This window comes from Talpa occidentalis, unplaced genomic scaffold, assembly GCF_014898055.3.
Source record: "Talpa occidentalis isolate TD23 unplaced genomic scaffold, MPIMG_talOcc4v2.1 talOcc4.2, whole genome shotgun sequence".
Taxonomy (NCBI): Eukaryota; Metazoa; Chordata; class Mammalia; order Eulipotyphla; family Talpidae; genus Talpa; species Talpa occidentalis.
The window spans coordinates 56,485,533-56,626,143 of record NW_023602073.1 but is presented as its reverse complement, the minus strand read 5'-3'; the positions used below and the strand labels follow the sequence as shown (position 1 = coordinate 56,626,143).

At 54.4% G+C, this 140,611-nt stretch overlaps 1 protein-coding gene across 1 annotated transcript; it reads left to right on the top strand.

The window, feature by feature from the left end:
- The first annotated feature begins 34,534 nt into the window (after window positions 1–34,534).
- Window positions 34,535–135,131, top strand: GRM4 (glutamate metabotropic receptor 4). The gene is made up of 10 exons (XM_037520867.2): window positions 34,535–35,212; window positions 73,430–73,646; window positions 99,019–99,154; window positions 101,890–102,044; window positions 104,139–104,279; window positions 117,393–117,593; window positions 117,819–117,955; window positions 121,198–122,133; window positions 128,075–128,321; window positions 134,602–135,131. Exons 1-10 carry the CDS (start codon window positions 34,694–34,696, stop codon window positions 134,649–134,651), a joined length of 2,739 nt encoding a protein of 912 aa, XP_037376764.1. The 5' UTR covers window positions 34,535–34,693; the 3' UTR covers window positions 134,652–135,131.
- The last annotated feature ends 5,480 nt before the right edge of the window (window positions 135,132–140,611 follow it).

Here is a 140,611-nt window from a genome sequence, read left to right as displayed (position 1 = left end):
GAGCGGGGAACAGAACAGGCAGGCTGACGAAGTACACTGCTGAGGGGAGCAGCGGGTGGCAGGAGAGGTCTGCGTGCCATGTGGGACCCTCGCCGGCAGCTGGGGATCGAACTGGCGCTGCAGAGGCTGCGGGCAGCTTCGCAGCCCAGCGCTCAACCGCTGCGCCACTGGGGAGGCCCGGTAATCTGCTTTCTTTGTGGTTCTATGTTGGTCACCACTTCTGGAGATTTTGTCACTGTTCTCTCTTAAATATTTCATTTCCTCTTTTTTTTCCCTATCCCCTCTTTATGAGATTCTGTAGTTGTGTTTTTTTTTTTTTAAAGATTTATTTTATTTATTCATGCATACAAAAGCTGGGGTGTAAACACTAGAAGCTCGGTCACTTCTGTCACTGTTCCTCTTCTATCAGGCTTTGAGGTTAGTCATAGCCTTGTTTTTCTAATTAGTTTCACTTATATATACATCTGCTATAGTAAGATAGGTTTTGCCTATTTTGGAATTTTATATACTTATACAGGTGGAATTACACTACATGTATTCTTGTGTGTGTCTCTCTCCTGATGATGGGTGTGGATTGTTTCAGTGAGGCTTCACCAGCAAGGCTGTGGAGAGCACTTCCATCCCTTTTCTCTCCTGCCCTCCCCCGCTCACGCACCTACAATAACACCCAGTTTAAGTTCATTTATACTCACACTCTTTTGGTCTTATCAGATGTAAAAAAATTTATGTAAATGATTTTATTTCAGCCTGGTGTTTGAAGGGTGATTTTACTGGGCACATAATTATAACCTGACACTTATTTTCCCTTTGAGAACTAGTATTTTCAACATGCTAAATGATGTTTGAATATAGAAATAATATTTAAAGGGATTATTTTGCTGTCTCTGACATGTATTATAACTTCTGAGTCTAGGTGGATCTGTTCTCTTCCTCTGGTTGCATTTACGGTCTGTTTGTCTTTGGTGTTTTGTGGTTTCTAGGTGTGGCTTTCTCTTTATTTGATTTCTCAGAATATGTGCTTTCTTTGAGGTTCTGTGTTGGTCACCACTTCTGAAGATTTTGTCACCGTTATCTCTCTTTTTTTTAAAGATTTTTTTATTTATTCATGTATACAAGAACCGGGGTACAGGCAGATGTGTGGGAGGTTGAGAGATTCACCAGAGACAGAGCAAGGTACAGAACAGGCAGATTGACTGAAATACACTTGTGAGGGGGGCAGTGGGCGAGATAGAGGTCTGCTGCTCCATGTGGGTAGCTCGAGACAGAGTGGGGAGCAGAATAGGTAGATTGACTGAAATAGACTGCTGAGGGGAGCAGCAGGCAAGACAGGAGAGGTCTGCTGCGCCATGTGGGTCAGCTCACTCACCTGGAATTGAACTCACCTGGAATCAAACTTATGTTGCAGTTGCTGCTGATAGCTTCATAGTGCTGAGACTTAACCCCTTGCACCACCAGGGAGGCCTTATCAGAGTCTGTTCTTAATTCTATCCTCATTATCTGTCAAAAATCTCTTTCAAGCTTTTCATTTCCAGTTAACACCTTTGGCTATATCATCACCTCACTAATTCTCCCTTCAACTGTGTCTAAAATGCTTTCAATAGAAATTTAAATTTCAATCATTATATTTTCATTGCTTGTAGTTATGTTTAAAAACCCATCTGTTTATTCTTAATTGTCTTTTGTTGACTGGTTTGTGACTGCCTCCTTTATTTTTAAAGAGTATTTCATAAACATGTTCTATATTTGGCTTCTAAAAGTCCTCAAATCCTTAGGAATCTAAATTTTCAGTTCGTTGTTTGTGTTCACTTACAGACATTCATTGTCTGGTGGTCTTTGTGAGTTCATCATTGGTTTAAGTTGTTAGCTCTGTGGGACCCCACTGGGGGCTTGTAGGGTAAATGGTTTTTCAGACTTTTCTGCCCTCCGACCATTAGGATTGCCCAGCCTGATGGGGCACCTGTAGTTGTTACATTGTTGTAAGCTGACTTGTTTACTTCTGTGGGCCATAGGAGGAGTATTGAGAGATAGTCACTGACAGAAGCAGAAGCAGAAGCAGGAGAAGAGGCAGGAGAGAGAAGGGGAGAAAGAAGGCCAGAGAAGTCCAGAGTGAAGACTTGCCTGGGGCCCAGAAGGCCTCCTGGCCTCCTGGCCCCCAGGCACCCCTGCCTGCCGTGTACCTGGTTGGTGCTCTACATATAACAGCTCAATAAAAGCCTGAGAAAGCCACCGAGGGCTCCAAGACTATCCGTTACCCGTTCTGCTGGATCACAAAACCTGCACTGTGGCCTTCCTGCCCCTACAGGGTTGGAGTCCTGTAGGCAGCGTTTGTTTTTCTACTTTCCCTGGTACCAGGAGGGACCACTGATCTATGGTGACTTTACTCTCACCTTCAACGAGGGCATCCCAAACTCCTGATCTCTGTTCTGGGCTGGCTTAAGGTTCAGTTTCACGGTTAACGGAGGGAAATTTGTCTGGTTGCCTGCTGTTCCAGCTGTGGCCAGGCCCAGTCCTTATTCAGGAGGGCATATCCTTGAATATCCCCTGTATCTTCAGATCAGCTTCACAAAAAATACAAGTGCTTATCTGTTCTTCTTAATCATGATGCCACAATGCCAGCCGCAGAAGATCCTTGTAGCCTCTATTAATTTCCTTTGTACGAAAACCATCTTGCATGGGTTCAGTTGTTTGCACTGAAGACCAAATACTAAAGTTGATTTTCCCCGGTGGTATTAAATGGTTACTCTTTGTCTTCAGGAAGAGTGGCCCCTTCTTTTGGAAAACTATAATTACTTGTTTCTCCCCCAGCCAGTCACATGACTGGCGATTAAGGAACTCTGCCTCTCAGCTGTAGGAGCAGGTCACATGACCCAGGATGGCCAATCAGCGTCTTTCCCTGGGAATCTCTGAATTTGAATTGGAAAGAGGCACTTTTTGTACCTGGCTGCATCTTAGGGATGTGAGTTGAGTGAGGCTCAGTCATGCGTCCCACACAGGGGAAGAAAGTCTGCAGAGAATGCAGTGAACATGTGGGCAGATGAACCTCAGAGAGAGGCAGGGACTGTGTTCGAACCCTGCTGTCCGTGGTCTGCCCGTGTGAGCCAGCACTTCTTCCCCGCAGTTTAGCTTCTGTCTCCTGCACGCCTGGCTTTTCTATGGTGAGATGATGGATGGTTATCATCTTGTTTTCTGCCCTTTTATATTTATTTATTTTTTAAAGATTTATTGGGCCTCCCCAGTGGCGCAGCGGTTGAGCGCTGGGTTGCGAAGCTGCCCGCGGCCTCTGCGGCGCCGGTTCGATCCCCGGCTGCTCCCCGGCCACTGGAGGAGGGTCCCACATGGCGCACAGACCTCTCCTGCCGCCCGCTGCTCCCCTCAGCAGTGTACTTCGGTCCTTCTGCCTGCTCTGCTCCCCGCTCTGGCTCTGGTGAATTCTCACCCTCCCGCGCTTCTGACTGTACCCAGTGCATGTATAAATAAATCAATCAATCTTAAAAAATATATATATTTATTTACTTATGCACACAAGAACAGGGGCACATGCCAGAGGTGCGAGAGGATTCACCAGAGACAGAGCAGGGAACAGAACCGGCAGATTGACCGAAACACACTGCCAAGGGGAGCAGCGGGTGAAACAAGTGGGGTCTGCTGCACCATGTGGGTAGCTCCCTGGTCGGCCTGGGATCGAACCGCCACTACAGAGGCTGTGGATAGCTTCACAGCTCTGGGCTCAACCCCTTGTGCCACCAGGGAGGACTGCCCTTTTATATTTAAAAAATATTTTATCTCTCTACATTTTTAAATAAAAAAAGTATTATAGGTTTCCCCTGCTGTCTGAAACTAGAGTATTTCTATGAAAACTTTCTTAACTTAAAATGGCATGAAACAAAGTAGTTATTATTAATTTACATGGAAAGATTTTTGAGCATTCCCAGACTCTCAAAATAACCTACTAAACCATACCAAACAACAGATAAAACCTAAACTATCACTCATGTATAGTAAAAGCAGGAAAGACATACATACATAGCCTGTGTAAAGTTGTTCTTGACAGGAGCTTGGTGGGCCCACTTTTGCTGGTTGGGGTACACACTGCTTCTAGTACAGCTGCTGCAAAACCAATGCTGAACACTACTTTCATTTTTTTGTCTTTTATTGTAAAAAGCAAAAATCCTCTTTGGATTTCTTTAATTGGTGAAAACTGGTATTAATGAAGATCTTTCATGAAATCAAAGTGACTAATGTTAACTTTAGAGAAGCAGATGATGCCTGTATTTTTTTTTTTTAATAGAGGCATGTTTTATTTATTTATTTATTTGTTTGTTTGTTTGTTTATACAAGCACTGGGTACAGTCAGAAGCGCGGGAGGGTGAGAGAATTCACCAGAGCCAGAGCTGGGAGCAGAGCAGGCAGAAGGACTGAAGTACACTGCTGAGGGGAGCAGCGGGCGGCAGGAGAGGTCTGCGCGCCATGCGGGACCCTCCTCCGGTGGCTGGGGAGCAGCCTCCTCCGGTGGCCGGGGAGCAGCCGGGGATCGAACTGGCGCTGCAGAGGCCGCGGGCAGCTTCGCAACCCAGCGCTCAACTGCTGCGCCACCAGGGAGGCCCTTAAAAGTCTTGTATTTATTGCTTTGGTAAAGCAAATTATCTCAACCTAATTGGTTTTTGTAGAAGGAGATTTCCACATTTTGGATTTAGTTAAAGCAGACTGTGGAACTGGTGAAGAATCATGAGCCCATCCTGTTGATGGTGGGTGAGACACATGCCATCTGCCTTCGGTTGTGCTGTGTCTATGGTGACCCTGCTACTGGGGTGATGGTCTCAGGGTTCCCCACACCAGTGCCAATCCCTGCCACATGGGGCTATAATGTTTGAAGACAACTTGGTCAACTTGATGTCTTCAGTGCCCAGTATTGAACTGGTGAGAAATGTTTTGATCAAGTGACTTATGCCAGACCTCAAATTCAGAGGGTAACTATTATGTGCCCCAATTGTTACGCTCAGCATGAGGCTCTAAATGCGTGTGGGTGCAGGGAGCAGGGGAGTGGGGTGGGTGGCCTCTGGAATGAAGCTAAGCTTCTACTCTAGCTGGGTGTGGCATGATGACTGCTGATGTGGAAGATGTAGTTCTTCTGGGCCTGCTACCCCTCCCCGCCAGGGAGTCCTATCCCCTGGCTTAGAAGGGAGAGGCCTGTAGCCTGAACCATGGGACCACATGCTGACCCTCCTTCCTTGAAGCAAAGTCCCTATACATGGAGCAGAGGTGGGAGGCCCTACTAGTGCAGAGAGAACCCCCACTCCCTCCCCAGGTTCCACACCCAGCCGGGCTGAGGGCACCAGGTCAGCAGGCTGAGGAGCTGTTTTCCTTACCATTGTTTTTGCAAGGCCTTTAACTTAAGCCTTCAGTTTGCTGAGTGAACAATGGTGCAGCCATCAGGAGATGTGTGCATTGGTGGAAGATGTCTCCAAAGACAAACTTTCTGAGCCTGTTTTCTCACCTATAAATGGGAGAGATGATATTTACCTGAAAGGGTGTTGACGGGGAGGAAATAAACACTGCAAAAGATAGAGCACAGTACCTGGGACACAGTAGGTGCTCAATAAATGGTAGGCATTATTCTATCTTTTCTCTTCAGGCCCACCCTGGTTCCAAGCACCTTTAAAAACAAGGAATAAGTTGGAAGGAGAAATGAAGTAGAGATGACCAAAAGGGGTGTTGGAGTGCCCTCTGCTGGCCACTGGTGTCAGAGGCTGGGTTGGAAACTACTGGAAGCCTGAAAGAAGGGGCCACACTTACCTCTGGAGTAAGTGATCACAGTCTTCTCAGTCCTCCCAGCCCAGGTGAGGACAGATCTGCCCCTTCTATTGTCCTGAATCGCTCACAGGAAGCGGGAGTAGCTTCTGCTCCTGTATGGTGAGGCATCCCTCGCCGCCCCTGCTCATCTGTAATGGCAGGGACAGCCAGTCCCAATGCTGAGAGGGTGTCCTGCTGCCAAATGCTGGTGCTGGAAGTTAGGCTGGAGGAAGGGACGCAGGAGGGAAGAGGCCCCAAGACTAGCTCCCCCCTCACAGTCGACTTCAGCTTCCCCTTCTATCATCGGCTGCCAAGGACAGGGAGAGATTTTCACTGCCGTCTGACAGCTAGTCCCCAGAGGTAAGTGACAGACACCAAGACCAAGCTTTGTGGCTAAGTCTCAGACCCAGGGTCCTGCCTACCCTCCAAGTCTCATCTTCTTCACTTTGCCTCACCACGCACCCCAGACTTCCGGCCCTGCTGAGTTCTCCTCCCACTTGCTTGGTTTGGCCTTTGCTTTTTGCTTTGCAAACCTGAAGGCTTGGGCTGGAAGGAACAGAAGTCCCCTCTTCAGCTAGAAAAGGGGGACTGTGGTTAGGAATAGGGAGGGGCACGAATGGGTTTTCGGAAGGGAACTCATTTCTTCCTCCTTCCTTACTGGAGGCAGGTTTCTCTTCCTCCTCGGCCCGCGGGGCGGTAACATCCCAGGCCAGGAGCTACAGGTCTAGGCACAAGAGTCAAGTGCTTGGGAGAAAATGCCTGGGTGGGTATGAGCCAAGCTTCATGGGGTAAGGGGCAGGCAAGGGCACCCAAAAGGGCCCATCATAACAGGTTTCTCCCAGGTCTGGAAGCCCCCACTCTCCCTCTACCCCCAGCTTCCTTGTCTTCACTGGGGTCTGCCTGCGGCACCGCCTCTGGGTTCGCAGGGTCTCAGTGGCCTCGCCCCGTGCAGTGGACTATTCAGAATCCCTTTCTCTGAATTCCCTCCACAACATGTCTAGCGGCCACGTCGTACATGACCCCAGCCTCCTGGCCACGGGGAGGGGTCCGGAAGAGGTACCTGATGCCACCGCGCCAATCCTATTTTGGGGCCAAAGCTAATTGGACCCAGGAGAAGAGAATAAATCTCTTCCCTGTGGAGTTTTTGAAACTGGGGTGCACAGAGTGGTATCGATCCCATTTTCCTGTGGAAAATGGCAAGAATTCCAACTCAGGAGCCCTTTGAGGCCATGTAGCAGAAGATCCCTGCTTTCTCACCTTCAGATGAGATCCTCCAGGTTTTCTTTAGGGCAGTGCCCCTCCTCCCTGCCCCTCCTCCCTGGTAAGACTGACAGGCAGGGGGGTGGGCTCATCAACTAGATGGACCAATCAGAGATCAGCCACCCCCACCGCCGCGCGGAAAGGTGAGGATTCCTGAAACTGCTGCTTCCATCTCTGTCCTCCCTGACACCTGGCTAGCCTACTGTGGGGTCCCCCCCAATTCTGTAAGCCAGGAGCTTCCAACAAAGTCTCTATTCTCCCCATTCTCTAATGCACCATCCGGTCCCATGCATTTTTTTTTTTTTTTAGATTTTTATTTTTTATATTCCCCATACAATTTTATTTTTTTTATTTTTTTATTTTTTTATTTTTTTATTTTTTTTAAATAACAAATTTTATTTTTATATTCCCCCATACAATTGCAAACGCCCCATTCTGATCCCAATCCTTCCCCTCCCGCCCCCCACCCCCCATGCACTTTTGATTTTGAAAAATTTCAAAAGTTGCAAAGTTGAAAGAACACGGCAATGGGGCCTCCCCGGTGGCGCAGCGGTTGAGCGCTGGGTTGCGAAGCTGCCCGCAGCATCTGTAGCGGTTCGATCCCCGGCTGCTCCCCGGCCACCGGAGGAGGGTCCCACATGGCGCGCAGACCTCTCCTGCCGCCCGCTGCTCCCCTCAGCAGTGTCCTTCTGCCTGCTCTGTTCCCCGCTCTGGCTCTGGTGAATTCTCTCACCCTCCCGTGCTTCTGAGTGCACCCAGTGCTTGTATAAATAAAAAAATAAAATAAGTAAGTAAATAAATAAATAAACAAACATAAAAAAATCTTTAAAAAATAAAGTTACTATACTATAAATTTAATGTCATAAAATACTGTCTAAAACAGTTTATATTTAAATTTGTCCCAATGATGTTCTTAATCACTTTTTTTGCCCCCCCCACCACCATTAAAAAAAAAAATCCAGGCTTCAACCAAGATTATGTGCTGCATTTAGTTGAGTCTCTAATATCCTGGAACACTCCCTATCTTTTGTCTTCCTGACATTGCCATTTTTGAAGAGTTATCTTGTGGAATGTGCTAATCCACATTTCACGTGTAGCTTCCTCATGATGAGATAGCCCAGGGAGTACCATGCACTCCGTGTCCCTGGGGGGCACACACTGTCCCTTCAGTGGTGATGCTGAGCAGGATACCTGGTTAAGGTAGGGTCTACCAGATTGTCCTTGGTAAAGGTACCTTCCACCCCATTTTCTAGCTCTTACAAAGATTTGTCTCAGAGTTGACCATTCCACGTCAGCTTTTCAAAATACTTGATAAGGGGGCCTCCCTGGTGGTGCAGGGGGTTAAGCATCAGCACTGTGAAGCTATCCACAGCCACTGCAGCACGAGTTCTAACCCCCACCAGGGAGGTGACTCACATGGCGCAGCAGACCTCTCCTGTTTCGCCCACTGCTCCCCTCAGCAATGTGTTTCAGTAGATCTGCCTGTACTGCTCCCCACTCTGACTCTGGTAAATCCTCTCAACCCCTGCACCTCTGGCCTACACTCCAGTTCTTCTATACGTAAATAAATAAATCTTTAAAAAAACCAACAAAGGGCCTCCCTGGTGGTGCAAGGAGTTAAGCACTGCACTATGAAGCAATCCACAGCCTCTGCAGCAAAGTTCAATCCCTGGCCAGCCAGGGAGCAACCCACATGGCGAAGCAGACCTCTCCTGTCTCGCCCACTGCTCCCCTCAGCAGTGTACTTTGGTCAATCTACCTGTTCTGTACCCCACTCTGTCTCTGGTGAATCCTCTCACCCCCCCCCCGCATCTCTGGCCTGTACCCCAGCTCTTGTATGCATAAATAAATTCATCTTTAAAAAAATAGCAAAATACTTAATAAGTATGGTTCCCTCAAGCACCTTGCTATGTATTCCTCACTTCTGAAGTGATTTTGACTTTTTCTTCAATTTCCTTTTGAAAAAGATTTATTTTTATTTATTTATACATACAAGAGCTGGGGTGCAGGACAGAGGTTCTGGGGTGGTGGTGGAGAGGATTTACCAAAGACAGAGTGGGGAGCAGAATAGGTGGATCTATTGAAATACACTGCTGAGGGGAACACCAGGTGAGATAGGAGAGGTCTGCTGTGCCATGTGGGTTGCTCCCTGGCTGGCTGGGGATCAAACTTATGCTGCTGCAGTGGCTGCAGATAGCTTTACAGTGCTGAGACTTAAACCCTTAAACCACAGGGAAGCCCCTTTTTCTTCAATTTCTTTTCTGATTTTTGTTAGCTGTCATTTCCTGCTTCTTATGTTTGGTGCATTTCTATTTGATGTTTTAAATTTTCTGATTTAAATTATTTGCATATGTGGCATGTGTGTGTGCAATGCTTGTTTAGAATATTTAGTTCAGGTTGGAATATTGTGTTAGAGTTTTCATCTGCCTGGTGGTGTTTTTTTTTGTCTGGAGAAGAATTTTCATTAACTGAAATGTTTTGATTCTCATTTTCTTTTTTTTTCTTCTAAAAGATTTGTCTGAACATTGTCTTCTTTTTTCTGTATGCTTTGGAATATCTTCTATTTTCCTTGACCAGAAATAATAGGCATTTGCAGAGAGGACAAGAGGTTTGGGTGACTTACTAGGTTTCTTAGTTCAAGAATACCCTCTTCTATTGGAACAGGTGACATTTAAAAAAAAATGGATGACTTTTTTTGGGGGAGGAGGGATTGATGTAACTTTTAACTTGGTGATTCTTCTTGTTTCTCTAAGACCCTAAACTTTCATAGCTTACTCCCTTTTCTCCATTCACCAGTAAGTCTCCAACACCTTTACTGATTCCAACACCAACAAGGAACGCCTTTTCCTTTTAAGTCACCCCCTGTCACCCAGAAGCAGTGTTTTTTAAAAAAAATTTTTCTTAGATTCATGTTTATTTATTTATGCATAGGAGAACTGGGGTCTAGGTCAGAGGTGCGGGGGTGGGGGTGAGAGGATTTACCAGAGACAGAGTGGGGAACAGAATAGGCAGAGTGACTGAAATACACTGCTGAGGTGAGCAGCAGGCGAGTCAGGAGAGGTCTGCTGTGCCATGTGGGTAGCTCCCTGGCCGGCTGGGGGATTGAACTTGTGCTGCAGTGGTTGCGGACAGCTTCATAGGTTGCTTCTTAACCCACTTGCGCCACCAGGGAGGCCCCAGTTTTTTTTTTTTTAGATTTATTTATTTATGCATACAAGAGCTGGGGTACAGGCCATAGGCGTGGGAGTTGAGAGGATTCACCAGAGTCAGAGTGGGGAACAGAGCAGGCAGACTGACTGAAATACACTGCTGAAGGGAGCAGCTGGCGAGACAGGAGAGGTCTGCTGTGCCATGTGGGTATCTCCCTGGCCAGCCGGGGATCGATCTCATGCTGCAGAGAATGTGGATTGCTTCATAGTGCGTTCCTTAACCCCTTGCGCCACCAAGGAGGCCCAGGGAGGCCCCAGTTTTGCTATAATCTTAAGGAACCTGGAACTCAGTCTAGGTTGTCTTAGTGAGACAGCAGTGACCACCAGCCACTTACACAAGTGTTATCAAATCAGTTCCTGATATTTTTTATTTTTGCTTAACAAGTCATCCTATTGCTGGCAATCAAAAAAATCTTAGCGGTAACATGTTTCCTGCTACCTGGATGGAGCTGGGTCACAGGGGGACACAGGTTTGGGCTGAAGGAGCTTGGGAGCCCTTGCTTTAAGCCATCCTGAGGCCAGGGGACATTTCTGGGCAGCTTCAGAAATCTGTGTGTTCACTGAAACTTTTTTTTAAAGATTTATATTTATTTATTTATGCATACAAGAACTGTGGTGAAGGCCATATGTGCAGGATGGGGGATGAGAGGATTTACCAGAGACAGAGTGGGGAGCAGAACAGGCCGATTGAAATACCCTGCTGAAGGGAGCAGCGGGTGAGACAGGAGAGGTCTGCCATGCCACGTGGGTAGCTCCCTGGTGAGGGATTGAACTCATGCCGCAGTGGCTGGTGATAGCTTGATAAGACTACCTCTCTAGACTGCGCCACTAGGGAGGCCTTTTATTGAAACTTTTACTGAATGAATGTGCCCATGTCATTAGCATCCAGATTTAGGACAGAACATACAAGCCCCAGATGCTCCTCATGCCACTTTTGATCACTACCCACTTCAAGGGTAACCAGAATTTTGACCTCTCTCACTACAGGTTATTTATCTGTTGTTTTGTTTGTTTATTTGTTTGTTTTGCCCCTTAAGCTGGGTGGCTAGGGAGTTGGACCAGGAATTATATGGAGCTTGGGGATGCCAGCTGTCTTTGCTAAGGACATGGGTCACATACTTGCAGAGCATGACTATGTCAAGGATCGTTGTCGCAGAGAGGAGTCCCCAGATACATATGTTGGAAGAGAGAGATGACTCCTGACATTTACTTCCCCCTCCACCCACCCTTCTACCCATTTGATTCTTCCTCTTCCCCGCCCCCTGCCCCAATCTCAGATGCCTTGCTTCGTTTATTAGTTACTAGTAGTTTTTATACGTATTTTGCTTTGTGGAATCATCTGCTATGTAAATGTCCAGTATTTGTCATTCTGATTTGCTTTACAACACATCATTTCCTAATATTCCTTTCATTTTGCTGTAAATGGTAACATTTTATCTTTCCTTATAGCTGAATAATACTCCATTGTGTGGATATACATCTCAATCTATCCTCTATCAGCAGATCTTTAGATTGTTCCCTTGTCCTAGCTATTAGAAATAATGCTGCAATAAACATTGTGGAGCATATAATTTTTTGAGCTGATAGTTTCATGTTCTTCAGAGAGATGCCCATGAGTGGGATTGCTGGGTCATACAGTATTTCCATTTTTAGGTTTTTTTCAGCTAAGTCCAGATGGCTTTCCAAAATAGCTGCACCAGCTCACATTCCCACCAACAGTGTCATGGGTTTCCTCTTTCTCTGCATCCTCCCCAGGACTTGTTGTTGGGGGTCTTTTCAATATGTGTCATTCTCACGGGTGTGAGATGGCATCTTACTGTGGTTTTGACCTGCATTGCTCTTTTTTTTTTAAAATATTCATTTTATTTATTTATGCATACAAGAGCTGGGGTGCAGGCCAGATGTGCGGGGCATGGTGAGAGGATTCACCAGAGACAGAGTGGGGAGCAGAACAGCCGGACTGACTGAGATAAACTGCTGAGGGGGGCAATGAGCGAGACAGGAGAGGTCTGCTGCGCCATGTGGGTTAGCTCCTTGGCCGGGGGATCAACTCATGCTGCAGTGGATGGAACTCATGCTGCAGTGGCTGCGGAGAGCTTCTTAGTGCTGAGACTTAACCCCTTGCGCCCTTGCAATGTAGGGAGGCCCCTACATTGCTCTTCCTAAAAGCAATGGACCGCTTTTGTCTCCCGACCTTCTGCATATCCCTTTGATGAACTCTCTGCTCATTTATTAATTGGATTTTTAAAAATCGTTAAATTGAATAAATTTTTGTATATCTTGGATATTAATCTTTGTCAGTTATTTAGTGTATGAATATTTTCTCCCATCTGGTAGGATGTCTTTTTAATCTACGTATATTTCTCCCTCTGTGTAAAAGCTTTTTAATTTAAGGTAACTCCAATTGTTTATTTTTGCTGTTATTTCCTTTGTCATAGGGTGCTAGTGTTCAAAAACATCTATAGCATTGATGTCATGAAACATATGGCCCATGTTTCCTTCTATACATTCTCTTTTTGCAGGTTTTATATCTAAGTCTTTAATCCATTTAGAATTTCATTTGCGCATGGTGTTAGAGAGTGATCCAAGCTCACTTTTTAAATGTATCGCAGTCCAGATTCCTCATCCGTTAAAGAGACTCTCCTTTCACCATTGGCGACGGCTCCTTTATCATGAAGTATTTCTATAGATGTGGATCTATTTCTGGGCTTTTGATTTTGACATTGACCTGTTTTTATATTTTGTATGAATGGACTCACACAGCATGCATACTTGGATCAGGCTTTTTTGGCTCAATATTGTGTCTGTGAGTGTCATCCGTGTTGCATAGATTCAGGATGTATTTTGGAGCGGAACTGACAGGACTTGGAGATTCATTGAGTGCCCTTGGCCAAATCGCTTCACTCCTTTTTTTTTTTTTTTTTAAGATTTATTTATTTATGCATACAAGAACTGGGGTACAGGCCAGAGGTGTGTGGGGTGAGAGGATTCACCAGAGACAGGGTGGGGGAGCCTGAAATACACTGCCGAGGGGAGCAGCGGGCAAGGCAGGAGAGGTCTGCTGCACCATGTGGGTAGCTCCCTGGCCAGGGATTGAACTCGTGCTGCAGTGGCTGTAGATAGCTTCATAGGTTGTGTCTTAACCCCTTGTGCCACCAGGGAGGCCCCCGCTTCACTCCTTCGAATTCAATCCCTCCCTTCATCTGGAAAAAGGGACTGATGGTGACAGTATCCAGTTGTTAGTGCTGTAGTTGGAACACTGGCTTCCTTGGAAGGGCCTAGAATAGGCTGCCAGGGCCTCTACCCTGTCTACAAATTGCAGTTGTGATCATGAGTACTTCACTTTGGTCTGACCTACTGTGTGAAACACACACACAGCTCTTTTCACCCATGTACCCCTTGCCATTTGCACCTCCACATGTGGAAACAGCTTTATGCCTGAGATGCCCATCTGCCCAGGTCTCCATTCTATCTTTCAGAGCCCAGTCTTGGGGCCCCTGAGAAGACAAGGCTGTACTTTCAGTAAAAATATTACCTGAATAAGGATGCAGGTCTGTGATCACCTCTTTCATTTAGTTGCATGGTGCTTTGGTTTGTACAGGCATGCACAGGGGAGTCAGTCCCGGCTCTCCGAGCCTCTGTGAAGGCAGGGACCATCCCAGGTACCTCTCAGGGGATGGTGAGGAAGACAGGGGCTGCCCCACGACAGCCGCGGAGCCTGTGATGCCTGCACCATAATTGCACAAGTGGCTGCACTTTGCATCCTCACCAGGAGGAAGCCTGAAGCCTCCCAGGGGCTCTGATATAATTCATTTGGGGGAGTGCATGGACATCGGGACTTTTAAAAGCCTTCCAGGTGATTCTAGTATGTCAACCACGTTTCTGGCACAAAGTGGGAGCACAGTAAATGTTGACACTGGGAGCGAGAAGCCGGAGCAGGTTTGGGAGACTAGACCGTTCAACTTCCTGTGGCCAGCGCACCCCCCCACCCCCTTTCACATCTCTCAGGAAAACCGAAACCGCTGCTCCCCTCTCCCCACCAATAAAACAAAACCAAACCTCTTTACTCTGCCTTCGGGTCACGGAAGAATCCTGGCGTCCCTCACCTGCCATCTCCTGATCCAGGTGAGGCTCGGGCCCCTCTGGGTGTGGGAGGGCCTGTCGGGAGAATCCTCTCCCTCCCAGTCGTCAGCGCAGGTGAGCCCGCAGAGCACGAATCGGAGGGGGCGGTGGCCCAGCTGGGAAACAGCCCTGAAATAGACCCCCAGCCGCCCCCGCTGGCTCCTCCCAGAATCTGCTCAGGTGAAAAACAACCCTCTCAGTCGACTGTCTTTCTGGGCGTAGGAGGGAGGAGGCTCCTAGCGCTGCGGGCGGTGTAGACCGGGTATGGGTCCGGCTCAGATCAGCCCGGACCCACCCCACAGTGCCCCAGCGTGCAGTGAGGACGCTCGGCCACCGGGCGGCGCTGCTGGCCCGCGAAGGGGAGCCCTCGCCGTGGCTGGGGCTCCCGGCCGGGCTGGTGGGCAGGAGGTCCAGCGCGTGGCTCTCCTAAGAGAGGCTCCTCACGGACCTTCTCGGCCTGGGGCCCCCCAAGAGGTAGCCTCCTTGAATTTGGGACTGGGTGGAGTGGGGCCGAATGGGCCCTTCATCCTGAGGAGGCCAAGGCAGGGTGCCAGCACAGGCCAGAGCATAAACCCTTTTGCAGGAGCTGGCAGAGAGAAGTGGGGCCATCTTTTCTGCTTCTTTTTGTCCCACACTTCCTGAATTCTGAACTTTGGAGCTGGGGAAGGTGAGGACTATCTATCCATCTAACCATTCATCTGTGTGTCCATCACCCATCAGCGCACGGGAATTTGTTGCCCACCGACTATAAATTAGCCGGATGGAAGAAATTTGGGGGGGGGGGTTTGCTGGTGGGAGAGTATAAAAGATTCTCTCTCCCAATCTGGGGGAGGCAGATGAATGGAATGGATGCACTGGAGTTCTAGATCAGGGGTGGTGGGCCTTGACGGTCAGGGAGGGGATTTCTGGGTAAGAAGTCAAGGTGATTCAGCCATAGGTGAGAGGGAGAATGGCCCCCCAGGAACATATGGGGTCTTTCATGGTCCTGGCTTCTATTTTTGTGCCCCTGAGGATCCTCCTGGTCTAGGGGCTGGGTCTGCTCTCAGCCAGAACCTCTGCAGTGTGTGGGGAAAGCCTTTGCCTCCAGAGAAGGTGACTTGGGCTCTACCAGCAGGCAGGTGGCACTTAGTGGGTTAATCCAATGTCTGAGTCCCCACTATTCCTGAGACTCCTAGAGGGCTAGGACAAGACAAGCCATAAATTGAAGGGAAAGGAGTTCGGGCAGGGGCTGTGCAGAACTGGGGCCCTGGGCAGAGGTCAGACAGCTCTGCAGTGAAACCACTGTGCACTCCTGGGCTGGCGGCTCCCCCTTCCTGAGCCTCAGTTGCTCATCTGTACCCTGAAAGGTTGGTTCAGGAAGGGCTGAGGGAAGGCCCTGGTATGGGGATGGAGGGGTGGGGTTGGGTCTTGGGGTGGATGGGAAGCCCGGGGGATGGGTCCTCGGGTAGTAATATAGCTACCTATGATCACACCCAGAGCTGCTGAGCTCTACCTCCTCACCCCAGCCATTCCCCCACCTTTCTCTTTCCTGTCCCCCATGTCTTCACTCGTGGGGGCTTCCTACCCCACTCCAGCTGATGGAGTTCTATTAATATTTCAGTTTGATGAATTAAAGATTCTTTTCTACCCTCCTCCTTCTGATGTCCCAGGAGGGAATTAAAAGAGCATTCGATCCAATCAAACGCCATTAAAATGCAGCCCACGAGGGTAGAAGAGGGGCGGATGTGGGCTTTTCTTTTTCAGCTCTGCCTCATCCTCTTTGGGGGGTCCGGGTAATGTGTTGGTCTTTGTGGGGTGGGTACAGGAGGTAAGAGAAAGCTGAAGTGAAGGAGGAGAGTGAGAGGTGTTTGCACAATGCTGCTGCCTCGTTAGAGGGGAGTAGAGCCCCCTGCTAGTGGCTAGGTTTTCCAGCATAACTGGGATGTGGAGGCAGGGCAGCTGTGACCCCAGACCCCTGACTATGACAGCTCATCAGTTGTTTTCTGGGTCAGCTCAGCTTCGCAGGCTCTCCGTGGTGGGTGCTGCAGATACCTAAGCAGCCAAGGTGGAAAGCCTGTGAGACAGCATGAGCAGAATCGATGTTTCTTGAATCTTCACTCACAGGAGGTCCTGGGATCATGTCCAGCCTTCTGTCTGGTCAACTGTCTGAGACCCGTTAGAAGGGAGCAGCCACTGGGGATTCCTACCAGCCCTGTCCAGAAGGTTTCTAAGGAAGGTCAAGGGGTGTTGACAGAGGACCACCCTCCCCCCACCCACCTGGGATTCCCAGCTCAGCTGTCAATCAGCTAGCTGGGCTGTGGTCTTTTCCGTCCCCAAGTGTCTGGGTCCATTTGGAAGACTCTTGTCCCCAGACACAATCTAAGGCTGCCAACGCAGGGATGGATGCCTTACGCTTGAAAAGCATTTCTGCATCCCAGTCTCTCCTTTCATCCCGGAAACAGCCTGGAGCAAGCCAGGCAGCATCATGATCCACATTTGACAGCTGAGGACACTGAGGCTCAAACTAGGGGAGTGGCATGGGACGCATGCCTGTTAGAATAGTGGGTGCTGTGGACTGTGTCTGCCACCAGGGTGGTCCACGGAGTGTGAGATTGAGATCAGATGTGTGGAAAAGGACTGGGAGGAAGCGTGTGGAGCCACCCAGAGAAGGAGCTGCAGGTGAAGCAGAGGCATTCCCTGCCCGGGCTGGGCGCCCCTCCGCATGCTCTCCTTGGCCTCCTGCAGCCTCCTCCCAAAGCCTGCTGGATCCCAAAGCCTGCTGGATCCCAAAGCCTGCTGGATTGCGGCCCCTCCTGTGCCTCTCACCTGGCTGCCCCTCCTGGTGCCCAGAACCCTCCACTCAGCAGAAGGAGCAGGCTGGCCACAGGCACGGAGAGGCATTGGGGGCTTTTAAATGTTAATTGTATTTTGACATCCGGGCTTGTGACATCCATCCTAGTGACATCTGGCTCGAGGCTGACAGCCCCCGGACAAGTGGAGAGAGAGGGATGATAGATAGTTTTAAATTGTAGCGCGGCAAAGAGGCTGGAAAATCCTGAGTCTTGAAAAAAGAGAGAGAAGAGAGTGGAAGGAGTTGGAGCAAGTGGAAATCAAGGAGAAAGAGGAAGCATCCTTTAAGTGGGTCAATCATTCATTTGTTTAACCAGTGAACATTTATTGGGTACCTACTGAATACTTGCGGCCTGTGGAGAGCCATACGGCCAGCCTGACAGGGGTCTCACTCCCCTTCTGGCTCTCGGCTCTTGTAAATTCTGTTCTTCTGTAGGTCTGGGTGTTACCCCAGCAGCCCCTCCCTTCCCGCCCACCTTTGAACTTGAGATTGCATCACTGCCTCCTCTGCTTTTCCTTCCTCATATCCCCTTCCTCTTCAGCCCTATAGGTGGGGAAACTGAGGCTGAGGAAGGGACAGGAAAGAGGGAGCATCATCTTTCAGGCCAGGGAGCCCCAGAGTAGACCTTTAAAGAAGTTAAAGTTGACCTTGGGACACTTCTCTCTTTTCACTGGCCCCCCCCCAACAGTTATTCTCTGTCCACCCACTTGGTGACCATCCTTTCCTGATGCCTTACCTGCCCAGCAGGTAGGAAGAGGCAGAGACAGGGACCCCAGCCTAGCCTTGTGCCACCTGTCTTGCACCCTGAATCTTGTGGGATGCTTCCACAGCATGTGTTAAGACCCCTTCCATCCTAAATTCTTTAATACCTCATTAGGATTCTGCATCTGGTCCTGAGGACTGGGTTTAGCAGAGCTGGATTCAGAATTTCCTCTTTGTGGTCTGTCCGGTCTCTCTCCTCTTTCCATTTGTCAGGCAGGTAGGAGGACGTCCATCTGGATGTACGCTGGAAAGTCCTTGGTCTAAATGGGGTGGTTATAGGTGTAAAGACCTTTATTAGAGATTCCTGGGGCCAGATCTGTTTGGAATTTAGAAAGATAATATGGTGCAAATATTACATATTATACAATGCCCCCAAGAGGCCTGGGGCAGTATCCCTGAAACAATATGCTTACTTGTATACCTAAAGTGAGTCAGTATCTTCCTCCAAGGGAGCCAGAAAGTGACAGCGATTCGAATTCACATCAGGTTTTGCTGCCAGATGAGTTTGCCAAAACTTATGGGCAAACTTGTGGTTTTCAGGACAGTTTGGATTATAGAACTGTGGAAAGGTAATTGCTGCTTTAGGCAACCCATTACTCCAAGCCTAAGCCTTGAAAAAGTTTTGGAGGGTGTAGGATTCTTGGGGGTCAGATCCATATGGTATAAGAAAAGAGCAGATCCTGGGGGTCTCTCTTCTGCACACCCTCAGTGGTGTCAGAGCCCAGGATGGGGGAATGTCAGAGTACTATGCCCTTGAGACTTAATACCTCCATGGGGCCAAAGGAGAGGAGTCTTGGTGCCTGGTACCCAAGAGAGACAGAGGAGGACACTTCCCCCGGGCTTCTTCACCCAGGGCATCACCTCTGACCCCAGCCCAAGGACACCTTACCTCCTGCAGGCCTGCAGGGTGACTTATGAGTTTCTGGACAGCCTAGGGCCATTGCATTATTTTTGCAGTCAGCTCTTCATCCTGGAAATGTCCTGCCAGGGGACAGTTATTGTTTAAACAAACTCCCTCATCAGAGACATTTCCATCTAATGGCCTGGTTTAGGGGAAACTCAAATTGAAGCCTATCAGCCATGGAAGCTGAGTCAGAGGCTGGGTCAACTCGACATGAAGACATTTATCAAGTGTTCGAGGCCTGCCAGGCTCTCCCCTGGCCCTCGCACCTTCAAACTCACTTTGATAAATTTGAACAAATTCTAAACTTCAGGATTTTCAAAGACAATTGCCTCTCTATTAGGATTCTTTTGAAATGAAGAAGTCACAGAAGCAGCTTGGCAGGTGTGAATTGTCCATATGGGTGGGAAGGGGCAGGCAAGTGTTTTCCCTTACCAGGGAGGCCAAATAAGAGGAGGGAGGGATCTGCTGCAGCAGGAGGGAGCCAGGGCAGAACTCAGGAAGAACTTCCAGGTCACAGCGGCATGAAACACAGGCACAGGACTTTGTACTATGCTTTCTCTAGGGCCACCCGTCTCTTTCTCTCCTGTCCCCAAACCCTGTGCCTCAGTGCTGCACAGTGTCTCCTTTGCTTTGCGTTAGCCTGTGCGTGTAGCCACTGGTGGACTAGAGTGGCCGCCCTGTTTACCGCACCAGTATCAGTCAGGTCAGCCTCCATTAAAGGTTTCAGAATGAGATCCAACCCCAAATCCCAGCATCCTTAGTGAGGCCCTTGGCCTCACTAATGGGGAAACCAGTGAATGCTCAGAGATGCTGGTGACTCTCCCAGGTTGCACAGTCTTAGCACCTGGGACCTGGCCTCTGGCTCCCAGCCTGACCTCCAGTTGGAGCGAGACTGTGGGTATGGAAGGGCGGCTGAAGACAGCGCTTTGGGCTTCAGTCAAGGCCCTTCCCACGTGACTCCTCGAGGTCATTTTTCTCCAACAGTTAGCTCTGTAACACTCTTGTTGCCACATGATGCCCCAGATCCCCTACAACAGAGGACCCCAACTGAAGTTCCTGAAGGTATGTGAGAGTATCTCTGTGTGTGTGTGTGTAGGTCTATGTGTGTGTGTGTGTGTATCTGTGTGTCTGTCTCTGTAAATCAAGTCAGTCACAGGTCAGTAAGAGGGAGAAGAGGGCGCCCCAGCTGTTCGGAGCTGGGAGTCACAGGTGAGGACTGGATGGCTGAGAACAATGGGCTGGGAGGCTGGGAAGTCTGGACGGGCCCAGGGTGGCTGCCCAGAAGAGGTAGGCCTCAGGCTGGGAACCTTTAAACTGGACGAGTCCATGCATTCAGCCATCTGCCAGCTAACAGTGTTTCTTTTTTTAACCCCTGAAAAATATAGCCTGTCCAGCCTTCTGTGACACAGCTGCTGGGGGGCGGGATAATTATGGCCAGAGGGAAGGCAATGCTGAGGGGTGGGGGAGAGTGGTTGGGTGAGTTTTGGTTCTCAGTAAACCATAGTCTATGTAATTTTCAGTTTAATTCACCCATCCATTCATTCATTCAACAAAAGGATCTTGAGGGCTATATTTTGTATTAAAAAGTCGCAGTGGGTCCCACTTATGGGCACCTAGACACAGGACTGGTTGCTGAAATACAGCATCATTCCCTTCCCTTTCAGTGACTGCCTTGCCAGTAGGACCCCGGTGCCAGTCTGTAGTGTACCTTTACAGGAATCAGACAAAGACCCCCCCTCCTTGGGGCAGACACAGCCTCAGGATAGGAGGTGTCACTTCTCAAGCCCCAGGCAGGCTGAATTGGAGCCTCCTGGCACCACTTCAACTGAGTGGCTTCTGACAGCTTCCGGCAGTCCTACTCTGAGGTCCGGCTCATGGTTGCTCAGGTAGGAGTCGGAGGACCCTGAAGGAGGACCTAGGCACACACGGGTTAGGTTCCCAAGGACAGGCTGTTCCCAAGAACGTGGCTTCTCTGGGGGTAACGAGTTTCCCGCAAGCAGAGAGCAGTGCACACTTGGCTGGGCAGAGCCGCTGGACGGGAGTTTTCGTGGCTTTAGCTTACATCTCTATAAAATGCGTCATGCTGAGGTGCATGTGGCCACTCCTCAAGGGCAGGGTGGTGTTCAGTCATTTGTGTATTCCCCAGGCTGGGAATGGAGCAGGAGCTTTCATTGCATTAAAAAAAAAAAAAAAGGTATGAATGCTGCCCTTCCATCAGAGACCCCAGTCTGATTGGGTAAATGACACATGTTTGGGGCCAACCTTACAGAGTCCACATTTTGCCTCTATTTATTCTTTCACTAAACCATGAGCTCACACAATGGGTCAGGCACAGTGCCAGGCACTAGATGAACCACAGTGACGATGTTGTTCTGACCTGGCAGTCTGGAACTCTGCAGGAGTGGGACCCTGAGCTGTTCTTCAGGAAGGGGTGCAAGCAAGCACTGGAGAAAGAGCAATGAGGGAGAAAGGGCAGACCAACAGGGGGAGGGTCAGGTCCTGCTATCCCAGACAACCCCCTGACCTGTAAGGGTTTTTTTTTTTTTCTGTGGAAATTAGGGGTTGGGCTGTATGTGGGGGTTGGGGGATTGAGTCTCCCCCAGGCCAGGGAACAGTTGAGCCTAGAGTGGCACTTTGCAGGTAAGCCAGGAGAGCTGAGGTCCTGATGAGGAGGGCCTGGCCAGCGTCTGCAGGCCTTCTGCCAGCCACCCTGTCCCCCAGCTCCCTGGCCCTGTGCTGAGCACCCTCCCCGGGACAAGGACAGTCACACGTCACAGCTCTAATTGAAGTCTCTGCAGTCTGGGAGGAGATGCTCTTGCCATCCTAAGAGGGCTGCATGGTTCCCTCCCTCTCTTCCTTCTGCCTCCCGGACTGGCCCTCTCCTGGGATTTTTCACAGCGCCCCCTGGCCAGGAGGAGAACCGGGGCTCTCGCTGGTGAGGTAATTCTTCAGGGTTATTCTAGCCTGCCGGCCAGGCCACCTGTTACACTTTGCAAATCCCGCTGGAGAGAGCCCTGCGGGCTGTGGGCCAAGGGACGGCGATTCCCCGAGCCCGGAGGGGTTCTGGAGTGGCGTCGTCTCAGTGGAAAGGTGCCCCCCTACAGGCTGTGGCCAGTCTCCCCCACCCCTTCCCGCAAATGTGCTGGAACCAGGAGCAGCGAGGTGTGCGATGAATATGCCACAGGGGGGCACACGCCACGTGCGTGCGGTTGTGTGAGAAGCAGCCCCGAGAGCGGGGGTTCTCGTGACGCGCCGGGGTGGGGAGGAGCGCGAGCCGTTCGCATCGCTGCGCTCTGCTGTACTTCTCAGGGTGTGTGTCGGGAGGCTGTGTCCCCTGACTCTCCGCCTTCGGGGCCAGGCGGGGTCCCTGCCTCGTCCCCTGGATCAGGGAGAACCCCCTCCCGCGGGGGAAGGGGGAGCAAGGGGGCTTCCAGGAGAGGGCGCCGGCGGGGCGTGGTGGGAGGGGGAGCCGCCGCGGGGTGGGTGTGCAGGGGTAGCCGGGCTGTGCCAGCTCCAGGCTTCCGGCGGTGGAGGGACGGCCCCAACCTTCCGGCGGTGGCGATGCGGGGTCGGGGGTGGGCGCCCAGGTGCTCGCTCCTTAAAAGCCCGGCGGAAGCGCCGCGCGCCCGGCCGCCCTCGGAGCGCAAACTTCCCAGGCAGGGCTCGCGCCTTCCCCGGTGCGGCGGCGGCCGCGGGCGGCGGGGCTGAGCGGCGCGGTCCCCTCGCCCCCCGGCGCTCCCGGGCGCTCCCGCCCCCCCCGCGGCTCCCCTCTCCGCGTCCTCCTCGCGGCTCCGGCTCGCGCTCTCTGTCTCTCGCTCCCTCTCTCGCTCGCTCGCTCTCCCGCGCGCTCTCTCGCTCGCTCTCATTTTTTCCTGCTGCTGCTGCTGCTGCCGCTGCCGCGGCGCCGCCGGGCGCCCGCATCTCGGCCGGCTGCGCTCGCCGGTCGGCTCCGCTCCACTCCCCCCGCAGCCGCGCGCCCCCGGCGGGACCCCGTTCCCGGCGCCGCTGCTCCGGCTCCCGCGGGTCGGACGCCGGGCCCCGCGGCGCCCCGGGCAGGGCTTGCCGCCGCGCCCGTGCTCGCTCGCCGGGGCAGCCGCCGACCGCCGCGCGCTGGGCGGCCGCTCCGGCCGGGCGGCCGCCAGCTCCTCCCGCTGCGTCCCGGACTCCGGGCGGCCCCGCGCCGGGCTCGGTCCGCAGCGTCAGCGCCGCCCGCCGCGGCCCGGACTCTGGGCACCGCGAGAACCAAGCCTCCGGCCGCCGCCTCCCTGCGCCCCGGGGCAGGCGGGCGCGCAACGACCCCTCGCCGCGGCTCAGACCTCGCCGGCGCGCGGTGAGTTGTGGCCCGCGGGGACCCGGCAGAGGGGACTGTGCCCTCCGGCCTCTGGGGCGCGGGCTGCGGCGGGGACCCGGGGCTCCGGGAGGTGCCTCTGACTGGCTCCCGCGCTCGGGGCGGCCCGGAACGGTGCCCCCACGCCCGAGGGAGCGGGTCCGGGGCTGGAGGCTCGCCCCCCGGGGCCGGGGCGGCTCTGCGATTGCCCCCGGTGAGGGATGGGGCAGCGGCTTTTCTGCGGGCCGGGGGAAAGTGTCTGTGTGGGGGTTGTGTCAGCCTCCCCTGGATGGCGGGTCGTGCTAGCTCTCAGGTGGGGGCGGCGACATTAGAGCTCCCCCCCCCCGCCCAGCGGAGAGGCAGGGCCGGCGCGGGGAGCGGGGCATCCTTTGCACCCCTGCCTCATGACTCCAGGCGGGGGACAGCGCCAGCCTCGAGCGCCGCGGCTGCTTTCCCGGTACCGCGTCCCGCTCTGTGCCTGCCCCAGAGCCGCTTTGGCCAGCAGCTAGCGCCCGGCGCCCGCTGGCCGGTGGCGAAGGGGATCGGGACGGCGCCCGGGGCCGGGGGTCCACCCAAGACCCCAGGACTTCAGGGTGGGACGCCTCCGGACACTTGGGACTGACCCGCACCTCTACGCGTAGACCAGGCGGGCACACGGACTGTGTGTGTGTGTGTGTGTGTGCGCGTGTGCGCGCGAGCGCGCGTGCGTGTGCTGGGGGGGTCCCCTCCGGGGTCGGGCTTCCCCGACGCCTGAGAACGGCAGGCGCCCCCTCCCCGCGCGGGGGCGGGGCTGGAGGTGGAGGCGGGTGCTGCGAGGCGCCCCCGCACTGGGGTGGTCTGAGGCTGTTTGTGCTGAAATGGGGCAGCCTCGGCGGCGGCGGGGAGTCCCGAGGCTGGGACAAACGAGCGCCCCCTGCCCCTAGGCCACGAGTCACATCCCCGCCCTCGACACCCCGTCCTTTTTGGAGGAGGCTTCTTGCTTCTTTCCCTCCTCTCCTTACCACCCCTGCCCCCGGGTGGGAGGGAGCGGATTTTCCGCGGAACTGGGCTTGCCTACTGGGGTGCCCGAAGCCACGTGTCTGCTGGAGCTGTTGTTAGTCTGTCTGCTCCTCTGTCGGTTTGGCAGAAAACCCTGGTGTTGGGGGGGAGGGAGGTGTGTGTGTGTGTGTGTGTTTCCAGCACAGTCCCTCCCTTCCTCCATAGAGGGTGGCAGTGGGCCTCAGGACCGGCAGGATGGCCGGCCTGTAAGGGTTTCCAGGCTGGATGCCACAGCCCCACAGCCTGCTCCTCAGCTTCACATCCTGGGACCAGCTCATGGCAGAAGTGAAAAACGTTCTAATTCCCACTTTCGCTGGGGTGTGCCCCGGGCCTGCCCTACTTCTCTCCCTGAAGCCACCTGGGATTTGGTGCCTGGTATGCCTGCCTGGCACCTCAGAGGCCTCAGGGCCTAGTGGTGGGACAACTTCTGTGGAGAACCGAGAACCTGCAGCAGCCTTTCCTCAGGACCTTTCCTGAGGTGGCAGAGAGAATTCCCACAGAGAAGTCTGGAGGCTCCTGGGTGTGGTTACCTGTGGCCAGGGGGTTATTGCCTCTCCTGGGAAGGCCCTGGGGGTTCCTGGAGAAGGGGGGGGGGAAGGACCTGGCTATAGTGGAGAGCAGGAGTCAGATTCCTGTCCCTCCCCCTGACCCCCAAAGGACCACTTCCTGAAGGGCCTTTAACCCTTAGAGTTCTGTCCTTGGGGTGGGATTTGTGGGGCTTTGGGATGGTGCCCCTGAGCCCCTGCCTAGCACTGAGGTAGGAATGCCTACCCACTTACGAATTAGGTGAATTATGAATTAGGTTTCACCTCCCCTGCCCCCACTTTTGTCCTTTTAGCCATAAATTTGCCCCATCTGTTACTACCTTCATATCAGTGACAAAAATACCCCAAAAGTTATCCTCCCCCAGGCCTTAGTCACGTCATAGGCTATCCCTCCCAGGGACATTGGCACTTAAGAGAGGAAGATGGCAATAAGATGGCAATACTTAACCCAAAGGAATGCTCTACTTGTGGTGGCTTTTCAGGAGAGAGATGTGTGGTATTTGGGGGTGGGGTGGGGTGGCAAACACCTCTTGGTGTAAAACAGGTCCTGCAGAGATGGGAGGTAGGAGCATGTCAGGAGTTGAGCTGCTTTCTCGGCCTCAGTGGCCTAGTGTAGGCTGTTCAGCCCTTCCTCCCTCATCCCTCCTCCCCCAACCTGCCTCTGGGCAGCTTCATTCTTTTGGAGGCTTGACGTCTCCAGGAGGGAGCGCCTTGCACAGCAGCAGCAGGCTGCCCGAGGTAGGTGAGAGAGTGGCGAGTGAGTGAACAGGCAAGCTAGCCGATGAGTGAGCAGTATGCTAGCCAGAAGGGTCAGGCCAGAAGGGCTCTGCAGCCCCCACCCCCATCCTGAGGGATCCTCACTTCAGCCTCCAGAATGCTTGGCCACACCTGTACCTGTCCTGCTGGAGGGGGGACAACTGGCAGGAAAAGATGCAACTAGGACCCACGGTCTTCTGAGCTTTATAATTACAGCCAGTAGACGTATCCTCTCCCCTAGACAAGTGTGGAATCGCAACCCCTAATTACCACCCACCCCAAGACATGCCTGCCTACCCCTGCTGTCCTCTTCTCTGAGGCCTAGAGCTCAACTTCGCATTGGGCAGGTCCTGCTGGCAGCCTGGGCTGCTGGGCCTGCTGGCTCCTGGCTGGAAGGTTATCTCACTTCTGCAGAGGGCTCACAACCTTTGCTGCCCGGAGAAGTCATGGGGGAGCTGGCATCTGGGCTGCAGCCCTATTGCCAGGGCTCACAGAAGAGCTGCTGGCTGACCAGGGGGACCTGAGGGAGGAGGCCGAGGGGCTTTCCTGGGTGAGGGAGCAGAGGACACCAGTTTTCTGGTGGTTCCACCCAGGGGTTGGTTCCTGGAAGGAGCAGGGAAGACTTGTTTTGTTGTCTACCCTGCTCTATTTAGCTCTATTTAGCAGGGGACTATCAAAAATTCATTTCGAGATTTCATTGCCTTTGGCCCTGGCAGAGTGCAGGCTGCCTTTTCTCTAGCTCGGGGGAGCTCCCTTTCTCACCTCACAGCATTGTCTCTGGCCTCCCTCTGCCTCTCCACTGTCTCTCTGCTGCCTCCCACCCCAAGGCAAGGCCTGGAGCTCCGTGTCCCCAACAAGCCCCCTTCTCCTTCTAGTCCTGGAGGCAGGCTCTGGGGGCTTCTGCCTCAATTCCCCTCTGCTCCACCCTACCCGGGCCTGCTCTTGAAAAGGAGACATTTAAAAGTACTTGCTTAGGAAAGAGAAAGGCTGCCAGCATCCAGCCAGCCCACTCAGAGCCCTGCCTGCCTGCCGCCTAGCCCTCTGACCTGAGGGGGGCTCTTCCAGCCCATCTGTGTTTCTCTTGGCTCCTTGGAAAAATGAGCTCCGCAAGGATAGTAAAAATCACTCCTTAAATTAAAGCTGATGACTCCCGTCGAAATGTTTTATTATTAACCTCACCATTCAGCAATCTCGTGGCAGCAGTGAGGCATAAATATATGTGTATACACGTATATTAAATAAATTGGGGAACACAGTACATAATGACATTATCAGGACCCCATTCAATTAAGGTAGATATTATCTGCTATAATTGGGAAGTGCCAGCCTGTAATGACAGCCCGTGCCATCTTGGGGCCGAGGCACACTGACGAGCAGACACGCTGACGAGCAGGTTATGTGTCTAGTTCAGTCTCTGCTCTTTGGGAGCAAGCTCTGGTGGCCTTTGCTGTGATGTGCAGAGTCCCAGGACAGCGCAGCCAGCTGTTTGTCCCAGGCTGCACCATCTGCGTCAGGTCCAGGAGCCGGGGTCCTGCCTTCCTGGTCACCCCTTGGCCCCTCAGAGTGACAGAAACTCGCCCCTGGGCCTGTTTTCTGGTTGAGACCAGGGCTTCTAGTAAAAATACTGTTACGGCTACAGGGTTATTTTTAGATTTGAATATAGATGTACAGATTGGGCACTTGACCGGATTCTTTAGTTTCTGGCTGTATCTCAGATGTTACTGCCCTTCTCTGAGCCTGGTCTCAGTGGCCTAGGGATGGAAGTCTCACCCACAGTTGTGGCTCTGTCCATGGTAGTGCGAGGCAATAGAAGAACTTGAATGTTGACCCCCTAAGTGAGTGGGGCCTGGCCTTCCAGGGTAGTGCTGGGACTGGGCAGGCTCTGATTTAAGGCCTGCGGCAAAGCCCATAAAAGCAACAGCTGCAAACAAAGACACTGCCCACTTGGGTCTTGTGCCAGAAAACTGGGGGTGCTAATGGCATGGGGGGGTGGGAGTGAGAGACCCAGGGGTCTACATGAAAGTGGAGACCTGGAAGTGGAGATTAGAGGAGATCTGGGAAAGCATTACCTTGGTGGCTGGACCCCTGGCTCTGGGTGAGGGTCAGAGGTGGGTGTTTTCTGGGCTCAGCTGGTGGGACCAAGGGCCAATGAGATATGCTTGATTTGCCCTCCTTCTGAAGTGAACTGCTGTGGCCTTGGCAGGTGGCTGCCCTTGGAACTTCAGCTTTCTCTCATCATGAGTCCCTGCCTCTCTCTGTGCTCAAAGACCTCCCTTGGGCCCTGATTTCTCCGTGTACACCTTGGCCCCAGGGTTCTCCTTGCTCCTGTGCTCAGTACCATCTCTGACTTGTCTTGCCTCTCTCCCATCCCACTGCTCTCTGATCACACTGGCCTCCTTGCTGTTCCTTGCACATGGACAGCCAAGCACATGCCCAGGGCTTTTGCATGTTTTCTCTGTCTGAGATGCTTTTCTCCCAGATACCCAAGGTTCACACCTTTACTACTTTAAAGTTATGTTCAAATGCCACCTTCTCGGAGAAGCCTTCCCCAATTACTTTTTTCCAAAAAAAAAAAAAAAAAAAGCTCCCCTTTTCCTTAGCTGCCTTATCTTTCTTCATGGCTCCTTGATTTCCCCAAGTGTCTCGTATCTGTGTATGGATACATTATTTTCTCCTGTGCTTCCTCCACTGGGACAATGGCTCCCCTGGGCTGGTGTTTGTGTCTGTTATGCTCTGGTTTCTCCGATGTCCTGAGCAGAGCCTGGCATAGTAGGTGCTCAGCACGTATTTTTTTAAATATATTTTTGAAGATTTATTTATGCATACATGAACTGCGGTGTAAGCCAGAGGTGCAGGGGGGTGGTGAGAGGATTCACCAGAGACAGTGGGGAGCAGAACAGGCAGATCTACTGAAATACACGGCTGAGGGGAGCAGCGGGCAAGGCAGGAGAGGTCTGCTGTGTCATGTGGGTTGCTCCCTGGCAGAGGTGGGCATCGAACTTGTGCTGCAGTGGCTGGCGATAGCTTGATAGTGCTGTCTTTAACTCCTGCGCCACAGGGAAGCCCTCAGCACCTATTTGAATGACACATTGAATTACTGAATGGTGTAGCAGAAGGGTTTGGTTTCCATGCCTGACCACTCGAGAGGGCGGTAAAAATTCAGGGCAAAATCTGAATGCTACTCTGTGAAGCTGGAATGCTGGAGCATCCCCTGCCCTGGGCTCTGCTTCAGTTGGGGTGGCTACTGTGCTAGCTCTGGGACTCAACTTTGTCTGATCATTTACTGAGAATTTTCTGAGTTCTCAGCCTTGGGCTAGAAATGGGAGATATGCCCTAGAAAAGGGCTATGCCATTCATGCAAGCCCTTAATGTGCTCCCAGGCTCATCAGTGTAAATAACAACAACAACATACACACACGCACACTTATAGTGCTACTTGTGGAGGGTGGAGTTAATGCGACTGGAGCAATCAGGGCAGGCTTCCTGGAGGAAGAGGCTTTAGTTGCTACTTGAGGGCGAAATTCACAGGGAGGAGACTGGAGGGAATCATAGGGTGGGGGAAGCACCAGCAACTTATTTGACGTTCTTCCCTCCTGATTTCCATTGGAATTAAGCTTAGGAATTACTTCTTCCATCCCTCCCCATCACCCTGCCTTCTTCCCTTCCTAACATATTTCTCTAGTGCCCACCACATGCCCAGCACAGAACCAGTCACTTCAGAGTGAGGCTTTTGTTTTGGTGGAGTAGGGAGGGGACAGCTTTGGAAGGTCTGGGGTTTCCAAACTTGGGAGTATTCTTGATCAGACTGGCGAGTTTGAGCAGCTCAGAGGGCATGAAGGGAAGGGGGCATGGGGATCATACACCCACTGTGCCCTCCTTGCTCTTATCTGGAGTGGATGAGTATCTGGAAACAGGGATGTTCTTTCTATTAATGTGGCTGTAGATTATCCTGAGAGAAGGTTGGAAGAGCCCAGAATCATTCACTAATGTCACATCATTCATTCAAATATACAAACCCTGATGGGGGTGCCAGATGCCAGGCTATGCTGGGATGCAGAGACATGGAGACGAGTATGACATAATCTCCCACGGACTGAGCTGCTTCACGGTGGAGATCAAACTGTGGACTTTGTCACTGGTGCACTGAGGCTTCTTATGCCCGCTCCACTCCGTGGGTGGAGACTGTCCAGCATACCACACCTCTGCACTGTCAGTGTTGGGGGAGGGTCCCCAGAGGGATGAGAGGAAGGGAGCTACAGAGGTGGCGAGGTGGCCTGCAGCCGGGTGTCTCAGGCCCAGCTGGCTTGGCTTCTGTGGGGTGGGGGTGGTATAGGAAGGTGGGGTGGGGAGAGGTCTGGTGTTCTCCCTCATTTTCCCCTTTGGGGAGCAAAGCTGCCGGCTCCACCTTCTGGAGGCATGTGAGATGTGGGTGATGAGGCATCCAAACAGCTTGGGAGAGTCAAAACAGACTCCACTCATCCATTCACAATCCCTCGGCTTTTCTGAGCACCTGGGCTGGGCTGGGCTAGGCCTGGCAAAGGCAAAGGCCAAGGTGACTAGAGAGGAATAAATGTTGGCAGGAACTTGGGAAAGCTGGGGGGAAGGACCTCGAGGGGGCCGGGTGCCTGGTTCCAGGCAGTGGTGGGGGGCAGCAGTTGGGGTATCTCTGGGCATCCCTGGAGCCCTCGCTGGAGCCTGCATCCTCAGCTTTCAGCTGAGGGCTGAAAGCAGCAATGAGCGCTCTGGTTATGGCCCCCAGCACAGGGGACTAAGCACAGGGTCTCTACTGCCCCCCTCACTCCCCACTACCCCCTCCCCCGTTCCTGTCCCACTTTGTTTTGGTGTTGGGTTTCATTTTATTTCCTCAATTTTGAGAGAATAAAAAGAAAGTTCAGTAAAAAATTAATTTGGAGTTTAGTGAAATCAAGGTATCTTTCTCTGGATCTGTTGTTTTGTGGTTTGTGGTTCCCTTTGGCTCAGGCCCTGGTCACAAAAGGAAGGATTTAAGTTCAATGTGAGGAAGGCACAGAATTTGTGCTTGTTTGCATGTGGAAACAACTGAGGCTCTCGAGTTCCTCTCTGCAGATCCTTAGACATCAGAGGCCCTCAGGTGGGTGGAGGGCAGGGTAGACAGCAGTCATCACCCTGGCTCCCCTCCCCTCACATTGCTGTTCATTGCCGAGAATGTTCATTGCCGAGAAAACCCTGTTGGCCAGTGAGATTGCTGCATTCTCTTCCCTCTCTGCAGAGCTCCGTCCTCCCCAGGAGCCCGAGATCTAGCTGGGGCAGAGAGGAAGGACAACCCAGGGGCCTGGGAGAGAGGGGAGTGGCCGGAAGCAAGGGTATGGAGAAAAGACCTGGTGGGGGGGCAGAGTGACTTGGACCCACAGCCACCCTGGTGATTTTTTTTTTTTTTTTAAATAGAGGCATGTTTTATTTATTTATTTGTTTGTTTGTTTATACAAGCACTGGGTACAGTCAGAAGCGCGGGAGGGTGAGAGAATTCACCAGAGCCAGAGCTGGGAGCAGAGCAGGCAGAAGGACCGAAGTACACTGCTGAGGGGAGCAGCGGGCGGCAGGAGAGGTCTGCGCGCCATGTGGGACCCTCCTCCGGTGGCCGGGGAGCAGCCGGGGATTGAACCCGTGCTGCAGAGGCCGCGAGCAGCTTCGCAACCCAGCGCTCAACCGCGGGCAGCTTCGCAACCCAGCGCTCAACCGCTGCGCCACCGGGGAGGCCCCACCCTGGTGATTTTGCCCCAGGGAAGGGACCCCCAACTGCCCCAGGTTTGAGCTTGTCTGACTGTTTTGGAAAGGGGGGAAGTCTGAGGCCTCCAAGCCTCTTCCCCGACCCTGCTCCTCTCTCCCCTGCAAAGGGAGGCAGCCCCTTGGGGATCAGCCTTGACTCCTCCAGCTCCCCCTCCTCCCCATCCTCAGCCTCTGCTCTTGGTGGCTCCTTTCACTTACCAGGTATTTTTACTTTTCCCTTGTTCTTGTTACATGATCAAAGGAAGGAGGGAAGTCTAAAAGAGGCGGAGGTTTGCCCAGCTCTTTGGAGAAGCTCAGAAAAGGCAGGCCTGGAAGGACTGAGGGATGGAGTGGGATTTGCCATAGGTAGGGCTGGGGCCTGGTGGAGGAGGCCCTGTGGGCTGTCTGACCCGTTTGGGGCTGGCCTACTTCCTTGGGGGTCTTAATTCTAATCCTGGAAATATTTACCTTTCTCCTCTCTGAGGCTTCCTTCACGTGGCCTCTGTCCTTTCTGCGTGTGTGTGTGTGTGTGTGTGTGTGTGTGCGTGCGTGCGTGCACTGCTCAGTTAGGGGCACTTAGGCTTCCAGGAGAAGCCAGTGTTGAGCCCTCAGGAAAGATCTAGAAGCCTGAGCAGGAAAGAGCTGGAGCCCCACCGTCAGAAGCTGCCGCGCTTTGGTCTCCGGCCTGAGTCTGCCCTGCTGCAGCCTCGGCACATGGCCTGTCACCATGCCAAAAATTCCTCTATTTGAAATTCAGGAAAACCAAGCCTGAACCTCAGGATGTCAGAACTGGGTAGGGCCTGAGACAGCTTTCGGGCCAGTGTGTGGTGTGTTCGGGGCGCTGGCAGCCTGCAGGAGCTTAATGTCCCTGGTCTCCATGCCGCTGTATGAGGTTCAGAGCCTCAGCTTCCTCAGCTGTGAGACAGGGATGAAAAGACTGCCTCGGTCCTAGGGGTGAAGGCATCGCACTTGGGCCATGCTGGCATTATTGCAGTGAGCTGTCATTTGCTGTTATCTCTCCACAGGGTCATGTTGGCATTTGGCCAAGAGAGTGTTTCCTTGGGCGGGCTGTCCCCTCTGATAGCATCTCTGACCCTGTGTGGGTGCAGGCTAGTAGGTGACTCCCTCACATTGTGACAACTGAAAATGCCCCGCAGGCACAGACCATCCATTTTACAGATTTTGAAACTGAGGGGGCACGTTGCGCCTCCAGTAGGGTAGTAGCAGGATGGTGCAGTTTGTCTTTTCCAGTTTTTGTCTTCTGAGCTGCTGGTGCTGGCATCAGCCAGAGTAGCCCACACCCGCTCACACCCTGCAGCCGACTGGGAGGGAGCGCATCAGCTCCCTACGAGGGTGTGAGTGATGATGACAGTTCCTGCAGGTGTAGCCGCCCCCTCCCCTGGATTTGAACAGCTCCTCAACCTTCCCCAGAGCACTGATCCCAGTCCTAGGCCACCAGATCCTGGCCTCAGGAAGGAGAATGGCAGGAGGAGCTGCCTTCCTCAGGGCTCTCTGCTGTGACTGGTGCTGACTTTGAGCTCTGACCCATCCTGACTTACTGTGTGACTGTTGGTTCACCTGCAGAATGGGGTTAAAGAGAATGAATAGTGTGTTCTTAGCCTCTGAGGAACTAATGAAAGAGGGAGCATTTTGATGAGGGGATGAGATGTGAGGTGAGGCTCCAGAGGGCCCTTGACAGAGAAGCTGAGGACCCATGACCTGAGGCTGCACTCTGGGTGCTGCACCCTCTTCTCCCTGCCACTCTCCTCAAAACTGGAGCAGTAGGACCTCTGTGTGTGTGTGTGTGGGGGGGTGTGGGTAACAGGAGGGGTGCAGGTGGCTCTGAGACTACAGCTTGGCCTGGGTGGAGGGGCCATGTCTCCAGGGAAACCTCCCAATCTGAAAACAAAGCCCCTTTTCCAACTGTAGGGAAACTGAGGCACAAAATGGCCTTACTAGTCTTTTTTGGCAACCCCATTGAAAGGGGGGCCTCAAGGGCCCCCTCAGGTCAGCCCCCTAGTCAAACCCTAACCCAGCTTTCAGCCCTTCTTCCTGTGGCCTCCTAAGTTGAGGAGAGGGAGGTTGCTGGCTTTGAGCAGGGAGGCTGGGGTGAGGGAAGAAACCCCAGGGGAAATTAGCCCAAATTAGCAGTGAGAATGAGGAAGAGCTGGTGTTCTCTCCTCTAACCTTGCAGATAAATATTTAATCACAACAACAATAATAATGACGATGATCATAATAATGTGCAGTAGCTTAGGCTGTAACCTGAGCCCCACTCTCAGAGGGAGGAAGTGGGGGAGAGAGAAGGAGCAATCGAGAAATTGAGAGATTAAGACAGAAACAGGGAGGGGGAGAGAGGCCCAGCAGGCAAAGCGGAAGCTGACTCCTCATTCTGGAGCCCTGGGTTTGCCCTCTGCCAGGGTGGCGGGGTAGCTGGGATGGAAGGGTCCACCTCATACTTGCTGATTCAGGAAGAATGTCCTGAGCCCCCGGCAGCCGCAGCTTCTGCTTTGCCTTCAGAATGAGCAGTTCCTAGCTTGATGTCTTCTCCAGAGGGCCTTGTTCACATTCCGCACCTCTGAGTCCCCCAAAGCCGACGTGTTTCTGGACCAGAGCTGGGAGGCCAGGTTCTAGCTGGGGTTCTGCTGCACAATGTTCTCCTGCTTTGGCCTTATCTCTAACATGGGATTGGGCCTGGTGGGACTGGTTTTTTGCTACTCCTGTGAGCCAAGTGTTGAGGATGGTCCCTCAGGCTAGTGTGGGGCTGTGCCCTGGGGATCATGTTCTCTTGAGGCCCAGGGTTCTCATGGCAGTGGGCACATGCCTTCAGAAATCTTCAAACATGACCTAATTTCTGCCTTAAGCTCTCCCATTTGAACCAAAGTTGAGCAGCAGCTGGGAGGAAACCAAGTTTAGGAGGTTTGTGAGTCTGGCGATAACCTCCAGCATCTCTCAGGCACCTGATGAGAGATCAGAATAGCTAATGTCTTCTTTGGGCTTCTGTTTGATTCTCTCTCTCTCTCTTCTAAGGTTGGTAGGAGGAGAGCACTGAAACCGTTTTCTCCTTGATGCGAAGATATGCCAAGCTAAGAATACTCCCTTTTCACCATCCTCTCCCAAGAAGAGAACTGCAGGACGTGGGGACTGAGACCAGAGCTTTGTTTCACTCCAGCCACTGCTTGCTGTCTGTGGACATGGACTGTGCTGGCAACTGAGCACTGTCTGAGTGACGAAGCCCCCCAGCATGGTGCACCCTGTGGGCCACCTTCAGCTACCCTGCTGCTGAATCTGCCCTGGGAAGTCTTGTGTGGGCTGCTCTGCCCATGCCCGCCCAGGCTGTGGGGCCAGGGGCCTGCCAAGGCTAGGAGTAGGCCTGCCTTTCATGGGTCTCTAGGGATTTCCGAGATGCCTGGGAAGAGAGGCTGGGGCTGGTGGTGGGCCCGGCTGCCCCTTTGCCTACTCCTCAGCCTTTATGGCCCCTGGGTGCCTTCCTCCCTCGGGAAGCCCAAGGGTCACCCCCACATGAATTCCATCCGCATAGATGGAGACATTACATTGGGAGGCTTGTTCCCAGTGCACGGCCGGGGCTCAGAGGGCAAGGCCTGTGGAGAACTTAAGAAGGAAAAGGGCATCCACCGGCTGGAGGCCATGCTCTTTGCTCTGGATCGCATCAACAATGACCCGGACCTGCTGCCCAATATCACGCTGGGCGCCCGCATTCTGGACACCTGCTCCAGGGACACTCACGCTCTCGAGCAGTCACTGACCTTTGTGCAGGCGCTCATCGAAAAGGATGGCACGGAGGTCCGCTGTGGCAGCGGCGGCCCACCCATCATCACCAAGCCTGAGCGTGTGGTGGGTGTCATTGGTGCTTCGGGGAGCTCTGTCTCCATCATGGTGGCCAACATCCTTCGCCTCTTCAAGGTTAGTGCCTGGCTGGTTGGCCCCAGAGATGGTCTACCAATAGCCCTGGCCCTCCAGCTTCTCTCTCCACGCCTCTTCCTGACGCTGAGGGAGAGAGTTTTGTCCTGGGAGTAGTATCTGAAAATTGGGGGAGAACTGTGGTTGGAGCTTAGGCCCAGCAGAATGACAGGTCTGAGAAGGTCCAGCTTTGTGGTGCTGACCGTGGTGCTGAAACAGCACTTGCCTGGGAGCTTCTTGATCAACTGTTTCTTCCGTGAGGGAATTCTGAACCTAGAAGGGAAAGGAAGTGCCGGTGAATGACAGAAGGGGAGGAGAGAAGGTAGACAGACAGACAGATGTGTAAGAGGACAGACAGGTAGAAAGAAATATAGGTAGATAAAAAGGTGTATTAAAAGAGTATTTGGGATTGCAATTCCCAAGAAACATTTGTTTTTCTTCTGGGTAGTTAGAAAGCCCTGCATGGTCCTCCTGCTTCACCTCAAGATTATGGTGAGAAAAATATGTCCTGATTTTTTTGGATAAAGCACAGGGCTACTGAGGCCATGCAGATGAGGATGGAGGGGAAAAGGCCTGCAGGGAGCAGGCTGTCCAGGTTTCTGGTGCCCTCTGCCACGAAAAAGCTTCCCTCATTTCTTTCCTCTGCCCTTCCTCCTAGCACACCTTTCTCCTTTTCCTTCTGGAATCCCTCCCTGCCCCCCTCCCTGCTGCCTCCCATCCTCTCTTCCTGGGGCAAGAGCTGCTGATTTGCAATTCAATTGGAGCCAAGTGCTTCGCTAAGCTGCTAAAACAACTGAAAGCTACCGGGTAGAGAGAAAAACATTACAAGCATTTTACCAATAATTATGTGCCCGCTCCTCTCTCCTCTCTCGGAGCCTGCCTTGTTGCTCTGTATGTTTGTGTGTGTGTATGTGCATGCATGCATGTGGGATTTGTGTGTGTGTGTGTGTGTGTGTGTGTGTGTGTGTGTGAGAGAGAGAGAGAGAGAGAGAGAGAGAGAGAGAAAGAGAGAGAGGGAGAGAGAATAGGAGAGTAGGAGACTGTGGAAGCCACTGGTGTCACAGCTTGGCTTCTGGAGCTGGCTTCTGTCCTCAGTCTCCAGAGTTAGACCATGGACTGAGAAGGGCTGTTTGATTGAATGTCGGAGGCTGGAGCTCTCAGCAACCTTTTCAGGAACCCATTTTCCATCCCATGATGCACCAGTACTTGGGGCAGCAGGGGGCATGAATGTGTTGGGGATGGGCGAAAGAAAGGAGGCTGGAGTTGTCGAGACACAGTGTAGGGTGAGGTTGGCATTTTGCAACTTTGAGGGCCCATGTAGTCCAGTGTACCAGGTGGTCCTGGCTTCTGGGCCTTATTCCCCTAGTGTTGGTTTTACTAAGTGATGTGGATGAAAGCACTCTTTTAATGTTAAAACAAATGGATGTATTTTGAAGAATGCAAATTGAAGAGGAAACTGGAGACTTAAAGGGAGATGCCTTTGCAGTGGACACTCTTGGAACAGTCCTGGGGAGGGTTGCTGATGCTTGTCCTTGGTGGGGCTATATGCAAATGGACAACCAGGTCAGCCCCCTCACTCCCCAGTTTTGAAGGGAGGAGGGGAGCAGGTCTTGACTTTCTGACCAGGGCCTGGTGATGGCTTGGACCAGCAGAGTCATCATTTTACCTGTCTTAGATGACCTGGGCCATCATCCAGCAGAGGGGACAGGGGGCAACCTGGGTTCCTTGTTAGCCTGTCTGGGTGGGATAGAGGAAGACAGTAAAGCAGCATGATTGAGTACTTGGGGTTCCACATTGGTGAGGGTCCCTCCCCACCAGCAACCAGAGGCGAGACCATGCCTACTTTGAAGGGATGTGGGGAGGATCAAAGAAGCTGAGACCTGTCCCTTGACACATGGTAAAGGTTCCAAGAATGGTTGCTGCCAGCCTAGGCCTTAAATCAACAAGCAACTAGAAACCAGACACCCTGGGGGGGTGGGGAGGGATGGGGAGGCTAGGAGGGATTAGGGTCAAAATAAGGGGAGTGGGGATTGTATGGGGACTATAACCAAGATGAAAATGCACACATTGTGCAAAAATGAAAAATGATGTAAAAAAATATAAAATTAAAAAAAAAAAAACATGTTTTCAGAAACATGGATATTTTGGGATGAGCTACCCAGTGCCGCACCAGGGAGTGGGCTTTGGCATTTCTGCTAACCTCTCCTAGGACAGGAGAGATCTTGGGTGGGGTGAGAGGTCCTGGGGCCAGAGTGCTTCTCCAGCCTAGGGCCTCACAGGTGTTCCTTTTTGCTCTGCCCATCTGGTCGCACTTGGAGGTAGCCTTCATTTGTGTGTGCCTCCTCAGATTACAGAGATGAGTGGGTTGGGGCAGGGCATATGGAGCCCCCCCAGTTTGCACAGAGAACCAGCCAGGACTGGGAGGTAAAACCCTGGGGAGGAGAGAAAGAATGGGGGACACAGGGGGCAGGTTGGGAGAGGAAAGGAGGGGAATAAGGTAGGGGAGATGGGGAGAGAGCCAGAAGGAGACAGATGGCTATGGTCTGCATTCCCTGGGTTCCTTTTAACAGTGTTAATGTTCCAGGCTGGCGACAAGAGAACTCCTCAATAATTAAACTGATAGAAATGAGAAGCTGGGTGAGAAGCTTAAAAGCCATTTATTGAGGCAAGAAAGTTGAACTTTGGGGAGGGAGTTCAGGAGCAGGAGCCCCAGGCAGGAGAGGGTGAGGGAGGGGCACCTGGGGGGGCAGGAGCGCTGCCATGTCAGGTGAGTATTTCAAAGGGCACTACTGTGGGCCCAACTCCGCTCTGCTCCCCGCCAAGTCTATTAGCTGGGCCTGCTGGGAACTTACACCAGAGACTGTGATTATAGCTCTCTTCTCCAAAGGTGGATTTCCTGTGTACAGCCCAGAGAGCAACTCTGGGTTTGGGGGCAATAGGGGTGATTTCTTGCCTGGAGAATACTAATAGGGTATGGTTATCGCCAGGGTGTGAGCAAAACCCACAACTGTCAGAGCTGGCAGGGACCAACTCTCCATTCTACTGATTCAGTGATTGGCCAGGACCGGAAGTCAGGTCCTTAGCAACCAAACCTGCTCCTTTTAGATGGCCTGTCTAAATAAACTGGGTTGGAAGTGGGACTCCAGCCCAGGCTTCATTGGGGATCAGAAACCTTGACTTTGTGAAATCATGGGTCTTGCAGCTCATATTCCTTACTCTCCTATATGCACCCCCTTCCTGTATCTTCATTGGCTCTATACTCCTATGGTAGGGAATATTGATGCATGTAAAGAATACCTGTTGGGGCCTCCCTGGTGGCACAAGGGATTGAGTGCCACACTATGGGGCAATCTGCAGCCTCTGTGGCACGGGTTCGATCCCCGGCCGGCCAGGGAGCAGCCCACATGGCGAGGCAGACCTCTCCTGGCTCGCCCGCTGCTTCCCCTCAGCAGTGTGCTTCGGTTGGTCTGCCTGTTCTGTTCCCTGCTCTGTTTCTGGTGAATTCTCTCACCTCCCCCATCTCTGGCCTACACCCCAGTTCTTGTATGCATAGATAAATAAATCTTTTAAAAAAATAAAGAATACCTTTTGGAGGAGATCTAAAACCAGTGGATTTGGTCTATACAGTGCTGTGTTGCGGGGACAGCCCAGGTTCCGGGGCCAGTCAGATTGCATAGAGAACCTCAATCTACCTTATCAGTCATTTGCACTACAGTATGAATGAGCCAATGAGCTTTTTCCCTGAAAGCAGTTTTTATCCACTGTTGTGTGGAGAAAAAACATGCTAAGTGCCCTGAAGGAAGCAGTTTTCAAATACTATAAAAGCTCAGAGGGATCCAGAAATCACTTCATTGAGTCCCTTATTAACATTTTGTGTTGAAAAAAAAAAAAAACAAACCTAAGGCTCAAGGAAGAGGAGGCAGCACAGCGTGGTCATCAAGAATTTGGACATTGGAGCCAGATAGCCTTTGCCACCCTGGCAAATTGTTTAGTCTGTGCCTCATATTCCTTATTTATAAAATGTGGGTGTTCATGGTCTCATAGACCAGGAGTGGAAAGTAAGAATTAATGTCCAGAAAAGACCTAGCCTCAGGCTTGGCACATAGTCAGCCTACAGGAAATGTCACAGCACAGCTTGCACTGTAGCTGGACCTTAAGTCAGCATGAGAGACTCCGTCGATGCGGAAGAGGCTGGGGCGAGTGGGCAGTGACAGACGGTGACCTTTGAGGCTGATCCTGGAGAGGCCCACCATCTGCTGGGCCCCTTGTGTCTTCCCGCAGGGTGTGGAGACTGAGCAGCCAACTTAACTTTCGATAATGAGAGCTTTCTTGCTGTCACAACAGTGGGGCATGGGAAGAGGAATCGGGTGGAGTGGAGGGGGGCAGGAAGGACAGGTAGGAAAGATGATGGCTGGGAAACCAGCCAGCAGGGGACTGGACAGGTGCCCCAACTTATCCAAAGAGACTGGGCTGGAGAGGCTGGTGAGCCACATTAGCCCTCGGTGCACACTCCCAGTCTGGCCATGCTACATGATTGCTTCTAGAGAAAGCTGCTTGCCTGGTGCTTGGCTTGGCTACTCCTCAGCCCCTTGCCCAGGGGTCCTGGGGCAACTTTGTGGCTTAGCTAACATCAGGTGTTCTGTTTAGGATGTGGCTTTTGTGTCTTTAAGACATTTTCATTGTATTTCAGAGACAGTTCTCCCCTCCCACAGCCTGCCTGTCTCCCTGGAAGACAATTCAGCACCCAGACCAAAAAACTTGGTGGCATTTTCCGCCCTTCTCTCTCCACTGTCAGCAAACCCTGCAGGCTCCACTTTCATTGCGCGCCCTGGAAATGACTGTTCCAACTCACCTCCTCCCAACCCAGGGTCTCTCATCCAGGTCATTGCAGAAACCCTCTCTCTTTTCTCTGTGCTTTGAACAAACCTTTGCTCAGCGATCTTTCTATTCTTTCTTTTTTTTAAATTTTTTTAAAAGATTTATTTATTTTTATACAAGAACCGGGGTACAGGCCAGATGTGTGGGAGGGTGAGAGGATTCACCAGAGACGGAGCGGGGAACAGAACAGGCAGACTGACTGAAATACGCTGCTGAAGGGAGCAGCAGGCGAGACAGGAGAGGTCTGCTGCACCATGTGGGTTGCTCCCTGGCCGGGGATCGAATTCATGCCGCAGTGGCTGCTGATAGCTTGGTAGTGCTGAGACCTAACCCCTTGTGCTACCAGGGAGGCTCCTGCTCAGTGATTTTTCTAAAAACAAAATCTGTTACTCTGGGCCTCTCCTGGTGGCACAGCGGTTGAGTGCTGGGTTGCGAGGCTGCCTGCAGCCTCTGCAGCACCGGTTCGATCCCTGGCCACCAGCGAGGATCCCACAAAAAAAAAAAAAAAAATCTGTTACTCTTTCCCAGCCCCCCTTCCCTACCTCTCCATCTCTACACCTCACCTCCACTTAAACTTTTTCTTTTCTTTTTTTTTAAGATTTATTTTTAAAATTCTTTTCTCCCCCCCCCCTTTTTTTTAAAGATGTATTTATTTATTTATTTATACAAGCACTGGGTACAGTCAGAAGCACGGGAGGGTGAGAGGATTCACCAGAGCCAGAGCAGGGAACAGAACAGGCAGACTGACGAAATACACTGCTGAGGGGAGCAGAGGGCGCGGCAGGAGAGGTCTGCGTGCCATGTGGGACCCTCGCCAGCTGCCGGGGATCAAACCGGTGCTGCAGAGGCTGTGGGCAGCTTCGCAGCCCAGCGTTCAACCGCTGCGCCACTGGGGAGGCCCAGATATATTTATTTATGCATACACGAACTGGGGTGTAAGAGAAAGGATTCACCAGAGACAAGAGTGGGGAGCAGAACAGTCAGATCTACTGAAATACACTGCTGAGGGGAGCAGCTGTGAGACAGGAGAGGTCTGCTGCACCATGTGGGTTGCTCCCTGGCTCGCTGGGGATCGAACGTTCGCTGCAGAGGCTGTGGATAGCTTCAAAGTGCTGTGCTTAACTCCTTGCGCCACCAGGGAGGCCCTCACTCAAACTTTTTCTTGCCGTTGAGCTAAGATGCAGACTCCCAAACTCCTTGTATGTCTGAGAGGTCCAGTGCAACCTGGCGATCCTTCCCTCATTGCTGTGTCTCCTGGGTGTATTCTACTGGTTTTCTTTATCTTCCTGGAAGACATCATGCTATTTCCCACCACAGGCCTTTGTACCTGCTATGTCCTGTCTAGAATGTTCTTCTCCCCTTCTTTAAGGCTGGATTCTACTTTCCGCTTTCAACTTAAATGAACTGTCTTCCAAGAAGCTCCCTGTCAGGTTATCCTATCTTGTCACCCTATCTTTTCCTTCATGCCACTCATCACAAATTGCAATCATGTGCATATTTGCTTGTTTTCTTGTTTGCTCTTGGCTTCTTCCTCTAGACCAGCGGGTAGCAAGCTACAGCCACTAGACCAAATCTGGTCTGCTGCCTGTTTTCCTATGGCCCTTGAGCTAAGAATGGTCTTAGTGTTTTGAATGATTGAAAAAAAAAAATCAAAGGAATAATATGTCATGACAGGGAAATTAAATGGAATTCAAATTTCAACCTCCATAAAGTTTTATGAGGCTATAGCCACGCCCATTAGTTTACATATTATCTAGGACTGCCTCGGGCTATGACCTGGGAATTGAATGGGTGAGCCAGAACCCATCATCTGAGCCCTGTTGGAATCTAAGCTGTACCTTGGGGCCCCCAGCTGAGGCCAGACCCACAGTGAACCCTCAGGAAACTTAGCTCAAATGGCTTTGTGGAGGGAGAGGGGAATGGGAGTGGGCATCTGCAGCCCCACACCCCCAGACTGGCAGAAGCATGGTAGCTGTGGCCTGCGGGGGCCCTGCGTAAGGTCCTGGGTGTGGGTATTGCTGGGCCCACCTTATTTGGCCTCTGGATGTGTTTCTTCCCTCCACCACCTCTGGCGCCTCCCTGACTTAGGGAATCCTTTCACCTTTAGCCTTGTTCCCTGAAAAAAGGTATCCCTGTGTGCCACTGAGGATATTATTAGAGATTTGTCAGCTTAATAAATGTTGGGGGTGAATGAGGCCCAGCCCCCGAAGAGGTGACTGGGGAGGGAAAGTCACAGCATTCACAACTTATCCTCTGCCAGCTCAGCCTCTCTGGACCTCTTTTATCTCATCTGTAAAATGGGCAAAATCACATGTACCTTTTGGGGTGTGGATTTAGAATAATATAGTGGGGAGCTGGTGGTGTGGTGGGTACACAGTAGGGATCAGTCGTGTTAGTCCTCATTTCCTGCTGGCAGAGCACCCAAGGGGGCCCCCAGAAGAGGGGCGTGTATGGTCTGAGCAGTGCTTGGTGATGATGCAGAGGGGCATGTTGCTGGCTTTTGGCAGAGCCAGTCAGTGTACCTGAGTCCCCTTGCATGATGACCTAGGGTCGTTCTGACCCTCACACTGATTTATGGGAGCTGGGTGACCTCTGGCTCCCTCCTGCAGCTTGGGGACCTGCATCCTGGGCATGGTTCTGCAGCCCACTTGCTGTGTGACCTTGGTTGGGTCAGCTGCCCTCTCTGTGAAGTGGGGGTATTGAAGCTGCTGGGCTCTGACCCCTCGCCTCTAACTGGTCGCCTTTCCTGCAGGGGTGCTGCGCTGAGCTCACCAGTGGTCAGGCTGGCCACAACATTGCCTTGGCCCCCAGTGGCCCTTCTGGTCTTCTCTGCTGGTCGCACTCCAGCCTGCCTGGCCCTGCTTGTTCCCTGACCACATGCAGTGCTTTCCCAAACCTTCCCTCCAGCCCTTGCCGGGCCCTGCCCTCCTCCTGGAGTGCCCTTCTTGATGTCTGACGGGCACTCAGACTCCAAGTCCTGGCTCAAAACCCACCTTTTCTGACCCTCCAAGGGCTGACCTGATCCTGGGGCATGACGTCTCCCCGGTGACATTTGGGTCTCCCGAAGTCCACGGGCATGCAAAGGCAGGATTGGACAGGGCTGTTGTTGGTCACCCCCTTTACCCTCAGCACCTGACCCAGAGAGACAGACTGTGACAGACGGTCAGACAAGTCAGGAAGGCTGCCGGCCTGGGAACCAGGTGTGGAACCGAGTGAGGGTGCCTGTGGCAGGGGTGGGACCCACACGCTCAGACTGCTCAGCTCAGCCCTTTCCAGCCCTGAATGAGCTGTCTCCTTTTCACTTTCCTCCCAATTTATTAAACTAGCATTTTTATGACCCAGACATGTTGGAAATGAAAAGAAGGCAAATTCTGCTTTATATTCCAATTGACCTTTACGCCTGCCACTTGCTCCAGGGCCAGGGCCCGGGTGAGGAGATGAGATGCAGGCTCAGGCCTCTCTTCTGGGTTCTGGGGCCGCCATGGTTGCGCTTGGGTGGGGGAGGGGAGAGGACACCCTTAGTCTGACACTCTCTTTCCCCAGCTCCCTTCTCATCCCCTCGGACTGTGTGGCTTTCTCTGTATCTTGTGTTCCTGCCATTTCTTTTTTCTTCCTGGTCCCTTTCTGTCTCTACTTATTTATTTATTTATTTATTTATTTATTTATTTATTTATTTATTTATTTATTTATTCATACAAGCACTGGGTACAGTCAGAAGCGCGGGAGGGTGAGAGAACTCACCAGAGCCAGAGCAGGGAGCAGAACAGGCAGACTGATGAAGACCCTCGCCCCATCTTTATCTGGGCCTCAATCTAGGTAAAGTGGGTGGCCTCATCCCGGGGCCCCAGTTAAGGACAGGAGCTGGACAAGCCCACCTGATCCTGGCTGGACGTGCCCCAACCTCATGCCCACTCCGGCCACTCACCCACCTCACACCTTGATGATGGCCTTGGGCTGAGCACTTCCTGGTGGGTACCCAACCCACCCAGTCCTGCTCTCCCAAACCGCCCTCTCCCCTGACCCAAGGTACCCCCTGCAGAGCCCCAGAAACAATCCCTTGAAAGTGCAGCCTGGCTGTGGGCAAGTGTCGATGTAGCTGTGGGCAAGTGTAGATGCAGCTCTGGGCTCTGCTTTGCCAGCCCATAGATGGCGAGGGCTGATGGCACATTTCCCAGGGTGGGGGGGGGAGACCTGGCCACTCCCAGGGGTGTGAACTTGCTTCCCTGGTGGTGTAGGGGTTAAGTCTCAGTGCTATCATGCTATCACTAGCCAGGGCGCTGACCCATGTGGCACAGCAGACCTCTCCTGTCTCCCCCCCGCTGCTCCCCTCAGCAGTGTATTTTAGTCACTCTGCCTGTTCTGTTCCCCACTCTGTCTCTGGTGAATCCTCTCGCCCCCTGCACCCCTGGCCTTTACCCCAGTTCTTGTATGCATAAATAAATTAGTCTTTAAAGAAAAAAAGCATAAAATCCTGACTCGGCCACCTTACTGGCTCTGTGAACTTGGGCAGGTCATGTAACCTGTCTGAGCCCAGCTTCTAGATCTGTAAGGGTGGTTGTGCATATAAAGTAGGACAATGTAAAGTGACGAGTGCCAAGGACATGTAGGTACTCAAGAAACAGTAGCTCTGTGTGAGGAGAAGATTGATTCTTCCTGTCCCTCCTTCCAATCTCTCAATCTTGGACCTGAATCCTTTGGTCCCCTTTGCGTCTTCTTGGTGGTCTGCTGAGAGGGGCCCAAGGGGCCCAAGTTCTGCTCAGCCCTGGCCTGGCCCAGTGCAGGTGCTATGAGGGCAGAACCAGGCCTCCTGGGGGCCACTGTGCTGCCTGCTCCCCAGCTCTCCCCAAGGGCCGAGGGGCTACCCTGGAGGGAGGGAGCCCGATGATCATCACCCGCCCGGGCAGGGTCCTGCGGTGTCTCCTGTCATACTGTGAGCGGAGAGTCAGCTCTTACTTCATTCTCTCTCACTGGGCTGTGGTTTGGGGCAAGAGGATGGCAGCAGTAACCTTATCAGGTGGTGGGTGGGGGGAGAGGGTTGTGTTCAGTGTAGCTTCCCCTGCCCCCCACCAATGTTAAGTGCCACTTTCTTCCAAGCCTGGGTTCTGGAAGCTGTCAGGGAATCCAGTGTGGCCCAGAATAGTCCGACAAGGGCAACTCTAGGCATGAATTCTAGGCGGAACATCCCCAGGGGAGGTGTTTGAGGGTTAGGACTAGTGCAGGGTCACGAGGGGACTTCCAGAGTCAACTCTATTCTGAGGGGAGACTGCAGAGGAAAGTGGGGTGCAGTGGGAAGTGGGGTACACACAGTTTACACAGATGAGCCTTTTATTTCATTGAAAATGAATGGCATCTTGAACGCAGGAAGGAGTTCTCTTTCTCACACAGCGTCCTATTTACTTAGGAACTGTTTCAAACATATGGGAAATTATAGAGACGATACAGCCAATGCGCCCACCACCTGGCTTTGTCCAATATTGATATTTTGCCCTAATAGCATCAAAATTCATTTTCCTCTTAAGAAGAAAAGCATTGCAGATACAGCAGAGGCCCCAGTAGGTGCCTCCTTATCCAATTCTCATCGCTTCCTCCTCAGAGCAACCGCAGCCCTGTCCTGTGTAAGTTGTTTTTAATTCTATTTATTCCTATGCACTTAAAAATATACATCTCCATAAATAACACAGTTTTGTTTTGCGTGTTTTCAGCATGAGAAAGCAGGATCGTCTTGTGCGTCCTGTAGCTCGCTGCTCTTGCTGGGTGCCGCGGGCTGCACACCAAGCCGGGTCCTTTTCTTTGCTGTGTAGCTCTCCCCCGTGACAGCGCTGTGTTCTGAGTTCATCCTCTTGTGGTCATCCAGGCAAGTTCCTTGATGAGCTTCTGGCTTTACTGACGATGTTGCGTGACCACTCTTGCTAGGGCCTCCTTGTGCAGTTGGGAGGGCCTCACGGGTCACGTCCAGAGCAGAATTGCAGACACCTGGGAGAATAAGCCTCCTGAACTTCTCCCCCCTGTTCAGGGGCACTGGTTTCTAAGCCTGCTTCCTATATGGGACCCCCCACCCCTCACAACCCGCCCGACTGGTCAAAACAGGCCGCCCCCTGTCTGGGCCTAAGACAGCTGTGCTAGACAAGCCCCTCAGGGTGTGGAGTCCTGTTTCATCAGGCTCCCAGGGCCTTGTGGACCTGCATTTGAAGGTGCCTTTTGCAGCTTTGCCACTTCATTTGCTGAGTGACTGGGTGAGTTGCCGGACCTCTCTGAACCTGGGGGCACCATCTAGAAAATGGGAATGACAGTAATGGTGAGGGCTCAGTCAGGGCTGCCCTTGCCTCTGGGGGGTGCAGCACGGTGCTTTTGAGGCCTGGCATGTCCAGGTTCTGCTGCCTGGCTGGGCTCTGTCCTTATTTGGGGGAGGGGTTTGTGCCTCCCCTCCTCCTCCTGTGAAGTCGGACTAGGATTCGTTGTTCTACTCAGCCAACATTACAGGGCCCTGCTTGTGCAGACGCTGTGCCATGCTTTAGAGAGTGTGGGCCAAGGACCCACACCCTGGAGTGCACCAGGCCGTGATTTCATGACAGTGGGGTGCCCTGGGAGCACAGAGTAGGGCCCCTAGGCCAGCCTGGGGGTGTCAGGGAAAGCTTCTTGTTGGACAGAGCTTGGGCATTAGGGTCGGGACACAGTTAGGCTATGGGGTGCACTACCTGCAGGGGAAGTTTCCTGATGGAGTTAAAGGCCTGGTGGAGAGAATCCCCTGGTGTGCTGGGGCAGCTGTCCTGCCTCCGTCTCCAGGGCCACCTCCCTGATGTGGTGGCTTCTGACTGCGAGGCCTCGGGTCATAGCTAGAAGGGGGTTTATGGGAAGCCTGAAGTGTGAGGAAATGTTAAGTGCTTTATAAGTACTTTGATTATTTTAAATTGCTTAAGTGGTTTCCTAAGATGGTCCTAAGTATCCCGGTGACAGAGACACAAAATCAATTAGGAAAGTACAACAAACCCAACAAGGGGAAAGTGGCCCCCACCTGCCTTCCCTCCCCCATGCGGTGGCCTGGCTAGTCAGCTGGACGGGGCCCCCTTCCCCTCAGCTCTCAGCCCGGGTGGGCTCTCCTGGGCCCCGAGTCCTGACTTCTCTCTTAAGCATTTCAGGGGAAAAAAGGTGTGTGTGGGGAGATGCTGAGATGTTTCTCTCTCCAGAATGGCCTTTGTATCCAGTGGCCCTGGGGGTCCTGGGACTCCCCAGCATGACAGTCCTGTCCTCCTGTCTATGACAGTATCCTTGTTTGCGTGCATACGACATCCCCATGGATATTCACGGTACCAAGGACCTACTAGCCCCAGCCTCACCCTGGCGCAGCCACTGCTCCCAGGCCTTTCCAGGACTGGACAGGGCGCCGTGCTGCCCACTCTGTTCTCCTCACTCTTTTCACGTGACCGCAGCCCCTATCGGTGACCTCGCAGTGTTCTTGTGATCACTTTCCCGCAGAGCGCGAGGGCTTGTCCTTTGCGAGGCCACACCACTCTCCCTGCCGACGGTCTCTCGATGGACACTCCAGTGCTTTCTGGTCCTGTGCTTTTACAGAAAGAGCCGTGATGGATGCTCCGTGCACTGGCCGCTTCCCATGTCTCTGTAGGGAACAGTCCTGCTAACAGGGCAGTGAGTTTGTCATTTCCTGCTGGCAAGGGGTAAGGGCTGGGTTCTGGTGGTGCCCTGGGCTGGGCCCCCAGTTCTGCTGCCAGCTGGGTGGGTCCTGGAGGAGGTGCTGTGGCCGATGCTGACTTGTCCCCCGTGTAGCCTCATGTAGTAGAGTCTGGGGTGCAGGGTCCAGCTGGCCCCAGGACTCCATCCCTCAGCTTGGAAGCTGCCAACGAGGAGCTAGTGGGCCCCCCTGTTTCCTGGTGATTCTGTGGGGGACGGCTGGGGGCAGGAGCAGCCCCAGGGCTCTGGACAGGTCCACTGGAGCTGGAGAACTCCCTGCATCCAGGAGGCCTTGGGGAGCTGGGCCTCTAGGCCATCCATGCCCTGGAAGTTGCTGAGAGCTGACGGGGAGGGTAACCACTGTTGCTGGCCAGGCCCAGCTCCACCTGCCCTCCCCTGCCCCATCACTCTGGGGGCACCGATCCCAGCAGAACCACTTCCCCTCCATACTCTGCTGTCATGTGGATCCCATGGCACCTTGCATGTCCATTTTACTAATGAGGCTCTGTAGGTGGTAACTCTGGGTCCTGCATCAGCTTGGGGGTGGATATGGCCGGGCCTTTGCTTCCTTCTACTCCTCAAGGAGTACCTTGTTCCAGGTCTGCCTGTGCTGTCCTGAGTGTGCCCTCCCTTCTCTTTTCTAACCAGTCTAAGGGCCTTGGCAAATCATTCTGACTATCTGCCCTTCAGTTTTCTAACGGCAAAATGCATCTAGACCTAATTTTACTGGACACTTTTTAGGGTATTGAGAAAGGAGTTTTCCCACTTCTTCCTTGGAGGAGGTGTCAAAATTCTTGTTATTTTCCATGTTAACATGGTCTGAAGTATAAAGGACTCCACGGCCTCACTTCTGCTCCAAGGTGAGATGAGAGATAGAAAACCTTATCACCTGAGCACATTGTACATATTTGTTATATTAATTTTGCATAATTCATCAAACACCCTTTGAGAGAGACATGACTCCCCTCATTGAATCCTTCCTTACTCATTCTCTCCATCCTTCTTGGCCAGTTTCAAACCTCTTCCTCCCCTGCCCGTATCAGTGACCCTCCCTGCTTGTATCATTCCTCACCTGTCCCTGGGCTCCCTTAGTCAGTGCTGACCACTGGTTTTCACCTTGTCTGATCTCGCCATTGAGAGAGAGAGAGAGAGAGAGAGAGAGAGAGAGAGAGAGAGAGAAAGCATGAGCGAAGACTATTTCTTTTGTAGGTCCCCACAGGATCTAGAGAGATCAATCAAAAATTTTTAACAGAGGTGTCTATGTGGAAAAAAAAAAATCTCTGTTCCTACAAGTAATCAGGCACAGAGCCTACTGGAAATTAGGTGGCTGGCATCCGATTCAACAATGAACATTTCCCTATTTCATGAGAGGTCAAGTGAGTGGATTTTGTTCTAGCTTTGTACAGTTCTATTCATTTGGCAATGTTTATTGAGGATCTACTACAGGCTTCAAATTTTGTTATTGACAAGGAAGAGAGATTCTTTTTTAGCTTTTGTTTGGTTTCTAGTTCAATTGGAAAATCTCTATTTCATGTCCAGTCTGGGGTCCAACACTCGAGTGAGTGTGTGCACAGTTCTCAGGACCCAGGTACCTGCTGTCAGTGGCTTCTGAGCATTTCTTAGAATCAGTGATGGGGCCCTAGGGCCTGGTGGAGAACAGGAAAGGGGAACTTGGAATTAATCACAATGCTCACAAGTGGTCATCTTTCATAGTCACTTCTGGATCTTTCCATGTAACAATACTGCAAAGTGGGACCTCCCTGGTGGCATAGGGGTTAAAGACAGTGCTATCGGGCTGCCACCAGCCACTGCAGCACAAGTTCGATCCCTGGCTGGCCTGGGAGAAACCCACACATGGCACTGCAGGCCTCTCCTGTCTTGCCCGCTGCTCCCCTCAGCAGTGTATTTCAGTCAGTCCACCTGTTCTGCTCCCCACTCTGTCTCTGGTGAATCCTCTCACCCCCACCCTGCATCTCTGGCCTGTACCCCAGTTCAGAAATAAATAAATCTTTAAGAAAATACTGCAAAGTGGTCAGGACAGATACCCTCTTTTATAGATGAGGAAACTGGGTCCTGCATCAGCTTGGGGGTGGATATGGCCGGGCCTTTGCTTCCTTCTACTCCTCAAGGAGTACCTTGTTCCAGGTCGGCCTGTGCTGTCCTGAGTATGCCCTCCCTTCTCTTTTCTAACCAGTCTAAGGGCCTTGGCAAATCATTCTGACTATCTGCCCTTCAGTTTTCTAACGGCAAAATGCATCTAAAGGTGGGAGGCCACCGAGCTAGTTAGGTCAAAGCCGGGCTTAGAACCATGGTCCCAGACTCCCAACTCAGTGCTGAGTCCTCTGCACACACTTGGGTGTCATGGGCAGGTCCTTTTAGTCTAGTGACTCAGTGAAGGAGCCTGTGGGTGGTGTTGAAGGTGATTGGTATCCATGAGGCACAGGACAGTCGGCTTCAGCCCCTTTGTGTGAATGTGTGATGTCCTTGACTCTTTCCTTATGGTGCCATTATAAGGTCAACATGTTGACTGCAGATTTGGAAGAAAACAGAAGGGCATAAAGAAGCAAATGGAAAGTGCCTATTCATCCTCTATCTGGATTGAGGACCTTGATGCATTTGTGGATTTCCTTCTAGCCCTTCTCCTGTGTCATTTACGGACCATAACATCTATGTGGTTCTGTGGGCAGCTTTTGCCTGTCAGACTACAGTTGGAAGCTTTTTCCAATATCCTTAAATAGTCTTTGAAACATGGTGCTTAATGGCTATGTAATCATCCATCGGGGGGCCCTATCATCTTTTACGTGCCACGTCTCGCTGGTGGCTAGTGGGGTGTGAGGTTTCCGGGCTGCTTCCTCAGCTGTGTCGGTGCATTTCCAGAGGGCTCTGTCTCCAGGAGACATGACAGTGAAGCTCCAATGCTGGGTGTTGGGAAGCAAGAGGTGGGAGGGCCTTACCTAATTGGAGTGGTTATCCTGGGAGAGACAGGTGCTCAGGTGAGCTCCCCAAGAGTGGGGGTGGAAAGGTGGACATAGCAGGTGGAGTGTGGGAAGCAGAACCAGGTGTCCTTAGCAATGCTGTGGGCGTGGGATGGAGAGATGTGTTCAGCTGAACTGCAGGCATGGGGCTGGGGGTTGTGGTTTCACTTGATTTTTCTCAGTATGAGAGCCACCAAATCACCCAAACAAAGCTCAAGGACTTCAGCCCAGTATGACACCTGAGAGTGGGAGTGGGCAGTGGACCAAACGGGCAGGGAGGGGAGATGACCTCACCTATGCTATTTGTGTGGCAGGTGGGATGTGTGGCAGGAAGGGCCTGGGAGAAGGAGGTAGAAGCCCCTGGGGCTCCCCGAGTACCGTTGCCTTGGCAGCCATCCTGTCCACCTCATCACCAGCCCCCCTCTCTGGCCCTGCCACCCCTGCGCAGCTCCCCTGGCCACTCTTGAAACTCATCCATGTCCAGTGTTCTGGGCTCTACTCCTGTTGTGCCCCTAGCCTCTGACGAATACTCTATCCACTTTTTCTGTCCTCTATATTAAAAGAAAATTAAGTGTAACTTATGTAATATCCACAAATTTCATGTGCCTTGAATGTTCCCTTGAGCTCTTCTTAGTGTTCCCCTCTCCCCAAGACTAATCAGTAGCCTGGCTTCTAATAGCATTGATCAGTTTCATATAAACGGAATAACACAGTAAGTCTTTTGTATCTGGCTTTTTTTTTTTTTTGAAAGCTTTCTACAAACATGCAGCTTTCAGATGGGGGGGGGAGGTAGGTAGAGGTAAGGCAAGAGCACAATGGACTATGGAGAACTATGGATGTTTTGGTGGTGGGAATGCTATAGTGACTACATCTGAGGAGAGACATCCTATACTGTCAAAACACTGGCAAGGATGTAAAGCAATGTATCTGTCTTCTTTCACTCACTTTGGTGAGATTCTCCGTGCGCTTGAGTACATAGTCCCTCATCACTTAAGACCAGAATCCATTCTGAGAAATGCATCACTAGGGAATTTTGTCATCATGTAAACATCACATAGAGTGAATACACAAACTTAGATGGTACAGCCCACTATACGCCTAGGCTATATTTAGGGATCCAGAACATTATGCGGCATGTGACTGTACTGGTAATTTGCTCTTTTTCAATGCTCTATGCTATTCCATTGTGTGATTGCATCGTTCATCGTTGATTTACCCATTCTGCTGCTGCTAAACATTTGGGCTGAATCCAGTGTTTGGTTATATGAATAAGCGCCTCTGAATATTTGTGCACATGTCTTTTAGTGGACATAAGCACTCATTTCATGTATTTCCATGTAGATTGCCAGCTCACAGGCTGCATGAATGCTTAGCTGTAGGAGGCACTGCCAAACATCTCTCGAGGGGAATTATACCTTTTTTTCACCTTTCCCTTGGCTTTGCAAATTCCACCTGTGCTCTGAGGCCCATTTCCAGTGCTACCTCTCCCGTCATCCTGATGCATAACAACACTGGTCACTCGAGTGTTAGCTTTACAAGGCAGGTTGTATTTATCTTCTTCACTTCTTATCTCCAGGCCTGGAGCATAGTAGCTGCTTGATAAACAAGCGGTTGAATTTATGTGCCTGCACTGTGTCAGGAATTTCTCATAGGTTATCTAATATAAGTCATGATAGGAAGCCGGTACCACTGGCCCCATTCTACAGAAAACTGAGGCTTGTCCCGAAAGCAGCAGAGCCCTCAGCTCTGCCTGTTCCCGGAGCCTGTGCTCATTCCATAGTCCTAGGCGGCATGTGTTTGGAATTGCTTGCTCTTTTTCAGTTCGCCCACTTTGATTTCACTTGGCCTCCTATTCTAGTCCGGGGGTTGTTGAATTAAGTCTTATGGGTGACCTAGTTAGCTTGTGACCCAGTCAGCTCCTGAAGGAACTGTCATCTCTTTGTCCTGAGTCTGTGCTCCAGAATCAGGGATTTCCAACTTGGGGTAATGGTGGGAGGCCACAGAAACCCACCTGTACATAATTAAAGGCCTCTTCTGGCATGGCCAATATTCGTACTTCATTTTCACCTTTTCAAAGTTCCTTTCCATTGTGACAGTCCTGGGAGGTCACAGCCTGGCTCTTGTTCTTTGCATTTTCCGAGTGGACCAAATGGAGCCCAGGGAGGTGGTGTGATGTACTCAGAGTTCATCACAGACCCTGGAGAAGAGCTGGGGTGAGAACCTTGAACTTCTACTTACCAGTCACTTGCTGGAAAATGTTTTAGGGAGGGCTGGGAGCTGGCGGAGGGTTGGAGCCCGGTTCTAAACCCAGTAAGGCTTGTCCCAGGTCCCTTTGGGAAGCTGGAAAAGCTCTTTCAGGTCATCGATTTACTAAGTGGTCTTTTAGAGCCCTGAAAGTTTTGCTGGGTGTCTCAGGGGCAACATCTGGGTTGAAGTTCACCCAGACCCCTAGAGGAGCCCTGGCTGGGGGCCCACTGTCCATGGTTCTGAAAGAGGACTTTGCTGATGGAAGGCCAGGAGGGGCAGCAGCGTTGACCCTGGGGGCACTTACAGCTTCCCAGGAGGTGCTATCCTGCCAATTTTGGTGGGAGCTGGGCATGTGGTCGGGCAGACGGTGCGGGTGCCTTGATATTTTAATTGAAGCCTGGAGACATGGTTGCTCTCTCTGCTGCGCTAACAATGTACGGAATAAATAATTCAGTGGTGGCTGTGTTGTGCCTGCTGTCCTCACCCATGGGGGTGGCCACACATGTGCTCATACATGCAGACTGCCTGGTGGGCCAGGAGCTGCTATTATGGGCTAGTGCTGTTATGGCAGCACGTAGCCATTTTAACAGGACCATGGTCACCTCTCAACCTGGTGAATTGGTTTCCTTTCAGACAACCACCGAGGTGAGGTTAGAGGAATGTGGGGCCAGCTGCTCCTGTGTGCTGCAATTAAGTGGCACTTAAAGGTCCGTTTGTCCTCGGACCAGCCTGAAATGCCAGCAACCTGGAGGAAAGGCCCCTCTTAATGGGCACTCTCCCTGGGTTGTGTTTGAACTGGTTCCATTTGATTCAGCAAATATTTATGGAGCTCTAAGTTAGTGCAAGATAGCCGAGCAGGTGGTGGGGATGGGAGAGATTGCCAGAGTGAATAAATCTGGGTCCTTCCTGGATGGGGAGTGTGACACGCTTGTGATTTGTCACAGCTCAAGTTGGGGTGTGGGAGGACTGTGGGGAGGTGCAGGTGAGTGTCCGTGGGGGCTCAGAGGAGGGAGAGATCAGTTCTCACAGGGAATGCATGGGTGGCTGCCTGGAGGAGGTGGTCAGTGCCCTTCAGTGTTCTAAGTAGAAGGGGCAGGGGAGGCTGAAACTTCAGTTATGTCTAGTATGGATCAATAGGGCGTGTGTGTACCATGGTGGAGGGGCATGTGGTAGATAAGTGGAAAGGGGCCGGGGTTAAATTGGAGGGCCGAGGCCAAGAGTGTGGACTTGTTCCTGCAGGAAAGTGCCGCGGTTGGATTTGGGGGTTAGAAATCCTCCTTTGTGTATGGGTGGAGGACTGGTTGTTGGCAGAGGCCTGAGACTGGCAGAGTGATTAGGAGACTGATGGAACCGTTCAGATTAGAGTTGGTGGTCTTAAGAAATGTGTCATTCATTCAGTCATTCACCTCAAGTAGTTAGTGATTCAGGTGTTGGTCTGGGGTAGGAATACAGAGACACATACAATACTTGCCCACATGGAGCTGACTTCTAGAAGAGAAGAAATACAGTAAACAACGTTAGCAATCATTCAAGGGGCAGCCGGTGCTGTGAGGAGAATTGCCCGGGCCAGGGGTTTGAGAGTGGTGGGGGAGGGGAAGGGCTCTTTCAACAAGGTGGTCAGGGAGGGGGCCTTTGAGTACAGACCCATGCAAGTCAGGAAGGGAGCCCGGTGACCAGGCCTCCTGGTGCCATGGGCAGCCTTTGCACGGTTTTCAGCCAAGAGCTCAGGGATCAGATTTACAGTGTTGACGGTGCTCCCTGGCAGGACCAGGTAGACGGAATTTGAAGCTCAGTCAGAGGCTCCAATGGACAGGGGTTATTTGTGCTCCCTCCTCTGTGGTCTCTGTGGTCCTTCCTCCCTCCCTTTCCTCCCTTCCCTTCTTCACCTCTCTCCCCTCCCCTCTCCTCCCCCTTCTCCTCCCCTTTTCCCCTCCTTCCACTTTTCCCTCCATTTCTGGGGGGGGGGGGTAATCAACCCCCAGCCCTCCTCACAGAAAGCCCCACCCAAGAGGCTTCCGGGAAGTCTGGCAGTTCTGCAGGGCCCTGTCTTACTTTCCCCCAAACCTGGCCCCCAGGGCTGGCACCCTCAACTGCAGCTAGGTAGGCCCAGCTGGGGTCCTCTGTACCCCAAGCCCTGGCCCTGTACCCCAAGCCTGGGCCCCCAGGGCTGGCACCCTAAGCTGCAGCTAGGTAGGCCCAGCTGGGGTCCTTGCTAAGGCTCAGTTTTCCTCACCTGTGAGGTGAGCATCCTGAGAAATGTCTCCCTTATCAGGTTGATGTGGAGTTTAAATGAGAGAATGTGTGAAAGCTGGGAGATGATGATCACGATCAAGCCTGGCTTAGCCATGGCGGCAGCGCTGTGGAGGGGGAGGAGCGGGGGGGGGGGCGGGGAGGATTCTGAGTAGTGCATGGTGGGCAATGGCGTTATCATGTAAATGTCACAGTGTAACCACACAAGCCTAGCAGGTACAGTCCGCACACCTATGCTATGTGGAGTAGTCTGTGAGGGCTGCTGTCACGTGTGTTGTCTGTTGAATGAAATGTCAAAAGATGCGTGACCTGTGTAGACAATTTCCAAAGCCACAGGGGAGATCGAAGGGAATGGTTGAGGCAGGACCCCGGAGTTGTCACTTAGGAACCTGTGATTCCAGAAGGCGGCCCTGGCTGAAACATAAATGAATTTCAAAGCTGTAAGGAAGAGAGATTCCGAGAGACAGAGGCCCAGCGATCTGCTAGTCAGCTGTGAGGCTGAGCACTGGGCTGCAGGAATTGATCTGTCCTCACAGGAGGCTTCCCCAGCTTCCCCCCTGTGCCCCTGGCCTGCCAGGCCCTTCCCACCAAGAGCTCTGGCCCATGAGGTGTTTCCAGCTGGAGCCATTTGGGGAGTGTTCATGCTCCCCTTTTACAGCATTCTCTTCCCCACAGAGAAACTGGTGAGTCCCCACCCCCATCAGGTAAGGGCCACCCACAGGAACCTCCCTCTGTGGGTCTTGGGAGGGTAGTTGAGTTAACTTCCCTTCATATTTTTGGCAGAGAGCTGACAGTGAGCCCCAAACTGGGAACACGCTAATTGAGGGGCTCCTTCTGGAGAAACCTCTCTGATTGGCCTCCGGGAATTGTGGATCTGCTTATAGAGCTGTAAGCTGCAGACACTGCCTCCCCAGGGCGGGGGAGAGGACGGAAAGAAAGGGCCTGTTTAATTTAATTCTGTGTTTTATCACTCGTTGGATAAATAACCTTCATTAAGATGGAAGGTGGGGGGATGGACAGGGAGAAGTTTGATTAATTTCGAGCTGGTTTCTCGTTTGTTAATTTTCTCCCAGTTCAGCAGGATTATTAAAACAAATTACACACAAGGCTCTCTTCTCCCAGGGCCGGAGCAGGGTTCAGCGGCACCGGAATGACTCGGCGCCCCCACCTCCCACTAAAGTTATTTACTTACAACTTGGGGTGAGGGAAGAGGCCTCCCCACCTCGGGGTCTCCAGGCTAGACTCCATGGTCTTATGGGGGTCCTTGTCTCCTTGGAGCCTCCTAGAAGATCTGGACAGCCAGGAAATGGAGTGGGCCAAAGGGGTGGTGCTGGCTAGGAAACCCTCCCTCCAGTAGTGCCTGGGGCCAGGGGGAGCCTGCCAACTGCAGCCCCCCACTGTGGAATCCGAGGGAGCAGGACAGGTGGGTGTGGCGGGAGGGCACAAGCTTTGGGGCTGCTCCAAGGTGGCCCCCAGTCTCTCAGTCCACCTCCACCCACACGATCACCTGGCTGCTGCCCGTTCTGACCCTTTCCCAGCTCATCAATTCTCGCCCACCTGAGCTCTGCCCCTGCCAGGCTGGCTCTCCTGCTGGCTGCATTCAGCCCTGCACAAAAAGTGCCCCCTGCTGGGCATTAATGGGGGCAGGCAGGTTGACACTTTCCTGCTCATGGTGGGCAGTTAAGAGTTCCAGCTGTTTGATGGGCAGCTGGGCAGGGCGGTGAGATTCAGGGGGTGATGAACATTCTTTTGTGTTTCCTAGAGTGAGCTGTGACTGCTGCCTTTGCTGGTCTGGATTGTAGCAGTATGTGCGCGCGAGTATGTGTGTGTCTGTGTGCGTGGTGTGTGCGTAGTTGAGTGTACTGTCACTGGGAGCCTCTGTGATAGTGCATGTGCTTGTGAGCCCAGGAATGTCTGTGTGGGGCATCCCTCCTGGCACACCTGTGTGAGCTTGTATTCCTGAATGTGGGTATCTCAGGGGTTCCACATACACATGTGTACCTGGGCATGGACACAAGGGTGTGTGTGAGTGGGTGTGGGTGAGCACTTGGGTGTGTGAGTGTGTGACTTACACGGGACTCCCTGGGGCACATGCTGGCGTGCAGCTCCTTCAGCTTGTGTGGACCGACTGACCCTGTGGGTCCTGGCAGATTTCCTCCTCCCTGGCTCCTGTCACCACCAGCTGATACCCTGGATTGTCTAGTGCTGTCCCCTGGCCTTGGTAGTCCTGAGGATGTCCATGGGAGACCTGTCTCCTCTTGGCACCTTGCAGCTGTGGGGTACAGAGTTCCTCTGGAGAGAGGCCATTCCCTATGGGCTCCTGACTCTCCACCCCCCATCACCTGCCATCCTGAAGGGCCTTCCTGCTGTGTTCCTCATCTCCAGGCCTGAGTGGGAGGAGGGGATTAGGTGAAGGAGAGCTGCTGGGCCCCGCAGATGGCCCTGTAGCTTGGCCAGGGGAGGGCCAGTGTCTTGACCTTTTGAGCCCAAGGGGTCCTTGGCTCTGGGTTCACAGGTTGTTGGGGTTGCCAGTCCTTCGGGGCCCAGCTCTAGACTGATCCAGATGCATACTCAAAGTGAGACAGGTTACATAAAGTCGGGGCATGGGAACCCGGAGTTGGGTAGGGCTGCTTTAGGTGAGCTGAGTGACTCTCTCTGAGGTGAGGATTGATGGAGACATAATGGGGTGTGCACTTGGATCTGTGGGAGAAAGCCAGCAGGCAGAGGGCACCTCAAGTGCAAAGGCCATGAGGTCAGACTGCTCAGATGCTCAGGGATCATGTAAGGAGGCCATCGTAGCTGGAGGGAAGTGTGGGGGAGCAGGTTGGTAACAGCTGATACCAGTGAGACGGCCTTCACAGGGCCTGGGCTTTTCTTCAAAGCAGGGAGGGTTTGGGGTAGGGGGTGATGTGACCAACTCACCTTTTAAGTGGTGGTCTTGCCTATGAGTGAACCACCGTGTCCCTGTATGTGTTTGTGTGTGGCCTGGATGCCAGGTGAAAGAGAGTAACGTGGAAGGCTGAGCAGAACTGCAGGAGGATGTGAATAAAATAGAGCACCATGGAGCCTTGGGGGGTCCTTTTGGCTGAGGGCATAAGCTGCATCTCGGTGACTCCAGAGAATAGGCCTGGAAGCACATGAAAGCACAGGGAGGCAGATCTCAGCTCAGAATTCCAGAATGCCTGGCTGAAACAGGCCACTGTATGGTGTGCTGCCTGTCATAGGAGGCAGGCAAACAGGCTGGGGCACTTTCCTGGAGGCTGTAGGGGGTCACTCCATCCACTCAGGTGACATGGGTAAGTTTGAGCAGAGAGCCTGTTTTTGACCCCAGAGATGGGGATTTGGGGCCCTGCAGCAGATGGGGAGATGTTGGGGGACTTGGGCTGAACTCTGGGCTCCTGAATTCACGTGGCAGATGCCTGCTGTGTGCTGGCCCTAGGGAGGCTCTGTGACCAGAGACTGCTCTCTGTCTGCTGGGTTAACTGGGTCAACTGGGATGGAGCCTCATTGACCCTCTTTATAGAGACCCCAGGGGCCTGCGTGAGTAGGATAGGGTGGAAGGGACCAAGAGCCACTTGGGGCCTCCCTCTCATTGAGGTATCAGCTCACATCACCAGTTGCTGGAAATTGGATAACCTTGGACCTGCAACAGGAGAGCCTGTGGGCATCGCTTGCCTGTCCCTTCATTGTCTGGACGAGACCCTGATGTGCTGGCGACTGCAGCCGGGCAGCAGAGTGGAAAGATGTCTGCCTCAGGCACTAGGAAGCCCGTTTTCACTCAGTAGCTGAGTGATTGAGGGCTGGCAGCTTCTGTTCCTGTCTCCAAGCATTGCCTGTGCTTGGGGATAGTTGTATTACCTCGAAGGGTGTTGTCAGCTGTGAATTAAGCAATGTCATGGTGGAAGCGCCATGGCAGGAGGTCCTGGGGCAGACCTGACCCCTGGCTGTTTTCCTGGGGTGTCCTCAGGACTCCAGGGGAGAGGAGAAATATAAGGTAGGCAGGACTGATAAAGGTGCCTCAATAGTGGGTGACCTCTGTGGTGAGTGGGGTCTGCAGGGACACAATGTAGTGGGTCCCTGAGTCAGGCAGCTGGTCCCCATTACATCCCAATACCTGGTAGTGGAATGTGGCCGCTGAGTGGAATTGAACATTTGGCGCTTTCTGCAGGAGGTGGAGAGAAGTAGAAGGGTCTGGGCAGACTTGCCCCAAATCATACCTGCCTTCCTTCTGGAGAAGCCGAGGCCTTCCAGACTGGAGGCAGGGGCAGCCAAACAGCTGTAGGGGTCAGAGGTGATTCGGTCCAATCCTTATGTCTGTGTGGAGGCTGCACAGCTTGACAGCAGGCTATGAGGGTTCAAATCCTAGGCTGGCCACTTACACGAAGTGTATATTGAGGCTGGTAGTGTAACTTCTTGGGGGCCTTAGTTCCATGACTGGTAAAATGGGCTAAATGCTAGTACTTCTGTATATAACAGGTTTCTGGTGGGGACGAAATAAAATTGATGCACATGCAGTGCTGACATCAGTGCCTAGCACATAATCCGTGTTCAGGGAACACAACCTATTATTTTATAGTGGCTGTTATGATATTAGTGAGAAACCTGGGGCACAGGAAAGAAGAGGGTCTAGCTCCAGATCACATGGTGAGTTAGTGACAGACTAGAATTCAGGTTTGTTCCAATATGGCAAGCTCGCAAGGCTGGAGGGTGGTGGCACAGTGGGAGGCTGGTGGCAACAGTGGCGAGAGGCAGGGGGCCTTTTCCTGCTCTGAGCCTGCCTTGCCTGCCTGGCTGCTCCTTCCTTCCCTGCTGCTTTTGGCTCCCCTCCCCTGTCCAGGCCTCAGGCGCTCTCTCCCTGGTGGAAGGCCCAGAGCTCTGTTGGGACCTCCCCCTTGCCAGCCTGACTCTGGCTTGGACTGTGATATAAATTACATGGAGTGACAGTGATGTGACTTTTATCGGCTCATGTGTTCAATAATGTTAATACATCCCATTATATCATATCATATTAATACAGAGCCATATATTACATGCGGCACAGCACATTAACTTGACTTGGGAGAGCACTGGGCAGACACCATGGTTAATTTTCTCAGCGTGGCCACACCCCCACCGCTGGCGCTCAGTGTGCATGAGGGCACTTTGCAGGACCGGGGTGTAATTATAGACATCCCAGGTGCACCACACTCAGTGAGGTCGTCCTGTCCTGCAGCCTGTGGGTGATCAGCAGGTTTTGGACATTCTGCCCATTTGTGGCGGTCCCTCCCTCTGCCCTTGCTTGGTGAGTCCACCGGGGTGGGGGGGGGGTTACTAACCCCCACTGAACAATGGGGAATGAGGCTTAGGGAGGCATGCTCAAAGGGCGTGGTGGGAAAAGCCTGGCTTCTTGACCCCCATTCTGGCTACTTTCCGGGGTATGATGTGGGCATAGGGCAAGCGCTGGGAATGCATGTGGAGTGCACACGTAGGGCATAGGGGCAAGAGAGAGCACTTGGGTGCTGGAGTCAGACAGACCTGGGTTCCAATCCTGTTTCCCACTTGCTGTGGCAAAAATCACTTGCTGTGATTTTGTTTTCATATTTTCTTGGGCTTTAGCTTTCTCATCTAAGAAATGAAGGTAAATAGTGTTCACTTCATGGGGTTATTGTGTGAAAATTAAGTGAGATAATCCTCGTGACATGGTCAGCATGGAGTAGTGCTCATTGGACAGTCACTTCAGGTCCTGTTCTGATGATGGCTGACACCCCCACGGCTCTCAGGGAGGCGTTCCCAGCCCTGTTGTGTCACACCCTCAACTTGGCCGCCTGGGATATGGCAGCTGCCTTGGCTGAGCCTCCTGCCCTTGGACATTTGGGCCTGGCCTGCCAGCATGGTTTCGTGCCCAGCGCTGCCTGGCCCACGCGTGGCCCCAGAGGGACCTGGTGCGACTCAGGCCTGAGGCTGGGTGGCCCAGGGATTTCCTTAACTCTCTCAGCTTCTGTGTAAATCTGGGCTAAGGTTTCCTGCCTCAGGAATGTGGTGAGGATTAACAAAAGGAGAGTCTAAGTTAGCTACCCACACAGCTGGTAGGTGTAAAAGAGGTGTAATAACAGCTCCTGCATCTTGGATGGAGACACCCAGTCTCCCCTGTGAGCTCAGGAGGTGACAGAGCCCAGATTCTCATCTGTGTTCAGCTGACAGATGAGGAGACTGAGGCTCACGGGGCAGGTGACTTGCCCATGGTCATGCAGCAAGGTAGCGGGTGTGGCACCCTACTTCTCACCTCCGTGAGCTTGGAAAGGGGGCACAGGGCTGTGGCCCCATGGGTCTCCCCCAGGGGCCCAGCCCATTCTCCCCAGGCCTCAGGGCTCCTCCATCACCTGGCCTCCCCCATATATATCACTCTTGACAAGGTTATGGAGTCAGCATGTAAAACCTGCAAAAGTGAGTGTAATTTATTGATCTACATTTGGCTTATGAAATAGGACAAGTGCTGATTTGAGGATCTTGTTTGCTCTTGCCCTTGCGCCACCCGCTCCCCCACCCGCTCTCCCGGGTGCGCTTATCTGCGGTAATTCCTGAGACTGCATCAGACTGCCTCCTTTGTCAGCCCAGCCCAGGCTCTCCACTCTGTGCCCTCTATTCTTCTCCAGCTTCCCTGCCTTATCTGCTCCCCCCTTTATACCTGGGCTCCTAAGAAAACATATAATGTTTAAGAGGGTGAGACAAGGGAGTGAATAAAGCGCTTTCTGGGGAAATATTTGTTCAAAGGCCTGTTGCCTGCATCTGTCTGGTTCTCCCCTGGAAAACATAATTCAGAACAGGCCTGGAAATTAATCCAAGTGTCTGCTTCCTCTCCTGATAAGAGATCCGGCAGGTCCCAGGGAGGGGAAGACAAGGTAGGCGTGGGACAGTTCCCCAACCACGGCCTTCTGGGGTGTTGCTGTGAGTTCCGGAGGACAGGTGCACCAGGCCTGCAGAGGTGGAGAACACCCGAGGGAGGGGAGGAGACCTCAGGGCATTTTCTGTGTGCTGGGCATCTCCACGCATGGCAGGGCCACACCACTGCCTTGCACAGGCGGACCATGTGAGTGTCAGAACTTGGACAGACTGGTCCTGTGACTTGGGTGTGGGTTCAAGGCCTGGAGCCTCTGTTTCTTTACTGGTCTCAGTTGCTTACAGCATTGTGGAGCTTGTCCTCAGGCTGGTTGTGTGGCAGGAACGAAGTGTCATGGAGCCCCTGCCCCAGGCCAAGTGCTGTGCCTGGTGTCCAAGGACACAGTGGGGAAGTGAGATAAAAGGCCCTGGGTTTGTGGAGCTGACATTTTTTTTGGGGAGGAGGGAAATATGAAGAATAAATGAAATAGGCCTCCCTGGTGGCACAAGAGGTTAAGCATCGCTCTATGAAGCAATCTGCAGCCACTGCAGCATGAGTTCCATCCCCGGCCGGCCAGGGAGAAACCCACATGGCGAGACAGACCTCTCCTGTCTTGCCCGCTGCTCCCCTCAGCAGTATATGTTAGTCAGTCTGCCTGTTCTGTTCCCCACTCTGTCTCTGGTGAATCCTCTCACCCCACTGCATCTCTGGCCTGTACCCCAGCTCTTGTATGCATAAATAAATAAATCTTTAAAAAAAAAAAGAAATGAAACAGGGGCTTTCCTGGTGGCGCAAGGGGTTAAGTATCGCACTATGAAGCTATCTGCAGCCACTGCAGCACGAGTTCAATCCCCAGCCAGGGAAGTGACCACATGGTGCACCAGACCTCTACTTAGTCGCCGGCTGTTCCCCTCAGCAGTGTATTTCAGTAGATCCACCTGTTCTGTTCCCCACTCTGTTTCTGATGAATCCTCTCACCCCCCCCCACCTCTGGCTTATACCCCAGTTCTTGTATGCATAAATAAATAAGTCTTTAGAAAAAGAATAAATGAAACCAGTAGGTAAATTTAGAGCATGTCAGAAATTGATCACTGTTACTGGGAAAATCAAAGCAACCTAGGTAGAGAAGGCACTGGGGAAGGAATTGGGATTGGTATTCAATAGGGAGGTTGGGGAATGCTTTCCTGAGAAGGTGCCATTTGAGTAGTCTGGAAGGATGTGAGGGAGAGAGCCTCATACATATTTGGGGGAAGAACATTCAGGCAGAGGGAACAGCCAGTGCAAAGGCCCTGAGGCAGAGCATGCCTGGTACATTGGAGGAACAGCAAGGATGCTGGTGGGACTGGATGCACAGGAACAAGGTCAAGGTGGGAGTGGTTAGAAATCAGGTCAGACGCATTGTGTGAAAATGCTTTGTTAACATGCTGAGTGTTGCTGATAATTTTGACAGACTATCCTGAGCTGGGCTGTAAGGGGCATTTTATTAGCACTTAGGACGGGTTCCCAAAGGAAGGCTGGTATATGAATTTTGCAGGAAAAGGAGAGAACTGTTATTTCTCCTGCCTCTGCCTACCTTAAATGCCCCAGTCCTTCTGGCTATAAGATGATACGAGCTCAAACTATTTCCCTATTATGGTGCCAGGTGGAAAAACGGGCCTCCTGTGGCTGTGGGCCCTGCTGTGGGTGTGGGAGATTGGGAGGTCCTGGCGCACAGCCTCGAGCTGGCCCGTGGCGCACCAGTGGCAGTGGCTGGGGCCTTGGGGAAAGAAGTCAGGGGCTGAGAGCCCACTCTCTGGCAGCCTGGGGTGGGCTTGGTGATCCTAATTAAAAGCTTGGATCCAAAAGCCTTGATGATGGAATTTCTAATTAAATCAATTTCATCTCGTCTGGGAGACAGAGGTTTGCATATGATAAGCATGAAATTAATAATTATGTTTAGAAATTAGCTGTTGCTCAAAGCAGAGCCATTTACACAACCCTCTGGGGCCCCCGGCCCCCACCTTTGCCCTATCCTTTCTGTTGGAGACAGATGGGCCTCGTCAGCCCAAATTGTGGCAGCTGGGAGTGGAGAGTGAGAGGAAATAGGCTGGGCTCTCCCTGGGGTCCCTGCCTCTCAGGAGGTATGGGCGCCCGCCTTGTCACTAGGCTAGTGACATGTGGGCACATGTGTGTTCTTAGGTCCTGCACATGTGTGTATGTCCACCGGGTAAGGGAGGGCAGCGTGGGCTCTGAGGCCACACCCTCTGGGTTCAGATCCTGCTTTAACCACTAGCTGTGTGACCTTGGGCAAGTTCTTAGCCTCTGTATACCTTGGAGAAAATGGAGGGCGTCAAAGGGCCTACTGCAGAAGTTGCTGAAAGGTTAAAGGTGTTAAGGTGGGCAGAACCTCTGAGGACAGCTCTGGCACATGGTGAGCACTTGGTAAATGCGTGTTTTCATAATGGCAATGGCTGCATGTGCATGTACTTGTGTGGATTTAATTCAATTTAATTCAGCACAAGCCAGCCTGTGGTGAGTGTGAACGTGACTCAGGCAGGCTCTTGAGGTGGAGAGAAATAATAAATGAAATAAGTGAAAAAATATTGGGGCATAGAGTGCAGGGACCTTTTTTTCTTCCTCACTGTAGCGGCAGGAAGGGACAGAGCAGGATTTCTATGATCCAAGCAGACGGGTGAAGGAGGACAGTCGTGGAGCTCTCGGTGGCTTTTTCAGGCTTTTTATTGAGTTTACCAGGTACACGGTAGGCAGCAAATCTTCACTCTTTGTGGGCTCTCTGGCGTTCTCTCGTTCTGTTGCTCTTTCTCATTCTCTGCTCTACTTTTGCTGGTTCCGTTCTGCACTCTTGGTTGTTCTCCTTCTGGTGCTCTGCTGGTTTTCTGTGACACCGCCCATATAAGCCCCGTCTCAGCCCAGGTGAACCCACCTACGCATGCCCACACCCCACTCCAGGTGCCCGCCATCAGGCATGCATTCAGGACCATCCATCATCAATCCTAAGGGCAGAAAAGCCTGACAATCATTTATCCTACACTCACTATGTGGCTCCCCCAAAGCCTGAGATGTCATCTGAGTCAGTCAGTACAGGTGAGGTAACGCTGTGTGAACAAACAGTCCCCAAGTCCCTGGGGCGGAAAATACATAAACTGAAATACAAGCTCTGTTACTTGTCCACAAGGGTGAGTGCTCTGCCCATCTCCTTCGGGACCCAGGCTGGTCGCTGTAGCAGAGGGCACTGAGTCCTGAGGGTCTCCCAACTGCCATGAGATGCTCTGGCCTCCAAGAGGACATTCCCTGATCCCAGCTCATTTGTCAGATATGTCGTGGCCCTGGGCGATCACAAGGGACAGGGAGTTGGCTTTTATCACCTGCCAGGTATACAGGGAGTTTCTCCTGCTAGAACGTCAGCCCCACAACAGCACAGGTTGTCTCTGTGGGTTCACCACAGCGCTGAGAACTGTGCAAGGCACATAGTAGGTACTCAGTAAGCCATTATTGAGTGAATAAATTGAATGAGTCAATGGAGTTTCTGAGGAGTGTGGGTGCGCAGGGAGGGTGTAGGAGAGGCTGGCCTCAGGAGCAGCCGAGGCAAAGGGATTGAATGGGCCTTGTAGGCAAATTTTAGTGTCCTTTAAAATAGCATTTGCAGCATGGAGACTGATGGGCATTTCTCAGTGGCTGAGGGAAACACTGCAGGCCACTGTGGAGAGGAAGGGGCAGGGCACAGGTGACAGGGGCCGAGGAGGGCCAGGGCCTCTTGATCTGCAGGTCTGGGGAAGGGGCAGAGCCCTGAGGCTGGGCTCCCCGGGGTGGTGAGACCAGGGTGGGCCAGGCAGACTGATCGATTGCTCTGGGGCCGGGGCCCGGGGTCCAGGGCCAGGCCCCGAGTGACCGGATGATTGGGACTGGAGTCAGCAGCTCTTCTTTGTCCACAGCGCAGAGTACTGAGCTCTGATTAATGAGGGCCGCCAGGAGTGACCACTCAGGCTGTCTGACCTGAATGCCATGAAGGTCTTTGGGGAAGTGGTTCGTGTTCCCTCAAATGGCCCAATGACTGTAGGGGAAGGGAAAGGCCCCCAGCGTAAGGCCCTAAGATGAGAGGCAGGGGGTCCTCCTATCTGGGCCTAGGCTGGTTTTTCAAAGACCACCCAGATTCCAACCCAGGCCCCCAGCATCCCCAGGTCCATATTAGAGGCAGACCTGGTCAGGGCTCAGAGTGAGGGGCCCTTGGTGCCCATCTTGTTGGCTGGGTCCCACCTTTGCCCCTCTTGTGGCTCCCTGCAGCCCCCACCCTGCTGCATCTCAGTCTCTCATGACTCTCTCACCTGCCTTGAACCCCCTTCATCCTGTGTCCCCCCATTTCACCACCCCTTTCCTTCTCTTCAGTCTGTCTACACCCAAGGCCTGTGCTGCCAGCCTCCACTCTCTCCTTGGTGCTTGGCAGTCTGACTTTCCTCACAGCCCCACTCCAAGGCCCCCGGTGAATTCCTCTTTGGCATGTCAATCTGCAGCCATTTCGCATGGAGGAACCCCCTTTTCCAGCAAACCCCCCTGCCCAGGTTACTTCCCTGTCCTCAGCCCCTGGCTGAGAGGTGGTGCGGGTGCTCCATGGGGCTGTGCAGGGCTGACTGGATCTGACTCAGTGAGACACATTCCTGCTGGCCCCCAGTTCCCTGAGAGGGAGGAAGGGGCGACTGGCAGCACCTCATACTCCTCTGGGCACTGTGTCTTTGCTGCAAAGACCCTTGGGAGAGGATGCATGGCCCAGGTGGGTGAAGGGTGTCGGGGGACGGTGCCCTGAGCCTTTGGACGCCCGACTCACATTCCTCCACGCTGCAGCTTTCATGTACCTGAAAGCCTGCTTGCCTTTTATCTGTGAAGAAAACAGCTGATGCTGAGAGCCAGCGATCTGGGCCTCCAGCAGCGGGGATCAAAAGGGTGAGCAGCAGATAGCCAACCCCAGGATCTGCCCGCCCCATGCAGGGAGGGCCCACTGCTCCCCAGATGAGAGGGGCTGCAGCAGGACAGAGAGGGCCTGAAGTCTGCCTGGCTCTGGGCTGCACTGAGCTGGTGGCTGCAGGATCCCGGCCTCAATCAGTGGCTGGCAGGCTTGGCTTGTGTGTGGAACAGAGAGAACAGTCAGCTGGGAGAGTGGGCAGGGCCCAGGCCAGGACTGGAGGATGGTGAATCGGGAGGCAGAGTGGCTGAGGGGCTGAGCTGTTCTCCGCGAGGCTCTGATCCTCACAGTCACTTTCATCTGCCTGAGCCTCAGTTACCTCATCTGCAGAATGGCCTCAGGGGTCCAAGCCCTGCCTCCCTCTAATAATATCTCGTGCTTGCTGAGGGCTTCCAGGCCACTGTTTCCTTAACGCTTGGCATGTGCTCATGAGTGCTGTCCTCTGTTATTATTGCGACTCCCTTATAGGGGAGAAACTGTGGCCCAAGAGCCTGCTTGCTTGCTTAAGGTCACAAAGTGGCTGGCAAAGCTTGGTGGCACAGTCCTGGCCAGGCTGACTCCAGAAAGTGCTGGAAGCTTAGTGTTTTGCCAAGCATCAGGGAAGAAGAGTGGAGAGGTGCCTTTGAAGCTCACAGGATTAGGGATCTGCCATGGTGCTGACCCTGGACATTGGGCCACTTGACTTGGGGTGCCCTAAGCCTGGCAGAGGTTAAGGTGGAGTTTCACCCCACACCACTCTAGGCAGCCTTGAATGAAACATTGGCCTCCTGGTGGAATGTGGACCGGCCCCTCTCAGGGTCCTCAGATGCTGTTAGTCTGGGAGCCAGAAGCTGAGCATATGCACCCCTGTGCTCCGCCTGTGTGAGCGTTGTCATAGCCAGGCAGGCGTGGGGACTGCTGGCCAGACCTGGGGCCACCTGAGAATAGTCAGGCTCTAAACATGTGAGTGCTCATGAACACACGTGCATGCACATGCTGAAACACAGGTGCACACAGATACGCACGGGCCTTGCTGAAATGCCTGCCCTCAGATGTCCACTTGGCGCCCTCCTTTATCTCCTTGGGGTTTGGCTCAAATGTCATCTTGTCTTCCCCAGCCACTCTCTCTCCTTTTTCCTCCTGAACCCTTGTCCCCATCTGTCATCTTCCTGTCTGCCTCCTGCCTCCATCTAGCGTGGGAGGCCACAGGGCAGGTGTCACCCATCTATCCCCAGCACTCAGAGCTGTGCCTGGCGGGCTGCTGGCGCTCGGTGACTGCCGGCAGGAGGAGTAAGTGAATGAGCCTCTGTGCACTCGAGTGCTTGGGGCATGAGCTCCAGCTCTTGCTCACGTGCGCACACGTGCACACACACAATGCACTTGGCATTCATCTTCATTGTTGCTTAAGCCCGGAAGCAGCTTTTGTCTTCCGCCCACGTGGTCTGGACCCCCTTGTCACTCCAGAAATGAGAGTGGGGGGGGTTATTCATGCTCCCTCCTCCTCAGTCACCAGCCTGTAAGCATGAGGCTCTTTGGGTGACAACTTCAGACACTGTGTGACACTCAGAGGTGTCCCAGGGTGTCTCCCAGGATGCAGTGGGTGTTGACGTGTTGGTGGTGGGATGAGTCCAGTGCCTTCCCTAACTCCCCTTGTGACCTTGCCTAGCACAGCGGCGGGCCTTAGAATGCCTGTTGAATTGACAAGTAGATCAAGCATCCATACCTGGAAGACATCCTAAGAGCCTCTGGAGCAGCCTGATTCCATGCTGTGGGAGGTTTGAACAGCATCTCTAGAGGAGGAGGGCTCAGGGAGGGCTGCCTGGAGGAGGTGACTTTTGAATTGAACCTTGATGCACAGGGGAGATTGAGATGTAGGGAGATGAGATCATGGGCTCTGTGGGCAGAGGAAGACAGGCAGAGAGGAAAGTACAGGGCAGCTGGATGGACCTGGAGGAGGGAGGCTGCTGTCAGGTGCTGCTGGTATCTGGGTTCTTAACACTTGCCCCATGAGGGCACAACAGCAGTTTTGGTGTCCCCAGCACCTAGAACGGGAGGTGTGTAGTAGTGTGTTGGGTGACAGGAGGAAGGAGGCAGAGATGGAGGAGCTGGCATAGGGGTGGGCCTGGCTGCCTCCCTCCCCTCTTGCACTGCTGTTGTGAGGAGAGGAACACTCTCTGAGGAGAATGTTAATCGAGCCCCCCCTCCCCTCTGACTGGGCTGCTGAGACAGCGGAGCGGAGGAGACAGCAGAGCTCCCTCAGGCCAGATGTCAGAGCCTCCCTGTCCATGGCGGCCCCAGCCCCCAGCGTGGCCCACCCTTCCCCTCGCCACTCCAGGCTAGGGTGCCCTGGAGGGGGAGAACCTTGGGGGCCTGTTCTCTTTTTTGGTGAGCACTGGGCAGAGGGGGGTGTTGGGGGTGTGCTCACCAAGCACAGCACTGACTAGGGGAGAGCTGGGCATGGGAGGAGGAGGAGAGGGGAGCCCTGGGAGGAAATGGAAATGAGTCTGAGCGCTGCAAGGGAGAGATTGGGGGGCAGAGGGGGCTAACTCAGGTGAGAGCTGATCCCAGTGCCTCAGAGTCTGCACATGACATTTACACCCTCACGAGACGTGATTGTGACCCTTCTCATTTTATAACTGAGGAAACCGAGGCGTGGAGAGGTGAAGCAACTGGCTCCAAGGTTCCCAGTGGGCTGTGGCAGAGCTGGGAATTAAACCCCAACAGTTCTGCTCCCAAATCTCTACTTGAAACCATCCCCTGTGGGGGTGGGGTAGGAGGAGCTGGCAGACTGGAGGTGGGGAGAGGGTGCTGGATTATCTCCTGGACTCTGTGCAGGAGGCTGTCCCCCACACCCCCGCCATCTCAAGGCGGGGGCCCCGATCCAGGGTCTCAGGAATGGTTGGGGGCAGAGCAGAGGTCCACCTGGGCTCCTGAAATCAGGGTGGGGCTCTCCTGCAGGGACCCGCTACAGGAAAGGGCGGCTGTGCTGAGGTGGGCACCTGGGCTGCACTTCAGGGCACAGGCTGGGGCTGAAGGCAGCCAAGCAAGGCTGGGCTCAGGGTAGGCGGGGCTCTCGGTGTCCATCTGTCAAAAGCTGCCCCTGCCCCACACCAAATACATGAAGGTGGCCTGGGGAGGTAAGGGGTGGTGTGGAAGGAGGGATGGGGGTTGACGAGAAGTCCCCCTATATGAGCCTCACCATCCTGTCCTTTCTGTCACCAGCCCTGAGACCTCCCTGGCTCTCTTGCTCCTCTGCCTTTTGACTCTGGGCTCCAAGTTAGGAGAAACATCAGAAGCAGCAGACAAGCCTCTACTAATTAGGAGAGTGAATTTTAGCGTGTGATGAGCGCCCCTTGCTGAGGACCAGGCAGAGAGAGGTGCCCAGCAAACAGACTAACCCAGGGGCCTGGTGCCTGCAGGCTGGGGAGAGGAGGGCAGTGCTCACCGTGGGGGCACCACCCTCTCTCGCTCCCAATTCAGGGCACTTCTGTTAGGAAGGATGGCCCTGGGACAACATTCATTTTGCTTTATTACTAAAAAATTTTTAAAATATTGGCATTTCAGACACATATAGAAGTTCAACAACTAGGGCAATGAGCCCTCGAGTACTCACCACTCAGCAGTTGTGCTCGGCCAGTTATTTCTTCTTCCACAGGCAACCGTGATTCTTTTGAAGCAAATCCCAGATTGCACCTGTCACTTCTTCCCTAAATATTTCAGCACACATCTCTAAATCAGGGGATCTCTATAGGGACAGTTTTGCCCCTGGGATATTTGGCAACATCTGGAGACAGTTTTGGGAAGGCATGTGCTGTTGGCATCTAGTGGGTGGCTACAGGGATGCTGCTAAATAAACATCTTATAATGCACAAGACAGCCCCCCCCTTACAAATAACAATACTCCCCCCAAGTGTCGTTAGTGCTGAGGATGAGAAACTGCCCTGAGAGATAGACTCTTGCAAGTCAACCAACTGCAACTATATCATCACCAGACTTTAGCAACGACAATACTTTAAAATTAATCATCAGATGTGTTCGCAGAGTCCTTATTTTAGGGGTGCTATTTTCCTGCCGAGTGCTCTCCAAGGCCAAGAGGACTGGGCTTGTTTTTGGACTCTGCTGACACAGGCAGCAAAGACAACGTGTGCGCTGGTGCAGATTTAAGTGTGGTTTGTTTTCTAAACAGGTGCTCTATTTACCTGTGGTCCTATGTGCTAAGTGAACCAAGTATCAGGTGAACGGCCCCTCCTGACTCTCCTTTGGTGCACAGCCTGCAGAGTATTCGCTTCCTCCCCCTCACACTGAGCAGGGGCTGCTCCTGCTCCTGCAGAGATTCTGCGGCTTTGTTGCCACTGCTTTTACCTGTGTCTTGGGGAAGCCGGAGCAGTACAGTGGAAGCCTGCTGCTTCTGTTGGTGTTCCTCGAATGGCTGCAGCTTCCCTTAGCAATCCCTTCCTGATGGACATGTAGGTTGTTTCCAAAGTCTGCTATTACAAGCAGTGTAGTTTTTACCCTTTTACATAATCAGCAAGAACTCCAAGCTGAGGGCTGGGGAGTTCACCCCAAGTGCTGGGAAAATCTGGGAAACCAGTTATGTTTCCAAATCCTCTCCTTTCCCCCTTAAGTACCCAGAGACTTGGGCTTTCCCCTGGAGTGCTGAGCCATGCCCTTTTCCTAATGTGCATCCTCAGTGAAAGCCCCCCCTCTTCAGCGCCCACCCCCATTCCTGGGGATAGGCCTAGGTGGGAAGGCAACTGCTGGTCTGGGGCTGCCCCAATCTTCTTACCTCTGCAACATTTCCCGCCCTCGGTTGCCACAGATATTGAAGTTTTGGCTACAAGTTTCTTGGCCAAGATTGAATCTTAAGGATTCCTTGGCGGGATAAATCTTAGGCTTGACGTCAGCCAGATGAGCATGCTCACCCTTCACCCTGTCACCCAGGATGAGGGTCGCGCTGAGGGCACACAGGACGGGTATGTGTCGGTGACTGAGAACGGGATTAGAGACCACGGGACTCTGACCAGCTTTGGGGGCACCTAGGCGGAGGGACAGCCCTCCAAGGGGGACCCTAGTGTGTGCAGGGTTGGGGAATAGGGGGAGGTGCATGAGGGTCCACATGCCCTGTCAAAGTCCTGTGAGGACGACACTAGTTGTCCACTGCAGGAGGAGGGGAAGCTGAAGGGCTCCAAGCCTCCCCTTTGCCTGGGGGGGGAGGGCAGGTGTGGGCTGTGGGACAGGAAGGTATTCTCTGCCTGGGGGAGCCACAGTCTGCAGTAGAGAGATTGTGGGGCCTGGGCAGGCTGCTTCTTGGGGCCTGTGTCCCAGGCTATGGTGAGAGGGACTTCCTGGAGGTGTCCCCACCCTTTACTCTGGCCTCCTGAGACTGGGGGCAGGGAATCTAGAACCCCAGGCTGGGGGCAGAGTCTGCGGGGTGGTGACAAGAGGAGCTTGCCTGGGGCCTCCCTGGTGGTGGAAGGGATTAAGCACAGCACTGTGAAGCTGTCCACAGCCTCTGCAGCGTGGGTTTGATCCCCGGCCAGGGAGCTACTCACATGGCGCAGCAGACCTCTCCTGTCTCGCCCACTGCTCCCTTTAGCAGTGTATTTCAGTCAGTCTGGGTGTCTCTGGTAAATCCTCTCATCCCCTGCACCTCTGGCCTGTACCCCAGTTCTTATATGCAGAAATAAATAAAAACAAAAAAAGAGGAGCTGCCTGGGTATAGGGGATGGCCCAAAGGACCCTTTAGGGTCCCTCTCCTCACCCTTGTGCTCACCCCACCCCCAGGAGGTATCATCTTACTCACCTGGGGGTTTTCACTGGCTGGGATCTTCAGCTCTTCATTCTAAATCAGGGCACCCAGAGGCTCCGTGTGTGTGTGTGTGTGTGTGTGTGTGTGTGTGTGTGTGTGTTCCCCTGGGTGTGTAGGTATGTGTTGTTGGGGGGCCCCCAGCCACAGGACCCCTGCGAGGCTGACTGGGAAACCTGATTGGGGAGGTGGCCTTGGTGCTGACCTGCCTGCTGGTCACTTCTCAACCTGAGGCCAGCCTCACCCCTGCGAGGAGTGGGAGTGGGGGGCAGGCGGAGGGACAGCCTCAAGGAGTGCTGGGCAGAGATGGAAGCAGGAGGCAGCAGGACCCTCAGGGGCTGGAGCCAGGGGCAGGACTGTGCCCAACCCCTCTGGGCCTTGGTTTCCTTCCCTGTCAAGTAGACTAGGATCTGTCCAGCCCAGATCTCAGGACCTCCCTCGGGATGAAAGGAGACAGTGCCTGTGGGCAGGGCTGGGTGGTCCCAGGGCTACGGGGGTGGGAGGGAGGAGGTGTATATAGGGGCACTGGGCTGGCTGGGCAGGGTGGGTTGTGCCAGCCACTCCCATCAGCAGCCCCTCTTGCCTCCAGATCCCCCAGATCAGCTACGCCTCCACAGCCCCCGACCTGAGCGACAACAGCCGCTACGACTTCTTCTCCCGAGTGGTGCCCTCGGACACATACCAGGCCCAGGCCATGGTGGACATCGTGCGTGCCCTCAAGTGGAACTATGTGGCCACGCTGGCCTCGGAGGGCAGCTATGGAGAGAGCGGCGTAGAGGCCTTCATCCAGAAGTCCCGCGAGGACGGTGAGTCAGGTGCCTGCCTGCAGGGTCCTGCTGGGCACTGGGGATTCACAGTTGCCAGGTCATGCTGTGGGTTCTGCCTCTCCCTGGAGCACTGGGCATTGGCTGTGGCCTTGCTGGTGGCTGGGTGACTCCTGGGGGCCGGGGGTGGTTGTGAATGATCTTTGTAGACCTGGCCAGGCAGAGAGAAGGACTGTGACTATTGCCCGTGTGGCATGTTCTCGGGCAGAGAGGAGGGGGTGGAGGTGGCCTTGTTTAAGGGAGTCCTCCAGCCCAGGAGACTGGCGGCCATCTGTTTGGTGGGAGTGAGGGGCAGGCAGCGGGAGTCACATCTCCCATGAGTGGGGCCTGTGCTGCTGGCTTCAGTGAAGTAGGGACCCCATGGGTGGGATTTGAGGAACTTAGGGAAAGCAACTTATTCTCCTGAGGCCTCCCCTACTTACCACGTGCTACCTTTCTTCCATTGAGCCCTACACTCCCTTAATTGCTGTCCTCAGAAGCTGCAGTGATAAAGCTTTTAGGTACAGCGAGTGCTAAGAGGCTAACAGATATCACAGGTTGGCACTTTGACTGGTCCTTAGCTTGGGTCTCTGAGCAGGGCAATTCTGCTGGCCCTGCTGAGGGAGGGCAGTCTGTGCAGGGCTGTGGTCATGGGCGCCTAGGGCAGCAGGTCGGCATTGGGGTGGCTCTGCCTGGGTTGACTGAGCCTCGCCAAGAGGGGGTGGCTCACCGAGGGTCATGGGGTGGAGGGAGGTGGTGCTGTGTGTGTGGAGAAACTGGGAGGCCCCCTGCCTCCTCCCTGCAGACTGCCCTGTGCCCCTCTCCTGGCCTCTCCCAAGGCCCCATCACTAAACAGCTCACTATGATGCCCTCGACCTTGGGGGATGGCATCTATATTTATACCAGTATAACTCTGGGACTCTAATTGCTTTTCCTAAGGACCACAGTGTCCAGAGGTTGGCGTTTTGGTAACACCCTGCGGGCATAATCCTGCTATAAATCTCAGATAAGCCCCTTTAATTGTACAGCCGGAGCTGCTTGGAGCTGCTGCTCGGCCTGCTTGGTGTCTGCGCAGTGGAGAGGGCGGCAGGGCAGCAGGACTGCGGAAGTGGGGCAGGCTGACTGATGGCTGCGGATCCAGGCCACTCCCCACCCCCCAGGCAGGAGGAACACCCACTCCTACCTCCAGGCAGGCTGTTGGCAGTACACTAGACCCCCATGGCAGTGTGGGACCCCTGGTGTCACAGCACCCCCCCACCCCCGGCTGCCCATGTGTCCTGTCCTCTTCTGCTCAGACGTGGGCCTGTCTCTGGGTTGGTCCTCCCAACCCTGCTCTTCTGGTTCCTCTCCTCCTCAATAACCTGAGTCCTTTCCTAAACAACCCACTGCCTTTCTGTTTAAGGTGTCGCCTCTGCAGGATTTGGGGCCAGCTGTGCTGAGTGGTGGGGAGGGCAGAAAGCCTGGCATCTAGTGTTCAATCCCTGGTCTAAGGGACTTAGAAGCCACTCCAGTCCTGCAATCCTTCCTGTGTGCCGGCATGTGTGAGTGCCTGCTTTATGCTGTGGACCTGGAGGGATACCCCTCCCTACCCTGGGAGGCAGGTGCCCTCATTTCACAGGGTAGGCCCAGAGAGAGCAAATAATAACTGGGTACCTGGTCATACAGCAAGTTAGAGGTGGAAAAGGGACTTGAACCCAGGCAGTCTGGCCCCAGGATGAGAGGTCTTAACTGCATTTGTATTGTGTCTACTCTGTCATTTGTTCCTATTTCCCACTGCATTCGCTGAGGCCCGAGCAGCCCAGCCCTATGCAAGGGATAGGGGTATGACACACACACACACACACACACACACACACACACACACACACACACACACGGCCTTAAGTAACATGAGCTCACATTTTAAGAGTGGGAGAGGCAAGGGATTGGAGTGAGGTTGGACACTGTGTTTTAGTTGAAGCTAAGTCTGTTGTTTGAATTTTCTACAAGCATCTGATCAGGCATAGGGTAGTTAAAAAAAAGAGTCTATTTGAGTTGCTTAAAAAGACTTTTAGAAAAATAAGATAACTAGCTACTTTGCCAGGGCCTCTAGCTCGGGGGCACTCCTGCCCTGGCAGAGGTTTCCCCTCAAAGTGCTGCTGACCCGATGCTCCATCCCATCACTGAGGACCTGGCCTCCACCCAGCTGGACCTTCTGCGCCCCCAGGCCCTCCTGCTGCCCCTATGCAGGCATGCAGCCCTGGGGCCCTGGCTCGGCCTGCCCTGGCTCGACCTGCCCTCCTCTGTGGGCAGCTAGGTCTCCCTGCCCCGCCTGATAAGTGGAATTTGATTTGGAGGAACGTCTTTAGGCGGGTGAAAAGAAAAGGAGAGAGAAAGCCGCGCTCCAGCTGGCCAAATTGAAATCAGAATTGAGCGGCCAGTAGAAAGAGGCCGCTGTACCTTGTAGCCTAATCCCTGTGAAAGATTAAAGATGTCTTTGGCCGTATATTGTATTGATTTGTCCTCTGAAGTATAAATCATCTGTGCGTTGCTCAGAGGAGCGCTTGGAAGCAGAGTGGGGCTGGGACGGGTGTGGAGGGCAGGCTCGCGGTCTCAGGGTGCTCATCAGAGCTGCAGGGAGCATGGCCAGCAAGTTCTGGGTGCCCCTGTGTGCCAGCTACTGGTGCAGCCTGCCGGGGAGCATAATTATGCCCATTCTGTAGATGAGGAAACTGAGCCCACAGAGCATGGTCACTTTCCCAGGGCCATCCAGCCAGATGTGGAGGCACTAAGACCGGAACCCAGTTTTGTCCTCTGGGCAGATTGCTCCTGGGTCGCACCCACCACTGACTGGGTTGTTGGCACAGGGCTTAAAGGAGCTGTGGCACCCAATTTCCCAGCCCCCCTCAGTACCATGCCCCCCACTGCATTCGCTCAGTCATGTGGTTTATGGCCTAGCGGGTCCTGTAGCCCTTGACCGAGCCCTACCAACCCTGTGCCAGGCACCCACCTGCCCACGCAGGAATTTGGGTGACAACACTGGGCCTGGTGATTTTGTCCCCTTTTTACAGATGGGGGAACTGAGGCTCAGAGGGGTGAAGTGGTTTGTTCAGTCTTACACACAAGGTGTCAGAACAGGATTTGGAACCAGACCATCAGACGCTGCCCTTCTATCCCATGCACCCTGCCTCCGGGCCCACATCGCAGAGGCTCCAGTAGACAGGATGGCTCTGACTTCACTGTGTCTGGCTGTGTGGTCCTGGGAAGGTCACTCAGCCTCTCTGGCTTTTACTTTCCTTATCTGTGAAATGGGAATAAATTGTTGTTGTTAGGATGAAGTGTATGCCTGGCCCATGGAGGGGGGAGCTCAGGAACTCACTGGAGGGCAATTGTTAGGGGTCCTGCTGCCCAGGCCCCAGGCTTTCCTGTTGCCTGGCCATTTCAGGGGAGGCTGAGGGCCCTGACCAAGACTGAAACCGTGTCCAGGGACAGGGGTAGACCCAAAGCCACAGACATCCTCACAGGACTATCTCACAGGACAGCTGGGGGTGTAGAGAGGGCAGTAAGTGGGTTCCACAGATGTCCAGGGAAGGACCTGTGTGCTTGTATGGGGGGGAGGGGTGCACAAGTGAATTCCTAGACCTGCCTCTGTGGGGTGTGTGTGCGCAGGCCTGTGTGCCTGTGCTGCTTTACGAGGTATCTGGTATAGTTCCCCATCTGTATGTGTGTACGCACCCTTGTGCCTCTGGCTGCAGCCAGGATTCCCTCCGCCCTGCCTGGTGGAGGCTGCCCAAGGGAAAGGCAGAAGGGCAAGCGCGTGGCCAGGGCTGGAATTAGGCATGCAGAGCAGGCCGCTGCTGGGCTCTGGAGATAATGCTAATGAGTCACCGGTGGGAGCGACAGGCCTGAGGGGGTGGCTTAGATGTAGCCCTGCCCTCAGCACCTGTCCTAAAGCCTTGGACACTCTCGGGGCTTAGGGGTTGGGGCCATAAACTTGTATCTCCCTACAGCCTTTCCTATCTGTGGGGCCCCCAGTGTACTGGTGCTCCATTTCACAGATGAGGAAAACCAAGTTAAAGAGCCTGCCTGATGTTGCCCAGAAGTGTCAAGTGTCGGAGCCCATGTTCCTGTGTGTGACAGAAGATGGGGTGATGCTAGTAGGCAACGTTTATGGACTCCTCTTCGGTGGGGAGGGGAGGCTTCTGCTCCCCTGGGCACATCCAGACCTGCGCTTCTAGGGTAGGAATAAGTTGACTTCTTCAGATGTAGCAGGAATGGGTCTGGGGCCTCAGGCCTGCTACTAAGAGGACATCTTGTCCCAGATGCAGTGGGAAGTCCTGAAGTCACATCTCACGGCTGTGTCCTCGTGTCCCCCATTGATATTCCAGAGGCGTGGGTGAGTCAAGCTGTTGCTGGTCTGACCTCCAGCTCCAGCTCCCAGGGCTGAGTGTCAGACTTGCATTCAGATGGCCCCGTCGGCTCAGCGGCACGGGCAGCGATTGGCAGGGCTGGCAGCTGGAGGCCCATGGCTGGGGCGCCTCCTTATCCTCTGGCTGTGTGACAACTGTGGGCTCATCTTCTTTCGCTGTAAATGGAACACTTGCCTCCTGAGGGGATGAGGGGATTTGGTCACCTGGAAAGAGCACCAGGGCCTGGCACTGCTCATGTTCCTGGGGGACCAGAGAGGCGAGATTAGGCTCAGAAAACTCCCAAGGTCCAGAGGGTGGACACTTAAAGTATCCATTCCCCTTTCTGTTGCTTCACTCTCACCTCCCCGACCTCAGCTCTCACTCTTCACTGCTCTTCTAACATCCAGGTGTGAGCCCACCTCAGGGCCTTTGCACTGACTGGTCCCTCTGCCTGGAAAGACTTTTCCCCAGATAACCATGTAGCCCTCAGTGCATTCAAGTGTCTTCCCAAGTGTCCCCTCTTTCAGAGAGGCCTTCTAAGAGACACCATTGTCTCTAAATTAGCCTCTTCACCAGCTCATTTCTCTCCATCCCCTGTATTATGCTCTATTTTTCTTTCTAGCACTTGATGAGCTATTTTTTTGGCTTATGGTCCACAAAGACAGAGAGGATTTTTTGCCTATTTTGTTCTCTCCTGCATCTCCAGCATCTAGTACACCCTGGCACATACTAGTTACTCAATAAAAGTTTGCTGTTGACTGAACTCCAGCTCCCAACTACTCACTTGTTAATCCTCTTCTCACGCCTGGGTCTGAGGGGTTTTGCTCTCAGCCTACACACGGCCAAACTCAGGCTGCAGAGCACGGGTATCTTGAGTTAAATCAGGCTGCTGGGGACCCCAGACTTCCTCCCTACAGAGCTCCCCATCTGTCACCCTGGTCTGCTGGCTCACCTAGGACAGAGATCCTTTCTTAGAGGTGGAAGGCAGCTGTGTCAGAGTGAAATACGGGCCCTCGCTTCCTCTCCTTTCTCACTCCAGTATCCTGGGGTGCTGCCTGCTCTCGGAGCTGAAAGGGGAAGATGCTCAGCCTTCCATGCCCAGCTGGCCTGGGCTTGATAGGTTTGTTTCACATCTACTGGGTGCCCAGCCATTGTGTGAGGGGAGGAGACGGGGGGCATGGGAGGAGTGGCATGCAGCAGCGTGCCCTGCATACAGGAGGTGCTCCTTAGAGTGAGCCTGTGCTGATGCCTGTGCTCCAGGGCTGCTGGGGGCTCCAGCCCAGCAAGACAGGCAGTCCAGCTGGGCTTGGCAGAGGGGTCCTGGAAAAGAGGCGAGGGAGGAAAGGGTACACCAGGTGGGGGAACAGCATGAGTGAGAGCTTGGAGGTAGGAGTGGACAAGGCAGATGGGACCCCAGTGAGGGAGCTGGCCTGGTCCTAGATAGCAGTCATGAGATGGGGACCAGTACGAGAGGGGATAGAGTGGAGTTCTTATTGGATGAGCATCTTCCCCTTTCTATATTTAAAATTTTTTGGCACTTGGGGTCGTGCCTACCTGCCCTAGGGAGTGTTAACACACACCACCTCCACCTGCCATGTCCAAACTGCTCAGGGCCCTGGGGGGTCACTGTCCAACCAGCCCGGTGCCAGCACTCACCACGTCTTCCACACACAGAGTTGCTCTTGTGGGGAGGGAGTGTGATCTTGCCCTGGGCTCGCCCCAGTCACACTTGCCCCAGAGCCTGTGGAGCAAGCTTTCCCGCTGCCTCTGCCACCTCACTGTGGTCTCCTTGCGGCTGGGGAGGGACAGGACCCCCTCAACTCCATGCCCCTCACCTTCTCTTGCACACAGATGTTTGTAGAATGACAAATGAGCGAGCAGATGAGCAGCCCTGTCCCTCGGGCACATCGCTGCCTTCTGGGGCCTCCTCTCGCCTATACTAGGTGGGGTACAGCAGCTCCTCCCCAGGGTCCAGCTCTGACATGTGTGGGCCCTGGACAGGGCCCCTGATGCCTGGTGTCCTCATAAGCAAAGGCTCATCGTGGTTCATTCTCCATGATTCTGGCCCATGGTGCACATCCTTAGACATTCACTGAAAACTACTTACTTAGGCTGCTTCTCTCAGAAGGAATAACCCTCTGCACCTGAAGGAGTGGGTGACAAATGGTGGCACTTCAGGACTGGGTCTCTTGCTTCAGAAAGTATCAGCGCCAATTGCATGGGGATGCAGCCCGGCCATATAACCCTCTCCCATCACTCAGATGGGATGTGCTTGAAATTAGCAGCAGGTGAGCTGGAAGCAGAGAGGGGTCCTGCCACTGCCTTTAGCTTGGTGTACATGAGAGCATCTTGTAGCGTCCTCTTTGGGGAAGGCCTCTGGACTCTCCCTCCAGCTGACTCTTGGAGTGAGGGCGCAGGAACCTGGCAGCTGGCACCCAGCAGGCCTACCCACGGACTAGGCGTTCTCCATGCATTCCTCAAGGGTGTGGGATGGAAGCGGGCCCTATCTCAGGGCAGTCCCCACCATTCTAGCTCAGTAGCCAGCCCACTCTGAACTTGAGACCTGAACTTGAACTTAGTTGTGTCTTCTGCTTCCCTGGTCTGCGCCCCGTCATTGTCCCCTGTCCCCCGCCCCGTCACTCTACTGTGGGTGGAAATTAAGTGAAGCTGGCATACGTGTTCCCTGCTGAGCCCAGGAGGCCCATCAAACACCAGCTGGGTCTCCTGACTGGCTCTTGGAGATTGGCAAGGTGCTGCCGGTTATTGCCAGGTCAATCTCTGTCCCGCTATGAAGATGGACCCAGCACTCACCTGGCCCACCACAGGGACTTCGCCTGTCCACTCTGATTTCACCGCCACTCTCTCCTGTGGCAGGCACTGGTGCAGCTCCATTTTGTGAGTCCCCAGGGTTGGGTATCATCGGGACACTCTTCCTGCTCTCTCCCACTGCGTGCGCTCTGGCCTGTCACAGCGCAACACACTCCCATCCGCATTCGGCTTTGAGCTTGACGGGAATGACAGGAAGAGGAAGGTGTTAGGTGCTGAGCCCTTTTTGCTCTGAATTTGCATCCCTTCCCTCTTGGGCAGGAAGCAACATCTTCTTTTACCAGCCCCTTTTGTGGAACATGTTTGAAGATTTCTTTGGGTTTTAAGAGTTTTCCTGTGCTGGTTGCAGCCCCTTGTGGCTTTAGCTTTCTGAATCCTATTCTACCCCTGATGACACAGTGGAGTGGAGTAGTTATGAGCCTGGATGAGGCTCTGCCAGAACGAGCTGTGCCACCTTGGACAGCCACTTAGGTCTCTGGGCCTCATTTCCACCTGGTGAAATGGGCATGTGAAGAGTCCCTCCCTTATAGGCTGTGTGAGCATTGAATGCAGTAATGCGTGCATGTCTGGGCACCACACTACACACCAAGCTATTGAAGGGCCAGGTGTCAACAGATGGGCCGTGAGGCAGGGGACCCTGGGCTGGGAGTCAGGCTAAGTTCTAGTCCTGACTCTGTCTCTGGGCGGCTGTGTGATGCTCAGTTGGTCACGAGCCCTCTTTTTTTTTTTTTTTGTGGGACCCTCGCTGGTGGCCGGGGATCGAACTGGTGCCGCAGAGGCTGCGGGCAGCCTCGCAACCCAGCGCTCAACCGCTGCGCCACCAGGGGAGGCCCTCACAATCCCTCTTTGAGCCTCAGCTTCATCACTAAAATGCAGGTGAAAGGGTCATGGGGCTTCTGATCCCCTATCACATCCCCTCTCTTTGCATCCCGCACACATCTCTATTTCTCTGTCTTTGCCGCATGGAAGTCAGGTACCGTGGGGTGGCCTTTGACTTCTGGTGTCTATATCCTTGGGCCCAAACCTGAGCCACAAAGTAGACACATCCACAAAACCTGTTTTCTTAACTCCATATTCTTTGGTTTCATTACCACTGGACCTTCTGACAAGTAAATCTGATTTGAACCCCATTTTCTTCAGGTTCATTTTCTTGCCCTTGTTTCTTCCTTTTCCCTTGCCCTGGGCCTCTTTATCTGGATTCTGTCCTCACCATGGCAGGCTGCCACGGGTGAGAGATCCCTTCCATTTTGTTGAAATGCAAGTGGCAGAAAGCATTGACCTGTTCTTCTTCCTCCACTTCCTCTCACCTCAACCCCTAGTCCAGTTTTGGCTTTGACCTCCAGGAAGCCCTCTTCACCTGTTTTTTGACAATTGGATTTCACATTGCTTTCTTATTTGAGGTGGAGTCCCTAGCCCAAGCCCCAAGCCCCAAGCCCCCCACTCTGAGCTCCTTGGAAATGCAGATAAAGCAAGTCCCCTCCCCCTTATTCTTTGCAGCTCTGGAAGGACTCTGTAAGCTCACCATTTTCTTCCCTCTCCATCCTGATGCTTCCTGCTGCTGGTGTATGGGGCTGCTAGGTATCCTGTGGGGAGGGTTCCTGTCTCAGCCCTATCCCCTACTCCTATGTGACCTTAGGCAAGTCCCTTCCCCTCCTTGGACTATCTGTAAACCCATGAAGGGGCTGTGGGCCTTCTTCAAGGGGCTGCATGCTGAGGGATATCCAAAGCCATTTTATTTTGCCTTGTATTCTCCAGGTCCACCTACCCAGTGATCTTCTCAGAACCTTTGAACCTGAACAGGTTCTGCCTTCTGCACATACCTCCAGTCAGTCTGGCCTGTGTGAAGACCCCAAACCTCCTTTGTTTTAATTTATGTACTTTTAGGGAATACTCATTAACCATCCTTACTGAGCCCAGCCTCAGCCTTGGCCTTTGCATGGCAGCCCTGAGAATTGTCCCCATTTACAGAGGAGGTGACCAGCCTTCCAAATCACACAGAGCCTGCTCCATGGGGAGTGGCTGATGAGAAGTGGGGGCATTGTTCTGCTCTTTAGCCCTTATATCTTTCACCTCTGCACAGTAATTCATTCATTTCCTGAATTAGTATTTATTTAACACCTATTGTGTGCCAGACCTTGGACTAGGGCACTGGGACCCTAGCAGTGCACTAGACAGATAAAGATCCCTGACCTTGTGAGCTCACTTTTGGGGAGAAGACCAGAGGTAGCTTATAATAAATAAGTAATATGTCATTATATAATTTCAGATAGGAGCTGGTGGGCATTGTTGTGAAGAAGAATCAAGTGTAAGTGGACAGAGAGGGGCAGATAGAGTAGACTGTTTAATTCAAGGTGGCTAGGAAAGACCTTACAGGTGGCCAGGAAAGACCTTTCTGCAGAGGGGACATAAGAGCAGACTCCTGAATGCATGAAAGAGTGAGCTTTGTGGAGATCTGGGGGAAGAGCACCCCAGGCAGAGGAATGAGCAAGTGCAAAGAACTTGAAGTGGGAATCTGCCTGGCAATGGGGCAATAGCCAAGAGGCAGAATAGCCAAGAGAAGATAAGATGAGTGAAGGAGAGAGAGAAAAAGCAAGGGTAGAGGGGTGGTGGTAGGGGGGTTATCATGTAGGGCCTCTAGGTCACTGTGAGAACTTTGGCTTTTGCTCTGAGTGAAATGGGAGCCAGGGAAAGGCTGAGCTGAAGAGGGAAGTAAAGGGACTGGGACTTAATAGTATCCTTCTAACTGGCAGGAGGGCCAGTGGAGGAGAAGGCTGTTTCTGTGCAAGTGAGAAGTGATGGTGGCTTGGGTTGAGGGTGGTGGGAAAGGACAGATTTGGGGTATATTTTGAAGCTCTGTCCCGTAGGCCTTGCTCCCTAGCTGCCTGTAGGCAGAGGGCCGGGATGTTCTTCAGCACCATGGATAGCGGCATCCTCGCCAGCCATTGGGGAAGCCCTGCTTGACTCTGGCCCCCAGCAAACAAACCTCCAGTCTCTGGCCACTGAGTGGAGCCTCATATGTAATGTGCACATCCTTTCCCCTTGATTTTGTTGTCAATTTCCTTTTTAGCCAAATACGCTTATTTCTGGGCACTGCTGTGAATCCTTTTTGGGATGAGGCAGGTCTGAATGCAATTATATAGCTGGGATGATAGGTTTGGAAGCAGTTGTCTCCAGAAATCTCTGCATCTCGTGAAACTGTTATTGCAAGAAGAGGGAGACCAATGAAGGGGAGCTTTCTTGGGAGGAGGGAGGATGATGGGAAGAGAGCCTTGAATAACTGGTAAACCTGTCCCTGGAGAGCCTGAGGGTATTCTGGGGAGAGGCACTGCCTGACTGAATTTGGTTCTTCATGATGTCTTCTTTCTGGGAGAGAGGAGGGGAGTCGGCATTCCTGGAGCAACAGCAGGTCTAAGAGAGGGTGGTGTGCAACCCATGGCAGAAAGTGCTACCCCTCAGGCCTGCCACGGACTTGCAGGTGGCTTTGGACAAGCCAGTGTTCCACTCCAGCTCTTGGTTTCTCTACCTGTAAAATGGGACACTTTTAAAAATGTCTGGTTTCAGGTGACAAAAACAGGTGAATAAGCCATCAGAAAGGCCAAGAAATCGTTGGAGTGGAGGAGAGGCTGCCTCTGAGGCCCAAGGCTCCACTTGGCTTCTTTCTGGTTGGGGTTTTTCCTCTTCCCATTGTGAGCATCCTCTTCTTTCTCTCCAACTTGCACAGTGTATTATCTCCATGCCCCATTTTGCTCTAGACAGAACGATCATATGGATATTCTATGCAAATTCTCATTTTTAATGAGCCAGAAGGAAAGCTAACGACCATCTTGCAGACGTCTTGGGGCCCCAGGGAGGCCTTGGGATGGGGAAGGAAGCAGGACAAAGTGACAGGCAAGAGGAGAGAGGAAGGAGGGAGGAGAATGAAAATGGAGGGGGGTATGGCAGAGGCTCCGAAGGGTGGAGGGAGGGGAGAACATGGGCCCATTTATTGTCTATCAGAGTCTCCCTTCCTGCCCATTTTACAGATAGGGAAACAGGCTCAGAGAGAGGAGGCAACTTGCTGGTACCCCAAAAAGTGGGAGAGAAAGGTAGAAAGGCAGAAGAGAGGGAGGAGAGGGACTGGAGAACGGGGAGACTCCGATTTGTGGGTTTGGTTCCTTATCTGTGCAGTGGTCATATTACCTAAGGTGTGAGCTGATTGGGAGAAGCTAATGAGAATATATGCAAAAATTATTTTTTTTCACAATTTGCGGGGCATGGGATGATGGAGTGGGATATGCGTGTATGTGTGTGGGAGAGAGTTTGTGCAAGCATGCACACAAGCTGGAGAGCAGGGCAGGGAGTGAGGGAAGACAGCAAGGCGGGGGCAGAAGGACAGGGCCTGGGAATGGGACCAAGAGACTAATAGATAGTAGACCAGCTCTTAATTAAATTAGTCTGTTCATTCATTCATTCATTTGTTTATTCTTTCTTTCATTCCTCAACATCTACCAGCTGCTGCATAGATGGATGTCAGCTCGATGAGGGCAGGGTCTTGTCTGTCCTTTCATGGCTATACCCATAGCATCTAGAATGGAGTCTGGTATTGGAGTTGGGGGAGGGTGCTTAGTAAATTGTTGCTGAGTCAGTGAATACAATGCCTGGCAGTGTGCCTAGAAGTTGGCTGGTGGGCACAGAGGCATGTAGTTCAATAATTTCCATTCACTGTTCTAAGTTTGGTGATTGAGACATTGGGATTTTTATGGGTACCCAGAGAAGAAGGAGCCTCGGGGCATCTATGAGGGCTTCCTAGAGGGGAGGGCCTGAGTTGGAGCTTCAAGAATGGACAGGAGCAGCTTGAAGAGGGGAGAGTCTTGGAAGGGGAATTGGGCACAAGCAGAGGGAATAGTCTGAGCAAAGACTGGGAGAGAAACACCCTGGTGCTTGCTGGAAACTGCAGCACTATTGGAGCGTCAGATGATGCTGCAGGGTCTCAGGCTGCTGAGGCGCTGGGCTTTGCCCCAGGGAGGTGAGTCAGTGAAGGTGCGGGGGAGGGCAGTTCTGGTGGAACGTTGGAGAGCCAGGCTGGGTGGCCTGAGGTTCTATGCGCGTGTGGGGCTCTGGTCTGGAAAGATGGTGTGGGCAGGATTGGGGGTGCACAGCGGGTTAGGGCCTGAGGGATCCCCTGGCTACTGCCAGGTGAGGCTGGACTTACCTACGTGGGGCTCCGGAGCCAGCCCAACGAGGGCGCAGGCTGCACATGTGTGAATATGTGCTGGGCTACCTTGGGCAGGTCACAGTCCTCTGTTCCCTGGTTTAGATCAGAAAGGAGCTTTCAACTCTGGGGCATTTAAAAGTCAGTACAAATATGCAAATGACGTAGGTTCCTACTCACATTTGGTGCCATTCCCGTGATGTCCTTTGTGCTGCAGCAGGAGACTATCCCAGCACTGACAAACTGTCCCACCCAAATGCCTGCTGTAGCACCACCCTCTCCCACATCTCTGGAGAGCAGGAAGGAGGGGGGGTCTGCTGAGCTCCCCTCCCCCAGCTCCCCAGCTGCATGCCCTCTGGAGGCCCACTCAAGGCTGCTCCTCAAGGTTGATCCAATTCTGGAACCCCCTTTCTGTTCTGTCCTTCCCTGGTTCCCGTCTCTCCACTCCCATATCTGGCCAAACAGGCCCCCTGCCTGCCCCAACAGCAGTAGGAGAGCCTGCGGCAGTTTGTTTTGTGGAGTGAGCACTTCTCCAGCATGGGGGGTGGAGCACATCTGGGGCTCAGCCCCTGGTCTTTGTCCATCAGCTCTACTAATCTGAGTCCCAGGCAGCCCAGCACCTCAAGAAAGCCTCTCATGGTAGACTGGGTCAGACTGGTGTCTGTTGCTGTCTCACCTCGGGAGGCAGTTGCCCTGCCACCATCCTACACCAAAGCTGATTTCTGGAGCACACTCACATCCACAGTCTCCATTCTCCCTGGGTGTGTGTGTGTGGGGGGGTGTCAGCAGCCCCATTTTCTGACTGAGCAAGCAGAGACCTAGTGGGGTGAAGTCTATTTACCAGGTGAACTCAGGCCTCCGTTGTCTGCATTTCCTGCTGTTCTACCATGGAAAGGGTCAGCTTGCAGGCATGAGAGCTGAGCTCTTTGCCATTTCTCCCCCTGCCCTGACCTGAAGAGGAGGAGGTGAGGGCTGGTGTGGGAGAGGGTCCAGGAGGACTTCATTACCCAATGCCTGTTTGTGGCAGGTTGCGGGGGTACTGAGCCTGCCACTGGCGGGGAGACATGCTTGGCCTGCCTGGGTAATTACATCTCAACATTTCATTTTGCTTGTCAGTTTCCACTTCCTGGGGATGTGGGCTCCTAAATATTTTATCCCAGGCTGCAGCCGCCTGCTCCTTTCTGGCCAAACCGCAGGCCCAGCTGCCCAGCTGCTGGCCCCTAACCCCGGCCCCTCCCTGCCTGACTGAGTCTGGTGCCTGCTGCAGGGTGGAGCTGGCCAGAGGTCTCATCTCCACGCCCCGCTCCCACACAGGTGTCTTTGCCACTAGCCCAGGGCTGGCTTCTCCCAAAGGATCTGGGGTGGAAAGGCCAGGGAGACAGCATTGCTAGAAATGAAACACAGCTCCACCAATGTTGGCTGAGCTCCTACTGTGTGCTTGGCAGTCTGCTGGAAACTGGGATATACACAGACTCTCCTTAAAGGGGCTGATGGAGGAAACTGACAATAATATTCCAGTCAGAGCAAACATCTGTTGAGTACTGTGTGCCAGGCACTGTTCTAAGAACCTCGCATTTATTGACACACTTATTCTTCATGCTTTATTATGAGGAGAGGAGGCCCAGAGAGGTAGGTAACTTGTCCAAAGTCACACAGCTCAGCAATACCTGATCTGGCATCTGAGGCTGGCCCCCTGGCTCCAGCCCTCATACCCAGGAGCACAGCACAGCAAAACTGACCACAGCATGGGCAGAGGAAGGCACGTGCCGGAGGAGAGGCCTGTGACAAGAGCCATGTGAGCAGGGCTGAGTTCCAACTGGGTAGAGGATCTGGGGTGTGTTATGGGGAAAGAGGAGGAGACATTGGGTCTCTGCACTGGATGGGGCTGGGCTGATGCAGAAACATGAAGGGTATTTCGGCAGAGACCACCGCAGACAGAGGCTGAAGGGTGGAAGTTTTCACTGGGTGGGACGTGGCCCTGCCGTGGTGGAGCATAGGCTTGTGAGGCTGAGAAAGGGGTTAACACTCTATGTGACCTTATCCCCCAGGGGTGTCATTGGAACTGGGGGCATATGGGGAAGAGTTAGGGTCTTGTTCTATAAAAGGCTTCTTGCCAGGGGACTCTGAACTAACTCTAGCAGTCCTGGGTCTGGATGCCAGCTGGCCCCTGACTTGCTGTGTGACCTTGGACAGATTCTCTTCCATCTCTGAACCAGCTTAGGATTCCTCAGATGAATGCTGGGCCTGCTCTCTGAAGACCTGGGGCCCCGGGCAGGGGCAGGGATCTCCTAAGGGGGTATTGGGCTAGAGACAGGCCGAGAACTAGCTGTCTCTGCTCTGCCCTCCCTTATTCTTCTGCCACCTGCCTCCAAACACCTTCACTTCCTTTTCTTTCTTTTTTTTCTTTCTGCCTTTCTCGCTTCAAAGGTGTTTTGCCTAAATGGGTTTGTGTTAAGATATTAGGTCGATCACTCAGCAAATTCCCTCTGCTCGGAGCTCAGAGCTGAACGCCATGAATAATGCAACTCTGAACTCCGCTGCTGCCCAGCAGCCTCCTGGGGAGGGGACAGCAGCGCTCAGCTCAGAGCCACTGAACCCCACAGCTGCACTGACTGGCCCCCCAGCCTGCATCCCTTCCTCCCCCAGCTTCCCCCCCCAGGCTCTGGGCCTGTCCACAGGTGATCCCACTAATCCTCACAACACCCTGGACCTTGGCATGTCTCGGGGTGGGGATAATGCCATCCCATTTTACAGATGTGGAAGTGGAGGTTCAGAGAGGTTGGTGATGTGGCTTTTATTGTGAAGCAAATAGGTGATTGAGATGGGACATAGTTCCCATCTGTGCCCAGACCTAGGCCCACTCCCAGAGGCTGTATGCCCTGCACCCCCAAATCTAGCCCTGTTCTCCACAGGGGCAGGGCTGGGTGAGGTGGGGCCTGGAGGCAGAGGGAAAGGGCTTCAGCGGAAAGACAGGGCTTTGTCTCAGTGGGGCACGTGAGGCTGCTGGATAATGAGTTGTGGGTGACAGAAGTGCTGTTCCCCTCCCTCCTGTCTCTAACCCACCCCATTAGCACTCTCCAGTCAGGTGCCCTCTGAAGCAGTGGCAATGGGAAGGTGTTAATGCTGTTGGCAGCTTCAAGGAGGTAGGTGACCTGAGCTGGCCCACGGGCAGCCTCCTGGGGCTTTAGTAGGAGGGGGTTTAAGGTAAATTGAGTTTTCACTGGGGAGGCCTCGAGGTGGTTGGGCCTGAGGGGTGTGGTGTTATGTGAGGCGGGACTGTGTGAGGGGAGCATGATGGCTCTGCTGCTGGTGGTCGGATTATCGTGCGTCTGTGTGGGGTCAAGTCTGTGTCTGGTGTTTGTGTGATTGTGTGCTGTGTGTGACTGCTGTATGTGTGTCTGTGGAGTATACTCATGACTGTGTGACTCTGAATGTGTGTCGGTGTGACTGTGAGGTTACGTCTGTCTTTGTGGGGGGTGTGTGTGTGTGTGTGTGTGAGACGTGTGGTATATGTGAGTATGTGGGGCTGGGTGGCTGGGTGGCTGGCTGAAGTTAGATTTGGGGTCACCCACATGACTGGTATGTGTTTACACAACTTGTGTGCCAACGTACACAGGTTTGTGACTGTGAGGGATGTGACTGGGGGAGTTTGGGTGTGGTGAGTGTGGTTGTGTGAGGCTGTGGGTTACAGTACAAGCTGGGTTTGTGTGAGGTGTGACCATGTGGCCATAAGTACATCTTGTGACTGTGAGGTTGTGGGGGCTGACGTTGCGTTTGTGCTGTGATGGGGTGGGGGATGGGGTGGGACTGTGTGTCTAAGGGCGGTTTTGGTGGCTTGTGACTTAAGCGATTTTGTGTCATCGCATATGGGAGAATTTCAGGACAGAAAGGATCTGTGTCCTGCCCTGGACAGCCCCTGGGCCTCTGGGGTGCTCTGCCCACCATCCCCTCCCCTGGCACAATTCTTAGTCTAGCCTGTACTCCTGACCCTTACCAGCAGCGCTACCTTACCAGCTTGGGGTCTTGACCTGAACTAGGGGATGGGGCCACGTCCTTCCACTCCTGCCCTCCTGCCTTGAGTCCCACCTCCACTAGGCTTTGTCCACAACACCCCGGAGGCGTTGGCTCCAGAAGGCCAGCCCTGGCCTTCACAAACACCATCGCTTTTGACCCTCACTCCACTCCACCAAGTAGAATTTCTTTAAGTCCTTCCCATTTCACAATGGGAAGCCTGAGGCTCAGAGGGCCTGAGTGACTTGTCTGAAGTCACACAGCCAGGGAGTGGTGGAGCCAGCACCCTGACTCAGGCTGCAGGGGTGGGGAAGCCGAATGTAGGTGCAATAGTCATGCTTTGGTGGGGTGCATGGGGAGACCTCCAGGCCAGAAATGAGAGTGACTGCCCCCCTCATTGTCCCTCAATCCCTGGCTGGTCCTGGTTCCAGCCAAACCTCTGGCATTGGGCCCACCGCCCCCTGTGGGTGGAGGCCCCTGGCTCTAGCAGGAAGCGTGAATACTCTACTTCACACCTTTCTCTGCTGGTCTAGCTGTCTTCAGGCCCCAGGCCCTTGGGGTGCCCCCAATTTGCATAGCTATCTTTACTTTCCTTCACTTGTTCTTTTGCACATGTGTTTCCTAAGCATTTATAGCAAAGAATTTTCATCTAGGTAGAGAATAGGACGATGCCCAGACCATGAATGTGCTTGGAGCTCAGGCAAGTCCCATGGGGCAGCTGCTGTGTGTGGATTGTCTAGCATGAAGGAAGCGCCCACCTGAGCATACAGACCCGCCGACATGTAGGTGGTGGCTCTGAGGGGAGGCAGGGAGGCTCCTGGGGGAGGTGGGAGGGCTTGAACAGGTGCAGACGCCCGGGGGTTCCTACAGATCTCCTGCCCTGAGCCCATGTTGGCAGCTCCTGTCAAGCTACTCCTCCTGCCCTGGTCAGCTGGTGCTCAGTGGCTCACTTACCCAGCAACCCAGGTTGCTGTCTGTTTTGAGTGGGCACAGCAGGCATGCTGGGTCCGGGTAGGTCCTCAGGGACAGACAGACCCCTGGAGATAACTCAGGCCCAGTAAGGAAGGGCTGCAGGGGGAAGCCAGAGGGTCACTGCTCAGTGCCAGGCAGGGGCATTCTGGCTGAGGGAGAAGCCTCTGCAGTGGCACATGTGGGAGCAGGTGTTAGATGGCGGATTCTGGACGGGGGAAGGCTGGATGTTGTGGGCCTGAGGGGATGCCTCTGTCTCTGTCTCTCTCTTTCACACACACACACACACACACACACACACACACACACACACACACACACACACGGTACCACTGAGGGCTGTACGCAAGGAGCATTGTATCATGGATTTGTGGACACTGGACAAGGGCAAGTAGGCCAGGAGCAGAGATAGTGGCTGTGAAACTGGCCTGAGCTGGCCCCAAAGAGGCTTCAAGTCCTCTGTGGATCCCTAGATGCCACTGGATCCAGAGCTGCCTGGAGGCGGGGCCCACCCCTCACTGCCCTCCTTGCTCACCCTGGAACAGCTGCTGGGAAGAGGCATTTGCTGGGGACCTGGCATCTTCCCTACCTCAGAACACCCTCTGGCCACAGTTTTGTGGCCTGGGATCCACTAAGATAGTGCCATTTATTTAGGCAAAGTTTTCATCCTGAGTTGAAAACAAATATAGCTCCTTATTAGTCACTAGCCCCTCTGAGTTGTTGTTTCCTGAGAGAGTATTTGGGGAAGAGGCCTGGCTTCTTTCTTTCTCTCTTTCTCTCTTTCTCTCTTTCTCTCTTCTCTCTCTCTCTCTCTCTCTCTCTCTTCTCTCTCTCTCTCTCTCTCTCTCTCTTTCTTTTCTTTCTTTCTTTACCAGGGTACAGGCCAGATGCACGGGAGGGTGACAGGATTCACCTGAGACAGAGCAGGGAACAGAACAGGCAGACTGACGAAATACACTGCTGAGGGGAGCAGCGGGCGAGACAGGAGAGGTCTGTCTGCTGAGCCATGTGGGACCCTCGCTGGCCAGCCGGGATTGAACCAGCGCTGCAGAGGCTGCGCCCAACAGCCTGTGCCACCAGGGGAGGCCCAAGAGGCCTGGCTTTTGAATTGGGAGGAGTGGAGGGAAGGATCAGGAGAAAGAATCTCCAGTATCTGTCTGGGGTTGGGGGAGCGGGTGGCATGGGAAGGATGGGGTAAAGGGGCATCATACGGTCCAGAGTGACACCCAGCCTCCCCATATCTTCCCTTCACCTCCCTCTCTGCCCCAAACCTAGGGGAACCTGGGAGACGCCCCTTGGGTTGTGAACTCCCTCCTCTTTCTTTCCACGATGCAATTTGCTGCCTTCACATTTTGCCGTAATGTAGATTTTTCCACTTGATTTCCTAGGATTTGTGTTTTCATTGTTTTTTCTTCCTTTTTAAATTTAAAATGACTAAAGGAAAAAAAAAGAAAGAAAGAAAGAGGAGGAGAGGCGAGGAGCCCAAGTCTGCTGGCCTCCTGGAGCTGGAGCTGCAGCTGCTTGCTGGGGCTGAGAGAGGACAGCCCTCGCGCCTGCGTGGCTCAGCTGCAGGGAAATGTCTCGATGCTCCCGAGAAGGACTTTTCTCCTCTGCAGTCTGCAGCCCAGAGCCTGGGGTGCTGCTTAGGCAGAACGAGCAGCCTGCATCACACTGATTTCCTGGGCTCTGGAGCAAGAGGGGGTGGACGCAGTCCTTTCATCCTTGTCACTTGACCCAGTGGGGCAGCCCATTCTCTGCCCACCCCACTGCCTACAGGATGACCTGACCGCTTAGCTCCTTCTGGGCTGGGTCCTTCTGGGCTTGCCTCAGGGCCTGGCAAGGTAGATCTTACGGTGAGTGAGAGAAAATAAAAGAAGGAGGGCGAGGTAGATGCCCAAGTCTGGATCATGTGGCTGAGAGCTCAGAAGAGAAATAGGGAGCCCAGGTTCCCCACTGCACCCCTCATGGGGGTGGGGGTGGGCAAAAGCAGATTGTTCTGTTGGGAGACCTTGCCTTTCTGCCTGCCAGAGTGGGCAGGCAGGTGGGGCCCCATGAAGGCAGGGGATCAGAGGATGCTTGGAGGGGTGGTTTGCAGAAAGGTGGGAAGGATAAGTGGAGTGGGGAGAGCTGTCTGGGGGGACAGGTGGGAGCTGGGGGGACAAGGAACCTAAGTGCTGGTGCACTGTTGCATGGGCCCACCTAAATCCATTGGGTGTGTTAGGAGACACCTCCAGACGGGAAACCTGGCAGGAAACAGACTCTCCCTCAGTGTCCCTTAGTGTCTGTGCCCTCAAAGTTCCCCACGTCATCTGTGCTGAGGGCGGCCAGGATCAGATACTCTAGGCTGTGGGGCACAAAACCACCTGGCTGGCCCAGCAGTGAGCCTCACTTGACGGTGGGATTCACGAGTCAAAAGTGTTTTCAGCCTGTGGCTCTCTGCAGGGCAGCAGCTCCGAGGGAAACATCAGAGCTGTGTGGTCTGGTCTGAGCCTCCCATCCTAGACGGAATGGGTGGAGGGAGGGGATGCAGCCCCGACCTCCCTCCTCCTCCTCACCCTGCTGTTCCTCCTCTGCCCTGGCTGTCAGATGGTGATGGTCACTGTCCTCTGCTGTGTCGGCTGCATGGGAGGAGCTGCTCCGTCCTCCTGGCTGCATCCCAGCATCTGAGCCATCCTGGGCATACAGTAGGTGCTCAAGAAAGGCAGTGGTGGAATGAATGAGTCTTGGGGAGTGTGCTTGGGTCCTGGCTCCCTGAGGACCACCTCTGCCACCTGCGTACTTCTGCTGGCCAGGAGTGCTGTCCTCTGTCTTCTCGGGGTGATTGTGCTCTCCCTCTGGTCTTGCTCACCCAGCCAGACTGGATGCTCTTGAGGAAGGGGTCTTACTAGCTATTATTTCTTAAGGATCAATTGTGCCAGAAACTGAGCAGGGTGCTTCTCAAATGAATGAATGGATGAATGAATGAGTGAACAAACACGGAGACCTGGTCCTGCCTTGGGTGAGCACAGTTGGAGACACTGACATGGATACGTTGGCTGGACTGGGGATACAGGGAGAGGTCACAAGACCACAAATGGAAAGGGTATAGAGACCACAAAAGATAACAGAAAACCCACATCAAGTTTCAGCAGTGGAGTCTCTGTGTCATGGTCAAGTCAGGGCAGGTGCCTGGAGCCTGGGCATAGGATGGGGTTCCAGCTCCCAGCAGGGGAGGGCAGAGAGGGGCAGCCCCAGGCGGGCTCCCCACATGCCTTCTCTCCAGTGCACTGTGGATGTGGGGCCTTATGTGGGCGTGTGGCCCCAAATGAACAAAAGAAGGCTGGGTGTGTCCAGGAGTGACCTCCTCAGGCACACACTTGAGGACGGGATCACCACTGTCGCTTGTGAACTTGACACCACTGAATGTCTTGTCTGGTCTGGAGTCTTCGGTCCAGATGTACCAAGCATTTACATTTTGTCCTATTTACTTTTGATTATTTTTGAAAGAAATAAAATATGGATTACCCAGTAGCCCCCCAACCTCCTGACCTCCACCCCCTACTGTGGGGCCCCACTCATTTCTTGTTCCTCTCCTTACCTCCCCAAGATAACCATGGCTCTAAAGTTAATGGGACCCCTTCCTGTCCTTGTTTAGTCATTCGGCAAGCATTTATTGAGCACCTACTATATACCAGGCATTATTTGAGGTTTTGGGGAGACTGAAAATGAATACAACAGGTAAAGTCTGCCTTCGGGCAGCTCTTGCTCACATATATGTGTATCCTTAAGTCATAAATCTCACCATATGTGGTCTTCAATATCTACACGAGTGGGACAGATCATGGTGCAGTTTGCATATTCAGTCAATTTAGGTTTTCTAGGATTTTGTTGTGTTGAGTAATGAGTGTTATTTTATTAATCTTAACTATATAATATTCCATTACACAAACACCACAGTCTATTCTTCTGTTGTAAAATATTTATATTGTTTCCATTTTTTGCTGTTTCAAACAGTGCTGCAGTGGAAGTGTGTTTAGGTTTCTCACCCATGTGCGGGTTTCCCGGGAAGGGACGTACAAGGGGCCACGCTGGCCTGTAGACGTGGCATCTCAGCTTTGCTAGACACTACCACGTGGTCTCCAGAACATCCTCATGGACTCTTCTCTATCATTGTCCTCACAGAGGTGGGGCCTGAGGGATGGGCTGAGGATGAGTCTGTTTTGATGGGTGGGAGAGCAGCGTGAGGGGAAGGTGAGATTAGGGCTGCCTAAGCTAGACGTGGGAGGAGGGGTGTGAAGGATGGGAGTGGGGAGCAGGGGTTGGGGTTAGGCTGGGCATTCCCAGTAGGGCCAGGCTGAGGGCTGGGGTGGGAGCTGGGGAGCTGGGAAAGGTAGGTGCTTAGGGAGGTGTGGGGCTGCCTTCTATTCACTCCCGGGTTTGGTTGGGGCAGCTCTGCTTACCCTGTGACAGAATAACTGAGAGGGCTGGTCTGCATCCTAAACCTCTGCTACAGTGTTGAGAACCTCATCCAGAGTGGGCGTTACTGCAGCCACTGTGTGCCCCTGGGTAGGCTCTACCCCTCTGGCCTTAGTCTCCTCGATCTCAGTCGTAAGTGGGCCAGGAGGTGTTTGAGGCCCCTAAAGCCCCCATGTGCTCAGATGTTCTTGGCATGTGGCTGTGGCCTCCTGCCTCTGGCTCTGCAATCAGAGGCGATAGCTCGGCCAGCTTGGCCAGAGCTTGCTGCTGGCATGCAGCAGCTGGGTGCTGTCCAGGGAATGGGGTGGCTGGGGTGTGTAGTAAAGGGTTCACCAAGGGGGGATCCAGGAGTGTCTAGGGGACCAGGGGGAACCCAAGACTCTTCCGTGCCCCCTCCCTTCTTTTGATGCTGGTCCTCGAGCCTGGAGGAGGTGGAGGGTCCAACTTGCCCCTCCAAGACAGGGAGTAGGCTTGCTCCTTGCTACCCGGGTTTGATTTGATTGTATTTACCATCAATATGGACTCATGGGCTCTTATTTACTGAGAGATTGGTGGATGGGAGGAAAGCCCCCTCTCTAGCAGAGAGGTTGGAAGAAGGTGTCCTGGGAGAGTGCTGGGCCCTACGGTGATGGAGCTGCAGCCACGGAAACTGAACACAGGCGGGCTGGTGGTTTCGGTGTGTGACTTGCTCCCCCCTCCCCTCCCCCCGTCCCTTGACTCCACGGCCCCTGCCCCTCGGTTATGGACATAGGACTAAAGGAGTGGTGGCAGGAGCCAGTCTGTGTTCAAACCCCCGCTCTGCCCTGACCCTAACTATCTGTGTGACCTTTAGGAAGCCATTCAACCTCTCTGGGCCTCAGTTTGCTCATCTACAGATTAGAGATGTGCTGGTGGTGCCAACCTCAGAGGCGTGAATCCACGTTATTTGGAGAATAATATTCAATAAACTTTACACGCTCCATCTGTGTTACTAGTGTTATTGAGCCTTCCAGAAAGTCCCCAGAGTCCTCTCAGTCCCCTCACTCTCCGGTGGCTGCAAGATTATCACACCCTGCACAGACCACGCTCGCCCTCAAGTGCCTTGTGACTCTCTCACATTCTAGCTGACAGAACTGTGCTCACCATATTCTTCTTTCCCAGCAAAATGAAGCCTGAGCTAGGCCCTGGGCAGTGGGGTGAGCCCACCCCAAGGATCTCGTAGGGAGCGTCACTCACCAATGGTACTTAACCCAAGCTTCTCCCTGTCTGAGAACCATTAACTCGCACCCCCTGCCTCCCTCCCCTCTGCCCTCTGGTCCCTCCTCCCTCCTGGACCAGGTGGCTCCTCCTCACCCCCCACACCCTCATCCAGCTTCCTCCTCTTGTCCATCTGTCTCCCCATATGGGGGGAGAAGCTTGCAATTGGCCCACTTTCTGACTGGAAAGGAACCATATGGAGGGCTTAGCTGGGAGCCGAGTGTCTCCTGGCCGCCATTAGTGCAGGCCCAGTGCTGTGGGCTGCAAACTGGCTCTCCCCAGCTCTCTCTGTGCCCCAGAACTGGAGGGGGCCCCAGTCCTGCTCAAGGACCCTCGTCCTTCCCTCCTTTGTTCTCTCCCCCATAAGCTCCCCGTGCCATGCTCTTCTTGGCACTTGGGACTACTTTGGGGACCTTAGGAGAGTCCTGAGATACTTGGTCTACCTGGAAGGGCAGAAAGTAAGGGAGGCAGGGTGGGGGGCAGAGGGCCATGGCTGCCTTGCCTGCTGCAGAAAACGAGGAGTACAATGCCTGGGGATAGGTGTGTGAAGGGGTACATGTCATGTAACCCCAGGCCCGTAGTTCCCTTCTAGCGAGCATATCTTGTTCTCCCCAAGAGCCCCACCCTTTGGTTCTTACACCTTCTCCCTCTGAGACTCCACTCAGTGTCACCTCTTTTGGGCAGCCTTCCATGCTTGCCACTTCCCTGCCTGTAGGTAGATGCACCTCCTCCCATGGAGCTGGGTGTTGGCACCTTTTCCTGTCGGCCTGGTATTTAGGTAGCATCCCCTTGAATGGTGAACCCCATGCAGCCCCAGCCACCCCCCCCCAGAGTGCATGGAGTCTGTGTGGGAGACTGAGGCAGTCCTGGCTTGAAGCAGAGGCCATTTGGAGGCTGAGGTGTGCCCAGGAGTGGCAGCCAGGTGCCCAGACAAGGTGCCCAGTTTGAGGCATTGGCTGGGCCCCCACAAGATTCTGTGGGGGGTGGACTGGACCGAGAGCCTTAGGTGGGATGCAGAGGAAGGTGCCGATATAGGGAAAGCATCTGGTTTGATTTAAGAATAATCCAGCATGCTTTTGCATCAGCTGTTCCCTGACTCTGTCACCAGGGGCTTACTTCCTGGAGTCTTGCTTCTCTGTACCTCACTAGGGCAGGGAACTGTGTGGCTTGGGGCAAGCAATTAATCTTCTCTGAGCCTCACTTTCCTCATGTGCCCTATGTGGGTCATCACAGAAGCAGCGGTCCACAATGCTTTTGCCCCAGGAGGTCAGGTATGTGAGTGACACTGTCCCTGGCTGGCACTGGAGGGACATGGCTGAGGCTGAGAAATGGCTGGGAGAAGTGAGAGGGCCCTGAGGTGTCTGAGCTACCCGCTGGGTGTGAACCCCAGCTCTGGGCTATGGACTCCACATCCTGGAGGCTCCCACAGTCTTCCTACAGCCCTGGGGGCTACGCTTTCTGTAGGAGCCCGAGCTTCAGAGTCAGGCAGGCCCTGGTCTCTGCCCTGTCCCATCACCAGCCAGGCAGGCAGTGGGCCCTCCACCAAAGCCTGCTGTCAGAACGGCTTTCCCGGCTCAGCTGCCTGCTGGGAATCTGATCACGAATACAATGGGGTGGGTGTGGGGGTGTCTGGTGGGAGCTAGGGAGCCTGCACACTGAGGGGCCTGGGGGACCTGCAGGACAATGTGGCTGGGTTTGGGTTACAGCCCTAGAAGTGCCCATGGTGGGGGGCAGCCTGGTGCTCTGTTCCCCAGGGGGGTGTTGATGAGCCCAGGGCCTGGACAGGAGCCCTAGGAGGTGTGAATGAATGGGGGTTTGGAAGGTACAAATAGCTCAGGATGGGCAATTTGCTCTCATTTTCAGATTTTTTCCCTCCAAAAAACTTTACAAGGCAGTTACAGTGGAACCAGCCAGTGTTTGCTAAACACTGTGTGCCAGATATTAACGTGTTCGTGTGCACTAACGTTAACCAACCACATGAAGTAGGTAGTATGAGCTGCGCTTTATAGATGATGTATTTGAGGCACGGTGAGTTTCCGTAACTGGCCCTGGATCACACAGCAGTAAGTAGCAGAGCTGAGATTTGAACCTAGCTAGTCAGGTTCTGAGCACAATGCTGTATTGCCTCTTGCTAGCAGCCTGTTATATATGGGGAAACTGAGGCACAGAGCAATTAAAGGACATGTCTATGGTCATACGACTGGTGAGTGGTGGAGCCAAAACGTGCACTGAGGCTGTTCTGACTGCACAGAAACTGGTGCTTCCCTGCCCAGCCCAGGCTGACCGAGCTCTTCCACAGGGGGCGTGTGCATCGCCCAGTCGGTGAAGATACCACGGGAACCCAAGCCTGGGGAGTTCGACAAGATCATCCGGCGCCTCCTGGAGACCTCCAATGCCAGGGGTGTCATCATCTTTGCCAATGAGGATGACATCAGGTGAGGGCAGGCGGTGGTGCGATGGGGGCTGGGAATCAGGCATGGGCGACCCCACCCTGGGTTCTAGAGAGGTGAGGTGGGTGAATGGCATGAGGTTCCCTTTCCTATCCCTCCTCTGTTTCCTGCATCTATTCTACCAACCCGGATGGTAAGCAGGTATTCTAACAGAGGGACTAAGGCCGTGGACTAGCAACCAGAGCCCCTAGGTTCTAATCTTGCTCTCCCTCCTACGAGCTGTGTGATCTTAGGCAAGTTTTTCAACCTCCCTGGGCCTCTTTTCTGCTAAAAAAAAAAGTTATGGGCTAATGGTTATGGGTTAATGGGGTTATTTGAGGACCGAGTGCAGGAATGTGCAGAGAGCACTGAGAGCTGAGTCTGGCAGGGAGCAGTTGCCCTCGCATGCCAGCTGGCTCAGCCCCTCCCTCCTTCCTGTGGTGAGTTCAGTGGTGGGGAGAAACCTGGTGGTTCAGTCCTGGCTTGGGCACACACTCACGGTGGGCATTCTCGCCCCTCCTTGGCCTCAGTCTTCACATCTGCTGAGTGGGAACAGGTGAACTCAGGGGCCAGGACTGAGCAGCTGGAAGAAGCCCTGACAGCCTCTCTGCATGTCTGCCCTGCATCCTGAGTCAGAAACTTAGGTTAAAAGAGCACTTGATTATCCCTTAATCTTCTTCCTGCCTTTTCGCAACCTATCACCTACCAGAGACTAGATGTCAAGGCCAAGATGGGCTCAGTCTGAGATTCCCCAGTCTGAGGGGAGACATGGCCCTCACACAGTTTGGTGTGAAAGGCATGTCTGCATTTGTGGAACAGGGTGTGGGCCTCCCTCAGGTAGCAGGCCTGAGCTGTCAGAATCCCTGTGCCCTGAGGCTGCCCCTATTCACGGCCCAGCTGGGCTGTCTTTCTGCCCCCCACCTCACCTGCTCCTCCCCCATTGTCAACCTGTGTCCACCCTGAGTCCCCTTCTTGTCCACAGCTTTTCCCACTTGGTAAAGACCCCATCTTGGACTCCTGAGTTGCAGCAAAACAGATCACCCCCACCCCCACCCCAGGACACATTGCCAGGACCCTGCAGGACGGAGGGGGAAGCTCTAGAAGATCATTAAGGGCTCAAAAGCAAAGGGACCATCTCTAATAGGGGTGCTTCATGCAGTGAAAGGCCAGGTAGGGGGAGTCCTGTCTGACTCCACGCTGAGCACAGAAGCTGCTCCTGAATCCTTCAAAGCTTACAGGTTTGGCTCAGGATAGAACATACCTATTGCCCACAGATCAGCCAACTCTGGGGATGAGAGGGGCCCTTCTAAGCTCTTTTCCTCACTTAGGACACCAGCCCCTGCTCCCTGACTCCTTTCCCAAACCCCTCATTACTCTGGTGCCACACCTGCCAGATATGTACCCACTCCTGGCCTCAGCTCCGCGGCACCCCACGCTGGAACGAGAGGATGAAGGTGCTGGGCCGGGTGTCTCAGCGAAGAGGCACCTGGGGTAAGGGGGAGGACTGCAGGAAGTGTGGAGGGAGGCGGGCGCATTTCTGGAAATCCACATGCATCTCCAGAAACAAACAGAAGTAAAAATAAACGCAGGTGACTTTGCAGGGACAGAGGGGGGGAGCACTGGTCATCTGGCTGGCCGGATGCAAGCAGGTATTAATAGGACTGTGGCTGTGGGTTCTGAGAGCGGTCTCGCTGACCATTAGTGTGTCCTTTGGGGGAGGCTGTAGCAGGTTTGGGGTCCGAGGTTGTCGAGAGTCAGGAGGGGATGGGAGAGGGAAGGTGCAGGCTCTGGCAGCCCTAGGCAGCCCTGCCCTAGCTGAGCACACAGGCCCAGCTGCCAACCCCATGACCCTGGAGTCTTGTCCTGGCCTCCCAGCCTTGCCCTGGGAAGGGCCTGGCCAGCTGCTAGTACCCCACTCTCTCACTCGCTGTGTGATCTTGACCAGGTTGCCTGTCTCCTCCATGCTTCAGTTTCTCCCTGAGGAAGCAGCTGGGTTGGGGGGATTCTACTTTCTAGAAGATGCCTTTGAGGCCACTGAGCATTGACTGAGCACCTCCTGTGAGCTTCTTCCTGTGTTGGGCTCTTGGGACCTGATTTCATTAGGACCATCGTTGTCATAGGAACTGGGCGCCCCACACCCTTGTCCTCACCTGGGAGGGCGCAGAGAACAGTTCTTTGAAAGACCCAGACATTTGGCACAGAAGGGGGAGGGTGGAGAGAGCAGTGCAGGCAGGAAGCAGCAAGTGCAAGGGATAAGCTATAGAAGGGTGTTGGAGTGTGTGCATGTGCGTATGTGCATGTGTGTGTGTGTGTGTGTGTGCGCGTGCGCACGCAAGTAAATGTGACAAGGGGCCAAGGGATGTGGGTTGGGGTTCGGGCCAGTGTGTAGGAACCTGAGAGGAAGGGCTGGGCAGGTGTAGTCAGATCTGGGACAGGTGCAGGCCTAGGGAAGCAGATGTGCTCTTTGCAGAGACAGATGTGGCCCTAGGGGACAGGAGGGGCCTGGGGAGCACACTGGGTCTATGAGCAGGGATGTCCAGAGAGAGGCAGAGGCTGAGGTTATGGTGAGAGGGGCGCTATGGGCCTCTGGGCAGGCATGGGTCCAGTGGGCAGGGTACCAGCATGGGCTGTGAGGGGGACAGGTGTGGGCCTGGGTGGGCCTGGGCCCATGGGCAGGGGTGGCTGGGCAGGGCAATGGCATGGGCAGACACGGCCGGGCTGGGTGGCGTGTGTTCCCGCAGGCGTGTGCTGGAGGCGGCACGGAAGGCCAACCAGACAGGCCACTTCTTCTGGATGGGCTCCGACAGCTGGGGCTCCAAGAGCGCGCCCGTACTGCACCTGGAGGAGGTGGCTGAGGGAGCTGTCACCATCCTCCCCAAGAGGATGTCCGTGCGAGGTAGGCCTGGCAGGCCCTGACAGCACACCCACCTTCACCACTGTCAGTGTCATCCCCCACTGTTCCTGCTTCTTGCTCCCCTCCTCCAAGGGCTCTTCCACCCCACTCCTTCCCTGCCCATACCCCGTCTTCCTCTGCCTGCCCACAGCCTCTCTTTATTCTGGCTTGGGGGGGGCCTTTCTGACCACACTCTACCCAGCAGAATTTAATCTACAAGAATCCCTCCTCAGATGTATCTGGGTGTGACAGATATATGACCAGACAGGAGGCTTATTTATCAGGGATGCTCCTTCATCCCAGATAGCCTCATCCCTTCACACCGCATCTGGAGGGGTACTTTGCCAAAGCAGGTGGGGATCTACCAGCAGGTTATAAGAGGGCACTGGGCTGGGGCAGAGGCCTCCTGCAGAATCACGTGGGTCTGGTAGCCCTTGTGGGGATGGACTTGGGGAGGTTCAACTTGCCTCCACCCCCAGTTCTGTTCTCACCCCTTCTCCACCCTGCACAGGAACAGACTAGTCTGGCTGGGACCTTGCTGTGAGCAAGGCATGAAGTTCCCATTAGCCTGATTTGGCAAGGACCCCACTGTCTTCGTGTGGGGAGGCAGGCTCCCAGGGCCCTCTCCCCCCGTTCTCCCTGGGTTCAACAGAATGCAATGTTGATGGAACTGGAAAGGCCTGCAGACATCTTCCCCTCCACTGTCGAAGAGACTAGGCCCAAGCAAAGGACACTGTTGCCCAAGGTCACTGAGAGGTATCCTCTAGTCACCCTGAAGCAGAGGGAGCACAGGCAGGAAGTTCCCACACCACCTCTCTCAGCCTGAAGCCGTAACAAACACAATGCAACAATCACTGTGGCTGTTGGTACCTACAATGCCAGGCCCCTTACTGACAGCTCATTTAGCCTTCCCAGCAACCCCAGGGGCACTTTTGTCCACATTAAGTACATGCATGAGACTCAGAGAGGCTAAATGACAAAGAGTGGCAGTGAGTGCCATAGAGACTATTCAGGGGCAGAGCTGGAATCTGAGCCCAGGACTCGTGTGACAAGTGCTTTCCCCTACGCCGGCCCCCTCACCCCGGGACATTAGAGAAGCCTTTAGAGCACTGGTTCTCATCTGGGGGGTGGTTTTGACCCACCATGGAACATTTGGCACTGAGTGTGCCATTGTCAGTGGTCACCAGGGTGGAAAAAAGCTGGTGGCATCTAGTGGGTGGAGGCCAGGGATGCTGCTCAGCATCCCGCAATGCACAGGATAGTCCCCACACAAAGGAAGATCAGACCCTAAGACCCTGAGTGTCAGTAGTGCCAAGGCTGAGAAACCCTGATGTGGGCTAGCCCCCACCCCCGCCCCCCGCCAACAGTCACTGAGTCACTTGGACCCTTCAATAGACCCTTTGATAGCTCACCTCTTGGTTGGGGTCCCTCTGAACGTCTAGGCCCATCCTGAGTGCCCAGTCAACAGTGTGCATTACGTGCAAGTGTGGTCCATGCAGAAGGGGCACTGGAAGGAGCGAGAAGGCTCTGTTCACCCTCCAGCCTGCCCACCCTGGGGCAGAGCCTCCTGGCTGAGGGCAGAACCGGAGGAGCCTGTGTCTGTTAGTGGTGGGAACGTTCTGGACTTGAAGGGAGGGGATCCGGGGCCTGGTTCTTGCTAGATAGCCTGGGTCAATCTGCCATCTCTGGTCTGATCTCCCTTTCAGAACCAGGGTGTTCAGGACCTCCCCAGTTTGGGTGCCCTCCTCCAGCCTCTGTCTCTGCTCTAATCTTAGGAACCCCAGGTGGCTCCTTCTCAAAGCAGCCCTATATTAGCACTTAGGTGCTTAAAAGGCGGTGGAAACATGCTCATCCTGTTCTTCTCCATAAAGGCAGCAGTTGTAAGATTACACATGCTTCTCCTGGGACTTAATACAGCTCTTTTCATTTTGAGTGAAATGAAATGCCCCACATTTTGTTCTTTCTGGCTGGGCTGGGGATCAGAGGATGTGATCTTCCCTGGGGAGAGGGGGAGCATCTAAGCCTGGGGGAGGGGAAGATCTGAGGGCGGGCAGGGAAGGGGGCTCTCAAGGCCCTGATCTCCTGCTTCCCCACCAGGCTTCGACCGCTACTTCTCCAGCCGCACGCTGGACAACAACCGGCGCAACATCTGGTTTGCTGAGTTCTGGGAGGACAACTTCCATTGCAAGCTGAGCCGCCATGCACTCAAGAAGGGCAGCCACGTCAAGAAATGCACCAGTGAGCTCCTGCGCGTGGGGCGGGGCCTGCGACCAGGTGGGGTGGGGATGGGTCAGCGCTTGGGAGTGGATTTGGGGACCAAAGAGGCAGGGCCAGGGTGATATAGCATTTGACCCCAAGAGGCTTGAGGGTGGGAGGGCTAAGGTCCTAGAATGCCCTGCTGTGCTCTTTTGGACAAGCCCTTGGTGACAGTGCTGAGTGGGGGAGGGGCACCTGGGTCTCAGCAGAGATGCTGACCAGCCTGTGGCTGCCTTGGGATTCATCTGGGCAGACCTAGGATGGACTCACAGAACCGAACTAACCCTAGATGCCCTCTGTCTATTCTGAGGCTCAGTAGTCTTTACAGAGCCTTCTTTACAGAGCCTTCTCTGACGCCGCGGGGTTCCCTCAGTCATTCAGCTAACACCTGGTCCTGTTCTAGGTATTGTAGATGAAGCAGGAAAGAGTCAAAAATCCCCTGGAGTTTTTATCCTAATGGGGAGACAAACCATAAACAAGATAAATAAATATGGAATACGTCAAGGACAATGCAGTGGCATCCAATAAAACAGATCGGAAAGAGGAGGGCGTCCCTGAAAGGGGGGCCTCTTACATTTGGCGGAGTCCTGGACAGGACCCGGCATGAGCCAGGGGAGGACTGGGCTATGGGTCTATTTTACAGGCAGAAAAGCGGAGGCTCAGGGAGGTAAGTAAAGGGGCCCAAGTTCCCACTGATGGAAGGTGGTAGCGCAGGATTTGAAACCAGCCCCAATCTGAGCCTTAGGCCCTCAGCCTCCTGGGTAGCCATCTTGGTATATCTGGCACTTGGATACATTTGTGCTCTTGGTCTGGGCAGCACAGTAGCAGCCTCAGTGACAGTGGGCACCCCTCCCTCTGAGGGTGCCTCCATAAGGGTGACAGACTACCTCCTATATCCTCCGGGATGGATGGTGCAGCCTGGGCAGAGGACTGGGTGAGCAAGGGCCACTTAACCAGCCACAGGGACATGGTGCCCGGAATGCTTGGCAGCCAGATGGCCCACTGGGCTGGGGAGGGAGGGAGCATGGTGACATGGGTGGGTGGGTGGGAAACATGCTCCCCTCTGGTGGCCAGAGCCCCCGGGACTCACTTAGGCCCCAGGCAAGTTCATGTGTAGGTGCAAGTGGCAGTGTGTGTTCGCTCACGCTTGTGTGCTTGACTGTGTGTGTGCCTGAGTCAGTATATCTAAGGCAGAAGGGGTGTATGTGTGTGTGTGTATGTGTGTTGTGTGGTGAGCTAATAACAGAAAACCCCACTGTTTATTATGCATCCAGTATCTTTCAGGCACTTTAAAGATATTTCCTTTTATCCTCACAGCAACTCTAGGAACTCCCCATGTTGTAGAGGAGGATGTGAATAGTCAGAGAGGCCAAGCGACTTGCCCAAGGCTGCACAGCACTTGCCTTCAGCAATCAGTAATCACAGCAGCGGAGTTGCAAGCGCACTATGCCTGGGGGGTGATCACATACTGTTCACACCTCTTCTAGTGCAATTAGAGTCTCCCCTTTGATTCCTAAAAGGGCCCAAGTGGAGATGAAAGAATTGCATAGTCACCCTGATGTAGGTCATCTCTCCTGACTTGGGAAGGGGTGGGGCTGGAGGTGGGGGCAAGATGGGTGGCTGGGGCCTCGTCCAGTGGTAGCCCCAGAGGGTGAGGGGCTTCGTGGGGTCTGGGAGGGGCAGGTTGGCACAAGGCTCCGGTCAGTGGCTGTAGGTGTCTAGAGGGCCAGTCTCCCTAACTGATCAGGGAACCTGGGAGAGGGGCCTCTCCAGCAGCCCCAGGGAGGTGTGTGGTGGCTGTCAGCACGGGCAGGGCAAGGAGGGCCGGAGCAGGAGTCAGAAGAGCGTAGCCTCACTGTGACCCTCACATGAGCTCTGTGGCCTCCCCATGCTGTTGCTTTCTCATCTGAGAAATGGGATTGATGAAGAGCCAGCGTGGAGGGTGTCTCGGGACAAGAAGGAAGCCATAATGAAGGCGTCTGGTGAACCGTGCAGCGGCGGCTCTCAAGCCTGGCTGTGCATTAGAATCACCTGGGAGCTTTTGAACCGCTACCAGGGCCCCACCCCTGACCCACTAAGTGACCTCAGGGCCAGGGCCTGCCTGTGGATTTTTTTAAAGCTCCCCAATGATTTTATGTGTATTTGGGGCTGAAATCTTGGCCAGAAACAATACTTCCCAAGCCTGGTTCACATTGACTCGCTGGGGATCTTTTAAAACCAGTGATGCTTGAGTTCTTCCCCCAGACTTTCTGATTGAATTGGTACTGGGTGCAAGCTGGGCATTTTTTTTTACATTTTATGAAGGGTAGGTTTATTAGGAAAAGGAGAAAGAAAAAAAAAAAGGCACCTGCACCAACACAGGTGGACAAGAGAACACCAGGATTTTTATGAAGTGCCCCAGGTGGTTCTACTGTGCAGCAAAGTGTGGGAACCAGTGGCTCAGAGGGAGAGGTGACTGGTGGGAGGGAGCACAGCACCCCAGGCAGAAGGGAAGGGGTGAGCCAAGGAGCAGAGACTGGTATGTACTCCGGGCAGCAGAGAGGGGTGGAAGGACAGCACCTCACAGCTAACCTGGGTCCTTCTCGCTGCTTCTGCAGCCCCAGCAGAGGCAGGTAAAGCTCTGGTGAGCCCTGACTTGGGTGAGGCGAGGAGCACAGGAGCTCAGGAGCTGTTGGTCATTTTGTGGGACTTGGGCTCTGACCTCCCAGGGTTTGGGCCAGGATTGAGCTGAGCCAGTCCCTTGGGGAAATCTCTTAGGCCAGGAGGGCTGAGGTGGTACCCACAGAGAGTGCTGTCTCTGGACTAGGCACCTGGGGCAGGGCTTGCCCCACCCGCAGGTCTGGATCCAACTCTGTCTTCTTTTTGCTGTGTGACCTTGGACTAGATGCTTAATCACTCTGAGTCTCTGAAGCTTGTCTGTAGAATAGGGAAGATAACACTCATCTCAAAGGGTTGTGAGGATTGGAGATAAAGTGTAAGGAGAGGCTGACTGGCAAATGATGCCTATGATAGGCACTGATAAAACGGTTGTCTTTGGTACAGAGGAGTGTAGAGATGGGATTTCTAGGCAATTGGGTAATTTAACAGCTCAAGCCTACTGGTAGGGACTTTGTCAGCTGTGGGGTCTAGGATAAGGGAGGGTGCCATCCTGAGGTGGGTGGTATAGTTTGTCTCAGCTGTTGCACCCATTTTTTAGAAGCGACACCGAGGAATGTGAAGACCTGATGGTGCTAGGGAGTTGGCAGAGCAGGTTTATACCCAGGCAGCCTGGCTCTGGAGCTGAGGTATTGCCCTCCCTCTCCCACTTCCTTCCCTGCCCCCGGGCCCCACTCTGGGTCCTTCTCGTTGCTTCTGCAGCCCCGGCAGAGGTAGGTAAAGCTCTGGTGAGCCCTGACTTGGGTGAGGTGAGGAGCACAGGAGCTCAGGACCCACTCAGCCAGCCAGGCACGCTTCTCCATCTACCCCCGCTCGTCTCCAGAGGCTGGCTCCCACTCACCTCTCCTGGCACGCCTGCTCCACCAACACCAGCAGCCTGGGCTTGGCCCGCTGTGGGCCTCTCCATGCGCACAGACTAGATCGTTGGTGTCTGCCTGATTCAGTGCCACCAGTTGCTCCTGGAAGGCAGGGTTTCCTCAGCACCTCCAGCCTGCCAAATGGCTGGGCAATGAGCGCTTCTGTGGCCAGAGAAAAGCAGCAGATGCTGGGTGGAGGATTGGACTGAAGGGGGGAGGAAGGGGTATAGGTGGACACCCACTCTTTCTCAAATGTAACAGCTATGAGGCTTTGGCAGACTGGGTATAGATCCTGGTGCTGTTCCTAGCTAGCTGTGTGGCCCTGGGAAGGTCACTGCACCTCTTGAGGCCCCAGTTTCTTCCTCTCTAAAATGGAAATATTATTGGCCTCTCCCATCCCCCAGGAGCCCTGTCCCCACCAGAACTACCTCCTGCACTATTTCCTGGAGAAGGGATGGGGATCTGCAGGAAGCACCTGCATATGGCCTGTGGATCGCCCCACACTTGAGCGAGATAGGGGGTCACTGAGCGGGCGTCTCTGCAGTTGTCGAGGCCCACGGGAGGGCAGTGCCTGCCTCCATCCTCCCCTGCTAATCCCCTCCCTGGGAGCCTGCAGAGCAGGTTTTGGGAATTAAAGCCGTAAACAAGGCAGATGTGGCATCCATCTTTTTGACAGCACAGCCAGCCAGGTGATGGCTGAGTGGAGGAAGGCCTGGTTTATAAGGAGATAGGAGAAATTTACTGCCTGCTGCTCCCAGGGGCTGGGAGCTCTGTGAGGGAGGGTGGCTGCCTGTCACCTGGGGCTGTGTGGGGAGCTGCATCGCCAGCCTGTGCCGACAGCAATAACTCCAACAATAATAATAACTATAATGACAGCTAATATTTATATAGCATTTATTACTTGTCAAGTGCTGCTCCAGTGTTTGCATTTAATCTTCACAGCCACCCATTGTACAGATGAGGAAGCCGAAGCACAGGCTTGCCCAAGGTCACACAGGTAGTAGCAGAGCTGGGATTTGAACCCAGGCTGTCGGATTCCAGAGATGTCCTAGCCTCAGAGCCCTGTTGGCTATTCCAGGATGGCTTTGAAGGATTTTTCTATCTCCACATTCCCAAAGGAACCTGAGGAATCCCCCTCCTGGGGAAAAGGAAGACAAACATTGGGAATTACCTAACCTGTGTCAAGCTGTGTCACACGTTAGAGGAATTCACATTTGCTTAAACCACTAGTCACATGGTGACCAGAGGGATCCTGGGCCGTCCCCTCAATGCTGTGTCTCACTTGTTCAAGAAGCATTTACTGAAAGATTGATGGTGTGCTGGACTCTGTGATTGGACAGACCTCCTCAGGAGCTTGCCCCTGCAGGTGGGAGATGTATGCCTTGTAGGCGAGGTGTGTGTGATGGTGTGGACCCAGTAGTCAGGGCCTAGGCCTCCAGTGACAGCTGAACGGTGAGACAGGAAGCACAAGTCCAGGAGGCCTCTTGGGAAACTGAGTCTGGGAGACCAAGGATGTGCGCCTTTAAAGGTCAGAAGCCCTCACTGAGAAGGTGACACTTGAGCAAAGGCCTCAAGGCGGTGAGAGCAAGTCATGTGGAGACCCGAGAAAGAACATGCCAGGCAGAGGGCACAGCATGTGCAAAGGCCCTGAATTGGGCCCATGACTGGCAGGTCTGGGAAGCAGGTAGAGCAACAGGTAGGAGATGGGGTTGGAGAGGTGGGGCTGGGGTGACTAGGATCATGTGGGCTTCATAGGCAATCTGAAAGGATTTAGTCTTTTATGCAGAAGAAGCCAAGGCGATTGCAGGGTTTGAAAGAGGATTGATGTGATCCGATTTATGTTCTAACAGGCTCACTCTGGCTGCTGTCCAGGGAGGCGATGGGGCAAGGGCAGAGCAAGGGGCCAGCTAAGAGGCCAGAACTACAGTCCAGGTCGGGGGAGGGGGTGGTGGCTGCCAAGGAGGTGGTGAGAAAGGGTTGGATTCTTTATAAATTTTCCAGCATGCAGTTTGTGGAGGGATTTGTGGTAAGAGGAAGATGGCAAGGAATCAAGGATGACTCCATGGTTTTTGGCCATGTGCTGAGATGGGGACTGCCGGGAGGGTGGGGCAGGGTGGTCAGCTTGGCAAAGTCATAGTTGGGTTCAGAATAGGGGAGGGCGAGAAGCCTGGTGGGCACCTGTGGCATATGGAGTGTGAGCTGGACTTTGGGGGGAGACTGGCTGACCTTGTAGTTTGGGGAGTTGTCAGAATACAGATGGGACTGGCTGGGAGCACAAAGGAGTAAGTGTAGTTACAGGCCCGAGGCCTGAGCCCTGGACCCTCAAATGTCGGGGAGGGTAGGGAGAGAAACTAGCACAGGTGCTGAGGAGAGGCAGCCAGGGAGGCAGGAGGGAATCTGAGTTTGGGGTCCCAGAGTGAAGAGAGCATCACGAGGAGGAGGGAGTGAGGAGGAGGGAGTGACTGACATGTCACGTGACCTTGAGATGCCAGTGGGATGAGGGCTGAGCCTAGAGCAGCGGCCTTAGCGACCTGGGGTTTCTTAGTGGGGTGCGGGGCCTGAGTGGAGCTGGTCAGGGGGATAACGAAAGAGAGAAACTGCCGACAGTGAGGCGGGACAACCCTTTTGAGAAGTTTCATTGTCAACGGGGGAAGGGATGCTAGCCGGGGAAGGAGTGGGTTCAGGAAAGGGTGTTTGTTTAAATGGAGAAAATGACAACATATTTCTGTGTTGATGGGAACGATGCTTTGAGGGGATACTTGATGCTGCTGGGGCAGGAAGGGGCATGACCGAGCGAGGTGGGGTTGTCCACATGGGGGTTGATGGTGATTCAGCTCTCAGCGCCATCTCCCCTACAGCCCCGACCCCCTGTATACCTGTCTGGGAGAACTAAATGCAGGTGTCTGGGGTGCTTGGAGGCACCAGCAAAGCCAGCGAGGTGCAGAGAATGGCCTTCTGTGGGAGCCGGCCCTTGCACATGAGGTGTGCCCTCTGCCACAGGTGCCACTTTTCCCTCTGGTCCCGGTGCCAATCCCATTTCACAGAGAGGGTTACTGAAGCTCAGAGATGCTGAACCACTCTCCATGTCTGAGACTGAATGGGGGTCTTTAAGCTGCTCCCACCCGGCCCTGTTCCTCCAACTGGGCTCTGAATATCTGGGGACACTTCTTGAGGCCGGGCTCTCAGGGACCTAGGAGTTGCATGATAATCCTTAAACTCTACATTTTCATGGATGACCATCCTGAGTGATCTTTACCAATTGCAAAGATGCAGCTTCTCTGCTGCTGTGAACATTTGCAGTCGGGAGTCACCGTCATAGCAAGGACTTGAGCTTCCAATATTAGTTTTTTCTTCCTAGAGTCATATTCTTGGCAAAAATTGTTGCTTTCCAAAGGCTAGCCCAAGGCTGAGGAGCCCTCAGAGCAGTCAGAGCTCTCAGGGCACAGATAACACTGGGGGGCGTCAGGAGCCCACCCCTGCCAGATGAGTCACTGCACCTCCCTGTGCCTCAGTTACCTTGCCCCTGGGGTGGTGATTCCACCTGCCCCAGCCAGTCATCTTTCCATACACCTGCACTGGCTTGGCATTCCCTGCGGCAGGAGTTGGCATAGAGCTCAGGCTGGATTTGGGGGAACAGACCTAGGGATGGAGGGACCAGGCTGAGATGTTCAGAGATACCCCAGACTAGAGGGCAGGTGGCTGGATGGAGGCTGCAAATCAAGGGGAGGGAGGAGCTGCAGATGCTGCACTGGGGTGAAGGACAGGCAGGTGATGTGGGACAAGGCAGAGCCTGCCAGGTGACTCCTGGGAATGCAGGGCAGGACCAGGGGTGGGCGAACCTGACCTTGGGAGCAGCACCCGAGAACCCTAGGAAGGATCTGTGTATTTCAGGGAGATGATGGGGGAGAAAGGCTGAACCCAGGCGGCGTCAAGATAGAAGGGAAGTGTTGAGGGAGCAGAGTAGCAGCTTCCGCTTATGAGCGGGCAAGCTGGCCTGGCCTGTCTGCATGGGGCGGGTACCCTTGCTCATCTCACAGGGAGGGGAGAGCCAGACTGCAGTGGGTGGAGGAGAGGCCTTGGCTGGTGGGAGGCCTCTGGGTGGGAGTGTCAGGGAGGAGAGGAAAACCCAGGCTTGGAGAGGACAAGGCAAGATGTTGCCTGTTTTATACCTGGGCACCTTGGAGTCCTCTCAGTGGGCCCTCAAGGTAAGTTCTATTCTTCTCAATTTACCTGTGAGGAAACCGAGACTGTTGAGGACATAGGTGCTTGACCTGGGTCCTCACCAGAGTGAATGTGTTCGCCGCTTCAGTACGTCAGACAGCTTTTTCAGGGGGCAAACTGGGACCCTCTGCTTCTCCTGGGAAGTTTGCTTAAGGAACGAAAATTTGTGTGTATGTGTAGATGCATGTGGTGTATATGTGCCCCTGTGCTGGGTACACGCGTGGTCTATACCTGTGATTGCAGACACTGCTGGGCCCCCTGCGTCCCCTTGGCGCTCACCAGCCCTGGGAGTCAAAGCCCTGGGAATCACCCTTGGGGGTCTGGCAGGAGCTGGGGTCTTTACCCCCCAGATGTGACAACCTGGTAGCTCAGTCTCCTAGGGGGCCTTGGGGGGTTGAGCCCCACACCCAGTATCACCTGCCTTCCCTTCCCTTCCCCATCTCACTCCCCTCCAGTGCTTCTAGGCATAAAACACCTGCACTCAAATCCTTGCCAGGACCTGCTTGCGGGGCTTCCTGGTACGAAAGGGGGTGAATCTGAATGACCACATGCTTGTACAAGTGTTGTGCTGATTGCGTAGCTGTATGTGTTGGATGTGTCTGTTTGTGCACTCATGTTTCTAGATGTCTGAGCACAGATAAGTGTATAAGCATGTATACATGCATGTAGATTTGTGTGTTTGCCACTGTGTGCATAAATGTGAAAATCTGTGTGTGTATCTGGTTGTACACCAGTGTGGGAGGGAGCTGCATCAAGAGTGGTGTGTGCGTGTGTGTATGTGTGTGTGTGCATTACAACTCAGGAGCATTGCATCTGGGCGGGCTGAGTGGTGGAGAGGTGAGGTGGGGAGAAAGAGAGGAACTCTGATTATTTCAACCTTGAAAACTCATTTCAATTACAATTTACAACCTGCAGACAAAGGCTGCAGTCTCCGTAGTAACCACAGCTGTGGGGTTTTGACGGAGAAAATCCTCTCCCCGATGGCTCCCGGCTGGCTGTCACCCGTGGCAGAGCCAAACGCTCCTGCTCACTGTGCCCCGGGACACAATTAGGACATCTTCAAACTGTTGCTGCTGTCACTGCTGCCATGTGTCCGGAATTTATCTCCTTCAGTAGCTCTCAGAAATGTATGTCTTGCTTCCTCTCAGAATCGCCATGCTCCTACCTGGGCCTGGGGGTCCCCCCACTACAAAGGGGGCTTTTCTTTTCTTTCTTTAAAGTGTACTTTTTTTAAAAAAAGATTTATTTATTTATGCATCTAAGAACTGGGGTACGAGGGGTGAGAGGATTCACCACAGACAGAGTGGGGAACAGAACAGGCAGACTGACAAAATACACTGTTGAGGGGAGCAGTGGGCACGACAGGAGAGGTCTGCTGTGACATGTGGGACCCTTGATGGCCGGGATTGAACCGGTGCTGCAGAGGCTGCGGACAACTTCACAGCGTTGCACTCAACCACCTACGCCACCAGGGGAGGCCCACAGGGGGCTTTTCTGACCCCTCTTTCCTCTATGACCACCTGCCTTCACTAGCCCTGCAGACATGGACCTTTACTTCTGGGTGGGCTTGGCTAGACAGTTGGGGCAGAGAAGGGGGAAGGAGGGAGGTTGGGGCTGGTTGGAGGGAGGGGGACAGGAGGGACAGTTGAGGGTGGCAGAAATCCTTTTGGAGCTAGAGAAGATCCAGGTTCAAATCCCAGCTGCACTTACCAGCTTGGCCATTCCCTGACATGTGTGGACACCTACTGGTGGCCGGATTCCATCGAGGCCTGGGGTATGTCACTGACCACCTGCGAACCTTCTCTGTGAGGGGGTCCGGTACAGCTTGTCTCCCAGGTGTGCACAGAGGAGAAAGTGCCAGGTGCGTGTGGTAGCTGTTCTCCCTGAGCACCGGCCCTGCGGGGGGTTATCTGCCAGGTAGCCGTGTGCAGGAAGCTGCACTGGTTATGAGCGCAGCGTTCAACATTCAGGACAGAGAATTCTGTCCTTGTTTAATGTGGGTTTGTGATTCTGGCTGTTCCTCTTAAACCCCTCCCCAACCCTACCCACTGTCACAGATGAAATAGGTTAGGGTGCACTTGGGCACCTGGGAAAGGGAGGGCTTTCCTGGTGAGGGTGCTCCTGTGGGTCATCTGTACCCCAGTGTTGGTACAGAGGGACCCATGACCCCCCTGAGAGCACTTGGGTGTGAACCCGAGTGGCCCAGGAATGGACAGCTGAGGAGGAACCCCTGGAGACAGAGAGCAGCCTGAGAGCCAGCTCAGTGGGGGAGGCACAGCCAGGGTCCCTCTACTCTGGTATGTCCTTGGCCATGGAAGAAAACTGCCTCCTCTGCAGTGGCCGTGGCCTCTCCATCCTGATTAATAGTTTAGTCTCCCGTCCACAGGCAGCGAAGGCGTAGCGGTGCTGCTGGAGAGCCCAGTTGGCTTTTACATTCTAGAGATGGCAGCAGGCAGGACCTGGGGGCTGGGGGCAAGGGTGGGTCCAGGGCTGGGGCTTCCAGGCACCTGTGGCCCAGCTCTGGCTGTTGCCCTTTGTGGACAGGATTGTCCCTTCTGCTTCTCTCCCGGCTCTCAGAACCCTGTGATCAGAAGCCTGGAATAAGAGAGCAGGATGGCACAGCGGGAGAATTTGCCTTTCATGTTCATCCCTGTCTCTGCTTTTGCCCAAAAATAGTGTTGCCTGTTAGCAAAGCTGTGCTGGCCCAGGAGCTGAAGGCAGGGCAGGGCTGACCCCTCTTTGTAGCCTCGGGTGTTTAACAAACGCTTTGGTGCACTTAGCCTGCCAGTCCTCTGTGACCTGCTGTGAACACTCACCATTAGTCCTCACGACACCCTCTGACCCCACAAGCTCAGTGCATCATTATCTTCATTTTGCGGATGAGGAGACCGAAACCCAAAAGATGAAATGACAGGTCCCAGGTCACATACTAGGGTAGTTGGTGGAGCCAAGGTTCAGCCAGACAGTCTGGACCTGGAGTCTGGGTTCGTGTGGGTGCCATGCAGTGACAGTGGGTAGCCAGGGGCTCAGCCGACCTTGGACAGGGCCAGGGAGGCAGCCTTGAAGCCTACCCTGCCTCCAGGTCATGCTGGAGAAGCTGTGGGATCTGTCTGAACTATCTCCCAGAACCAGCCAGACTGCATGATCTGAGTGCAGGTGACACTGATCTCTGACCTTGAGGTTGGGGTAACTGGAGCCATCTTTGAACCTTGGTCACAGGGTGACCGGGCAGGAGGATTGTCACCAGTCCTGTGTGGTTAGGGCACAGTGACTGCCCACTAGCTGACAGTGCAGTTACCTAGCCAGTGAGCTGGGCACATGCAGTCTGGGTTGGATAGTGCTGAGCTGGGGTGTCACTAAGAGGCCCGAACCTTTGACCATGTGACCTGGGGCTGCCCTCATGGGCCTCAGTTTCCTCATCTGTAAAATGGCAGGATTAGAGTAGATGACTCCTGCTGTCCTGCCATCCCTAGCATTGTGATTCCATGATTTCTGGTGTCTACTCAGCAATCCCTGGCATCTTCCCTGGGGGTGGGGGGTGGGAAGGATCAGGCTCCTGGATGAAGGATGCACAGAGTGACAGGTATCCAGCCTGGTCATCCCCACAACCTGTGGGGCAGCAACTCTCTTTTAGGTGTGAGGGCATTAAATGGTGGAGCAGACCACCGGAGGCAGTGTATTCCCCTGTACCCTGGGCCTGCCTCCCAGGTGTCTAAGGCAACGGGTGGGCATTGCAAACTGTGGAGTTCCCAGGGGATGGGGGCCTAGTGCCTACCCATCCCAACCTGGCCCCCACACGATGGACACGAAGCTTAGGCCTGGCCCATGGGGCTGGGCACAGGGGCTGCCATCCAGCCTTCTGTCCACTGGCTGGGAATGACCTGGGCGAGGTGTGACCCTCTACCAGGCAGCCTGGGTGGGAATAGGGGCTTAGGGGGTTTCATTTCCTTGTCCTGACCTTGACAGAGGAAGCTGCAGGCCATGCTGTATGCAGGACTGTAGCCTGGGAAGGGGAAACCAGGCTTCCCTTGCGTTCTGCCCATCCTCTCCCTCTACCTGCCATTGCACCCCACATGCTCATCCCAAAGCCCGTGCTCTTCCCCTCCCCAACTTTTCTTCCACACCCCCCCCACCTCCAGCCCCATCTGGCTCTTACAATCTCTCAGGCCTGGTATGGCACCAGAGTACCTGGGTTCCCTGCCAGTGCTACATGGGCCCAGAATATCACTGAGCTTTTTATGTGCCTCAGTTTCTTCCTCCCCATAATGTGGGTCATTGCTCATTTCATTTTGCAGATGCAGTGAAATAATATACACGAAGAGTTAAGAATAAGGCCTGGCACAGAGTAGGTGCTCAATGGAAGTAGCAGCCCTTATTTATTATTATTATCCAGGGTCCAGGCCGAGAAGCACCTCCGCCTCCAGAAAGTGTTCCCAGCCTGCTCCAAGCCATGGGTCTCTGTCTGTGCTCCTCAGAGATCCCCATCTGCCCATGTTGCACAGCATATGATGGGTTTGGGTCACCTACTTGTGCTGAGTGTTTCTGTGTCTCATCTTAAAGCCTCACAGTATCTCTGTGAGGCAGGATTGTGAACCCCTTTTTATTGAGAAAACCCGAGGCCTCAGGCAGCCAAGGAGCATGCACAGGCCCTGAGCAGAAGGGTTGGGTATGCCCAGAGCCCTGGGAGACCATTCCTGTTTGTGGTGAGAGGAAGGGGGTGGGTTCCCCGTTTTGCAAGGCTCATTCTCCCTAGCTAATGGGGAGGGGTCAGTGATGTGGGGAAAGTGGGTGGAGATGATGGTAACTTCTAGTTTCTGGGCAACCAGAGGCATTAAGGGCATTGGGGAGATCTGGGTCCTCAACCCTGAGGGAACTGTGGTCTCAACCTCTCTGGGCCTGTGGCCCTGCAGTGGGGACAGCATCTTCTGGCGGAGTGGCTGCTCATGAGCAGGCTGCTGTGAGTGCTGCTGCCCTCGGTGACAGACATGGCTCCCGCCCTGGGGGTTTCCCAGGCCAGGTTGGGCGAGGGCAGGCAGTCACCACAGCCCCGTCACTGCCTTCTCAGGGGGTGGTACCATAGGGTACTGCCCTGGCTGTTTGGGGGTCTTAGGGACACAGGGACTGACAGTACAGTGACAAGGCAGTGGGCCCTCCCGTTTACCCCTTGGGGCTGCCCCCCAGGTGCCTCCACGACACCATCTCCTGGGGTGATAGAGCAGCCCTGGGCTGGGAGCCAGGAGCCCTGGGCAGGCTCAGACTGGCCTTGTCACTTCTCTGGCACCAAGGTCTGCTCTTGTTTTCATGGGACGCTATGAGCACGGTAGGCCTCACAGGTGTGCCCCCCCACCCCATTTCATTGCAGACCGTGAGCGCATCGGGCAGGACTCTGCCTATGAGCAGGAGGGGAAGGTACAGTTTGTGATTGACGCCGTCTACGCCATGGGCCACGCACTGCACGCCATGCACCGTGATCTGTGTCCTGGCCGCGTGGGGCTCTGCCCGCGCATGGACCCCGTGGATGGCACCCAGCTGCTCAAGTATATCCGCAGCGTCAACTTCTCAGGTGGGGGCTTGGCGAGGGCCAACACCCAACCTCTGGTGTCCTGGCCGTGCAGCCAGGGGAAGGGGTCCTGGGGTGCTGGATGGTGGGAGGGAGGGATGCTATTTCTGTTTCAAAGGGGTGAACCCTCCCCAGATGTTTCACGCAGGGGTCTCCCAAGATGGGGTCATATTCTTCCTGCCTCTGGATAGGCCCAACCAACTGTGTGACACCCAATGGCCCCCACAGGCATCGCAGGGAACCCTGTGACCTTCAATGAGAATGGAGATGCCCCCGGGCGCTATGACATCTACCAGTACCAGCTGCGCAATGGCTCTGCCGAGTACAAGGTCATCGGCTCCTGGACCGACCACCTGCACCTCAGAGTAAGCCCTGGCAGGAGGGCAGAGAGGGACCCTGGAGTGGTGGGCAGTCATGCACGCCACCCCAATCCTTGGGAGGGGAGACGGAGAACAGACAGCCATTTACTAGTGCCGACCCAGGACCACCGCTGCCAACTTGGGGCTTCCTTCTGTGTCCCCTCCCAGACCTAGAGTGCCCTGAGGCCCCAGCCCTGAAACAGAACAGGGCAGCTGGACTTCGGTGCCCGTTCTGCCCCTGCCCTTCTCTTAGCCTGGGCCTCCCTGCCTGCCACCCACTCGCAGGGGGGAAATTCTGGATACACGCTCATACTGTACTGAAATGGCTCGAAGACTTGGTGGGTATGACACATACAGTGGGGAGGGGGTGAGCTGTCTAGACAAAAGGCACAGTTAGAGGGTGGGGTTTCTGGCTGGTGAAGAGGGAGCTATTTGAGAGTCTGGAGCAGTGTCACCCATACCAGGGCGACAACTTTTTTCTGGGTATCATGGCGGCGTCCTTCTCCTGGGTCCCTCTGGCCATACCATCCTGGCTCAATGGTCTGTCCCAGGGATGCAGTGGCCTTCCCTGTCTGGGCCTCAGTGTCCTCAGCTGTGGATAGGGTCACGGTTTTAGAGAGAAGGACCTGTGGTTTGTTCCCAAGGAAATGCCTGTGAACACAGGGTTCTTACCTTGCAAGGTAAAGGGGTGAGCCGTGCTTGGCATGGACACAACGTGATATCTAGATGCACCAGGGAGACCCAGGAGGTCCAGGTCCCTGCCTGGCCTCAGACACGCTTGTTCTGGATGCTGGGAGAGCTGCGTCATGTCCCCACTGTCACTCTTGTAATAATCTCTTCCAGAGACGAGCCCCTGGAGCTCTTCAAAGCACTTTCTGTCCATGATCTCATTTAGCTCGACAATCTTGTAAGTCAGGGGAAAGATCTCGGGAAGCCCAGCCTGAGGGACATTGCAAAGGCCACACAGCATGATGGGGACAGAGCTCATTCCCATAGCGATGCTCCTCGGGTTGCGGAGAGGAGACAGTCAGCACAGAACGGTGGGAATACTCGGCACAGTGGGACGGTGCTCCGAGTGGAGGCATGTCTGCTTTTGGTGCAGTGGGCAGTGACTGAGTTCGCTAGGAGTAGCAGCAGCTGATCCTTCCTGACGCCTGCTGTGGGTAGCTGCTGCCGTGAGCACATGACTTGACTTGAGGACGGCCGCCCACCCTGGAGACAGGCACACTTATTACCCCATTCTCTAGATGTGGTAACCAACAGCAGAACTTGGGTATGTGGGGGTGGCTGAAGGTCCTCTCTACAGTAAAATAAGGCCCCTTGTCATCATGGAGTTGGGGGGCTGGAAGTGGTGAGGAGGGACTGCATCGCAACCCCCCATCTTCATCACTTTCTCTTTCAGTGCACAGTTTGGAAGCTGTAGGGCCACAGGGTAGGCAAGACTCTGTGGCAGTGGGGGGCAGCTTCACCCTGCCTGACCATTGTCTTCCTCCAGAATCTGAAATGAGGCTCACTGCTAGTGCCCTGACCTTACTACTTCTCTCATAGATTGCAGATCCACCAGCCCCCCAGTGCTGGCACTGGAGACAGCAGAGAAACATTCAGAGCCCCTCGTGAGGCTGACATTCTAATGAAATAAAAAAAAAATTTGCATTATGATTTCTAAATGGATGGCCCCCTAAGAAATAAAGGGCAAAGTGACTTCATAGCAGCTGTCATCAGAATGGGTGGGAAAATAAAGGCTCAGAGAGGTCAAGGTATTTGCTCAAGGGCACACAGCCAGCTTGCAACAAAACTATGATCCCAGGATTTGATTGCATTCTCTGCTTTAGTTCTACTGGAGCAGTGAGCTTTCCAGAACACCCACCGTTACCCTCTGTCCTCTGGGGAAAGGTCTTTTTCCCGCAGTCTCACAGCTCTGCTGTGTAGGGATTGTCCTGCTTTGTCACTCCTGCAGGATGGTGGCACGGGTCATTGCTGTGCTCTTTGACTTCCAGGAGACCACACAGCCCTGTCATGCCAAGAGCCACAGGCTCAGCTTCTTCCTAGGGGGTTTCTTCAACCTACCATGATGCTGTCTTTGGATTCCCCACCTGCCCCACCCCACTTTACCCCTTAGCTCAGCTGTGTAATCCTTTCCTGGGTCCCAGGATCAACTGGCTATACTTTCTCCAGTGGCAAACACCCAGCATGAAGGTGACACCAGACTAGCCAGGCCTGCTACTTGCTAAGAGCCACTTTAGGTAGAACGGACACTAAATATGGCTCCCAAGTGTGACCACACTCTCCTTGCCTGGTGTCTGGAGCTCTTGTCCTTTTGCTTAGTTTCTGTATTTTGTAACACGCTCAGTAGGGTTTACCAACACTGCGGCTGCTTTGCTCACAGCTATTGTGTCTTCAGAGAATGTAACTGTGACTAGCACTGATTTAGCGCAAGCTGTAAAGGAACACTAACCCCTGGGCACATGTCATATTCTCTGATTAAACCTTCGCTGCTCTCTGCTCACCCAGCTCTCTGTGCTGGCTGCAGGAGGCCTGGAGGGCTGGGCCATGGGGCAGCACATCAAGCGCCCCTTTCAGCAGGAACACGAACAACCTGGGGTTGGGGGTGGGTCTTGCTAAAGCTGAGATTCTGGGTCTCCCTAGTGGTGTAGGGATTAAGTCTCAGCGCTATCATGCTATCACCACAATGGCCTGAGTTCGATCCCCAGTCTGGGAGTTACCCACATGGCTCAGCAGACCTTTCCTGTCTTGCCCACTGCTCCCCTCAGTAGTGTGTTTCAGTAGATCTGCCTGTTTTGCTCCCCACTTTGTCTCTGGTGTATCCTCTTACCTACCCCCGTGCATATCTGGCCTACACCCCACTTCTTCTGTGCATAAATAAATAAATCTTTAAAAAGATATAAAGCTTAGATTCTAGCTGGGTAGGGGCCAAAGTGTTGCATTTTCAACAAGTTCTTGGGTGCTGCTGCTGCTGCTCTGAGGACACTGTCAGAGAACACCTTGGGGGCTGGGAGTCAGGGCGCGGTCCCTCTGCTCTGCTGCGTGCCTCCAGGCTCAGCTCCTCTGCACAGCCCTTGAGAGTCTTGGGTTTGATCCCCCATAGGTCTGTGCTGTCTGAATCACATGGGGAGTTGGATTCGGCAGGTCCTGATGGGGCTCAGGCAGCAGCTGGGTGAGTCAGGTGTGGGGCTGCCAGGCCCTGGGCGCGTGTCCTGAGCCCCGCTCCTCCGTGCTGTCGTTGCCAGATAGAGCGGATGCACTGGCCGGGGAGCGGGCAGCAGCTGCCGCGCTCCATCTGCAGCCTGCCCTGCCAGCCGGGTGAGCGGAAGAAGACGGTGAAGGGCATGCCCTGCTGCTGGCACTGCGAGCCCTGCACGGGGTACCAGTACCAGGTGGACCGCTACACCTGTAAGACGTGTCCCTATGACATGCGGCCCACGGAGAACCGCACGGGCTGCCGGCCCATCCCCATCATCAAGCTGGAGTGGGGCTCGCCCTGGGCCGTGCTGCCCCTCTTCCTGGCCGTGGTGGGCATCGCCGCCACGCTCTTTGTGGTGGTCACCTTTGTGCGCTACAATGACACGCCCATCGTCAAGGCCTCAGGCCGCGAGCTGAGCTACGTGCTGCTGGCGGGCATCTTCCTGTGCTACGCCACCACCTTCCTCATGATCGCCGAGCCCGACTTGGGCACTTGCTCTCTGCGCCGAATTTTCCTGGGGCTGGGCATGAGCATCAGCTACGCGGCCCTGCTCACCAAGACCAACCGCATCTACCGCATCTTCGAGCAGGGCAAGCGGTCGGTCAGCGCCCCGCGCTTCATCAGCCCCGCCTCGCAGCTGGCCATCACCTTCAGCCTCATCTCCCTGCAGCTGCTGGGCATCTGCGTGTGGTTCGTGGTGGACCCCTCGCACTCGGTGGTGGACTTCCAGGACCAGCGGACGCTCGACCCCCGCTTCGCCAGGGGTGTGCTCAAGTGCGACATCTCGGACCTGTCGCTCATCTGCCTGCTGGGCTACAGCATGCTGCTCATGGTCACGTGCACCGTGTACGCCATCAAGACGCGCGGCGTGCCCGAGACCTTCAACGAGGCCAAGCCCATCGGCTTCACCATGTACACCACCTGCATCGTCTGGCTCGCCTTCATCCCCATCTTCTTCGGCACCTCGCAGTCGGCTGACAAGGTGAGTGGGTGGGGGCTGGAGGCAGGGGTTGGGGGGGGCTGGAGGCAGGGGTTGGGGGGGCTGGAGGCCAGGGGTTGGGGGGGCTGGAGGCCAGGGGTTGGGGGGCTGGAGGCCAGGGGTTGGGGGGGCTGGAGGCCAGGGGTTGGGGGGCTGGAGGCCAGGGGTGGGGGGAGCTCCAGGGGCTGGCTCCAGGGGCTGGCTGACCTCTTGCCGGCTCCAGGCACGCTTTCTTTCATGCCTCGTTCTGCCTTTTCCCTGCAGTTTTTCTCGGGTTCTGGATCTTCTCTTCCTGCTTCCTTTCCCTTTTCTTTCTCTCTTTGTTTCGTCTCTCTTTCCTCCTCCCATCTCTCCCTCCTTCTGTCCTCCTCCTCACTCCATCCCTGCCTCTCCCACCTCATCTCTTCTTCCATCTCCTACCCTTTCCTCTCCCCCTCTTTCCTGTATCAGCCAGCGGAGGGTGGGGGGGGGATTCTTTTTGCAGTTTCTCTTACCTCTCTCCCTATTCAGCCCTTTTTCCCTTTGTCTGATCCTCTCCTCCTCCCTCTGCCCTGCCCCTACCCTCACAGGATCCCCAGGGGTACCTGAGGTGGGAGGGGGTCAGACCTTTGCTCCCTCCACCTCTCTCTGACTCCCCCCAAGCCACCTGGAAGCCCAGGAGCCTGGACCTGGCAGTGTCACCTGAGGGTCCATCCCCCCGGCTGGAGCTGCGAGAGGCCACCTGTCGCTGACTCTATTGGGCCATTCTGTGCCTGGCTTGAGGGTCTGGACACCCCCCCCTCCAAGGACCCAGTGGACTCTGCTCACATCCCAGCCCCTGCACTGTCTGCATTTTGGGGGTTTTATCTAGAAGGGCCAGTTTCTTCATTCGCAGATTGGGGCCGTGATCCTTCCCCTGCAGTCTTCGCAGGTTCTCCCACCGGAAAGAGGCTGGGGCTGAGGGACTGCAGGAGGCGGTGGGGACCAGGTCAGAGAAGTGACTGCAGATGGCATGGGGCCCAGAGAAGCTCTGGGAGGGAGGTTGGCTTTTCCCAGGAGTGAGGAGGGAGCCACTGCGGGGTTCTGAGCAATGGGGTGCCATATCTGTGGGTCTTAAAGTGTTCCCGTGGCTGCTGGGAGAAGCCCAGAGAAGGGCCCAGGAGCAGGGCGGCCAGTGTGGAAGCTACCGTGATGGTCTTGGCAGACGGGTTGCTGGTGCAGGGGGTGAGAAATGGGGCTTCTGGCCGTGCCTGGAGGTGGAGCTGCCGGCTTGCTGATGGATGGCAATGTGAGGTACGACTAGAGGAGAGGCAAGGATGACATGGTTTGGTGTGAGCATGGGAAGGAAGGCGTGTCTGTGTCTCGGCGCTTAGTTGGGGTGACAGTGGAGGGGCCTGTGTTGGGGCGGGGGGCGGAGGCCTGGATGTTCCAAAGATATACTACATTTGTGATGCTCCTTACACATCCAAGTGTACCTGTTGAGTCAGACTTGAATATGTGGGTCTGGAATTCAGGGTCTGGGGCCGGGCTGGAGATATAACTGGGGGAGTGTTGAAAGCCATGAGCCTGGCTTTGAGTTCCTGGGCATGCCTGGCCTCCAGTGAGCCTGTCACCAAAGCAGCATAGACAGAGTGCTTGTCACACGCCAGACAACAGGCCCCAGGGCAGCAGGCAAGGGTAGATATCACCATCTCCAATTGCAGATGAGGACATGTAGACCCAGAGAGGTGAAGTGATGTGTCTAAAATCACACAGCCACTAGATGGCATGGCCAGATTTGACCCTGCTCTGACTCAGGAGCTCTTGACCCCGGCCCACCCTGCTCCCTGCAACTCTGGGATACCTCCTCTTCCTGGGCCTTCCTTGGTAGATGCCACCCCTTCTCCATCTGCTCTTCAGAAACCCTTGGGCCTGGCCTGGGTAGGCCTGTGGCTTGGAGGTTTCAAGAAGCAGACCTTGGGCCTCGCAGGGAATACACTGAAGGCTGAGACCAGGTCCAACTCCAGGCCACCCTGCCCACCTGAGCCAGCAACCTCCAGGCCAGCTTACACAGTGAGCCAGGCTGCTAGCTTCTGCCAGCCCTGTGGGAGTCCCTTCCTGCTGAGAGCAGGTGCAGGCAGAGGCCCCCACACCCCACAGAGCCCAGGAGACCCACAGAGCAAGCAGGGGAGGCTATCCTGCACTCCAGGAAGCTGGCAGCTTCAGAAATCACCCTTAGCAATACCAGGAGAGCCCTTCCCACACCTGCTCAGGGAGTAAAGGAGCTGGCACCAGAGCCTGATGAATAAGCCCCTCCTCTGCCTTTTCATGATTTTCTCTGGCTGCCTGCCAGGACACTGCTCCCACTGGGCGTCCTGTCATCCCAGGTGTCAGACCCTCCCACCTCGAGAAGCTGGGCCCAGCCCCTCCTCCAGACGGCCCAGCTCTCTAGGCCACCCCACCAGCCTGTGATTTCTTCCTTTTTAGGAGGCCCCCTCAGCACAGCTTGTGAACAGGAGCCTCGGAGAGGATCTTTTCCGAGGCCCAGAGAGGACACACAGCAGGCTGGCCGCACCCCAGCACGTGGCCAGAAGAGGCAGCTCTGGCCCTGATACTACGGGGCAGGGGTCCCTCCCCTCCTTCAGCTTCTGAATGAAGGGGGGATAGATCCAGCTCTGAAGAGCCTGCTGGCTGAGACCACTAGGCTTCTTAGAGGTCCAGACTATCCTGGGGCTGTGTTTTTTTAGTCATTTCAGAGTTACACAGTGCCCCAGCAAAAGCCTCAGGCATGCACACGTGTTGTGTGTGTGTGTGTGTGTGTGGATGGTGAGGGTGGTGGGTATTTGTGTTGTGTGCAGATGTGTGTGTGCCTTTCTGTGGTGTTCTCCATGGGTGGGTGGTGTGTGTGCTTATGCATGCACACATGCAGATCGAGTGGGGTGTGCAGGCATGTGTGCCAAGGGGCTTGTGGCACCTGGTATATACACAGGCGTGCAGATTATGGGTGTGTGTGCAGGCGTGTGTGAATGCGCCTGTGTGTCTGCATGTGTGTGCCCAGGGACCTGCAGGGGCCAGCATGGCATGTCAGGTGTGTCTGAGTCAGGTCTGAGTGTGCAGCTGAGGCTCGGGTGAGTGTGTGAATGTAGGTGTACACCGATGTGTGTGCCCAGATGGCACAATGCACTCGCAGGCGCTCAGCTGTGCCTGTCCCCCCGGGGTGCAGGTCGCTGGCACAAAGTGAAGCTGTCTGTGCCGCTCTGGTGAGCAGCCGGATGGATTTCCCAGCATTAACCCGGATTTCCAGGGCTTACCACCGCAACAGTGTGGCATTATCCTGAGCTGCCCAGCACAGACTTCCTCCACCTCGTGGGGTTACTGCTTAGCCAGGCTTGGGCTGGACCTGGCCGCAGAGACCAGCCAGGTTGTGGGAAGTTCATTTGTCTGCTTTGTAGAGATTCTGAGGATCTCAGTATCCACCAGGGTTGGCCTGGCACATGCACAGTGTAGGCAGAACTCTTCAGTGCTCCCATAGGGGTCCCTCACATCCTGTGCCCTACCAGGTCTAGCACAAAAACAGGAAAATTTATCATCCACCTCCATAGCAGCTCCTGTCCATGTCCTTTGCCCCACCCCTGGATGACCTCTGTCCTCCACCATCAGTCCTAGCCCCAACCACCACCCCAGGCTAGGGGAGGGACCGGGGTGCCACTGATGCTGTTCACCAGGCCTGCCACCATAGCCTGGGATGGTTAGAGGAAGCCCAGGCCAGGCTGCAAAGGAGGGGCCCCAGCAGATACGGGGCAGCTTTGCTCAGATTTGGTCTCTTTACACCCCTCCTTGCATTTTGTTTGTAGACAGGCTCCTTGGCTGAAAATAGAAGAAACCAAGGACTGTGTCATGCCTCAGCTCGGGGCTGGCTCCCTTAGTTTTCAGGGCTTGGAACAAAATGGAAAGGAAGGCCCTGTGTTCTTTTTTGAGAATTAGTCAGGGTTCAGGGCCTCCCATGGTGGTGCAGGCGGTTGAGCGCCGCACTGTGAAGCTGTCTGCAGCCTCTGCAGCGCCGGTTCGATCCTGGCTGGCCGGCGTGGGTCCCACATGGTGCAGCAGACCTCTCCTGCCTCGCCCGCTGCTCCCCTCAGCAGTGTATTTCGTCAGTCTGCCTGTTCTGCTCCCCACTCTGTCCCTGGTGGATCCTCTCACCCTCCCGTGCATCTGGCCTGTACCCCAGTTCTTTTATAAATAAATAAATCTTAAAAAAAAAAAAAAGAATTAGAGTTCAGCATGGCAGCAACAGGGCATTAGACTGAGTGCACATGCTTGTGGAGCTGAGTCTGCCTGTGTTAGTGGAAGGCGCCCAGAAACCCATAGGGCCGGGGCAGAGCGGAACCTGGAACCCACCACTGGTCCCCACACAGACCTGTGTCCACTGGAGAGCTCACTCTGTCCAGACAGGGAGCCTCTATCCATATGGGCCAACTGCACCCTGGCCGCCAGCCCCCTGCAGTGGGAGAGGTGGTCAGCACCCTCCTGCTGGCTTGTCATCACCTTCCTTGGGTGGTGCTGGGGGCACTCCGTCCATGTGAGTGCGCTGTGTGTGAGGATCAGGGAGTGACTGCCTGTGGCAGCCCCGGGGGCTACTGCGGTCTGGAGTGAGGGAGGAGTGTGCCCCCAGGCTCTCGTATTCCTGGGCCTGTGGCATGTTCCCGAATGGTGGCAGATGAAACAGTCTCTCACGCTCCGTGCCTCCTTCCCCATGGCGCTGTGAACTGTCGTGTGGCTTCAGCCTGATTGGTAGCCCTGTGGTTTGGGGGAGGTAGGCACGCTCATCCCATTGCACTGCGGAGAAATGGAGGGCCAGAGGGATGAGACTTCCCCAGGGTCACATTTGCTCTCCTCTCAGACTCTGGAGCGTCTCAGGCCCCTCTTCCAAAGGTAGGGAACCCCTTGGAATGAAGCCTTCAGATCCAGGTCATGGGACATGGGAGGGAAGGAGAAACATGAGCCTGGGGAGACCTGGCTCTTCCCCTCAGGAAGCAAGCCCTGACCCTTATCCCCCATAGCTGGGCTGAGTACAGGAATTAGGGGTGCATTGGTGCAGTTGGATAGAACTGGGGTCCTGGAAAGCTTCCTGGAGGAGACAGCATGTCAGCCAGGCCCCAGATGAAGATTTAGGGGGCAGGAGTTCCTGCCTTCCCAATGCCCAGTCCTGGGGCCACAGTCTGGGTCCTCCTAGCCCCACCCTAGCTGAGGGCAGCCAGAGGGGCAGCTGAAGCCTGGAGGCAGGGAAGAAGCAGAGGGGATCCCAGGCGGGGGGCTGGGAACTGTCAGGCCCTGCCTGGAAGGCCCCACTATTGAAGAATGGATTATCCGACACCCAGATTAATGGACTTTCATTTCGCTAAACATCTGTCACCGTTAGTGCTGGCGAGCGAGCGTGAAATGAGCTCTGACTGTGCTGCCACAGTCGTGCGCCAGGCGCTGTGGCTCCCACGCCAACAGGCTGCTCTGCACAGGGTGGCAAGTGGGGGGCAGTCACCAAATGGGGGGCCTGGTGGACGGACTGTGGCACAGCCACCAGGAGTTACTCCAGGGCACCAACAGGTGTTCCACTCACTCCCAGAACTCTGCAAGGCCCTCCCCAGGGGCATCAGCTGTGACCCCGAGAGCCCTTTCTTAGGGGTACCTCCCCCAAACAGCATTAACAGCAGGGAACAATCTGTGCCCGACATTGTTTCGCATGCTTGTGACATGCATGAGTCATTTCATCCTCACAACCCCCGCGAGGGCCGCACTATAATCACGCCCGTACTGTATGTGCGGCAGGGGCTGGGGGTGAGCCGCGAGGTGGAGCCAGGATTTGAATCCAGGCATTCTGGGCTCAAGTCCCAGCTCTGTATCACGACTCCCTTCTGCTCAAAGCCAGGGGGACACAGGTGGGCCTGGGGGTCTGTCCCTGCTGCTCTGACGCCACCCCGCCCGCCCCCAGCTGTACATCCAGACGACCACCCTGACGGTGTCGGTGAGCCTGAGCGCCTCGGTGTCCCTGGGGATGCTCTACATGCCCAAGGTCTACATCATCCTCTTCCACCCGGAGCAGAACGTGCCCAAGCGCAAACGCAGCCTCAAAGCTGTTGTCACCGCCGCCACCATGTCCAACAAATTCACACAGAAGGGCAACTTCCGACCCAATGGGGAGGCCAAGTCTGAACTCTGCGAGAACCTGGAGGCCCCAGGTGAGTGCCGCCCTGCCCCTGCCCCTCTGTGCCCACACAGGTCCTGCCCCAGGCGTGGCCAGGCCCCATCCCTGGGGCTCCCTTCTCAGGGGACTGCTAGGGGCACGAACCCTGAGACCACAGGTGAGCTGCTGCCCCCCACCCCACTCCAGGGAGCTCCAGGAGACACCAAGTTAGCACCCCTCTTTTCTACCTCCTTCTAGACAGAACCTCACTCCTCCCTAGCCCTGTCCTTCCTGGGAACTCTGCGTCACCTGGGGCGAGGCCTTGGGGGCCTGGTTCATGCAGGTGACCCTGGGGTTTCTCTGCTCTGGAACCCACATCTCGACCTGTGCCCTCTCAAGCCTTTTGGGAGTACAGTTGTCACAGAGAGAGGGCCCTGCTCTCTGGACCTTTGGTAACTTGAAAGGGGTGACCTCCTAGCAGGGCTCTAAAGATGGGGACTTGGGCCCTGGCCACGTGGATGACTGAGTGAGGGAGAGGTGTGGGGTGGAGGGCCCACATAGACCACAGGCCCCAGGTAGGGTGTGTCCACAGGGGGTTGTCTAAGGACATCTCGGCTGTAGAGGGTCACACTTGCATGGGGCCAGGGAAGGGAAGGAGGCAGGGTCCTTGGTATCTGAGGGGCAGGCCCCAGGTCTGGACCTGGGCAGGCCAGGCTCCTCCCATGCCAACAGGCTGCTTTGCACAGAGTGGCAAGTGGGGGAGAGTCACCAAATGGGGGGCCTCGTGGAGGGACTGTGGCAACACCACCAGGAGTTACTCCAGGCACCAACAGGTTAAGGAATGTGCTCAGGAAGGAGAAGGGCACCATCATTGCCAACTTTCCTGCTCCTCTTAGTGCCTGCCCTCTGTGTGAGGAGAGAAAGGGGGGCTGAGAGAGGCAGGGACCCACCCAGGTCACACAGCGGGCTGGTGGCGGGGCCAGACCTGAGCTCTACTCTGCTGGCCCTGCTGCCTCCACCTACAGAGGACAGATGGGGGCCTCCCTCTGAGGTGAGCCGGGGGTGTCCAATGTGGGTTGGGCCTCCACAGATTTGCTTCCAGCTGCTCCAGGGTGGGGAGAGATGGCGGGGTTGCTGTGCTCACCCCCACCCCACTGCAGATACTGCTCCCTCCCCGGACACCCTGTAAGTGCCCAGATGGTTTCAGTGGCAGTTACCCCCACTCTTCCCGCTCTGAAAGAGCTCCTCTCCCCAGAAGAGTTTGAGATCCAGTGGGACCCGGGAGTTAGCTCTGCTCCCTCTCTCTAGGGCTGGGGGAGAGACTGGAAGTGCTCATTGTCCATGGCAGCAGGAAGGATGTGGGTTAGACTATAGGAAGGCCCAGGTTTGAGAGTGGGGTCTGTTTGTCATCCACCAAGAAAGCAGGAGGAGCAGGAGTCCTTCTATCCCTGGTGCATTCAGGCTGCGGCAGTACCTGTTAGAGCTCCCCTTCCACCCCATGGTGCACCCTCCCTGTCGCCTCTGTTCTCAAGTGTCAACAGATTATCAGCTGTGGACGGGTGAAATGTCCCCTGCCACCTCCAAGCAGGAGTTTTTACTTCCTAGAGCCTTCTCTCCTGTTGAGTGATCTTCACAGCAATCCTGTGAAACCTGACTGGGGCTGGAGGGTTAATTCCCAGCTGAGGCCCAGAGAGGGTGAGGTATTCTTCTGAGGTCACACAGTATTGTGATGGCTGGCTAGCCCCACAGTATTTTTCCCTTGACACAGACTTCACGTGACCTCCCTGCCTCTGGGGCCTCCTTCCTCTGTGCTGAGCAGTATACCTGGTTTCTGACACGCCACTCCTGTGATTGACACCATGTTGGCGCCCCACCCTCCACCCATTGACCTCTGGTCCTCTCCTGTTCTGCACTTCCTCCCAGAGCACCAGTTTCCCTATACTTACAGCACTGGGGCTCGCTTCAGATGCCACCTGCACCCTCCACTCTAGATGGGAAGGCCACATCCCCCAACCCTGACCTTTATCCACTGAGATGTGAGATGCAGATATAGCCCCTAACTAGGCCCTTCAGGCCTGAGCAGGGCCCCGCCTTGTGCTCCTGACTGAGTTTGACTCCTCCCCACAGAGACAGGCTCCTCTCTCAAGCCCTTCCCCTCAAACAAGCTCTGCTCCAGGGCTCCTGAAAGCATGCGGCCCCCGCCCTTGGGGACCACAGTGTCTAGCTGGAGATGACACCCTGACCTGAAAGGTGACACTCTGGGTGCTGTTAGAGACCAAGGGGACCGCTGAGGCCTGGGCCTCACTAGGCTCTGACAGCACCTTCATTGAAACCGTTGGCCTTTGCCCCCACTCAGGCTGGACACCAGGGGACCCTGCCCGACAAGGAGGGGTGTGGAGATAGGGCCGGGAGAGACCCTGCATAGCCAGCCCAGTTCCCTACAAGGAAAGGGTGAGAGCTGCCCACCCCCTACCACTGCAGGGCCCTGAGGCCAGTGCCCCATGCCCCCACTCTCTCTCAGCTCAGTGATCACAGGGGCCATGAAGCCAGGTGATTAATTCTGGGGACAGCCAGACCGGGGGGGGGGGGTGTGTGAGCGGGAGAAGTGGGAAGGTGTCACTCCTCTGGAGTAGGGACATTTTTCACTCTGTCACTGGCAGGCCATGTATCTTTAAATAAACAACAGAATAAATAATTCAGGGGCCTGATTGCAAGCAGATTGGGTGCTGAGACATGGGGGCTATAGAAGGGGCTGTCAGCTCGTGCCTGCCACTGCCCAGCTAATTGTTATATGAGGTGGCAGAGACTGAAAACCAGAGCCAGGGCCTGTCATCAGCAAAGGATGAGTCTGGGGCCCTCTGCCCCCACATGCGTCCCCCCAAAATGAGGCTTCCCCTAGAGTGTCACTCTCCCCATGCTGTCCTCTTTGTGGTGGTTATTTCAGCCCCTCCCTTTTGCCCACCCCTTTGCAAGGTATAAGGAGCATTTCCATCTACCCTGTGGCTGAGAACCAGCTGAGGATTTATCACCCCATTTTACTGATGAGGGCATTGAGGCTCTGAGAGATTCAGCTCTCTGACATATAGGGCCAGAGAGCCCCTAGACAGGTGAGCGCAGGACTGGATCTAAGTCTCCCAACTCTTGGTCAGAAGGCTGTCATTTGTGCCTCACAGTTAGCACCTAGGGGTGCTGGGAGACTCACTGCTGCCACTTTGCAGATGGTGAGACTGACGCTCTGTTGAAGGACACTGGCACCCCTGGTTCATAGCCGAGGGCTGAATGCTCTTCTAGGTTCAGCACGTGCATTAAATTTTATAGGGGAGACAGCTCTGGTCAGAGGAAGGATGGGGACCCAGCTGTCCCTCACCCCCCTCCCCTGCCCCTTGCTCTCATACCCCCGCCCTTGGTGCCCCCGCAGCCACCCTCAGCCTCCTATTTCTCTGCAGTCAGTGGAGACTTGGCTACTGCTGCTACTGAGGTTTTCCTTCACCTCTGAGCCAGGAGCCGCTGATGGGTTTACAGGTTTGGAAACTCAATTTTATCAGTTCACCTGGGGGTGATGGAACCCTGGGGAATTGATTCTCACCAGCCTGGCCTGCAGGCCCATGATTCACAGAGCCAACTGCTGGCGCTTTTTCTGACAGTGAGGAATGGAAGAGTAGGGTAGCGCTGTGGAGTGCGGGGAGCCCCTCAGGAAAAGATATCTAGGCATAAAGGGCCACCCCTGTATGTGATAAGTGGGGAGACTGAGGCCTAATGGGGCCAGGAAGGTGTTGCCTGAGGCCACAGGGAGTTTGCATCTCCACAGGGCTGATCCGCCCGTGTCCTTCTCCAACCCCCTTTCTGGGCCTCGAGCATGCTGGGTCCCAGCCTCCAGCCACTCCCACTCCTGTCCTGAAGCGCACCCTGGCCCAGGCCCCCACCTGACCCATCCTGTGCTCCTTTCAGCACCCTACACAGCTGTGGGTCCTTTTAGAAAGAAAGGTGGGGTTCTTTGTACCCCATAAGGTGCCATGCTGTGTTCTCTTTCTCTTCTGGGGTGTCCTGGGCTCTAGTCCCTCCATCCTCCATTAGCACGTGTCCAGACAGCACCTGAAAGGTGAAGCTCCCCTTCTGACGTCCAGGCAAGTGATGCTCATCTTCTGCGCAATGATGTTTAGCTCAAAGGCGCCCTGCTGCTCGTGCCTCCCCGCTGGCCCCATGGTGTCTCCCTCTGCTCACCCCCGCCTCAAGTTGCTTCTTCCCACACACGGTGGCCCCCAACCCTGCTGTAACACTGGGCTTCTGCTTCCACTGCTATTGTTACAGGGCAGGGAGAGGTGCACCCCAGATCCCCCCAAAACCTGCCGCTCTAAATGGGTTCTGCCATCCGCCGCATCAACACAAAACATATGAGACTTTAATGGGAAGGAACTTTAATACAATTTGGAAACAATACAGAAAAGGCAAAGAATATAGTTTCTAAATCAAGCACCCAATGTTACCCGTCCCCTCGTGGGTAAAAGTCCATCCAAATGGGATTGGCCCAGAGCAAGGCCCCAAAGCCTGCCACGAGTCTAAAGCATCTTCCAGTGGGGACCCACAGAAAAGGGTCACAAACAACCAGACAAGCCCGGAAGGAAAAGAGCAAAATCAACATCAAGATAAAAGCTGCCATTGTCACCTCCCCACGGGTCTCACCCACATCTGTGTCACCCAGTCCACGACCAAAAGACAAGCGCAGTTTCTTCACGTGTCTCTAGGCTCCATGCGCCTCCTCTAGGTCTCCTGGCTCCATCCTGCTTCCTTCCTCAGTCTCCTCTACAGCTTCTCTCCCTACTCAGCTCCACCCTCCATTTGGGTGGGGCAGGGAACCTGGAACCTCCCCCTTTCCTGGGGACCACCCTGTTACACTGTGACCATGAACCCCAGGATAGACAGGTTGTTTTTCAGGTGCGGTGTGCGCAGTGGATGGGCAGGAGGCTCTCAGGTCCCCCCCAACCTGTCACTGCATTAGCTCCGGGAGGTTGCCCTGGTCCTCGTGACTGAGGCTGGTTGCCCTCAATGTCTGTTCTGCCCACAGACAGCAGAGAGGAAGTGCAGGGAGGCGTCTGTGTAGTAGAATGACACGGACATTGCATAGGCCTTCCACTCACATGTCATTAGCTACGTTGTCATGCGGGCCATACTTAACTGTAAGGGAGGCTGGGAGATGCAGTCCTTAACTTGGCAGTCATGGGCCCGGTGAAAACAGAGAGTGGGGTGTGGGGGACACTGTGCAGTCCTCCCCTCAATGCCCTCTTCTCCAGGCGAGACACTCCTAGCCAAGCCTGACAGATGCGCCTCCTTTTGGGGGCTGATCAAATCCCCACAAAGGATCAGGGCAATTTTTGGATAAAGAGACCATGGTTTCTCCCATCCTGCCTCCTCTCAGCAGTGCTGGGCTCCACGCCTCACTGAGATTCCCCCCAGGCCAGCGAGGGAGATCCTGAACTCTGGTAGGACCTGGCCACACCCTGAACCCTTCTGACCTCAGCCACCCCTTTTTCAAATAGGGGTGATGCTCCTCTGGCCTCCTCACTACACTGCAGTGAGGACTGGCCCTCAGCCTGGAGGCGGGGGGCACTCATGCTGTGCTAGGAAAGGGCCCCCAGGGGGCTGTGGCTAGACACGCGGTGGGTGAGGAAGGGGCAGAGTGAGGGGTGAGTTAAGGGTAACTTGAGGCATTGGTCAGACAGAGACACCCAGAAATAGGAAGGCAGGAAGGTGCCTTCCTGGGGGCTCAGCTGACTGGGAGACCTGGATGACTTCTTTTTCCCTCGGGTGTGGGCCTCGGTGGGCCTGAGTCATGGGCCCCAGTTTCTGGCCTCACAAGCCCCTCTCTGCTTCTGGTATTCACTTCCTGCCCCAGCTCCCCGCTCACTTCCCCCAGGCTGCTGGGCCCGTGTGTTTAATGTCTTTTCTTCCAGGATGTGTGCTGGTGAACATCTGAAAAACTTCCCCATGCTGATACTTAAAGAATATAGAATTATATCACCAAAAAACGATTCCCTTCAAGTCCTGTGGAATCAGGAGGTGGCAGGACTCCCTGGGGGTGGGGTTGCCCGCTGGTGGGCCAGGGTTGGGAGGGCATGATCAGAGGAGGAGTCATGTCTAAATGAGGAGGTGAAGAGGGAGGGCACCCCAGGTGAGCACCGGCCTGAGCAAAGGTGTGCCAGGAGACTGGGCAGTGTGGAAGTCGGGTGACACAAGGGGGGCTAGGGACTGCTCTCGGCTCAGGGGCCTGGGCAGGGCTGTGTCGGGGCTGAAGAAGTGAACACCTGACTCCTGGGTACCCCTGGTCTCTCTCCTTCCAGCGTTGGCCACCAAACAGACCTACGTCACCTACACCAACCATGCAATCTAGCTGGGCTGCCAGAGCCGAGCAGGAAGAGGAGGAACCAAGACCCTTGCGGATGGTGCATCGGACCAGGGCCACTTCCAGGGGCCCAGCTGATGTCCTGCCTGCCCGTGGGCTTCCACGGACGTGGCTTGGTGCTGAGGACAGCAGCCCCCAGTGTCACTGCTGGGCAGCCTGGGCCAGCCGGGCAGGTGACGGGAAGAGGAGGAGGGGCCGGGCAGCTTCAGGCACCCCAAGAGCCCGTGTCTTGGACTGTTGCCCCTGCCGGCCCCAAACCATGGGGGCTCAGGTGGTGGGGCTAGTTCTCTCAGTCTCTCCGTCTCTGCCCGTCCCATCGGTGATCTGTCAGTCTGTCTGCCTCCCTGTCTGTTTTCTCTTTTTTCCTATTTCTTTTCTGTGTCTGTCTGTGCTCTCTGCTCTTCTGTATCTTCCTCTTTCTTTCTGCCTCTGCCTCCTCTCCCTCAGGCATCCTCCATCTCCAGGTTTTTCTCCTGTGCTCCATCTGGGTCCTTCCTCTCGTGCATTTTTCTTTCCTGTCTCCTCAACTCCCTCCTCCCCTTCATTTACGTCCAGCCTTGGCCCTCCGCTCCCTGACAGCCTTTCGAATTCACCAAATCTTACATGTCGCAAAAGAGAAAAAAGAAAAAAAAATCAAAACTCAAAAAAGCCAAAACAAAAACAAATCTCGAGTGTGTTGCAAAGTGCTGCGTCCTCCCGGTGGCCTCTGTGTGTGTCCCCGCGGCCCACAGCCCGCCCGCCCCGCCGCCTGCCGTGTGTTCTGCCCGCCTGCCCGCCTGCCCCTCCCGCCGACGACACGGAGTTCAGTGCCTGGGTGTTTGGTGATGGTTATTGATGACAATGTGTAGCGCATGATTGTTTTTATACAAAGAACATTTCTAATAAAAATAAACACATGGTTTTGCACTCCGGCTCCACATCCGCTGAGGGTCCTCAGTGGGACCCCAGGCTCAACCGGCAGCTGAGGGCCTGGAGTTAGAGGGAAGGAGGAACTGGGTGATGGAGACTCAGGGCTTGGGGTGGTGGAGGCTGCCCCCTGGGCTGGTATGGAGTAGGGCTGTGGAAAGGCCTTGGGAAGGGAGGGCCTGGGACATTTGCAGAAGATTCCAGAAATCAATCCCTGGTGGTTCCCTAAGTAAGGGATGATGCGCTGTCCCTGTCCCCAGCCTCTAAGCTCCTTAGAAGGGTAGTATTTCTGTCCTGCCTTTTCACAGTCACACCTGGGACCGCCACCCCACCCCATAACCTGAGCCTCTCCTCTTTGCCACCCAGGAAGTTCTCTGCAGAAATTGGCTCCCAGGACTCCCGGCACCCACAGCCCTCCCCTCCTACCCATCCTGTCTCCTGGTCACAGGTGCTAAGGTGAAATGTGTCTGTCCTGAAGATCAGTGTGGCGTGTGCCCATGTGGGCCAGGTGTGTGTGTACGTGTGACCCCCCCCCCGCCCCCCCTACACACACTCCCAGCTCTGTGCGGGTGTGTTTTGGCTGCATGTCTGTGCTTCCGGCACTTCCATATCCATACTTGTTTGTCTCCTGTGTGTCTTGTCTGTTTAGGCCCAAGTGGGGGTGAGTATACATTGCACCCACGTCATGAGGATGTGTGCGAGTGTGTTCACGGCAGCTGACTTCCTTGGCAGGTGGGGAGTGGGAGTGGCTTAGGGGCTGGCCCTGCCAGGGGTAAATTACAGAGCCAGCGACACAATGAGGCCGCCAGCAGCAGCTGGAGCCCAGGCAGCCTGTGCTGCCCCTCCTGCTCCACCCCCACCTCGCCCCCAGGGCCCGCACCCCTCCCACTTCCTGAGCTTGCTGACTGGGTGTGGGGCACTGTGGCTCAGAGCCCCGGAGGGGCCCCAGGTGGGAGGCAGGAGGGCACTGGGTGTGGAGCTGGGTGTGGAGGTGAGGCTGGGACAGCACAATGGTGCCCCCTTGTCAGCCCATCTTGCTCCTGGGGGAGGGCTGGCCTCAAGCAGCTGTGCTCAGGGGACCTGTCCTCCCCCCTGGGGTCTGTGTGAGACTGCGCATGTGTGGGAGTAAATATTTGTGTAAGGGAAGGGAGAGAATGGGGGTGTCCCCATTCTCTTAGGGACCAGCCATGGTCCCTGAGACCTACGATAGATTTTAATAAGTGCTGTAGCCTAATCAGGCAAAGTTAGGTTGTCAGACCAAGGGTGTTTGCCAGAAGCTTCGAGGGCATCATTTATGTGTGTGTATGTGTGTGTGGCAGGGGATGTAAGGGGGTGGAATGAGGCCAGCTCCCCACTGCTGGTTGCCTGGCAGCACCTCGGCCCTGGGCACCTGGTCCACCTTGTCCCCTTCGCTAGGGCGTGCCAAGGGTGAACACTCCCTGAGAAAGGCTTGGCAGAGGGCCGGTCTGAGCCTGAGACTTGACCCTCAGGATAGGCCTTTCCAGGAACCCCTCCACACACACTTCTCTGGAGCCCCCTTCTAGATTACATTTCCAAGTGGGGTGTCCCCTCTCCTCCCCTCAATACTCAGGAGAGGGCAGTAGGGGGCCAAGGTCAACACTCATGGCCTCCTGTAGGGAGGAGGCTGTCGAGGGTCAGGCAGGCTCTGGGTGGTGCTCAGAGCCCTCATGCACCCCCAGGCTTGGCCTGGTCCAGCCTGCCTGGGTCTCCAAGAAGGGGCAGTGCAGAGTTGGGTCATCTGGGCCTACCCTCAGGGCAATCTGTCAGAGGGACATAACCTCACATTTAGGGGCTGCCCATTATGAAAGGAGAAACACAGTCCACCTTCAGGAAGCTTCTACTGTCATGGGAGATACTGACACCTCAGAGCCAAACGGCATAGGAATGCTGTGGATCTAGAACAGAATAATACGGGACAGCACCAGTCACGAGGAGTATCCTAGGTGGGGTGTGACTTCTGAGCAGCTGTGCCTGGGTGGGGTATGGCCGCATGGCGAGTGGGCTCCATGGCCTGTGGTGCAGATGAGGGGCTGTTGGAATCACCCCTGCTGCAGTGGGAAGGGGCTGAGTACCACCCGAGTGTAGATGGCACAGGCCAAGGGAACTGTGGGACGGTGGGGCCTGTTCTGATGCAGGCTGTGGGAAGACCACGGCTTCTTCCTGGGCCAGCTGGCTGCCCCCTTTGCTCTCTGCCCATGTTATTAATCCTGTGGGCTCAGATGGGGCCGAAGAGGGGTGGACAGATGATCAGTATTTTCAGAATTTTATATTTCAGTAAGATGGGGGGTTGCCTGGCCTCTGTCTCCCTGGACAGAGCCCCCGCTCCAAGACCTTGACTTAACGAAGAGGGGCGATGGGGTCTCCCGGGCTTGGTACTCTTCCCTCCTGGCAGGAGGCCCAGGGCTGGCATCCTCAAGGGTGAATGAAGGACCAGACTGGAGGAGATTCCACCCCACAGTGCACTTTTACATTCCCATTGTGCTCCCAGCCCCCTTAGATGCTGGCTGCTCCCCAGAAGATGGAACCGAAGCTCTGGGGCTGCAGGAGTAGGTCTCACAAGCTCCCGGGGAGATCTGCTGTGCATCCCATCTGGATAGGTGAAAGTGTTTGGAGGGGGAGACCTTCTCTTTAAATCAGTGACAGCACCCCTGGAGGCTAGTTAGAAAAGCAAATTATGGCCGCCCCTCCCCCCAGCACCCAGGCCCGCTGAACTAGATGATCTGGGGGTTGGGGCCGTGGGCTGTTTCAGGTGCTCTTCAGATCATTGACACAAGGCCAACAAACTGCGGAAAGCTGCCAACTTGTGATTGCAAAGGGGGAGGGTGGAGTCCCGGTCCAGGGTTGGGTTGGCGGGGAGGGGGATAGTACGTGGGACACAGGACTTTTAGTGCTAAAACCAGGCTAGCCCTCCACAAAACTAGACAAATTATTCACCCTCTCAGACCCCCTTCCTTAACCCTTCACTGACCAGGTGATTCAAGGGGCCAGGCCATGCGGGGGTCTACAGTGGGGAGCAGCCAAGGGTGGTTTCAGGGCTGGGGATTTCTGCAGTCCACAGGGAACAAAGCAGACTCAAGAGCTTGTTGGGGCTAAAAGCCAAGACTGGGCTGCTCCCAGCCCGCGCAGGAGCCCACTGAGCTGTCTCTTGGAGCGCCGAGGACCCTGGGGTTCAGCTTCAGAAGAGACTACAAACTTGGGTCCCTCCCTGCACAGAGGATGGGTCCTGAGTCCTGAAGTCCTCATGGTCTGTTTCCAGCCTGCCTTTGGGTCCCAGAGGCAGAGGCAAGAAGGGAGAGCGTGGCCTGTTAGCACCACACCTGGGTGTACCGCCTCAGCCTCCAGACCAGGCAGGGGTCTCTGGAGACGCAGGAAGATACTGAGCTTCTAGAAGACTCTGTTGGCCCCCCTCCAACCAGGGGACAGGCCCGAACCCCTTCTTTTTGTTGTTCTCATAGTGTCCCTGCCTTCCTCCTCTCCATGTGGGGTTTTCATCTGCCCATGAACATGGAGGGGAGAGCGAGGTGCTGTCCTTGCTACCTGGGGCTCCCCTGGCTGCCTGCCTGCCCTGGGGCTGGCCCTGGCACCCTGAGCTTCCCAGGGCTTGGACTTCCCTGCAGACAAGGTGGCACCAAATGGCCCACGGCGCCCAAATCTCACTTCAGTTGGCAAAAGCAGCAATTAGCATCTAATGAGGCTTCTTGCTTTATTTTTAGGCAACCTCCAAGGCCCTGCCTGTGTAATTCAGCCCGCCATTGCTCTGTGGATAATTAAAGCATGTCACCATAATTTGCTTTTTTTTTTAAATAAAGCCCGTAATTATGTTTTTATTGAGAGTGGGGGGGGGGGAAGAGGAAGGAAAGAAAACAAAGAGAGGAGGAGTTGGGGCAGGAAGTGGGGCTTGATCCCTTAGCCAGTTTCCTTGTACTCTAGCAGCAAGGCCGGCCACCTTGGTCTGGGTGCCGCGACCCCCTGGGGCTTACTTAACTTCAGGTAGTTCCTGCCCAAGACCCCTCCTTATTGTCTTCCCTTGCCCACACTTCTGGAGTCCTCTCCCAGGCTTGGTTGGGAGGGCCTTCCCATTACCCACCTTTCTTTGAGACACCCCCACCCCCAACCCCGTTCCAGTGTGCTTCAGGGAGTTCCAGTGTGCAGGGAGGAACTTACACCGGAATAGCCACATGACCTGATCTTCCAAGAGCTGGGCAGGCACTTGGGAGTTCTTTAAACTACTCTCCTGTTGCATATGTTTGATGATTTCCATAATAAAAATTTAAATGAAATGCTCCTCCTAGGAAGGGGTCTGCTCGCAGAGACTGGCACTTGGTATCTGCTCTCAGGGGCACTTGTGACTTGATGTTCTTTCTAACTATGAGGTAAAGGACTGTCTTTATGCACCGGGAGCTGCCTTTCAGTCATTATTTTGGTGCTGGTGAGTGGTGGTGGGCGATCCTGAGCATTTGGAATCAGACTTCAAGTTGCAGGCCGTGCTGAGAACAGGCAGGGCAGCTGCCCACATCATTTCAGGGGGCCCCCAAATACCTTCCCAACTGTCACCTACGCCCCCTAAAATTCTGCAGTTAAAGTTTTAGGCTTCCGGGCCAAGTCATGTTCTCCCCAAACACATCAATCAAGGGGCATGTTGGAATCAGATATCAAGATGCCAGCTGCCCTGAAGGTGTGGGGTGGGCGACAGATAAGTTTTGAAAGACCTGATTTTGAAGAACTTCCAGATTACCTTCACTCAAGCAGCCAGCTGTCCCTCTACCCCTTTGTGAACACTCAGACCCTCGCATGTTCTAGTCATGCTGGTGTGTTCGTTACCTTCATCCTCCCGCCAGAATGTCAGCCGCAATAGGGTGGGGATTTTCGTTTATCCCTGAATCCCCACGGCCTAGAACAGTACCTGGTACACAGCAGATGTATAGTAAATATTTGTTTAATGAATGAACTGGGGGTAGGGAGCTGCACTGGAGATCCAGTAGAACCTACGTGGTTGTCTCCACCTGCCTGTTCCCCTACTC

Bases quoted from the DNA above. Each gene is read 5' to 3' on its own strand.
- GRM4 (XM_037520867.2), top strand. From the start codon at position 34,694: ATGCCTGGGAAGAGAGGCTGGGGCTGGTGGTGGGCCCGGCTGCCCCTT. The intron at 117,594-117,818 runs GTGGGGGCTTGG...TGGCCCCCACAG, and splicing joins CCGCAGCGTCAACTTCTCAG to GCATCGCAGGGAACCCTGTG. The intron at 128,322-134,601 runs GTGAGTGCCGCC...CTCTCCTTCCAG, and splicing joins CGAGAACCTGGAGGCCCCAG to CGTTGGCCACCAAACAGACC.